We start from the raw sequence: 121,896 nt of genomic DNA, 5'->3' as shown, positions 1-121,896 counted from the left end.
ATGAACGAGGTTTGGAAGCACATTCTTCAATTATATGTAGTCACTGCAGTTTGTATTCGCCAATTATATAAATTACAGTATAACCTTAACCTTTTCCGCATCAGGTTCGTTGCATGAGAAATCAACATATCCGACCACATCCGTTTTGTATGAAATTTGCGAATTTATAATGTGGATGTTATTTCACAAGTGTAATAATTCTTGGTTTCCTATGGGAAATATTTAGAAATTATTTAACATCAAAGGTCACCGAAATTGATATTATCGAAGCGCATTAAGATATCTTATACTTCCTTTAATAGTGCTCTTCCTTTGGTCGATATTAAGCTGAAATAAATTTTATTGTACATCAGATAAGCTTTCAAAAATATGGCACACGCTCTTCTTCGAGGAAAAATATAACATTGTCATTTACACCTTGAATACCTCAAAGCATGTCTCTAATAATTAGGAAAATGATATTTTGTTGTTACTAAATAATATATGGCCACAGGGGCTCATCGGTAGAGCGCTCACTTCTGCTATGTGAAGCCCTGACTTGATCCCAGCTCATGTTATGTTGATTTTGATAGACAGATCCTGTGTATGTGGGTTTTCTCACTTCCTCCTATTTTCTTCATTCCACCAATCAACATTAATCGGTTTAAGCTAGAGTTGCCAAAAGACCTTAAATAAATTCAGTTCAAAATAGTAAATAGTAATTGATCAAAATAGTATATGAAAAGTTCAAAATGGGGCTAAAATACTATGTATAGCTATGACCTACAATTCTATGTAAGTCGTCGATTGTAGGGCTTTTTTCATTTACGGAATAATTGTTAAGTTCGGACCCACCCATTTGTTTACACAAGCGAGGCCGTGAATACGACCATATGAACTAAACATGAGCTAAAGTACTACATTTGTAAAACACATTAGACATACCGTCTGCGATATTGGATTCCATTTCATTTTTCCAAATTTCAATAGACCCAGGTGGCATACCAATTGCATGTAAAATTTTCTCAGAAATTCACTTATGATGTTTAACATTTGTGAAGCTTTTCCATGTGACATGTAGGCTACGTGATAAAAGTTAGTTCTTCGGAAAAGTAGGTATGTCCTTGAGGAAATCTTCTAGCAGTGCATTGGGACACATATTAAATGCGTAAGTAGGTTATGCAGTCTGTTAAGTGAGTGAAAGTAGGTTGTGAAGTTGTATTTTGCAAAGCATTAAACAAAATTTAAGCATCTTGTACCTGCATTACGAGCTGATGGTCAAGAGAACAAACGTATTTACCTTCACGCCATCCGTAGGTAATCTTTGTTCGAAATGGAGTATACTTTCATCTTTTGATTGTGTCTTTGTACATAGATAAATAATATGTACGAATTGAGAATTACGTAAGTTTCTTCGGGTTTTTCATATATATTTGTGATCTACGTCAAACATGTCTCTAAACAACTACGTGTTTTTATTGCAGGAGTTACAACTGAGCCTTGTTGGAGGAAGAAAGGTATAGCAAATCGTACGAAGAATATTGAAAAAAAAAATATTTAACAATAATTGGCACTTCAATGTAATTAGAGAAGCAGGGACAACAAGGAACCACTCAGGCACCTGAAATTGATGGATACTTTTCCAGGTGAGTATTCAGGCTATTTTCAGTTATATGCATCTGATACCTTGTAAGAAAGACTTCCCCGGTTACCTGTCTATAGCGAGTTCTTTGTGTGTAGCGAATGTTAAATGCGGGTTCCACTATAAGGATCATAAAGTTTTAATATTATTTAAAGCAATGGGATACATGCTTCAAATGGTCAAATGTCTCACCTCTTGTTCGTTGGGACCCCGGCTTGATCCCAACTCGTGCCATGTGGCCTTGTGCGAGACAAACACTATGTGCGTCGGTTTTCTAGGATTTCTCTTGTTTCCTTCCACATTTTTCATTCCACCAATCACCATATATTCATCCATTCTGAGCAAGAGTTTCAGAAAGACCTTAAAATAAATTCAAATTCAGTCTTACAATTAAATCCCGGTATTGTCTCACATGGCAAAAACTGGCATGGTACAGCAAAAACTATGAACTTGGCCACCTGCTCATCTTGGCCTCGTTCGTCTTAAACCTGCATTTTCCCTTAAGACATTCGTTACTTAATATTCTGTAAGTTGGTCACCTGTCTATCTTGGAAGTTGGGCGTATTGAAGCAATCTTTATTCTATGATGATAATGATAAATTTACCTGTGTATTTTGAGCACGCAAAATACCATTTTGTTATTTTTGTTAACACTTTCGTATTCCCATATGATAGACAGATATTGTGTACTTGTGACTGGAGACAAAGAAGCATGGATTCATATGATTCCTTCTTGGGGGTCAATGGCCCCAGAACACTACCCTGATAAAAGAGTGGTGAAGGAAGATGTGAATAAGAAAAAGCATGTAAAAGAATTTATGAAATGGTTGTATGTATTTGTTTATAATATCTGTTTCGGTAAAACTATTAGCTATACCGACTCCTTTCATCAGTGGGGAGCTTAAGTAATTCCGAAAAATTATCAAGGTTAAAACTAACCATGTTAATTGTCAACTATCGACATCTGACATCGTGTCGAAAGATGGCAGAGGTTATGAGATAGGAATTCCCTTAAGATTTTCTCAAAACATCTTTTGCTGCGAGGGAACTTGTAGATCATTAACAAGAGGTAGTTAACTACAAAATTAGAATGACCCACCATGAATAAATTTGTATAATAACAGATTTGCTATTTTTCGAAAGATATCTACAGAAAATATTTGTCACTGTCGAAAAAATCATATAAACTGCATATATTATTTTTCAATTTATAATTTTGCTTTTCTTGTTTTCAATCTGGATAACAGTGTGCTACAATATCAATTTCAATAAACTGCATACATATGTTTTTATTTTGTGGTTGTTTGTTATATTGTGTTTTCAGTCTGAATAATTCAGTGTACCAGACAGTTTTCAGGAAGGGAAAGGTCTGTACATAAGTTAAACATACGGTAGTAATTCCCCATGGCATATTTCCCATGGCTAGGTGGAAGGATATTCATTCAGCTTTAATGTTTGCAGAAATTACAAGGTAAGATTAATAATGCCAATAATCTATTTTCTCAGACAGTAACGAAATAAAAGAAGATTTTTACTGTCAGGTCCCCCAGATAATCCCGCACTGAGGCGTGACTGCTCTCCAACTTCTATTAGTAATTTCTGCATGCATGCATGCAACCAAAGCATCTGTCGCGGGTATTGTGTTTATTCCGAATGCAGCAGAAATGAGGTCCGTCACATGCAATGACCTGAGTAACCGTGAACCGGGCGAAATATTGTCCCACGCGGATAAAGATCAGGCTAGTTACCAGTCCAGGCAAGAACTATTCACTGCACTTTTCTTGCAAGATTCTTTGTGCGGTCATACGCGATGATAAAATAGTCATTTATAATATTGTAATATTTTGCTTTGACAAGGTGTGATCTGAAGGCGCACCTCCAGTTTGGTGTGTTTTTCTACATACCCACCCTTACAATCATATTCTACATTTAATCTCTGCTCTGTACATATTTTCCACTCCCTTTATCCATTTTTAAGTATGTCTAATGCTTTATTCCTTTCCACTCACTGCTGAGTTTCAACATTCTCTTCGGTAATCTTTCTTTCTCCATCACTTTTACATGGTCATACCATTTTATCCTATTTTTATATAAAATACTTTGAAATGCCCCAATTCATATCCTAGTTTTATTTATTCTTTTCTTATTCCTTGTGCTAGTTTCTAAACATGTTTATGATAAACATGTTCCCTTTAGCGCTTGTACTTTAGAAGCTGCAGTTGTTTTTAAGGTGCCTTTTCCCTTGTACACTTATGGCAGCTGCGGTGGTTTATTAGTAGAACGGTTGCCTCTGGTGCACAGAGTCCTCGGTTTGATCCCGGTTCGTGTCACGTGGGTTTTATAATAGATAAATACGGCGTGCGTGGGTTTCATCCATGTGAGTCAAAGCTACTTAAAGCCCTTCAAAAATTCAATATACTTATTACTCTTTATAATGCAAGTGACGTCTTTCGGAACGTCATTTTACATAAATTCGACATATCTACGAGACAGAGATTAGTAACAAGAAGATAAGGTTATCTTGGCTGAGTTTTTCCAGGGTTTTCCTCAGCAACACCAGGCATAGTCCCGATCGTACCGTATTAATGGGGCATTCTTGTCACCTTCCCACTATTCTCACCAATCCAAACCTCGTTAATTTAAAAATAATTGAAACTTGCGAGATTAATGTTGAAACAAAACAAAAATAACTACCGGAGATTGATTAACGCCACGTAAGAACACGTTGCTTTATATTAGTCAACAATCTTCTATAATAAGGTAGTGTTATTAAAGAATAACTAGACCAAAGTCACCCAGCAGTGGACAGCTATAGTTATAAAAATAACCCCTCCAGAGTAGGCGGCGTGACCATTTGAATGGGGTTATCCCAGTAAGTCAGATACACCTGTCCCAAGTCCCCCGAAAAGTATGGGAAGGAGTAGATAAGAGCCACACGGCAAAAAAGAACATCAACATATAATATAATTCCTGATTGTAATATGTCGACCAAATTAAAATGTCAGTTTCCACAGTTTTCCTGAAAAGCGTATCAATATTCCTCACATTGTCTTTGTATATTGCCACATGTTCTATATTTTGGGATATGTTAACAGAATTGCAACAGTAATTTCTTTGTAATTGTTTCCCGGTACCGTTCGAAGAAGCCCATACAGTCGAAACACAGAACTGGTTTCACCACGTTAAAGACAGGGAAATCGACGTGAAGCGCGTAGACATAAAACTGACCGTGGTGGAAACGAGCCAACAACACCCTGAAAAGGAGCGCATAGTGATTGTGTATGGGCAGCGGCGTATTTATGATTTAGTTTCGGGAGGGGCTTTGCTAACTTTCGGGGGGCTTTGCCTGGAAATGTGAAAATTTTGCAAGATATTTCATTTACTTTAGTATGCTAAGTAAGATTTCGGGGGGCTTAAGCCCGGAAGCCACCCCCTAAATACGCCACTGTGTATGGGGATTAACATGGTGTAAAACTAATCAAATTGACCAGTGTGTAAAGAATTCGTTTTATTGTACTTTTGCAATTGTGAGTCAAGATATAAGTTATAACATTAAGTTTCGTTTTCCGAAATCTGTTAAATGAAATCCATGTATATACGCAGATAAATAGGTATTTCTCAAATTCATTTTCTGCAAGATTATCACAGGGGTATTTCGGAATTGCACACAGAAAGAGAAGATATGCAAATAGATGTACACAAGCAAACTCGTGAATGTTGGTTTTGCTAAGTGTTTTTGTTAACTGTCACATTTAAATGTGAAAAAAAGACGAGAAAGCAAGGGTACTTAGTGCTCGCATCTTCAACTAAAGTTGAGTTTTGTGTGTGTGTTTTCATAGAAGGCTGGGTAGTAAGATCTTTTCGGTAAAGGAACATCCATTTTTTTCTTTATTATTAAGAAAAACATTTGAAGCTTAGATTTTTGCGTTCTCAATTCTTCAGTTAATCTATGCTATGTAAACTCCTATAAATAGAAAAGTAGGTAAGACTATGAGTTTTACTTGTACACACTTTACTGAAGATGGTCAGTCTACTCAGTAGAATATCTGGGTTACATGCACAGGACCGACACTGCGTAGGGCCGACACGGCGTAGGATCGACACGGCATACGACCAAAACGACATAGAACCGAAACGGCATAGGATCGACACGGCACAGAACCGAAACGGCATAGGATCGACAGCAGAACTTTCATACGATCGAAATAATAAAAAATACATTATTTTATAATTACGCAATATTAAGTAACAATTATTTTCTTAAGGATATATAGGAGAGAACCGTCATATTATCGAAACGGCATAGGAACGAAACGGCGTAGGATCGACACGGCATAGGACCGAAACAGCGTACGACCGACATTCTGTAGGGTGGTCAACACTTTCTGAATGTATCAATATCCCATATCCCTCACCTTGAATTTGGAGATATAAAAAATTGTAAAAATAAATAATTCTAAACGGTCTATTTATATATATATATATATATATATATATATATATATATATATATATATATATATATATACACAAAATGTATAAGAATACTGTTCGTAATATATTCATGTCCCACACCTTTAATTTTGTGGTATTAAAAAAAATGACGCTAAATAACTCCAATAGTTGATTCGAGGTTTTCAATACCGAATAAATACTATTATTTGTCTGATGTTTTTATAATGTTGTAATTTTATATGTATACTAAGTTCAAGTATGTACATGTAACTGCAATTTTAAAACTGTAGCCTTAGAATTTGCGTTTGGAAATTTGGAACTTTTTAAGCGAAGCAATGCACCTATGTGAAGTTGCCTCCTTTCAAATTTCGACTTGAAATCGGAAGCCAATCGTTTGTTTTTCGTTTGTTATTGACTTTTTTGAAGAAAAAATCGTAAAAATCGTATCTTTCTTAAAACATAAAGAGATGTTTACAAAATAAAGTTGTTATATGGCCAAATTTACCCTTGTTCCTCCACTTAAAATTTTGATTGAAAATCAAAATCAATTGTTTGATATGCGTACGCTATTAATTATTTTCAAAAAGAATAGTCTGTTTCGAAAAACATAAAGTCTTTTCAAGAGAAATGGGTGATGGAATTTCATATTGGCTCCACTTTAAAATCTCGAATCAAAACCAAAGCTAAGTGTTTCTTATTGGTTGTTAAAAATAGAAAAAGAGATTTACAAAATAAATTTAGAATGTGATTCAATCTGATTCCTTTACTTACAAATTTTGATTCAAGACCAAAATCAATCTTTTGATATGGATTTGTTGGTGATTGTTTGGATGAAAAGTAATTTGATTCGAAAAACATAAGAATATATTTAAGAAATAATGTTGATGAAGGTGATTTGTTTCGGGGCGGGTTGCTTATTTTGAAAAAAAAAAATCACTTGTTTCAAAACAACCAGTAAAATACATCTATTTGCCGGATACATTTGGTGGTCAACTTCATACTGTTTTTTCTGCTTTTAAATATCGATTCAATACTCAAGCTAATAACGTGTTTTCCTTTCTTATTGATTGGTTTGAAGAGAAAATAGTTTGTTTTGAAAATTATTAAGAGTCATTTACAAAATAAGGTTGGGTGAGCCAACGTTTTGGTGGTATTTCAAATTTCGATTCAAAATCAAACTCAATCATTTATTTTTCGTTCGTTATTGATTGTTTTGAAGAAAAACTGAGAACCATTAAAGAAATTTTGATAGTAGAGGTGGTCACCTTCACAGGGTCCCTGCACTTCAAATTTCGTTCAAAGCATAAACGGTTAAAATAATAAGAGAAACACAATCAGTACTCTATGCAAATGTTTAGGGGGTTCAGGGGCTTTAGGAACATAAGTTTATATAATATCAAGTGTTTATATATATAAACGTGCTAATATGATAAACGTGCTTACTTTTGCATAATACCTTGCTCAAGGGGGTTTCAAAGTCCGAAATCCCTTTCCTTCAGCCGGCTTTTTTGCATCTCTCATAAGCAGTGGGATATTTTAATATTATAGAAATTGATCCTCCTTTCCCTTAGAAGTGTAATTTTCAAGACGCCAAAACATATAGTATTTTATTACTTTTAGTTAAAAGTTCAAATACCGAGTTTTACGCATCGCTTAAACAAATCCTTCCTTAATTTATTTACATATTTTCTGAGTAAGTAATGGGGAATTCGAACATTAAAAAAAGTGCTCCCTTTGCTCTTTCTGCTTCTGTTTCCTTTCTGCTTCTTTTCGTAGGAGGTTGCTTGTAAGCTGGATAACTGTGAAAATGTTCGGAACAGCATTGTTTTAATTTTCTCACTTTACAATCTTCCCTATAATCTTTAGTGCGAAAATCTAAACTACAAACTACTGCACGATGAGAAGAAACCCACACGCTTCCTTTGGATGTTCCCTCTCTTAATATTGCTTTCAACCAGTAGCGTAGCCAGGATGTGTGGTTGGGGGGGGGGGCAAATGCTGTGAAAGGTACATATAGAAAAATTACAAACCAAAAAAATATATAGACATAAAAAGATATAAAAAAATTCAATTATCAAAGTACCAAAGTATATTGTCGGACCTACTTAAGGGCACGCCTCCTCTGCCCGCTCCTTCCCTAAGCCTCTGCTTTCAACCATTACTGCTTCATGGGGCGTTTACACTTGGTCGATTTAGTCGCACGACTAAATCGACTCGCTGCATTTGCCACTAAATGGAAGCAACTATGCCGAATCAGATCGATGGATGTGTGTAATTATTTCAACCACAGAAAATAGAACGTCTTTCAATTCAGTTGTCAGTCGTTTAGTCTCCTTCGATCAAAAAGCGATTAAGTTGAAGTCCCGTTTACACGGTCGATTAAGTTGAAAGTGACGTCAATTCAACTGAATATAACGCAAATCGACTAAGTGTAAACGCCCCATCAGTTCAATTTTTGAAGGTATTTCATGGAGAGATTCATCACGAAACTCTGGGTTTCCTTGTTTTGATTTACAAAAAGGGAATAGCAATATACCATTTTTCAAAATATATCGAGCAAGTACCAACACATCGTAAAACCACGACAGAAATATACCTCACGCAGTAAGATGATATATGCTGTGAAGTTGGTGGTAAGGTGTGCTTGTGCTGTGCCCTAGCGTCATATTTCGAAGAAATTAATAGGAAGAAAGAGCTTTGAGCAGGCAGTGAATGACAGCAACGAGCAAACCTCCCGCCCAGCGCGCGGTAGTACTAAGCCGATTATCAGATTAGTGTTATGTTCAACCACACCGTGAATGAAAGTTCCACCTGTCATTTCACAGAATCTACTATCGGGAGCAAAAAAATATTAAGTTTAATTTCAGAATGATGTTGATGAAAACATTTTTTTGTTAGTTCAGGCGATGTAAATGTTAATATAACTATTATGCAGATTATCTCAAGTGTAGTGTTGCGTTTACGCAAACCATTATTGAAAGTCCTCATTGTCATTACACAATCTTCTATCGCATCAAAGAATTTATATGGTACTGGCATAGACAAGGGCAGACGCTGGTGAAGTAACGTCATTTCCGCTTCCTGTTCATTTAGCTGGTTACAAACAAACTAGCCTTGAGTGGGTTATATGAAGAAGTTTCCATGGTACTCGCCTCTGAAAATGATTTTTTTTTTCGTTTTCGGATATAACCATAACAGTTTAAGAGGTACATGTAATGTGTTTTTTGTTTTGTTTTCCCAAGAATGAAATTAGAAATATTGTACTATATAATATATGAAAGAGAAACAATAGTAAAGTCACACTGTACAACAAGCGATATAATGATTAATTATTTATTGGGCGAGCAGATATATATCAATTTTCTTGAAGGACAATTTTTCTCTTTGTATATTCTACCAGAAAGAAATTAAAATACACGTATTTTTAGCATAAGCTCCCTTAATCTATCTTTTTCTGTCTGTTTGTTTGTGACATTTTAAGGCTGATTTCGCTAACTGCTTAATATATATTAATACTCACAACACTGTAAAATGTTTTCTTAGTAAACTGATAATTGAATCACACGTTTAAAGGTATACTATAATCTTCGAACAGTGCCTGCCCCACCATGGAGTGTGATACACGCCTGCCTCCGCTCTTTCCAATCCTCACCAGCGTAAGTTTGATAACACTTTTATCCTTGTGGTTACATATATATGTAAAGAATTGAAACTCTTGATACAATTGAGATTTGCAGACAATGAATGATTTTAAAATGGGCAAATTGGCGTTACACATATATGTAAAACAACCACATTTAAGTAAGCACAAGCTAACCTAACCGTACCTTACCGCATATGAATGTTGGAAAGAGTATAGTACAGGCAATATAGTAAAGTTTAGACCGGACTTGTTAATTTGTCTTATCTCGTTTGACATAAACTATAATTGCCCCATGCTATCGATCTACGCTAAGTACGCATGAAAAATACGGGATTTTTTTTTTTTTTTTTTTTTTTTTAAGGATTTTTGTCTAATCTACGAAAACAGTTCTGTGCAAGAAAGTTATTTTATGTACAGGGAGAGCATAGAAACAGCGTTAAAAATGTGCCATGGTTACTAAGAAATTGAAATGCAAATCCACTTGTAGTTATAACCCAGGCTAGTGTACGCTTTTAGTACCTGTGTTTCTTACCATGAATACCCAACTTCACTGATCCGCCTGCTCCCTACAGATGGATCCTTACATGCGCTCGAGCTTCAAGCTGCCCTTATTCATCATAGATGTAGTGTTAACGTGAAGTGACCACCGAATGTAAATTGGTACGTGTTCCCCTTATGAGTTTTAATACGTGTATGTGCTGACATGTTACAAATCTGTACGCCGTTTGTGACAGACGCAAAGAAAATACTTCAGATAACATTAAAATATTATACATGATAGTTAGAGGGTTATACCTTTTAAATATTTATTTCTGGTGCGCATTTCAGTGCCAAACAGGGAATGGACAACAAAAGAATGAATAATACATTAGAAAATTATTTCCACGAAGAGATGATAAGTTTCTAAGATCAAGTATTCGTAATTGTATGTTCTAAAACGCATTCGTTATTATAGCGCTGTACTCCTTTGCTCCGAATATCTGATCACTAATGTTTCTAAAAATCAAGTTCTTCCTACAATAAACATTTTCACTGAAGCCTTAAAAAAAAAAAAAAGTCAACAGTATATAACATAACAGTTTTCATAATTTTAATTAAACTCAATCTAAAATTATTACTAAGGGGCGCTCATGTACATGCTTGGGATTCTCACTCACTTATTGTCCAGCAAGTTATTGGCGATTGCAGTAATTAAAATATAGAGTAATTTTGTTTCATATTATGATAAATATAGGCTTCCTATATGCATAGAGTAAATATATTCACTGCTATTCGTGAAAAATATCGTTTTTTTATATATATATAATTTTTAGCTCGTCTTTCGCAAGACTCACAGGTGCTACATACAACGCCACTGAAACTGCCTTATCAACCACCCTAGCAACAGATTGTTTGTAACCAATATGGCTGCGCCCAGTAGAATTCGCAGCAGACGACTTCAGCAGCGTATATTCTTGATGGGAAGGAACTTAGAAAATGGGAATTTTCCCGGGTTTTTTGCCTGGCCTATAAATTCCCGGGAAGGAATTTTTTTCCACTTTACTTTATCTTCAAAATTGTAAGAACCACATGACTAATTATTTTATTTTAATATAGTATGATTTACTTCTAAGTTTTAAAGAATTTGAAGGTTAAAAAATTTAAAATTCTTTGACTGTAGTTTATATAACGAATAATATGATTTTTAAAGTTCAATTTTCATTTGTACTAAAAAGTAGGATAATTGGTTAGTATTGGGGGGTGAAAGCAAGCAAGAAGTAGGATGATTTACGGAAGAAATGGGTTGATAGTGGTGTTCAAGTAGTGAAGAAAGTATTGAACACATTTTTTTTTGAGGGCAGTAGGGAATTTGTACAAACCGAAAGGTAAGTGGAAGTGATTTATGTGAGAAAAGAAAGGGAATTGTTGCTAACGAAGATAGAAAACAACGTGTCTTGCGGGCTCTAACCCGCCTTCACTGGCTTACGCTCGCTGGACAATGCTGTCTGAATTTAACGTATGAAAACATAAAACATTCCGCATCGGAATTGAATATCACAAAAAAGTAGGTGCAAAATCTGAACCCGAAAGCTAAACAATAGCCAAAGATAGGGAACTACTAATTTACAAATGATGAAAAGGATCCATTTTGTAAAGGAATATAGAATTATGTAAAAATAGAAATAAACTACTATTAATAAAACTCTGAACCACCGTTAGTAATAAACGTATGTCTGTCTTCTCTCACTGACTCGAATTTCTGAAGAAGTACTCGGATTTCTTTTAGATGTAAATTAACGCATGAAATTTCGAGAACTGGGCAGGAAAAAAGGTCGTGCGTAGCAATGCTACATGCAAAATTATAGATAGGAAAGTATCTTGCAAATAATATAAACATACATATTTATGCGCAAATGTTGACAAAATGGCGGGACATGTGTCTTCTGGCAGTTACCCAACCTAATTTGTTTATAACTTTTTTAAAAAAATATATATGTTATAACATCAGAAATAGAGTGAAGTTTAGAAAATCCACTTACATGTAAATTTAAGCTGTTTAGCGGTTTTAAAAGTATGTGAACTTTAACTTACTATAACATTTTTGAAACATGTTTACTTTCATAGTGTAACTGCTTCAAATTTTTGTTTGATATATTTTTTTCCGCTTCAACGCAAATTCTGGGTTAGTGGACTTTGTGATGTTCATTCTTATTGTGTATGCTTTCCGCTGATTGTGCTGCTATCTGGTAATACTGAAAGAAAGAGGAGTGGAAGAAAAGGAAGAGGAAAATCAAGAGAGTCGGTAAAGTAAAAACTATTGACTATGTGTTGGTGGGGCCAATGGTTCAGCTAAATTTTCTCGAACGTAGTTACGTCTCGACAACAAAAGCTTGTCAAAATGTGAACTACGTAATATCTTTGAAAAGCTAAAGCAAATTATATTTTACAAAAGTGGTGATAAAAATATTAAAGTAAATATATACCACAATCTACTTCGTGACAAAAAGTGGTGGAGGGCAAGATAGTTTTAGATGAACAAAGGAATCGGCGGACATGCTGTGTGAAGAATAGGAGTATGATACACCAATCACCGTAAAAATCACTAAATTATTCAAATTTCTTCAATCTAATTGTGGAATACTACAGTTATCATGTTTCTTGGGACGAATCGCTTCATAAATCGTCAGAAGTGACATAAAGAACAATTATTGCAAGAAGATTAATCAGATTAAGAAAACGAAAGGACTCACACCGTGTAACCACGAACGTTCGTGTGCTTCGACGGACTAACACGTTTCCTTGCAAGAAGTTTAGAACTGTTACTACGAACTAACTGCAATATTGGGGCAAAGTAACTATGTAAATTTATAGTGTTACGTTTAACTATTATTAATAAATGGTACTGAAAGTATTTATGTTTGTTCGTTCCTTTTCCAGGAAGCATGACTAAGGGGAAACGAAATTGTGATATTTCATGTAATTGATTTGTGAAAGTGGGTGATGCTCTCACCTATTTTCTTTATTATATCTTAGGTCTTCTCAAGGGTGAAACCGCCCGGATCTGAACCATTACGGTAAGATAAACTGTGCCTCCCTGGATCATTGGACGATTGACGGAGGGACGAGCCTTCTGAACCTACTAGTAATATAGTGCAAAGCTGTATTACTTGGAGGTAAAGAATTGTGCGTACTCTGCGGGAACCATCTAATAATGGGGCATACCGGGCGGCGCGAAGCTTTACCGTAATGGAATGGCTATTCCCTTCACAGGGACATGAATCCTTTACCGTGATAGAATGGCGTTCCCTCTCGGGACGAATCAATTAATAATAATTCATATTATTATTGACTGATTTGTAACGGATGTAACATCTGGGAGAGGACCTAGGTGTTATAATACTTGACAGGATTTCATTTCTCTTGATATGCTATATGCGCTAAATTGAAAGTATCATTGGTATTTATTGTGTTTGTGTATTCATAACGTGTAGTCATGGCGGAAAGTGAGAATTTACGCTTGCAAACTCTGCTTGGAGCTATTAATAAACTGTCAATGACAGCAAACAACAAATGCAATCGCTTAGTGATGCTGCCATTGATACCAAACAACAAATACAATTGCTTAAAGGTGCTGTCATTGCTACCAAACAACAACTCAATGATGTTATTAATGAGTTGAATACTGAAACCCGACGACGGATAGAAAAAATCTTCTAACGGCCTTACATGTAAATTAGAAATGTTAGAATGTAAGATGGATGGGTAAATTCAGACATTATCGACCGAGTTAGTACAAATGAGAAGTGAAATAGACAGAGTTAGTCGTACTTGCGCGAATAACTTTGAAAAACTGTCGGCACAGTTTCAAGAGAAACTGAATGTACAAGAAAAGAAAATTGATGTGGTTAAGCTCACCGTGAGCAGCAACGAAGACATAATACATTTAACTAATGCCAAAGTTAGTCAATTAGGAAGTCATGTTAGTGACATCGGTGAACGTACTATATTGATTTGAAGTAAAATTAAGGATTTAAGTTCCGATATCAATTTAGTCAATGATAAAGTTGAACGTACGCAGGATAAGGTGGAAGAACATGAGACTAAAGTCATGAAATTAGATCGAAATATTCGCAAGGTTTACGAAGTTAGTATCGCAACCCGTGAAGTAGCTCACCGCACTCAAGCAATAATTGACGATGTAAACGGTGATGTAGAAAGTAAGTTTGATATAGTAAATCAATAGGTTAGAAACCTGCGCGTAAGCATGATTGAAAGTCAAGATAGGTCTTCAACGTTTGTGGGTAATGTAAAACCTGAGGTTGAAATTAAACAGGAAAAAGTTGAAACCAGTGTACGCAAAAATACCAACCCCTTTCTTGACTATGATGTTAGCCCTGTGTTGAGTGATAATAGTTCTGTTGGGATGAAATCAGCGAAACGAAGAAAGAAAAAAAAAACAAAAAGAAAGGTAGCTATTAAGTTACGGGATTTAGAATCTCTTGCGAAATTCTCAGGTCACGAAAACGAACTGACTGCTACTGCATTTCTGCGTAAATTTGAAGATCAGGCTTCGCTTATGTCAAATCCTAGTAGTCAGTAATTAGGTATTATTAAATTCTTGTTGACTGGTTCTGCGCAAAATTGGTACACGAACAACTGAGGTTTAATTTACAATTTGAAAACGAACAGGTACGTGCTAATAAACTAACGGTATTGCAGTACAAACCATGTGATTCAAAGGTCGACGAAAGTGTATATAATTTCGTGTCATATAGGTATAATAAATTTCAAGAGATCAATCCCGACATTAAAGAATCGTTAGCCAGTAATTTCTAAACCTGATTCCACCTTACTACGGACGTCAATTAACAACGTTGTCCACCATGAATCTGTCTTCTGTGTTATCTGTCATACAGAGATTAGAAGCAATTTCCAGGTCTGATAACCGTAACAACCGTAATCTGAGGTTTCTGAAAGTTAATCAGGTGTCTGTTAAGAAGATCGGTAAATAGAAAAGTAATAATAATGAAGTTCCGAAAGGAACGAAGAAAGTGTGTGCTTTTGCACTCATCACTCCGCCGTAGATAACAATAACGTCAATGTAAATCAAGGGGAATTCACAAGTGGTGTAACTAATAGGCCAACAAATGGAAATTATCAAATTAGGAATGCACCTCAAACTAGTTACAATAATGAAAATTTTGTAAATCCTTCGAATTTTGGTAATCCTTCTGGAGTTAGGCCACCGAGACCGAATTTTGTGAATGTCGCTGCAGGTAATCTTGGGTTTCAAAATAGATTTCCTCCCCCAAACTACAAACGCCCTGCCTGTAGTGTGCTCATAGCAGGGAATTAATTCTAACGTGTAGTAATGAGTTAAATAATGCACTCCTTCCAAATTGTCTGACTGTTTTTGTAAAACTCGATAAAAATTTAATAAATTTAGTACAGTGGGTTGATGTTTTTTCGTCTGACGAAGAGGAAATTAAAGATTCTTGTAAAAGTAATGTAATTTTATGTGCTACCGCTGAAATTCTTGTTAAAATTATGAATAAACATTTTTTTTTTTTTTTTTTTTGCTCTGTGCGATTTAGGTGCTTCGGCTAGCCTATTAAGTTACAATACGTGTAAGAAAATATCTAATATAGGGTCAAACGTTATATTACAGCCCGCTCCTCAAATTGTTCTTGTAGATTATAGTGGAAAGAGAACTACATCTGTTAAGGGTGAGCTTACCCTCTGTGTGGAAATTGGACCTGTAACTTGTGATGTTAGATTTATTGTTGTCAGTGATCTTAATTGTAATTGTCTGCTAGGCAAAGATTTCTTATCGCTAGCTAACGCGAAATTAGATTTTAGCGAGAAATCTCTTACTGTAGGTTACGACCCTAACATTTAGAAAATACCAATGAAAGAGTATGAACAGATTTGGCTGTGACCCCCTTCTACATAATAAAAAGTAGAGTAAAGTAAAAGTACTTAATAGAGAGAGTGTGAATGAGGTTATTTTTCACGTGAAAAATGTAAGTCATGTTGACACTGATTCTGCTATTGAAAGCGAGGGTGAAGATGTAGTCGAACCTGTGCTAGTGTCCAATAGTTAAGAATTTAAAAATTCATAGGAATCAGTTGACGCACGAATAGATAGATAGTTTTTTAGAAAACAGTAAAGCATTCGAACATGTAGAAAAGTATACCACTATAAGCACTATAGCACGGCCAACAAGAGATGGTCTCTGACGTTTCTTACCACATGCGGTGGGACATTGCAGCCCCTACTTTGATACCAGTGTTACCAACCACGATCACTCTGTCTTATACCATTAATTAAATTGCCACTACAGTTGTACCGAAAGGAACCTTGACAGGCGAGTAATAGCAATGTCACTGCGAGCTGTTAGAGACGTTCTCTTACTGGACGCACTTATAATAATGAGTCAAATGTAGAACAAATTAAACAAGCACGTTTGAACGAAGCTGCTGAAGTAAATTTTTTGTATCATTTCTACGGGGAACAAATACATAAATTACATGAGGAAATTCAGAATTTTCATAATAATGCAAAAATGAATCGGGATATTTGTAATTTAAGTAAAACTACCTGTAGTACCCGAAGTCACTTTCCTTCTGTTAACGAAATTAGAACAAAAGTTCACGAAATTGAAAATTAATCCAATGTTCAAAGACAGCAATTGTTTTATTTATTATTGAAACATAGATTAGTTTTTAGCGATTTGCTGGGTAAATGTAATAAATTTAAATACACTATTGAAGCTGAAACTGATCGTCCAATTGTGAAACGCCAGTGCCCACTGCCCTTCAAATATAAGGAAAACATTGAACAAGAAATAGCTGAATAGCTAGAATGTGGCGTTGTGGAAGAATGTGTTTCTGTGCATTGTCATTCTTTGTTGTGTGTAGCCAAGAAAAATACTAGTAAACTCTGTACTGTCGTAGATTTAACTCAGTTGAATAAATTTGTCAAACTAAAACAGCTGAAAGTCAACAAAATTGATGATCTCATCAAATTTCAAGGAATTCAATTCGTATCCTGTTTGGATTTTGTAGGAGCTTATTTACAAGTATCTTTAAGTGAAGAAAGTAAACAATACACAAATTTTTGTTGGAATGGTAAAATTTATCAATATTCTCGAGTAGCATTTGGTTATATAAACGGAGGACCTGCTGTTATGTTGTGTTTGCAAACAGTCCATGGGGCAGGTTTGTATGAAAAGGTAGTCTCTTATATTGATGATGTCTCGGTAATTTCTATGAAACCGTCCGAATCTGGACCGTTACGGTAAACTGTATCTTCCTGGATCATTGGACGATTGACGGAGGGACGAGCCTTCTTAACCTACTAGTAATAGGGAATTTACGTACAATCACGAAAAAAAAGTTAAATTCATTTCTATCAAAGTATATTATTACAATTCTCTGCAGAAGATTCTTTAAAACGTATATTCTGGACGTTATTATGTTATCAATATTTTATTTTATTTAGAGAGTATTCATAAATGTATATTTACTTACAATATGTTCTATGAAGTAAATATGTGGAAAGAATAGTATAGTAAGACCACATACACCGCTAAACGGTTTAAATTTATAAGTAAGTGAATTTTCTAAACTTGTCTCTACTACTGATATAAATATATTAAATTTTAAAGTGTTATATACAAATTAGATTGGAAAACGGCCAGAAGATATATGTCTCACCAAGTTATCAACTTTTGCGCATACATATTTATGTTCACAAAATTTGCAAGATACTGATTTATTTTTATAATTTAGCACGTAACATAGCCACACACGACCTCTCTTCCTACCTATTTCTCGAAAGTTCATTTCCACACACCAACTTTCTTCCTTACTATCTATCTCGAAATTCCATGCGTTAGTTCAGATGTAAGAGAATTCCGAGTACCTCTTCAGAAATCCGAGTCAGAGACAGGAGACAGACCGACGTCTATTACTAACGGTGCTTCGGGGTGTATTAATAGTACTTCATTTCTATTTCTACATTAGTTTACAAACTGGTTCCTTTTATCATTTGTAAATTAGTACTTTGCTACTTTTTAGTGCAAATGGATATGGAACTAATAAATTATATGCTTAGTCATATAAAGTACAGTCAATAAATTTTATTCCTTTAACCTCCAAAATATTTAAAGCCTAGAAGTAAATCATAATAAAATAAAATAAAGTAATTAGTCATACGATTCATATAATTTCGAAGATAAAATAAAGAAATGGAAAAAAATTATTCCCGGGAATTTATATGCCAGGGAAAAACCCGGGAATATTACCATTTTTTATTTTTCTTCCCAGTGGGAATATTCCCACTGCATATCACTAGTCTGATCAAATCTATTCTACTTATGCAGAGTTGTCTTGACGTATGATTAGAATCATACTAAAGATCTGGCTACAGCAGGAAACAAATGTTAGTCGAACTATGTAGTATGGTACTAATCAGGCCCAATATATTTATTTTCAGAAAGACACTGTAGAAGGACCAATATATTTATTTTCACATGTTACTTCCTCGGCTCTCGTAATGGTATCATGTATTCATACGCCACCTTAGCCGCAACGCCGTACTGTGTCCCAACATCCATTCACACTCTGATACAACTGAAATCTTTCATCTGGTTTCATGTACAGTAATTAAGCCCTAGCAATTAAGCAGCACCCTAGTAAAACATAGTAATATTATTTCGGTAAGATTTTTTACCGTTATTTTCAGTCATTCATTATACTGCAAATCACGCACTATTTCATGCTCATTTTTTTTAAATAATGACAAAATCTCATAAATGGAAACTTGTAAATTTCCCTTGAGCTCACAAATGAAAACGGGTTTAATAATAATAAGACCTTTCGTCTCAAATATGAGTAAAAATTACTTCTTTTGATTTCAACATGTATTTTTCTCATTTGTGAGCAAGAAAATTTGTAAGACTGTACCGTATCTAGAACATAGCTATTAAAATTATACAATGAAGTATCACTAGAAATTCTAATCACACTTATTTTCTGATAGTTGGCCACCTGTTTAAGTAGACCACTTTAAAATTTAACCAATGGTGGCCAACATAGACGAGTTTCACTGTACAAACTTTACTAACGAAGAAAATTATCATAAAATTATTAATATATTAGAATACTTTATCTGAAATTATCTGCTTTTCTGCAATACGTATAAGTTCGGCTCTTGGGTATTGCCTAGAAAAAGTTGAAAGGTTGGACGAAACTTGGAATTCATAGCTCTTCGGCATGGATTAAAGCAGTGGTTCTCAAACTTTCCGATAACGCGGACCACCTGTTCATTCGGGAAGTGATCTGCTGACCCCCTGTTCATTCGGGAAGCTATCTGCGGACCCCCTTGCAATACTATCTGAAATTTCACATCGTATTAAAAATATACTAATTAGAGTTACCTCTAACAAGAAAAAGATCGAGCTTCTCCGTGGCTAAGCGGTTAGCATACGGGTTTGGAAGACACGGGTTCGATTCCCAGCGGGCGCTCATGTGGTTCGGAACAACGTGCCACTCTCTAACGCTCGCTCTGCAGTTTTTTCTGAATTTAATGTTGGTAATGTAATTTAACGTATGAAACCATGAAACAACCGCATCGGAATAGAATATCGCAAAAAAAAGTACGTGCAAAAGCTGGCCCCACAATGCTTAACAATAGCCAAAATTAGAAAAGTACTAACTTACATATGATGAAAAAGAACCATTTTGTAAAGTAACGTAGAATTATTTAGAAATAGAGATGAAGTACTATTAATAAACCCGTAACCACACTTAGTAATAGACGTCGGTCTGTCACCTCTCTCTGATTCGAATTTCTGAAGAGGTACTCGGACTTGTCTTATATGTGAATTAATGCATGAAATTTCGAGAAATAGGTAGGAAGAAAGGTCGTGTATGGCAATGTTACGTGCTAAAATTTTGTGAACATAAATGCGTATGCGCAAATGTCGATAAATTGATGAGACATGTATCTTACGGCAGTTACCCAATCTAATTCGTTTATAACATTTAAAAATTTAATATGTTTATAATATCAGTAGTAGAGTCAAGTATAGAAAATCCACTTATGCATAAATTTAAATTGTTTACCGGTGTAAAAACATGTGGAGTTACTATACCATTTTTTCCACATATTTATTTTCATAGAGCATGTTGTAAGTAAATATACATTTATGCGTATTATCTAAACATAATAAAATATTAATAAAGCAACATAGTACTGTTCAGAATATACATACATTCCCGGAAAACTTCCCATTTTGGGAATCTTCCCGAAAAATATCTTCCCAAGAATTTACCTATCACTAGTTCCACCCGGAATATTTAGTTTGCCCCCCGAAACATTGTTTCTGAAACAAACACTTTCATAACAAGTTAGTAAAGTCATGACATTAATCGTTTGACACTAATTAATCGTGAGACACTAATCCAAGCTGAGGCTAATTCCGTTGAGTAATCTCGCACCAGTCTTCTCAAAATTCTGCGTTTAATAACGCAGCACTCTTAGAATTCCATTATAAGTATTAAACACCGCCCACCTGGCGGTCGCTCGTACTGCCCGATCTTTCCTTGAGTTTTACGTACACGAGTAGTGCCAGATTTCGCCGCTTGGCGTCACCACTAAACCACCCCAGCATTCCGGCTTGTAAAGGTTTGAGTATACAGTAGTGATTTCTTGAATGTTTGTTCAAAGATATACTTCAAAGAAACTCCTGTGAAATTGTTAGGCCACGTCTGACAAAATATTTATCAATTTGTAAGCTTGTTTCTTTTTGCTTTAATAAAATCTAAGCAAAGAAACCTTAATTACTTACCTTCTTGCGACACGGTTCCAAACCGGTAATAAGGCTCGCCGTTCATTCACTTATGATGCTATCAATTACACACCAAATATAAACAATATCTATACAAAAGCTTACGTAAAATCACTGGCGCAAATCCCAGGGGACGAGGGAGACATGTCCTACCCAATCTTGGACCTGGGGGGCTGTCCCCCCAATAATCTGACGTGAAAAGTGCTTTTTTATGATAAGTGTGATGATTTGTGTCCGACTGCCACAAAGGCATATAAGATGAAATTGATTCCCTTGGCTTTTCAATTTTTTAAAAATAATCCTATTCTGTATTATTTCAACTAAACTTCGTGCTGTAGTGCTTCTAGTAGTCTCATCGATATGTATTAATTCCACTTCCGCTCTTTGGGTACAAATTGCAATAAGTGACACAGGAGAATATCCCGCTCTCCTGATGTTGGAAAGTTGTCTCAGCTGTAAGTAAGGGCACAAATTCCGGGGAAATATATCCTCAACATTGGAACTGGAGGCTTTGCAAATAATCCGGTTTGAAAAGTGTTGTTTTGCAGATAAGTGTGATGATTTGTGTCCGAATGCCGCAAAGAGAAGTAAGATGAAATTGGTTTCTCTCGGCTTTTCCATTTTTAATGAAAATGAAGGTGTGCGAATGTGCGTGACTCCACCTGATGTTAAATCTTATCTCCTCCACTTGCCTAGGCCCTAGCATACGAAGAGTATATACACTATCCAATGTCAGAAGATCCCATCTTTTCAGTAAATGCGCATTTCACCTATTTATAGTATCAGCCTACGCATCTACTCATGCTTCGTAAGCTAACTAACTCTATGGCCTATGGAACCCGGATGTTCAGTGCCACGTTCACAAAAATTCTCCACTGACTTCTACCCTTAGCCAAGGGATCCATTTTCTACCTTGTATTCCTATTTCTGCGAGATCCATCTTAATATTGTCCTCCCATATGCGCCTTGGTCTTTTTAATGCTCCCTTTTCCGATTGGTCTTCCAGTCAAGATTTTGAAAGCGTTTCTACTGTCTTCCATCCTAGCTACATGACCTGGCCAATGTTTGGCAATCCGTATAAATTATGTTCTTCCATCCCCATTCCCGTTCCTCTTGGGTCCCAATATTCGTTTCAGGATTTTGTTCTCAAATACTTTTAGTCTATTTTCTTCGCTCAGAGTAAGCGACCATGTTTCGAAGCCACACAGAACAACGAACATGATTATCATTTTATATATTTTAAGCTTAGAATTCCTCGACAGAATCCGCGACGACAAGAGATTTTGAACTGAATAATTACACGAATTCCCTGTTTTTAGTCAACATTTAATTTCTTCGTGAATACCATTTTCGTTTGTTAATATTGATGCTAGGTGTTTGAAAGTATCCACTTTATCAAAAGTATTATTTAATATTTTAAAGCATTCATAATTTGCCGTATTACATGCCCGACGCACTTCTATATGTTTAGTTTTCTCTGCATTTACTTCTAAACCCATGTCCCTGCAAGCGTTTAAGGATGGTCTAAAGCCACAAAATGTTTGTTTCTGTGATAAGAGATGGCGTTGCTATCTCCCTATCTTTTCAATGTAAATTAATATTCACAAAAAATGACTAATAACTTTTACAAATACTGAACTATGCCCTTCACTATCAGTCTATTTGAAGATAATGACTACACGCAGCAATTGTTCCGTGCAGATTTTATAATTGTTGACCCGTTCATTGTTGAGTTAAACTAATTTTTGCATAGGAATTCAATGTCTCTCCCCTAACATTTGTTCTAGCACTCTGGAATTCTGGTATTTAGTAAAGCATGATGTAATCTATAGTTTCCAACGTGACAATATTTGGACATTTTGTTCTTTCCGTTGTTGCAAGCTTTTAATTGTTGCAGAGTAATCCTATGCCTCCACCGTTATTATTTGTTCTAGGACACTAAAATTCTGGTATTTAGAATAGCGTGATGTAATGTATGAATCACGAGTTGACATTTTTTTGAAATTTTGTTCTTTCCATTGTTGTAAAATTTCAATTGTTGGAGAGAAATCCAATGCTTCTCGCGTTACTGCTTGTTCTATGACTGAAATTCTCGCATTTAGCAAAAGAATGTATTAATGTATGAATATTAAATCGGAAATTTTATTATGTATTTTCGTTTTCATTGTTGTAACCTTTTAATTGTTGTGGAGAAATCTGATCAATTTCCTGTTATCGTTTGCACAAGGACAATGAAATTCTGTCACTGAGTACAGAATGAAGTAATATATGAACCTCAAAACGAAAATTAAACAGCATTTTGTTCTTTCCATTGTTGTAAGCTTTTGATTGTTAAATGAACCCAATGTTTTTCCCGTTATCGTTTATTCTAGGATTCTGAATTTTCGGCATTTGGTATACCGTGATGTAGTGTATAGTTTATAAGGTAATTATTTTTCGATATTTTGTTCTTTCCATTGTTGTAAGCTTTTAATTTTTGTAGAGGAATTAGATACATGTCCCGTCATCGCTTGTTCTAAGTCTCTGAAATTCTGTCATTTAGTACAGGACAAAGTGATCTATTAGTTTATAGATGAAAATTTTACTACAATTTATTCTTTCCGTTGTTGTACGTTTGTAAACCAACCATTGTTGTGAACCAACTTAATTTATGTAAGTTGTTTTTGTTAATCTGGGTATTAAAATACATGGACATATTCAGCTTACCGAACCCACAGTTATTCCCGCTTTCTTTCACATCTGTTTTCTTTCCAAGTCTCCAATTTCGTTTCTCCCTACAATTCGTTTCACTGTCCTTGAGGGGAGGGATAACATTCTTCTGAAGACACTGGACACGACCGTTCTGTGAGTTTTTCTATACACCAAACACACAGACACATAAAAATTAACTATACATTCATACACACCTTTCTGTTACACATTGTATGTGGAAACAAATACCAACCACTCAAAGGTTTCCCAGGAACATTTAGGAAAAATTTAAAATAATTATGTAACTCTGAAACTGAAATATTAGAAAATTTTGGTATCAAACTTGAAAACACAATCAATATGTTTTTCAAGCGAGCAAATGCAGCTGTATGCTATGACAACTCGCCGCTTGTTGTTGAGAGGAAACAATATTGTTTCAATGTCTTATTACTGCATCCATGAAACTCATGTAAATGGACTGGATTATATTGGATAAACCGCTCACCACTGACAGCATGAAGGAAATAAAATGAAATGAAAACTTTGAGTTTTACGTCCCATGGTTATGCCGATTAGGCTAAAGGAGACGGTGATTATGGGAAATGAATGAAATGGTAGATAGAAGAAAGTGGGAGGAAACGAAAGAACCCCGAGAAAACCCATGCACACGGTGTTTGTCCACCACAAAGTTCACTTGGTGGGACAGCATAAACGTTCGAGTCTTTTGCCTTTACACCGCCATATTGATCTTATGAAATTATGTAAAAATATGTAGATAAATATATAAAACTCATCGAAGGATTGTTTACACTTGCTTGTTATCTTTAACAAGCAAGTCATTAATTATATTCCTGAAATGCCCTCAAACACGTTTATTTTTATTCAAAAGTCTTATCAGTTAATTTATTAATCTTCCCAAGATTACTCGCAATTGACAATGAATGAAATGCATTCATTTCTCGAAGTGTACTTGGTCCCATCGCCTTTTTTATCATCGTCTCTTTTTATAGTAGCTCCTTTGTGCGCTGTATTTGCCCGTTTGAAGACACATTTCAAATTATGCACTTACTATCACAAGACAAACTAAAATAAATGTTTCACTATTCTCCACTTTTGAATTTTCAAGCCTTTTCTTTGTTCAAGTATTGTTTGCCTAAGAATCTGTACACTTTCCCAACTATATAGACGCTTAGAGACTCAGATCATGAGATTTTAGTAAGATAAGTAATCACTTCCAATTTCAATTCAATCTTTGTCAATTGGAGGACGATACGATGGGTCACTGGTAGAGCGCTCACCTCTAGTGTGAGGCATCCCGGGTTTGACCCCGCCAACGCAAATTGGTAGTGGATAGCACTGTAGCCGTAGTTTTCTCGGGGGTTTTCCATTTCCAAAAACATTCTCATCCGCCAATTCTATCATAATCATTCACTTCCATTATATAGTCACCATGTTTTCTTCTATTATCGTTACTGGTAAGTAAAAATTATCCAGAATGCAACGAAGAGTGTTGTTGAATTAAAGCATTACTGAGAAATGGGATTATTCGATTATGCATAATGCAGTGATGGAATGGGCCATTTGGGTCTCAACTTTTGTCTGAGTCATCCGGGTCCGGGTCTCGCTTCTCAGACTCGGTCTGATTCGGTGACTGAACGAACCCGGAGACCCAATCATATCCGGAAACTCAGATACACCTGGTGACTGAGAAGCAACCGAAATAGCTCTTCAGAATTACTGCAAAATTTTATTTTATACTTGATTAATGATGTTCACTGCTTGAGCTCGAACACTCATTTGCCCGATTCTTGATGTGACATTTCTTAATCAAGATACCATGTTTTAAATATTTCAAAATAATTTCATGTTTATTCGTATTCAAGCATACGGTTTTTGATTATGGCCTATGCAAAAAAGAATTAAAAACTAATTAACCTCAGCGATATTTTTTTATGTTTTAAACAAGAAGCTTTACAGATCGATTAAACATTAACGATCTCTCATAAGAGAAACACGTGACTTATCTTTTCTTTGCGATTTTAAATCTCTCATAAGAGAAACATGTGACTTATCTTTTCTTTGCGATTTTGAATATTAGTACCCTTATAAACGTTGTAGTTACCTTTGATTGCAATAGTTGACACAAAGAAGCAAACAAGCGAAAAATAAAACAATATTTAGTGAAAAGGAGATGAGAGAATCAGGTTTGTTAGAACTGCATTAGTAGCCTCACACACAATTCTAATGTATATGATACGTTCCATCTCCGGGTTTTATCCAAACATCGGGTCACTCCGGATGATGGGTCGTGGTTTCTCAGTCATGGGTCTTTCTTGGTCTGATTGCAGTGTGTCTTCCGAGTCATGTTTCTCGAAGTTCCTGACGTGTTTCATCAGTAGTAGACTATCTATATGGCAACAACGAACGTTATAAGAAAAGCGAAAAACAGAAATATGGAAAGATATTGAAATATCAAAAAATTCGAAAACATTGAATATTGAAAATATCAAATACCGAAAACATCGATTCGTAAATATTTCGGTATTGATGTTTAGACATTCGAAAATATCTTATGGATGAATCAATATGTCGAAATAGTACAGCCCTAGTTAGGATGCAGATAAGCATGTAGCCACACGTTTAATATAGACTCGTTCTCGCATTCTCCAAACAAACGACACTTAAATACATTGTCTTGTACCAAAGTCGTGATTTTGTTTGTCTTCAAAGTAGAATTTCTACCACAGAATTATTATGGTTTTTGAACCCGCGATAATCGAATTTGGGTGCTGTCAATAATTAACTTTGTTATTAAACATGGAAAAGAAGTGACGTTCTCTACCTGATCTTTGCTTCTTCATCATATACAATTCAAGCTCACATTATCATAAACCAAATACCGCATTGGCCGTAATATAAGCCGAACATTTTGTCACCATTACAATTGTGAAAAATAAGGGTGCGTTATATGTTCCCGATCTTAGTAAAATTATGGCACTTTTTCACATCATATGCTGCTTCAAGTATGTTGATTCCTCATTATGAAATAACGATTGTACAACAACAGCATTGTAGAAACTGGCCATATTATACTGTTGTCGAGACTAACTTTCGGTAGTTAACAGAAGTAGTTTGGCAACGGTTGATGACTGACAAAAATCAATAGACAGTGCAAATTTTATAACACATTAAAATATGTTAAATCACTCAAAACAATTGGAAATACTGCCCCTGGAAGAGAATATTTATTTGTTTTTAGCTTCACGTGTTCCCCAAAATACATGCGGAATTAGTGCAAGTGCCTTCCGCTCGCATTACCTAGGTACAAATGGCTAGGATCTTAGTACTAGCACATGTTTCGGTTTCCAGATTTCAAGTATTTATCTTTCAGCCTGGTTCTATGCATGAATCCGAAATTTCAAATCTAGATAAGGCACACGAAAATTCATAGTTTATTCTCAGTGCTTATATTGTTATTTACTAAATAATTATTAAATCTAATTATAAGGTATACATTTGATATTTTGAGCAGACTGAGCAAGATAAATATACGTAAAAACTAGTAAATACTTGTTTTAACTGTTTATATTTTCTTAACTGTCAATGAGATAGGCGTATTGAGGAATTTTAAATATTCGAGTTTTGTATTCCGGTATCAAATATAAATATGTGTGTATTTCGACTCAATCCTGCAACCGGGTGGACCGAGATTCGACATTCGAACTCTCATCCGGATCAAATCAGATTTCTTTTAGTAAGGCAAGCATTTGATCTTTAGTGTAGAATGAAGGAGACAAATAAACCTGTCAATATTCGTCTTATTTTTTTTCTTCTTAAGTTTCAGGACTTCGTGAAATTACTTTCGGCGAATTTTAGATATTCAAGTTTGTCGCAAATTGGGTGGGATGTGGGTTTGGATAAGAATCAAGATCTGAGATCCGAATTTCGGATCCAGATACGAATTTCGAACGCAGATCCGAGATTCGAAATCCGGATCCAGACCCAAGATCCGGATCCAAAAGATCCGGACCCAATCAGTCCCTGATCTTCGGATCCGGCCATCCCTAGTTTTGTTGCCTTTCTTGTAAATTGGAACAATGATTGATTCTTTCCACTCTTGTGGCAATTCTTCCTTGTTCCAGATAAGGAGGATGAGTTTGCGTATCTTGTTCCACAATTTTTCTCCTTCAGCTAAAAGTAAGTAAAACAGCCGGAATTTCGTCTACACCAGGAGATTTGTGTTTCTTTAATTTCTTTATAGCAATTTCTACTTCTTTTTGGTTGGGTTCTGGAATAAATGATTCTGTGGTGTGTATCTCCCTTTCTCCATGCAGATTAGTTTTTGGCTGCGTGTTAAGCAAATCGTCAAAGAAATCTTTCCATCTATTTAAAATGCTATCTGTATTAGTGAGAACTGTTCCGTCAGTTTTCTTTAATATATAAAAACGAGGTTGATAGCCTTATTTTCGTTGATCCTTTATACATGTCCCGAATGGTTTATTTTTAGTGTTATCTTCAAGTTCTTTAATTTTAGCTCTCAAAAATCGCGTTTCTTTGTTCTAAAAGTTTTGGAAGTTTCCTGCATGATGTCTACGATTTTTTTTTCATTGGAATTTTGTAGCCAACGTAATTTTCCTTGCTTTCTTTTCTCTGCTAGTTTAATGCATTCCTAGTGGTGCCATGATTTGTTCCTACGTATTTCCGCGTGTCCCAATTTTTCTTTTGAGAGAGGATGCTTCGTAAGCAAAGAAAATAATTAAATTGGTGGAATATTTTTCTCCATAATCTTAGGGTTACATCTCTTGACTAAGGAGTATATGACATGCGTCAGATTTCTATAACGATTCCTGTAATGCTATTGAGATTGTCATCATTTTGCTCAAACAAGAGTATTGATGCGTCATATATCATTGATATTCTATCTTCATACTTTTGGGGAAGTAATTATTTATATTATTAAAAAACAATTTTAACGTGGATCTTTGTGAGTGCCTAATTAGAAACATACCAATTATAAATATGCATGCTTTTAAATTTCAGAATGTGTTCACGGCAGTGATTTGTAATACAAACATGTACTACTACTTCATCTACATAGCCTAATATATAATATACTCTACAAGAGGTTCACCTAAGAAATCAGATTCATCTACGGTAATATGAGTTTCATCTCCCTTCCCCGGAATAAGCCACAAATCTGCCCAGCTTCCAATGTTGAAGACAACCAATGGTGTATTTATGATTTTGTTTCGAGAGGCTATGCCCAATACAAGGAAGGAAGTGGGCAATTGCCCACTTAAGTTTGAGAATGAAATATATTTTAATTTGTGCATAAATTGAAGTTAAAATTGCAAGAATTGCTTTGTTGGCTAGAACCAAGAGCGTAATTTCACACTTCGTTTGAGAGGGGAAAAAGCCCTACAAACATTAGACTTTCGTTTTGTACTAGTATATTAGTAGACACTCGATTAAAGTATATGTATTCCTCAAACTCTTAGGGGTGCAATTGCCCCCTTCTGCTCTCCCTGGCTAGAACTAACGCTACACCAATATCATTATCGTAAACATTCTACTTCAACTAAGACAAAAAACTTGTCCTTGTTATATAATGGTCTTCCTTTAATTCCCATTTCATCACAAATTATAGAAACCACTTTCTCTGTCGAATTTAAAGTTGAGGCTACTGATTTCGCACTTTCTTTTAATAGCCATTAACAGCGCAACGCGAAGGGACTAGAACTAGTTTACGCTCTCTTCTGTGCTCGTAACCTTTTGGGGAAATTGCACGCCAAACAATGCAATTACAAGTTTTTGTTTCTGACCACTGTGGACGCTTTTTTCTGAAATTACGAATATAGTCTAAAATATAGATGGCCGTTGGATTGCCTTCTTCTGCCGCAGCCTTGACGGCTTAAAGATATTTTGATTCTGGATTCGTGATTTGCTTTGTTCTCACATGTAGTAACGTCTCTGTAGTTCTCGCACTTTCTTTTCCAATCTGGAGACTTTAGATCTAAGTTTATTATATTTTTGCTTTATTCTCTGTAGTTCCGCTTCACTCACTATCTTCACTTGAATGCCAGCATCACAAGGTTTTTTATCATAACAATTATTGTCTATTGGGAAAGTTTCCTGAATGGCTTCTACACCTGAAAAACAAAGTACAGAAAAAAATTATGTAGTAATCTGTTACAAATGGAATTTGAAAGATTCGCAAAATAATAAATAAATAAATAAATAAAATAAATTATGCACTTCCGTAAAATTATTGTTACACAATTGTTGTTAGACAATAAAATTGTCTAAAATTGTTTATGATTACATTTTATATGAGTTTTAAGGTCTACTTTAAAAAATCAAACATATTTTTTAAAGCATTCTTTTTAAACAGACTTGATACGAACCCCTCGATTACGAAGAAACGATGTTACCACTCGTCCACTATTATTATTATTATTATTATTATTATTATTATTATTATTAGTAGTAGTAGTAGTAGTAGTAGTAGTAGTAGTAGTAGTACTCGTAGTAGTAGCATTCACTTCTACAATAATTCATCACTAAATAATCCAGGCCCATAGCCAAAACAAAAATATAGGGAGACCCAATCCTATGATATTATAGTTCATTTGCTAGCCTATCGTGAAAATTTTAGCAGTTCAGTGAAAATTTAAGGGGAACCGTCCTCTCGGGTCCTTCCGTGTATGCGGGCCTGAAACAATCATATATAATTCGAAATGTAATCGTTACTTAAAAAAAAGAGAAATTACTGACAAAGAATCTCTTGCCTTTCTGCTTCTTTTCCTTGGAGTTTGCTTGGAAGCTGGATAATCTGGGAAAATGTTCAGAACAGCATTCTGTTTTAATTTTCTCACTTTACAATGTTCCCTATAATCGTTAGTGTGAAAATGTAAACTAGTAACTACTGCACGATGAGAAGGAACCCATGCGCTTCCTTTGGATGCTCCCTCTCTTGATATTGCTTTCAAGCACTTCTGCTTCTGTTCCGTTTCTAAAGGTATTTAATGGAAAGATGCATTACGAAACTCTGGGTTTCCTTGTTTTGATTTACAAAAAGGAACACAGAACTACACAATTTTTCAAAATATATCTAGCAAGTACTAACACATCGTAATACCACGACAGAAATATACCTCACTCCTTATGGTGATATATGCTTTGAAGTTTGAGGTAAGGTGTGCTTGTGCTGTGCTCTAGCGTCATATTTCGAATAAATTTGTCGGAGAAAACAATAGGAAGAAATGGATTTGAGCAGGCAGTGAATGGCAGCAACGAGCGAACCTCCTGTCCAGCGCGCGGTGCTACTAAGCCAATTATCAGATTAGAGTTAGGTTCAACCACACCGTGAATGAAAGTTCCATCTGTCATTTCAGAAAATCTATTATTGGGTAGGGTCGTCAGGAGGAAAGGGTGAGGGGATTGCCCTCCCTGAGTTTGAGATTTATATATATTTTATGAAAATAATAATAGCATATCAGTGAAAAACGAGAAATGTTACTTAAATCGAGGGTTTTGCCCCCCTCAAAGCAAAATCTGAGATGACGCTCGTTCTATTGGGACCAAGAAATGAAGATTAATTAAAGCATGATGTTGATGAAAACATTTTTTTTTTTTTTTTTTTTTGTTATTTTAGGCGATGTAAATGTTAATATAGATTTGTTTAGATTATCAGAAATTGAGTGTGTGTTTTCGCAAACCATTACTGAAAGTCCTTATTGTCATTGCACAGTCTTCTATCAGATAAAAAGAAAATGTACTGGAACTCTGCATATATAGAAACCTATTCCACTGATCTTGTTAATAGCTTTAACCGAGTGGCAAACATGGAGAATGAATGACTGTAAGTTCACGGAAAGTAAGGTAGGAGTAGAAATGTCATAGGAACCGTTAGCACGTGGAGAATTTTGTTTTTATTTCTAAAATCTTCTTGATAGAACATACATAAAACAATTTGACATCTCTGACCTATATGATTTATCTCTGTGCACTGATTTGTTTAACCGTTGGTGTTTTTGTAGAGGTAAAAATACCAACGTGAGTTTATGACATTTTAAATTCATCATGTGGCAACGTGAAGTTATTCCGTATATATTTTTTAAATCAAAATAAGGTTTGATTTTACAATGCGCGCTCCAGCTGGTTCTGGTATGCATGCTCAGAAACAAATAATAATAATTTTATGACCGTGGACTATGCCCGGCCCGGCCCGCGGACTGAGCTTGGGCGGGCCGACACTGTTATTTCTTTGGGCCGGGCCGGGCTTGGGCGGGCCGACACTGTTATTTCTTTGGGCCGGGCCGGGCTTGGGCTGGCCGACACTGATTTCTCTTCAGGTCGGGCCGGGCTGGGGCCGATTAATTGCAATTCTTTAATAATTATTGACTTTCGTTAAACGATAATTGGAATAAAGCCAAACGTTGATTGCAGGCATTATGCGGTAAATTGACCTCTGACCTTGACCTTCACTGAACTCAGAATATAACAAGAAGGGGTGGGAATGTTTTGCCTGCCGCCAAACAATATTGCCATCTTCACTTTATGCTAAAAATCAATTAAGTTAAATTTTTGTTACAGGGAATGGAGTTTTTGTTCTCTCGATGACAGGCAAAGTTCTAGGAGGCAAGGGTACCATTCGGGAGGTAAGCGTCAGGTTGTCAGCGAGGGTTTAGAAAATGTTTCTGAGGGTTAGGTCAAATTTAGTACTAAATTTTGAGGAAGATTGGGGCTCGAGCTAATTTTTTAAAAAAAATTATCGGGCCGGGGTCGGGACAAAAACTTTTAAAATTTGTCGGGTCCGGGCAGGGCTTTGGCCAAGAATTTAAAAAACTTATCGGGCCGGGCTCGGGCCGAAAATTTACAAAACTTTGCGGGCCCAGGCTGCGTCGGGCCTAGGTACGTTCGGGCTGGATTGGGCTCGGGCCGAAACATTCGGCCCGTGCAGGTCTCTACCGTGCACTTTTACTACACTGATCCATAGTATAAGTAGAAGTAGATGTAGGGGTAGAAACGGGTTAGAAGCCCCGCAGCGGTTCGTTGGATTCTGTTCTAGACATAATATGGGCAAATTAAAGACTTCCCTAAATTTTTTGGGGCCTTGTAAATTTCTGGATCCGTATAGTAAAACTTTTAACTGTCCAGAAAGATTTGGACATGTATTAAATTTCCCCATTTTATGTCGACACCAGATTTCAGTCAACTCTGGCGGGGTTTGTAACCCGTTCCTACTACTACTTGTGGATCCGTATATTAAAACTGCTGGAATAATTGTTCCAATGATAATTTCTTTCATGATTTCTGTGCAAATACTCGGTTAAAAAAACTACAATAAAAAGCGAACCAATTTGTGCTAAGTGGTTATCAAACAGCAAGAATGCCATATAGGTGATTCGGCAGTGCGAATCTGGTGCTCTGATATCAGTCCTAAGATCAGCTTAGCATGGAATTGCTAAATTACATGACTTGGGAAAGATTCCTCTTGGGATCTCCTCCTTGCTACAGTCAATCACTCACAAATTTCATAAATCCAAAGGGAATAAGACGAGATACACGTCCCTGTGGGATAAGGACTTCAACGAACAGTTAGTAGGATTTACGCTTCATCTAATAACTCAGTTACGATCTATGAAATCCAGAGTATTATTTAAACTTGCTAACTTCGTACAAGTACGAAGGAAAACAAAATAAATTTTGATTGGAAACGCGTTTTTGTGAACACAGTCTGAGTATGTTCGGCAACTACGTATACATACGTGTTTAGTACTCAGTGTTAATGTGTCACTCGAGAATTAATTATAGCAGTGATGAGTTGAAAAGATTTCCGTCTGGAATTGAAATACTGTGGAAACACCTATAACCCTACTCAGTCCAAACGGAAGAATCCTCAAGGGGGGGGGGTGTTATTTTAGCTACGGAAAATTAATATTCAGCCTATGTTTAGGAGAAGAAGTCTTAGCTCTTTTTTCCTAAAAATGGTACAATTTTGGTTATTTCTGTTCACACTAACTTAGTTTAGGTAAGGTTACGTTACCTTAGGTAACTTTAGGTTAGGTAACATTAGTTTATGTTATATTATGTTAGTGTAGATGTCCAGCATAATTTTCCAAAAGAATGATAAAATTTGGTTATTTGTACTACTATTAGGTTAGTTTACGTTAGTTCAGGTTATTTTATGTTAGGTTAGATTTGCTCTTGTACTTTGTGGCCGCCATGTGCAGAAGTTAACCCAGTTAGTTTCGTTATCTTTTTATTAGCACTTACCTTCACTGTTTATATAAAGTAGACACAGCCTTGTACATATTGTTTTGTTTCACCGTACATCTGAAACGGTACTCTGCTAAATAGCCCTCCATGTGTTGCTTCCTTTTTCCATGTGAAGCTTCCTTTTACCACCTATGAAATTTCTACGAAATCCAAATCGAGGGAAATTAGATCTAGTGATTACATGCTTCTTATGTTTACGATTACTGTTATTGTTGCTACCAAGATTAGGTTCGGTTACGCGATTACTATTAGTGTTACTAATAAGGTGCGGTTCGGTTATCTTGCCGATAAAAATAGGTTCAGTTCTCTTTCATAACAAGTGCAGTAAACCAATATACCCTAACCTATATCTGAACCAAAATAAAATTAACTATACAATAGTGTTCGTTTTTAGGTGTTACTATGGATCATAACCTGACATGGGAATTTCATATAGAGTCAGTTATTAAGAAATTAAATAGAATATGTTATGTACTAAGGATTATTAGAAAGAAGGTAAATTTAAAATTAGCTAAAACCTTGTACCATTCGTGTTTTAACTCTATCTTGCAATATGGTATCATGTTCTAGGGAAATTCAAGTCAGAGATGTAATGTTATCAAAATTCAGAAGAAAGCTATAAGAATACTTTGTGATAAGAAGCCGAATTTTCTTGTAGACATGTGTTTAAGGAGGTCAGTATACTTCCTCTGGATAGTTTATATTTGTATCGTCTCTGTTTGTATTTCAAAGAACACTCATCGGCATTCGTAACAAATAAAGATGTACATAATCATAATATGCGAAATAAGAATGATTTTCATTTGTTTAATCACCGGTCAGCAATGTATCAAAAAAGTGTAAGTTATGGTGGTATTAAATTGTACAACATGTTGCCTATTGATATAAAGTATGAAAAAGATATGAAAAGGTTCAGACAAAATTTAAAATTATTTCTATTAGAAAATTCTTGTTATACGATTGAGTAGTACGTAAATATCATGACAAGGTAATATTACTTTATTTTACTCATGTAAAATTTTTTGTACATATGACGCATGTTACACTTATTTGAGGACATTCCTCGTACTTGTAAGTTCATACAAAAGAAATAAATACAATACAATACAATACTGGTTGCGAAATGTCGTGTCTCCTAACAGATAAGGGGATAGACTAATCACGTTGTAATATAACAGGGTTATCTGGAGATAAAGAGAGATTTAAAATTGCTAAAAAGATATACAGAAAAGAGATTAAAGCAGCAAAAATTACTGCAAACGAAAATTGGATAAATAATTCAAAAAGCAAGTGTGCAGCGGCTTGGTCTGTATACAATAAGGAAATCGGAAAATGCAATATTAAAAACCCCATGCCAAATCTGCCGATGAATTCAATGAACATTTTGTAAATAACATAAGGAAATTAAGTAATAAGTCAAAAAGTGAAGACTTTTCTTCTGAAAATCAAATCTATAATTTTAGTAGTTTATTAGCACAGCAAAACCTAAATAACGTTAACTCGAATTTTGAGTGGACTAGAATAAATACCAGGACTGTTTTACAAATTGTTAACAAATTAAAATCTTCAAACAGTGAAGATATTTATGGGTTTTCTAATAATTTCTTTCGGAAAATAATTGATGTTATAATTGATCCTTTGGTTTACTTATTCCATTGGATACTTTTAGATCGAATCTTTCCTGACTGCCTTAAAATGACAGTTACAGTAACTATACATAAGAAAAATGATAAAAGTGATACTAATAGCTACCGTCCTATATTATTAGTTCCAATTATTTCAAAATTTTTTGAACAATGCATCAAAAGTCAATTATCAATGTACTTTGAAGAAAATAAAATATCCCACAGTTCGCAATTTGGATTCAGATCTGGCCTTTCCACGATTAAGGCAGTAGAAAACGTAGTATCACACATATTAGATAGCTTCGAAATTAATTAAAATACGTGTGCAACATTGATAAATCTGAGTAAAGCATTCGATACGGTGTCACATCATATATTGGTTGAAAAATTATATTATTATGGTATTCGGGGAACTGTGTTGTCATTGATTAAGCACTATCTTAGTAATAGACGTCAATCTCTCCGTGTTAGTAACGGAATATCAACATTTATGGATGTAACAGCAGGGGTAGTGTGTGAGGACCTTTACTTTTTCTTATCTATATAAATGACTTCCATAGGTTTTCTACCTTGTGAATCTGTATTATATGCTGACGACACAACTCTTCTAAATGCAGTAGAAACTCGATTAACCGTCACCCTCGGGACCGGGACCATGACGGTTAAGCGAATAGACGGATAACAGAAATATCGCTATAATCCTGTACAGTAAGTAGATTTAAAAGATTCTGGAAGAAATAAATAACTTTTACAAGTGAATAATACATGTTTGTACTGTACCAAGTTTTTTGTGTGGAAACTAGCATGACCGGAAGTAACGCATGACTATTTCAGTCCATTTCGCTTACACTTTATTCCGTGCTCTGCACGGCGCACGGCGTCAATTGCGGCACATTTAAAGTACAGTACTGTCCGGAGCAGTGACGGATAACAGAGAGTGACGGTAAATCATGTTTCTACTGTACGGGTAAGAATTTAGTAACTGTTTAAACTAAAAGCAATGAAATGCTTGAAATATCATCTATATGGTTAAAGCATAATAAACTTTATATAAATGAATCTAAAACAGAAACTATATATTTTTCTCTTAGTAATCATATGACTGAGGTAGATATGCACCATTCTGTAAAACTACTGGGAATCCATCTAGATCCGAAATTAAACTGGAGTGAACATACTGAAAATTTATGCAGGAAATTATCTAGGGTGGTATTTTTATTACGTAAACTGAAAACAACAGTTACACAAACAATGCTTCTTGCAGCATACTATGCCTTTTTTCATTCTCGTCTGCAGTATGGCATAATATTGTGGGGAAATTCACCAGGTTCCCAGACTGTCTTTAAATGGCAGAAAATAGCCATAAGAGCAATTAACGGTTTAACTGATAGTGTACCCTGTAGACAATATTTTACGGATTTACAAATTATGACAGTTCCCTCTATATATTTATAGTTGTCTTATGTACGGTAAAGAAAATAAGAGCAGTTTAGGTTATCGTAACAATATCCATTCACATAATACTAGCGATAAAGATGAGTTAAATACGCCTTCTATTAGGCTAAGTATAACACACAGAAGTTATAAATATACAGGAATGAAACTATATAATACATTGCCAGTGCATATACGAATGATGTGTGATAATGTTTTAAAAAAACATTGTAAATCTTTTCTTGTAAGTAATTCTATTTATAGTATCAACGAATTTGAAGACAAGTGTAAATTGTAACTTGTTTCTTTCTTTGTATATATTTTTTTATATGCTGACAATGTCTATTGCAACAAATGTTGTTTAATGACAATAAATATTCTACTCTATTCTATTCAGATTTGTACTTGTCGTTTACACGATATCCATGGTAGTCTGTCGTATCACGTCTGTAATTAGGTTCGGTTACATTACCGGTACACATGAATATAACATTACTTTTCACATTGGTATCACACTTTAATCTCACATGTACACTTCGAATTTCATTTCGATTAAAGTTAATTTGGTCCAGGTTAGTACAGTATTGCACCATTGATGGATTTTTTCAAAATTTTGCAATGTCATAGGCCTACCTAGATAATTGAAGTTAACGCACTGCTTTGCATTCGGTAAAAGCACCATCTGATTGTTGACTATTATCGTTTTGTTTTTTTTCGTTTAGTGAACATTACAATAGCTCTAACTCCATCGAACAATCACTGCGAGCGTTGGTGGGAACTCACGTTCTCTTTCTGAATTTCACGAGTACTGGAATCGACTTTCTTCCTGCTACATGAATCAGTGTCGTGTGCATACAATTAAACGATTCTATTACAATTACTTCATTTCCAGAATTAACATCATGTTGAATATATCGTGAATACTAGCAATCAATAGCGTTCACTAGACGGAAATGATAATAACTTTTCGGACATTCATACACACCAAAATCTTCGTTACACATAGCATCAGAAATACAATCAAAGGCATTCGAATGAAGAAAAAAGTTGGGGTAACTGAACCAGCCCATACCGCAGTATATTTTTTGAACACCCAACAAATTTCATCCAAACATTGAAATCAATGATGTCATATTTCTTCGTTGATGCAAAATTAGGATCTGTATTCTCCATTGTTTCTGTGAAAGGTTCAGGTTCACTTATTTAAGTAGTGTGATCATTAATTATAGTTTCTACGACTTCAACAGAATTTTTCATCTCAGTGAAGCTACGTATAATACGATCTATTCTAATGTCACTTTGTTCAAATCGTAGATTTGTGTGGTCGATTTTATTGTCAAGCTGTTTCACTTGTTCCTTTTCTTGATTCATGCACTCACTAAAACCTCGCTTTAATTGTCCAATCTACTCGTTCATTTGATCAGCAAAATCTTGCTTTAATTGTCCCATCTGTTGGTTCATATTCAGCAAAATCGTGCTTTAATTGGTTTATCTGTTCCATTTGTTGATCCATTCGGTTAGCAAAATCTTGCTTTAATTGTTTCTCAAGTTGGTTGACTCGTTCCATTTGTCTTTAATGAGATAGACCAGGTCAGAATAACTCATTTCCCTATTACCTCTTGATTCTGTTGGATTTCCAATGTCAGGACGACTGATTTGGATATTTCTAAAAATTCGTTTTCATATTTCTCTTAACAAAATTACTATGTAGCCTTATAGTCAATCTGCACACGTGAAGTTTACTGTTTAGGAGATTATCTACTATGGTTCATACGAATCTCCTAAGGTTCCTGGTGCCAAACCATCAATATTTTATATAACAGTAATCCTGCAACGAGGACCACTAAATTATATAACGATGAAATCCCACAGTTCATATAATTTTATATTTTCATTACTATGCTACTAATTCATCAAAAACCATTTCGTATACGGCATCACGATATTACCTTTTAGTATATCGCGTAATAAATTAAACATTTATACACCTTAAATGTTGTGGATTTAGTTTACACAAGATGGTTTTGGAATTATTTATATTTCGCTGCTATGCATTTACATATCCTTTTCTTTCTATATATTTTTTCTTCCTTTTCTTAGATAGCTTGTGGATCAATTTGAAGTACATTCTACCCAAAGATGTTGGAATACAAGTAGAGAATTACACGTATCGTTATACTACTAACGTCAGTGCGTATAAGGTTCAAAATAGAAATGTCACATCCAACACACAAGCCCGCCATATCTCACAATGAGTAACTCAGAACGACTAACTACTTGGTTCTTGTATTAATATTTCTTCATCTTCTTTTGTTAGGTAAATACAAAATTCAGTTTTATTGCCTTCCTAAAGATCCATACTTTAGCAATTAGTATACTTTAATTACGATTGCTTTAATTCAAATCATTTCTTCTGGAATTTTGTATTTTTCACCTGATTCTCGACATTTTCCGCTAAAGATACTCCAAACATTCTCTGTCGTAGAAAAACAATCTTTAGAAAAAGGTTATGTTGACACTACACTAATAGAAAGTACTAGAAGTAATGTCTGACTCAAAGCAATATTTGTAAAACGAGGAAAATTTTATATGTTTGTTTCTTTGTAAGGTAGAGAAAAGTGTGCAGGCTTATTTTAAGCGCACCATTCGAAGTAATTGTTGAAAAGATATAGTTGTTTCACGAATTTCGTTCTTATTGTCCCCTGAAAAATTAGCGATTTCAACATGAAAATCTGTCGCTAGAACTAGATAAAATTGACTTAGTTCACCAGAAGTAATTGTTGGAAAATTACAATTTGTTTACGATTTCCGAATTAAGAGAGCTTGTGGATGTATAACGTAACAACTACAGCGTTAAAAGTAACCAACCGGTGCTAGGTGGCCACTAAAAGAGACACAAATACTATCTACCCGGGACTGAGAAGGCAAGTACAGGATCAGGCGTGTCAGCGTAGGTGGTTATAAGCGTGAGCGAAGTTAGTGAAAAGATGTTGGTACATGCTTCAATAGCATTTGCTATGCTTTCATACTAATAGCGCTATACTTGTAAACATTAAGTGCAGTGTCTGTACACTGTACACAAATACACCGCTGGTGGAAAGTAGTAACTAATAAAGCCGTTTTCCATGTGGATTTACTTATCCGTCGAAAAGCAATTGTAATAAGTACGGTAGTACCCTTACAGTTGTAATCCTAAAATACAGCTGTATTTTTTTTTTTTTGTATTAAATTTTGCCGCTTGCAGAAATTTGTTCCTTAAAAATGTTTCTTTTCAGGTCTTCCTATTAAAAGTATTCCATTTTCCATGTGAATCTTCAAAGATGTGCTCCAAAACTAAACGAGCTCCGAGAAAATGACTTTCTTCTGCGTCCTAATAAAGAAGATAATCATTTAAATTGTAAGATTATTAATATAAATAGTTAATTATTTTAGTAAAATAAGTTTATTTTAAAAATTTGGTTAAAGATAAAGGTAATATAGTTGTCTCGCCTTTTTGTTTACTTAATTTTTTAAAAGTTATGAAATTGGTCCTTAACATATATGTGGATAGGGCTGTTCGGTGTTAAGATTTGACTGATATTGATTTTGGTGTTTTAAATATCGAAAAACGTCATTACGTCGCAAATAAATATACCGTGCGAGCGGGTATCCATTTATGAAATTTTTCAGTTCAGTTAACTGTCTACCCACACTTGTAATACGTTTGTTCTTTCGTTAATGTAATTACTTTAGCGATGGACTATATGAAGATTAGGTAGGGATATGCCCCATTATATATCATACCATTGCTCAATTGATACTCTAAGTTTAGCCTGTGCGTCATCTGTTCGAAAGGCCGGTTCATTTCTCATAAGAATTCATTTCGTTAGCATACACCCTTAACCAGTATGTCCATATTTCATGTAACATTGCTAGCAGAATGGACGCTAAACGCAAATAGAACTTATAAACCAAGAAAAACTATAAGTTTTAAAAAAAATCATTCAAAGTTAAATACTGGAGAAACGATAGTACCCGAGAAAAGCATACTCAGCAAATTAAAACGCGACAGCAACAACAAAATAAATTTAAATACAAATTGCAATCGTTACGTGCATTTGAGTAAAGATGAAAGGCAGGATACAACCAGCAAATCTCTCTATAAAATATTAGAGTACGTCTTCAAAATTTTATCCATTTTTAAGTAGAAAATTTGAATAGCATTGCTGTCATGTTTTATTTAACAAATATAAGCCAATAATGTTGTAGAAGACATTAGTATCAGTATTGGTAACTTTTGTTTAAACAAAACAGGAACCAAAGCAGAAATCGAACCTCGATAAAATGTAACAATGTATAAAAAAATTATATTATCTATGAAAGAAAATACAGGCTATAATATCCGGTATGTAAGTAGTGAAAAAATATGTTAGTCTTTTTTTCTTTTCTTTTTTTGATAGGACAGAAAATTTTGAAGAAAAACGGACATGGTCATTATTTCGATATTTCTGTATAATTCTGTATTTTCGTCATTTAGGTATATCCAACGCCGCCTAATTTCCAAAATGTTTTTAGATGCATACCAATGGTGGACGATAGTGTATGTTTTCATGGTAGTCTTGATATTTTTTGATTGATTTCCCTTTAGTTAAAATCTTTTGTGAACAATATCATAAAGGGATATGCTCCATTCTATTCACAATATAGTTCCATTTTTAATTTTTGGGATTTCCTTTAACTAGGCTAGAGAAAGGCTGGAACGGGGAAGTGTGTTGCTTGGTTGCCTTTGCACAAGCACGTTTGAACCAAACAATTTTGTTTTAGAAGTTAGAAATTCTAACTTCCATCTCAATGTTTTATTTTATTTTATTTTATTATTATTTTTTTGATAACAGCAAATCAGAAATATTTTATTTTGTTTCTATCAAACTAAAAATCTTGTGGGCACTGGAATCCCGGAACACCCACGTAGTCGACACCCATGGGTATATAGATACGTTGGTATAAGTAGTAGCAAAGTTACGGATATATTAAAGTACTGCTTTCAGTAGATTTTCATCCCATGTCTCATCCCCAACCATTCAACTCATTAAATAATTTTAGCTGAAGCTTCAATTATCGTTGTCTTCTTCCGGCCCGCTCATAAATTTTGTTAAAACGAATATTATTTTTCTTATTGTTTTCAGATCCAATGGTTTTTCTTAAACATTAACTGCAGAAGATTTCAAATCTCCATCTTGAACACTTTTGTGTAACCGAAATGGCTTCAGATTACTTCAACTTTACTTCTAATAAAATTGAAATGAAAACGGAAATCATTCCTATTAAAGTTGAAATAAAAACAGAAAACGAGATATTTGAGGAACGTAACTATAAACTATGTACTAGTAACACTAATGATCTTAAAGATCCTCTTGCTATAGCTTTGGAATACAAGGAAAGAGCAAGTGCAACAGAAGTAGAGAATATCACTTCAGATAGAAATGAGGATGAAACAATATCAGATCGGAAACTAACTTCGAAAGCAATAGGTTTGGTGGAGTGTTTACCAACAGGTGATGTATTTATAAAAACCGAACGTTTTCACAGTAACATCAGGCCAAAATACTCCGATCTTGCATACATCACGGAAGGGTTAAGCAGTCACATGTGTGCCAGTATTGGAGACAAGATCGATGACAAAGCGGATGTTCAAGAAAATTATAATGGAGATGTTGGTAGCAATGCGCAAGCCCTGAGGTACGTTTAAATGCGTTTATTTCATCTGGAGTATGTTTTGTATAAATATTTCTTTTGTACAATTGCAGTATTTCCTTAGATATGATTATTTTTTTCGTCTTAATCTGTGTTATTGGAATTGTAAACATTTAAACACCAATAATGCAACCTAATTCGTAGCGTTGTAAGAAGTGAGAGAATTTGGCACTGAGAGAAGTATCCAAAGGTGACGGTAAATTGCCATAAACTATTTTGAGTGTTAGGATCAAATACTGACTTGCTTCGGAATGTCAATATCCAGTAATATGTTTCCTTTTATAGGGAACAGTACCTGGCCGAATTCTTTATATCTTTCTCCTTTCACTGATTTTATTTTCATGGTATAAGTCATATTTTAGTATTCATTTACCTGGGCAAATAAGAATGCCAAATGCAAATCGCACGAACGAATTTTCGAGGTTTTTTTTTTTTTTTTTTAATATTTTTATTTTAAACGTTGTTAACGTTATAGAACCCTTACATTTATTCTGATTGTTTCGGATATCGTTTAGTAAATACAATAGGTGTAAGCTTTGTTTGCTATCTCCGGTTCAGTACTTGTGCATGTTCTCGATCTTGTCACTGGAGTGAAAATTGGCCAGTTCCAGGACACATTTTTTCAAAGAAAGGGGACTTTTACTGAGATGATATAAATGAAATGTGTATTCTCTTTTCAGAATGTGTTGATATAGATGGGGACAGAATACATTTTCAAAGCCGTTATTTTAAATGTGATTTCGTTTTCCATTTTCGTCGTTATAACAGTTTGAAAATATTGAGTAATCACCACAAAATTAAATATATATAGTATCATATATATTTTACTGCCTCAAGCGGTTGTTTAAGAATTCATATAATGCACGAACCTCTTAAAGCTACATAGATACCCTTGGTGAAGAAGGTTAGCAAAGTCTTTTCCCGTGAACGTAGTAGTGTAATAACTCGTAAATTACATATGTAACATGAGTGTGAATAACGCATAAAGAAAGTATGATTGTTGGACATGTTTTCCCCACAAGTAGATTACTCTGTTTAAGTAAAGAGATACGCCAGGAACTAGAAAATTGCGTAATTTAAAAGAAAAATTATGAAAACACTTTGTTTGCGCGAAGAAATTTCTGAAATTTTATGCCATAAGACCATCTACAGTGTAAGGCTAAGCACATGTTAAAATTTCCCAGCAAGACTGTAGTTGTTTTTAAGATGTGTGGTTTCACATCTAAATAACATTTGATGACATCCACATGAAAACCTAGTTTTCATAGAATTGTGGCTGTGCTGACCAAACTGAAGCTACTAAACTGTATTAGATGATATGTAATAGGAATCTGTACATAATATATTAATTTTGTTTCATACTGCAAAAAAAGTCATTTGGTATATTTTGAGAAAACTACATAAATAGCCCGCTTTCATTCTTTAAAGCGTCGTTCACTCGCCCACTGGTTTTTAATAAAGATATTATATAGAAAATTCCACCATTGTGACATTGTCCGCTAGTCAAATACCAGAGGTTTGGCCTACAATTCACATATGTTCGATTGCTCATATGTCCTCATTCCAGTCGGAGACAATGGTAACTTCAGTACGAAATTCCGTTTCAAACGATTCAGTCATTTCCTGAGCTAATGAGTGGTGGATGTGAAATTTACGTCCTGAAAAGTAATACACAAATCTTTTCCCTTTCTAGGAAAAAGATTATTTTCCAAAACACAGGTGCAGAACACAGTTTATTTTGAATGATAAGCATGAGTACTAAGTTCTCTCTTTCTAAGAAGACATACTAGTGAGATGATTATTTTTCACGTACATTTCTAATTCTGTACTTCTAATGATACCCATTTCAATTAAAGAGCATGATAAAAAGCGAATTGAAGTTTGGCACGTAAGATATTAGAAAATTTATCTCAAGTTATTCAGCTGGTCTGCGTTTACAATGTAATGTATAGCTCATTATTAATTTTTTGTTTTATACAGAGTGTGCCATTTACCCCACGCGATCTTTTAACTTTTGAAGTAATAAACAATAAACACTGAAGCTTTTCGTAATGCAAATAATACCGGGAGACTTTTTTTTTTTTTGACATTCCTTGCAATGGTAGTGTTTCAAACCAAGTGTAGAATTTTGTGTTCGTCTAATGTCATACATTATTACAAATTTAAATTCAACGTGCTAATCAGAATGTGGAATAGCACACTTGTTTCTGTATGTTGTAAGATTAGGACGTTATAGTATGAGAAGCTATGAATCTATTAGTTTCTAACACTAATAACCCGAGGGAGACTAACGGCGCATTGAATATCCTCATTATCGTATCGTCTAATTCTACAATCATAATCACATTGCTTACAAATAAGTGAAAAGGTAGAAGGGATTAAAAACTGAAGGTTTCTCCAAAGGTTTTAAGTCGAAATAGCGCCTAGGTATGTATATCATTGGACATCAAGATCGTAATGTTGATTAAAATTTAATATATCCAAGCAATCCGAGGTTTTTAAAAACATCCGCAGTTATTGTTATATTGATTCAAATGACGTATTTTGTGGAAAATTTTAAAGTTGTTATAACCTTGCTTTGTTTCCTTGTTACAGTAACAGTATCTGATGGTTGTAATTGCAACAAATTTTCGCATTTACTAAATTTTCTGGCGCATAACTTCAGAGTATATTTCATAAACATATTCATTGATTTCCTCGCTACATTTTCCCCTATAAGGTCAAGCCATACCCCAACAATTTTCCTTGATATGTACTTGACTTATATCTAATTTCGAATATTTAGATATATAAACAAATTCTGATATTAACACAAAGAGCAGTTTTCCTTCGGAAAATATAACTGGTACGGATTGTTCTGAATTACATACTTGTACATTTCAGGTAATGTTTCAATAGTATCAGATTTCAGTTAATCAGGAAATATAACGTATGAGTGCCTGGGAACTTAATGAAAAGTAAGTATCATCGTATTGGTGTGTATCTTTTATGACAACATTTGCGTTTTTCGAGTTTCATATTCTTTATTTCCATTTCGTGCTCCTTTATTTATTTCTTATTATTATTTGCAGATTCCATAAACTTACTTTTTCCAGAACAGAAAATACGTTCGTTACACAAAAGGAGAAAAATCCTGTTTCAGGTGAAAAATCTATTAACAGGGAAGTTTACAAAAGAAGTCACATCTGCCAAGAATGTGGAAAGGGATTTATTACGAAAGCACAATTAGCAACACACATGTTAATACATACAGGTGAAAAACCTCACAAATGTCAGGAATGTGGAAAGGGATTTACTCGCAGCTCAAGCTTGAGAACACACATGTTAATACATACTGGTGTAAGACCTCATTTATGCCAAGAATGTGGAAAAGGATTTATCACGAAGTCTAAGTTGGCAAAACACATGTTGAATCATACAGGTGAAAGACCTCATGTATGCCAAGAGTGTGGAAAGGGATTTAATGAAAGGTCAAATTTGGCAAAACACATTTTAATACATACAGGTGAAAGGTCTCATATATGCAAAGAGTGTCCCAAGAGATTTATTACCAAAGCACAGTTAGCAACTCACATGTTAATACATACGGGTGAAAGAACTCACACATGCCATGAATGTGGAAAGGGATTTACTCAAAAATGGAATTTGGCATATCACATCTTTACACATACAGGTCAACGACCTTATATTTGCCAAGAATGTGGGAAAGGATTTAGTGCGAAATATACTTTAGTAACACACATGTTGATACACACAGGTGAAAGACCTCATGTATGTCAAGAGTGTGGAAAAGGTTTTATTACGAACGGAGATTTAGCATCACACATGTTCATACATACAGGTAAAACTTCTCATATGTGCCATGAGTGTGGAAAGGGATATGCTCAAAGCTCAGGTTTGGTAAGACACATGTTAATACATACAGGTGAAAGACCTCACAAATGCCAGGAATGTGGGAAGGGATTTACTCGTAGCTCTAGCTTGAGAACACACATGTTAATACATACTGGTGCAAAACCTCTTTTATGCCAAGAGTGTGGAAAAAGATTCATTACGAACAGAGAGTTGGCATCACACATGTTCATACATACAGGTAAAACATCTCATATGTGCCAGGAGTGTGGAAAGGGATTTTCTCAAAGCTCAAGTTTGGCAAGACACATGGTAATACATACAGGTGAAAAACCTTACAAATGCCAGGAATGTGGAAAGGGATTTACTCGTAGCTCAAGCTTGAGAATACACATGTTAATACATACTTGTAAAAGATCTGATTTACACCACGATTGTACATAGACATTTACTCGAAGCTCATTTGGCTACACATTAATACATACAGGTGAAAGATTTATATATGCGAAGTGTCCCAAGGTACTTATTGCCTAGACACAATTAGCAACACATGTTAATATATGTGTGAAAAATCTAACAAACCAGGAGTGTGGAACGTGATTTAGTAGAAAATGAAATTTGGCACAACACATATTAGTACATACAGATGGAACTCAGATATGCCAGGAGTGTGGAAAAGTATTAATTACCAAGAGAAATTTAGGAACACATGTTAATACGTACAATGAAAGAATCAAATGTGCCAAGAGCGGAAATGTTTTACTAACAGATCAAATTTGGCAATACATGTGTTAATACATACAGAAAAAGCCCCTGATATACAGTTGTTACGTCATAAAAGAGACTTACACTCAAAAGTAACTAAGCTGATTTTACTATAATGTACGTTTGGGTTAGCATTTGTTATTATACATATGAAATTTTATGTATACCTTATATGTACAATGTACTTTACATTCTATCGTTAGATAAAACGATTAAAAATTACTGATGGAAATGCTGTATTCTTGATAGTTGCTGATAACTTCGTGAATATTTTACTTCCTCTTCATATAAAACTTGTATGTATTTTACGAGAGAATATGCTGCTTCATTTAAGATTTCGGCCGGGAACATAGAAATAGTTTTAAGGATCATCAATCTAGGTTGAGATAATATACCAAAGTTCGTACCAGGTATTTATGTAACAGAGTTGTTATGAATTGAGTTAGATTTGCAAATAGCTTGAGGCTTACACTGGTTGAAGCAAAGAGAGAATTTGTAGTAAGTGATTTTATTACAATGAAGAAAAGTGGAAAATTACAGAAATTACTAGAGGCATACATTTGAAGGGTACGTTCTAACTTTATATGGCAACTCGAATTTAACTAAGTATATGCTGTGAGCTGCTAGAATTCAAGATCTGCGAAACAAAAAAGTTAGTTAAAAACCTATTTCGTCAGACTCCAAGTTAAGAGGAGTGAAATCGAGGTGGAAAAGATGTTCATATTACCTTAAGGCATGATAATTATTTATGGGTTACTGCTCGCTTCTTTCTAAGGATCGGAACGCTCAACTTTTTATGATTCAACACTCGAGCTTCCCCTGTGTCACCAACTCATAAGATCTAAGTTAGAAATTCATACTTACAATATGTACTGCTCTGGTGGAGGACTAACGCGTATTACTTCTGATTTCCCGCCGTTAGGTTTGGAAGTGAGTGCGGTCACAATCTCAAGGTCTTGCTGGTTCTTATATGCACGTGTCGTCCTAGACCTGGTTCAAATATGCGTTTTTCCCCAGGGATCACTTGAGCACCGTTCAGAGAGAGCAGAGGAGATACCCGCACCGGCGCCGTGTCGTACAACAGTCTTCTAGCTTTGTTTTCGTTTGCTTAATCAGGCAGAAGGAAATATTAACATATGTTTTTTTCATGTTTTATATACACATTATTTTTATAAATGTATGGAAAGTTTTTTTTTTTTTTTTTACATTATTTAATGATACATGTGGAGTTAATACTGTGGGCTAATACTAAAATAGTCACACTACGTAAGTTACTGGCTGCTGCGATAAGAATTTTAAAAGTTGACGGAGTGTCACAGGACACGCCCTCCCATCAGCATTTGTAGATCAATTGTTCTCGCGAATTTTGCCTTTCGCTCCTTTCGAGCGGTGTGACGAGCGCTACACTCAGCATCTTTCTGAATTCCACGTTAGCTGTCTAAACTTGACTTGCGATATTAAGAGCGCTTGGCCACAGTATAGCAAATTTGGGTGGAAAGTCGCTAAGTCTAGGTAATTTGGTATGCAAGATAGCGAAAAATAACAATTTTTCCGTTTAGCGACATTTATGGCGATTTTTGAATTGCAGTTTGGCGACTTGGATACAAATCTAGCGACTTCTGTGCTGCGACAGAACTACTCTTGTAGACAAGTACTATTAGCTCGAATAATTCAGATATAAGTTTATTTCCCTTCTGCCTATTTGAGTCAGCGCAAGTGTTGAGGAGCTGGCAAAGTACTTAGCATTTTTCTCCTTATTTCCTTTTTGATTGGAGGTATCTCTTGTCCTCTGACGGAAACCAACCGATAGCATGTGATTATCTGTAGAAACTTCAGTAACAGGGGATAGAAAATAAGGTGTTTTTCTGTGTAGACTTTTACTTTTGTTCATTTCTCTAAACTTATTTTTGATTTCGTTGAAGTGAAATTAGACAAAGTAATATATATATATATATATATATATATATATATATATATATATATATATTGTGGAAAAAGTGAAATTATTATTTGTTACATACGCTTTTCTAGCCTAGATATATTATGCCTTGAATTAATCACATATCTGAAATAACTTATAGATCACACACTTGAAGAGAGAACGAGAGAAAGAAAGACGGAATTTCAGGAATAATTTTTTTAGCGACTTTTCAGCCAAAATTGGGGTGATTTCATCTCCCGTTTAGCTACATTTTGTATCAACTTGTTGGCAACTCTGCTTGACCAGCAGCAATGCAAAAAGAAGAGATTGAAGGTACAGAGAAGAAAGTCATCTTAATTTTTAGAATTATTTTATATATTATTACATTTTGTGTATTTGCGCAGCTACAAAAGGTAGTACTGCTTTGATCAATGTGCGCTGTTTTATTACAGATTAAAGTACTGTGTGTAAACATCAAAGTAAGAAGATTTTTTAGGATAAAACCATCATACATGCAAGCAGCCTTTCCATAACATCAGGCCACATATAATAGATTTTTGAAAGGAATTGAATATTAATACGACGTTTGACAAATCTAAATTAATTGCTTGTGTTATAATTAATAATAGTTCGACAATGTTTATTAGACATTTTGCGGGTTTAAGATCAAAGCATAGGAAAGTTAACCTTTAGTGTTCAAGAAGCATTGAGCTCACATAAGTATATTTAATTAGACAATTGTTCAAGTCACGTGATTACCGTTAGCAATCAGAAAAGACAAAATTAAAACAAAGAGCTCTTGAATATAAAATCGTACTACCGGTAGTCAACGAAATATATATATATATATATATAAAAAAAACTAAGTATGTCACAAAATTATCTATAATTTAAATCTTTCATTTAATCAGATAAAATTGTATATTGGAAATAAGTATATTGCTAATTATATTGTCTTTTATATTGGGTAGTTAATTCAGTGAAAGGTATCTAATTGTCGTAGAAATTACTAATTATTTCTCCATTAAATTATTGCATTTCATTCACGTACATTGAAAACACGTAACTATAACAGTTGTATCACTGGAATTTAAATATAAAATTCTGTACAACTTTTACGTAGTATAATAATCACTATTTTCGTACTGTTACATTATATTAGTGGATTGTGTTAGGTTAGGCTTCAACAAGTACAGTATCAATTCGAAGAAAAATTAAGAACGTAAATGAAAATAGATCTGAATTAAAGTTGAATTGCGTTTTTGTAAGACTAACACAGTATTGTTCATGATATCATAATCGCACTTTACTTAAATTTGATAGAATACGTATATACGTTTCGAATATAACTATCAGAATCATGATCTGCTTCCACGAATGAAGAAAGATTAAATAAAATATGAATAAAAACAATGCAGTGTGGACTCTCATTTATTCAGCAAAGACTGTTATAAGTATCGTAGTGGAATCGTATTTTTATCTTATTTTTGTTGTATGTACTATTTTTTGTTTGTTTCATTATTCTATGTATCTTGTCTCTTTTGAATACTTGTTAATATAAGTTAAAAGGTGAATTATTATTGATGTAGTTTTATGCTGAACGTTAACACTAACCAAAGCCTAAGACATTCTCAAATTATTATTGAATGTCTATTTGTGTTAAAACATCGTTCTTTTGTGATGAGTGTTACAAGTGGTGTATATTAATACAATTTTCTGGTATATTATCGTATTATAGGAGCAAATCTTGTAATAGAATACATATAAATTCGTTAATAACATGATTTCTCAAACAATACATTGATGCATATATTTGTCAAGCAAATATTAAAAGTTCTGAGCCTTGGTTACTTGCGTCCTCTCAGTGAACAGCCCACGCTACGTCTGACAACATCGTGAATATCATCGGTGTAGAAATTTTATTTGATACTTGAAAAGTAAGTTGTCAATTACGACCCAAAAGTGTTCTAGCATTAATATTAATATTCTTATTTTAGTTCACTACTTTTTGATACCCTTGGTTTTCGAAGCGTACGCTGCTGCGGCCGAGATTCCGGCTAACGAGAGGTTGTTGAAAACTTGTTCCGTTTTTTAACCACTAATATACTCCACCGTTACAGCACTATATAGGAAAATAAATGCAGAGTTGCACTGTATTATTAAGGTACTGGTGGGGCCGTTTACTATTTATACCCACTGGATCTGTGGACCCGGGACTTTATTAAATGGGTGCTAGCCGTTGTAGTTTTTGGCCGGCAGTATATTTTAAAATGTTATTAGGTTAAGCCACCTGTATGGATATGCAAATGAAATGTTAAAATAATTTGCGTTAATTTAAAGTTTGCTGACCACGATATAGGAAAATACATTGACAGCTAGTGAGAATTTCTAGATGAGAACGGACTGAGCGATATGGTTGTTACCGCTGAGTCGTTGGAACATTTGGTCTGCTCTGTCTAAGTTGTACATGGTTTGCTCTTCCTTGTCGCTGCATTTTCATAAATTATTGAAGAAAGCACTTAATTTAGTTTTAAATAACTGTAGAACGTAGTCTTTGCATATTAATGAGTAAGCAAGAAATACTGAGGCCTAGAGTAAGATAGATATAATACATTGATTATATATGTAGTTTAGATAATGAATGTGGTTTTTGTTACTTATTAAAATTCTCTCACGGTGAAAAAGCGTTTTAGACATACGTATGCGTGAACGATGAAAGATTCGCTTGTTTTATTGCGTGGGAGAAAAATTGAATTGTTAGCAATTTTTACCGAAGAAAGAAGTTATTTACGTTGCAAAAATAAAGTATAAATCGAATAATTATTTTTGATAACGTGGTGACGGTTAAAATTACAGTAGTTATAGATACTGAGACATCTTTATACCATTATGATCAAATTTCTTGGTAAACACTAGGAGATAAATTCTGGATTTTAGGATGAAACCTTACGATATTCTTCGCTTTTTACCATGTTAATTTCTGAACACGCTACTTTGAGGCATTGCACGTCATTATGTGTTAGTTTCACTCAATTTGTTCAATATTGTACAGGTGTTTTGCCAAGTGGCCAAAGGCAATTGCTACTAATATTTGACTTACATAAATTACGTACACTAGGAGAATACCAAGTAATAATTGATGATTTAAGATGCTAGTAACATTTAAATACTTTCTTGCGTTATAGCCTATTGTATTACATATGAAAGAAAATAAGCTATGAGACAAATTATAGATAACTAAATAGCGAATATAAGTTTAGACTAATTCTATTTGGAAAGACAAACATTATTGATTCTCTGTGATAACCATGCCTTGAACTACAAATTGAAATGTCCTAATAGTTGGCGTTGAGCGCCGTAAGGTCTGTGTCTAAAAGAACAGTGGAAATATCATTTAAAAACAGAAAATATGCAAGGTTGGCAACACATCTACAAACCATAGCTTAATCAAAGAAATATAATTATCATGCTTACCCTAAAATATTATAAAAACAAAGGTTGCGTTCCGCATTATTCCATCATACTTAAAAAGGATGAAAATATAGAACACAGAAATGTATGAAGACTTTGCTACCTTATTAGGACATCATTACTTAAAATTGGAGTTATACTTTCTCCTTATTTTGGTAAGTATAGCAATTACGGACGCATATTTTAGGTCTACTTTATAGCAGTGTATCATCGGTTGATATCAACATATTGAACGGCTTAAGTAGTATTTGTTTAAATACTATTAGTATTAACTACCAATATGCGCTATAAAGTACAAATACAAATATTAAGCAAACATATTTTAAAATTTCGAGAAAATTACAATTTAGGCTGTATAAATCAATCTTTTTTAATCGAACATTATTCAATGTGTAGCACCCAGTTGAAAGTTTTTGAAGGAGCCAGCAAAAAATCATGCTGAAACTTGCTGATAAGAGTGGAAGTCGGCTTCCTTCCTGAAACATAATGGACCAGCAACAGATGCTGATTTTTGCTTGGAGAATATCGTAAGTTCCTTGCTAGTTACTAGCATGTTGCTCGTTACAGGGAAAATTATCTCCATTAGAATATGATGGCAACTTGTAAGCTTTTGTGGATACTACAAACTATATGTTTAAAATCAATATTTGCTACCCATATCAATTGGCTTTTACGAATATTCATTCTATACATATACTCCTATTAAAAAAATATATGTGTTGTATATAAGTAAGAGGAAATGGAATGATATATTAGAAAAACAATTATCAAAGTTATATAGGCTACGTAGTTAATGAATGATCGTTTTCTATTTTTTTCGGTTTTGAAAACACATTTTTGCTGTTTTCCGATTCCCGAGAAATTTTCTGACTATCGATGGCATTCTGTCTCTCGTTTTTAAAGAAAACTTTCTGTCTTCCAATTTTTAGAAAATTTTTCGTATTTATTCAAATATCCGAAAAATGCCCTAATAGCACAAGTAGTCCACGGGACGTCCCATTATGATCCCGTACGACCCACAACGATCCTAAAAAATCCAGGATATAAATAGGTAATCCCAGGGAAGTCCCGCTTGGGACAGGCATGGGTCTATATGAATGGGAATCCCACGGTTGTCCTGCAGGATGGCCACTAGCAACGGGAAATAGAAATTCACAAAATTATACGTATTTCTCTCATAATAAAAGAATATGTTTAAAAATCTGCAGAAAAGAAAATATAAACCATAAAATTTCGCCTGGTCCTCAGTGCTGTGGTGCGCGTTCGGAACCGTCATTTGTTTGTCACAATTGCATTGTGGTTTGTGGTATTGGAGGGAATACGTGAGGTTCAGCGGTGACGCAGTGGTAGATGTTAGTGAAAATTGTGTTCCAACAGATTTTAGTCTGCAGCATAATTGATTTCGGTAAGTGTGTGAAATGAAAATTTTAGTGATTTAAAAAAAAAAAAGGTTGTTGTTATTCTAGTTGTAAAAAAAATGATGAAATGGTGATCGTACAGCCGTAGTACTCAATGTTTAAAGTTCAACAGAGCAGGAATGCTATGAACAATGGATTAATATGGGCAGATTTACAATAGGTCGGAATCTTTTAAAATATTTTTCACTTTTTATGTTTCAAATAATTATCTAAAACCTTCTTACTCTTATTTCACACTGTTATTTCATGCTGAAATTATGGCGTACAGTTTAAGAATAAACACGCAAACTGATTTACCATAAAACCTGCATTGTACCTGATGTACTAAACTGATAAGCAGGCATTCAGTGTCCAGCACCAGCCTCTGGGATTTTGTTAAGATATGTGTGGTAAAGCGAAGATGAGCAAATATTGTCTAATTATTTTTTTACTAGATTTGGGGCACTAGTGTTACAAAACGCTCCTCAAAACTTGTAGCTGATCGACTGAAGGGGCTTAGAAGCCCCGCAGGGCTAGTTGTTTTCTACCTTTGAAGTGACACATGATTTGCACTGCAACCATTGTTTCTAACCATTTCCCAAATCTTCAGATACAACACTTACCATCTCTTCCTAACTTGTATTCAGCCGCCTTTTGCCTTAGCAAATAGTTCCACCATAACATATACTTTCCTATGTTACTTACTCCCACATATGGTTTATGAAATTGAATGAAATGAAATATTTATTTTAACGTCTCACGATTGTGCACCGAGGCTATGGGAAACGGTGATGATGAGAAATGAATGAAATGGTGGAATGAAGAAAGTGGGAGGAAACGGGAGAACCCGAGAAAACCCACGCACACGGTGTTTGTCCACCACAGAGTTCACTTGGCGCGAGCTGGGATCGAACCCGGGACCCCAAGCACCAGAGATGAACGCTCTACCTCTGAGCCACCGCGGCCCCATATGGTTTATGAGTTTAAACAATTATATTACCGTTTCACTATTTTACTACTAATATTTTTCGACCTATAAATTTTTCTTTTGGTAGAGCCGTCTGCTAAAGTTAACCCGCCAAGGTGTTAGTTAGCGAAATTGATGAACATGGATTATTTTCAATTAAAACTGCTTTCATCATATGTTTTGTGTTTCTTTTCTGTTGTGAAGTGACTTAAGCAAACACAACAGTGTTGCACTTAAAAGCAGCGCAGCAGAATCTGCCTTTTTACAAATTTTAACCGGACGTATCTCATGCAAATTTCATCATAGTGTTGAAATTTGCAAAGATGATGTAATGAAACAGTTTAAAGGCTACTGTGGAGGCTTTTTTTTTTTTTTTTTTTTTTTACGTAGCTTGAGCTACATATCTCTACTATATTAATGTTTAAATTAAAACTGGTTTATTTACTTTACGAAATGCAGGTCTACCTGAGCGAGCGAACGGGGTTAGAAGCCCCCCGAACATATTTGCGACTTACAACTACAAATAATAGCCGAACCCCTTCAAAACGCAACGGAGGTTGAAAGGTTAGAATTTCCAAATATCGAGACTGTGAAGCGTGATTCGGGTTATCAGGCACCAGTGACGAAAGATTTTATGCGAAGAACTAACGTCTTAATGAAATTCAATTTGGGGGTTGCTTTTTGTTTCTCCTCCAGTCTTTTATGGTAGTGATTTTGATTAAAAAAAAAGCAGGGTTGGCTGGTTTAAACCAAGGTTTAAGCCAGGTGTTTTTTTCAAAAAAAAAAAAAAAACCAACTGGTTTAAACCAAAAAACGAAAATGTTCGTAAAAGTGTAAGTGTTTGTAAAATCTTGATGAACACACATTTGTGGGTTATCACGTTTCACTCCCGTATATTATTCGTATTATATTCAGACCTAAATTCCCCATTCATTACTCAAAAAGATTATACTACAAAAGCAACTCTTTTTATGTAAGTTTATAAATGTTTGTTTTGTGATTTTTTTTTGTAGTTATTATTGTTATGTAGGCCTAATTGCAATCAAAGAAACATTCTAAATATTGTTTTGTTTCAATGTTTACTATTAATAAAATACATCGAAATTCCGTACTTTGTGTGGGGGGGAAGGGTCATACAGACCCCACGAGAGGCATTTAGTGAAATGATAAGTATCTTCGATATCTATTTATGTATAAATGAGTCTGAGCCAAAGTGGACCCAAATAATTCGTATCTTTGTGATATGCAAATTAAGTCGTTGTATTTCTTTAATTTGGACCAATATAAGTCGTTGTTAACTAACTTGAATTAAATTAGTTCTTCTGTACTCCGTAGTACTTTGAAATTGTCCATATGTAATTCAGTATAATGGTTTCATTTGTGCAACTGTTTATCTTTTTGTCCTTCTGAAATGACTCTTGAGAGCTATATTAAGAAGCATGTAAAGATCAGTACAACGTATTTTTATCAGGATTCCTTCGTGAGTGAGTCGGCAGACGTATCGCATTTGTGGCCAATTAGTCCTAGTTCCGAGTTCAAATGGAGGACAGTTTCTATCGGATGTAACTCGAGAAGCAGTTTTTATTCCGCTTTAAGCTTATGTGACCCCTTCCAGCATAACCCGGCTGTTGCATAATAACATCAAGGCGAAACAAACTTATTTCTGTCCATATATGATATGAATATATAGAGCAAATTATTTAAACCAAATAAATCTGGTTTAAACCGAAAAAACCGTTTTTTCAATAAAAACCATGGTTTTTGCCAACCCTGAAAAAAAGTGACTTAGTTGCGTTACGAAATATAGCTGAGCGAGCGAAAGGGGTGAGAAACCCCGCAGTTTTTTTTCTTTCTTTCATTAGCACAATGGTTCACTAAGCTGTAGTACCAGTTCCATGGATCGAGTTGGGGGAAATACTAAATGCCATCCCAGTTAGGCAACTTCACTCTTCACGCACTTTATTGTATTTTATTCGCAAAATACGCAAACCTAATTTAATGCTAATATATTAAAATATACTAGTTTAGATTTTTTATGACAACGATTTGTAATATAAGAAAAGATAAAAGTATTGCAGTAACTCAAATTGTAAAAGCTGAGCGAGGGTTGTATTCTGAAAAGAGGAGGAAAAGAGAAAAACAATATCTGTGAAAGGTAATATTGGCTGGAACATGTTACCTTATTCTTAATCTGCACGGTGTGATTTACGTAAAAGTGGTAATTCGCAAATATAATCGAAAAATATGGATGACTATCCCAGTCATGTGTTTCTTTTATTTATATATTTAGTCAGCTTAGACAAAAGGTCTAGTGAGCTTTTGTCCTAAACCCGCCAGTGAGTGATGGAAGGCAGTGTTGGATGTAAAAGTAATGGAAAGCTACAACGTATTGTGCTTACTGCTCATAAATCCTTGTTATTGCCAGGGTTGGCAGAAACCATGTTTTGTCGAAAGAAAGAAAAGAAAAGTTACTTTTTGTTCAAATTGATTTCTTTATTTATTTAGGTTACATATAACTAAGTTTGTGTAGCCTTAACATCCTTATGCAACAGGAGGTTGATGAGCCCTTTCACAACATAAAAGGCTATTCCGAAAGTAGACATCAATAAAAATGACGTAATAAAGTTGTCATGCGCTTAAAATACAAGTTTTCGTAAAAAGCACCTTGTTCGGTTTGGTGCAATCAGTACATTAGCATAATTACAATCTGATTTTTTACTAGGGAACAACAGAATTTGGGCTTCGCCCACTTCACTTTATTCTAATACGGATAGTATTCTGTGAATCGGGATTGTCCAGTTTCAGTACAGAGCTGGGCGGTATATGTATATTTTACATCGAAAAGCTCCCGCTTTAATCGTGCCGGTGTGATTTTTCATAAGCAGATATTTTGCGTATTAATTTTCCTAGGGTTATGCCCTAGGCTAAAGGAGACTGATGATAATAATAAGTGAAATGGTGAAATGAAAGAAATGTAAGGAAATGGGAAAACCCCGAGGAAATCAACACACATGGTGTTAAAATTTATTTTCTTGTCACTGTATAATAGCCAGTTCGCTAAAACCGACGTTTATTTCTTAAAAAAGGCTGGAACTTTAAAATTAAAACTGAAAAGTCCAATTGATAAGATGTGGATGTAGCCAATAAGGTTTCGCAACTTCTAGTTCTGAAACTTAGTCGACTATGATCCTGCCAAGTTCGGTCACCAAATACCTGGGACTAGTTCTGTTAAATAAAATTTAAAAAAAAAAAAAAAAAAAAAAAGCTCGCTCACCTCAATAATCTGTACAGTGATTTCACTTGTGCAGTTGTCTTTCTAAAATAATTTAAAATATTCACAAGTACGCAAGATCAATATAACACATTTCTATCAGGTCTCTTCTGTACATGAGTCTACAGAGGGTCGAGCTAGGTCTTGGGTTCGGGGCCAGGCGGAGGACAGTTTTTCTTGGGTGCAAACTGGGTAAGTGATTTGATCCCACTTTAAGCTTTAGGTTCCATCCTTCATAAGGTCTCCGCTGATAAAGCTTAGTATGTATCGTGAATATAATGGTATATGTTCTCGCTATGTGTACAATATATTGAGTATTTTTTGGTGTTTCTTAATTCCGAGAAATATTTTTAACTGAAACATTGAAAACAACCAACTTCGATAAGAATGAAGTATACTTTAATGTGTTAGTATCGCTATTGTAATTTAAATACTTTTTTAAAAAATAATTACAAAGAATACCTCTAAAAAAATTTTTATGAAGTTCATAACGTTTAAAGTGCTAAGACCTGATAATTCCTGAAATTACCAAGTTTGCAATCAATAGAATTTTATATTTGTACTCTGATAAATTTGGTGCGTAATTTAATGTTAAATTTTATATTTCAGATTGCAGAGCTCCGTAAGATAGGGGGTACTAATATTGACAGTATTGTTACGAATATAATGAAGCGAATTCTAACCAACATGTTAGCAGCGGAAATAAGTTGGACAGGCGGAAAGACGAAGACATCATTCTCAGCCCTTGCACTTTGTGATGTTCTTACAGGTAATATATTATGATTTATTATATATTTTCTTATGTTATTATTTAAGACGATTAACTAGAATTTGTATGTTTCCACTCGATTCGACCATCCACTACAAAAATTATCCAGAAGTTAGTATTGTAAGACAATTCTCCGAAGTAATTTGTTCACAGAGCTCAGTTTTTCCAAAGAATTTGTATGAGAAAATAAATGTCGATATGTTTCGAGAAATTAAATTCAGGATTGTGAATTAGTATTTTATACCAGCTTACATAAACTTATTCTCTTAGTTTCTTGATACTCACTACTTGTTTAATATCATAATTGACTTTTCTTAAAATTTAATGATCGTGAACTGTTGTTTCATTCTATTTTAAAATTTATTTTTGAGAAAGAATGGATGGTAGATTTTTTTATAATGTTGAGCAGTTTGCGTTATCCAGGAGATTTTTTTTAAAATCATGGTATAGTACACAAATATTTCTCATGTTTTGAAAAACCTCTAAACTTAATTGTAAGGTAGAATTACAAGCTACCACGTGTCTGAAATGCTTCGTGATTTTAAATAAAATTAGGATGTTGTTTTTGAAATACACTAAAGTCCTACAAGTTATGGGATAGCGGTATAGAACCACTTCATGTGTTGCGGAAAACAAATATAAATGCACATAGCACTCGACTTCTGTTACTTGAACTTCTGTAAAAGGTCATTGACCGTGATGTTGCTTCTACGACGAAAACTATCAATGTGTGTGTTGCTCTTGATAACTGCCAATATGCCGGATAGCCATACTGATCATGATCCCAGTTGATACGAACTGATGGTAGAGTGCGTATGTGGCGGAGACTCTAGACGCCGTAGACTCAAGTTATCAACAAGGCAGTTACAAGCTTCTGGCCTGTAATTATGTGGTGCATGTTTATATGGCATTCTTGGATCCTCGAGTCCGATTGACCTAGACAATATCAGCAAGCCAAAATTATTCGCGATTGGTTTGCAGAACATTCTAAACAATGAATCGGCCAACTATACTGCTAGACATAAAGTTAATAGAAACATGTAGGATATCATCGTACGAACCATTTGTGCACACGTTTTACTTGCAACAATCACGTCATAATAGCCAACAACCAAGACTTTATGAAGGATTTCCACCGACTTGTCGAGTCCATGCCATTCCAAGTTGCTGCACTCGCCATGCTCGAGAAGGCATAGCACGATAGACCTATTATTTTTGTATCCCATAACTTTTGGAACCTCATTTCACCTATTGAAATGCATGTCGAATATTATATTTCATATTCCTTCTTGTTATAACACATATCTATTGCAGAAATTTGCCAGTTTTTCTCATTCAGAAATATTATATTTCCAGAGACAGTGAGGCAACACGCGTCCAGCAAATTTGCTACAGATGCTGAGATCAAAAGACCAGTTCAAAGCTGGCTTCGTCACGCAACGGAAAGAATGAAAAGAGAGAAACGTAAGTAACATATTGACACTTTTAGGTTTGTAAATTGCTTGCTCTTGCTTACTCGACGTGGTGAACGGAAGCTTCAAGCAATCAATTATAATACATAAAATTATTCTGTATTATTATGTAATGTATTGTTGATGTCGCACCAAAGACACCATTGTGCGACCCTACTTAATAGTTAAGAAAAGTCGTTGTAAAATTAATAATACACTCTCTTTGCATGTGTAACGCACCCGCGATAGGCATGGAAACCCATTTACGAAGTGGGATGTGTCTACTAAATACGTTTTATGACTTTTAAATAGTGTAGATGGCTATTGTAATTATTATAGTTCTGTATTTTTATCTTCATACAGGTCAGGCAGTCTTCGTTTTTAATGTTATTTTGCCATGTCCCAAGAAATCCTACACGATATACTTTCACATAAACTATAAACATGCCAAAAGACTGCTTGGGGACGATCGTCCTTCGGGATTCTACAGGGTGTTTACTGGAGTTGACTTCTTGACTTACAAATTTTCAAAACACCACCCTGGATAAAAAAAAGGCATACTATGATATTCAAGAAGCTGTAAAATGTGTTGATAAAGCTAGTTCTTCAATATTCTGATGGAAAGAATGCATAGAAACTAGTGGGTTAAAAAAAAAAAAGGAAACACTATTGATTTTCTTTCTCGAATTACCAAGTTCTTTCAATGTTTGACCAATTAATTTTATCATCACCTACACCCAGATAATGGGACTGCCATCTTGAAGGGTCTCAAAGGAAATCTTTATATTTCTCCAGTATTAGACAATAATTTCCAGTACATTCCAATATTTCCAGTAAGAAAATCAAATACCAGTATTTCAAGTACCAGTAGACACCCTGTTCTACACCACAGTTGATTCACATTATCTTCATCGTGTGTGTGTGTGTGTGTATGTGTGTGTGTGTCCAGCGGAAATCTTGTTCTTTTTTGTACGGTTCGGGTAATTTTTGGTCATCCCATTGCAAATACTTGTATCAATATTGTATTTTGTTTATTACTTAGTTGCTCCTTTCTAACTTCTATCTCAAGGTTTGTAACAAAGTAATGCTAGTAATTTGGCTTCATATGTTCCGTTTTCCACTTTTTACATGACATCTGATACAAAAGAAAGTAAATGAATTCAATGGATAGAGTTTTTTTCTTTCATTGAAACAATTTTTTACTTACGTCAAGGGATAGTAATGTTCAACAATGAATAAAAGAGACAAACGTCATTATCCAAAGCTAGAACTGGAATGTGTGTGTGCCTCGATTGGCCTGGACAGTTAGCTATGTTGCTTGTCTTTGCCTTTTGGCTTGATTACTGATTTAAAGGCTAACTTTATATATTCATCGCTATGCGAACTAAATCCAAACTTGGTGTGCTTTCTCTGCTTTTTAAAGTTCGTTGTTGGTTTATAATTAATACTTAGTATTATATTCACTTCTTGTCAGAAGCGCGACTGATTCGCAGCATCACATGTACTTACATATTTCTAGCGAAAAGATTTTTCAATTCAAGCAAAACAGGTCTCATTGTCTTATGACTGGATCATAATAATAAAGCGAGTAATTCCAACAAGTGTCATCTCCCTACTACTTTCCATACATCCATACGTATTTAACGTAATTATTAGATTTTTCTGTGGCTAATTTTTTATGAATATTTGCACTCACTTCGTCTTTTAACAGAATTTTTTTCCTTTTCTATTTTGTAGGGAAAGGGGATGAACAAAGCGCGATGTTGACAGGCAAATTAATACACATAAAGTGCGATGTGACTGAAGCCGGGATGAACATGCAAATGCTCACATTATAAAACCCTAGATGTATATTTTGAAAGGGTGAAAAAATCCCTTCATGTATGATAGCTTTTGAATAAAAGATTGTACGTGTGTAACCCATTTGTTTTATTAAGCATATCTTTCTTTGCTACACAGATGCTAGATAACTACGATCCAAACGTGACCTTCGGTTATTAATGATTAATTAGGTTCATGTTTCAGAAAAGGCAGTTTTTTTCCCCCTAGTTGAATCATGTTCCATTCTTATTTTCTTTCTATCCCTTGAGGAGAAATTTACAGCTGAACAACACTAAGTTAGTTATTATTACAAGTAATGTGGAAAAATACTATATGCAGATAACTTATATATTGTAAATAGCTACATCTTCGCTCTTATTTTGCATAGTCCCATATATGACTATGTTGAATCGTACAGATCACTTTGTCACAAGGAAGACGTCTGAAGGATTTGATGATGATACAATGTGGCGTCAAGCATCCACTGGCTACATTTTGCAGTTTATCCCGCCAACAAGGAGATTGTCCAAAGGCACCAATTGATATATTTTCTCACGAAATTTAAATTTACCTAACCATAGATAATATCATTGGAAACGTTACTGCGGTAATAGAGAGTGCAAGTCAACGAGTCAAACATTTGCTTTTGAAATGTTTACCTATAGCCAGTGGCGTATTTAGGGGGGTGGCTTCCGGGCTTAAGCCTCCCCCCCGAAATCTTACTTAGTATAGTAAAGTAAATGAAATATCTTGCAGAATTTTCACATTTCCAGGGAAAGCCCCCCCGAAAGATAGCAAAGCCCCTCCCGAAACAAAATCGTAAATACGCCACTGCCTATAGCCTATAAATATGTACCTGACGGGACTCACTGGGACTTTGAAGCGGATGTTCATGTACAGGCCACCCTGTGGTATTGCACGATAGCTCTATCGGTAATTACAGAGTGAAGCTATTGGTTATTTTTAGGCTCTGGCTTTTCAAAGGCGCCTCTCAAGTAGCTACACGTGAAATAACACATATTCCGTTTGATTTGCACTGTACATTGTGTTTGCAAATCTGAAACCAGAGCCTGAAAACAGTCAATAGATTCACATCGTCATTTCTGGTGCAATGCTACACGGTTACACATGAGCTTCCGTTTGAAGTCCCGTAGGATTCTCATCAGGATTTCACGGATGTCTCAGGAGTCCCACGGGATCGTCCCGGGATTATCCCATTCGCGTACGTGGTTCTGCCTGAGGATATCCTCTGGTTTCCTACGGGATTCTTCCTGCATGACTCCCGCTGGAGTCCCACGGGTCGTCCCGTTTCCCGGGACAAACGCGGACATCTGGAATTCGCGTGTCAGTCCCATGGATGTCGCAGGAGTCCTATGGGAGCGTCCCGGGATAGTCCCGTTTTCCCGGGCGGGAGGGCCATGGGACATCCTAGGGAAGATTTTGTGCTATTAGGGTGTTTTCCGGAAAATGTAACGTGTTTCCATTTTCGTTTTTCGGATTTTCGAAAAAAATCCGAAGTTTATTTCCGTTTTCGGGAAACACTCCATATTCCAATTATCTGAAAAAGTATGGCCTTCTCTGCCATTTTCGGAAACAGTTTCCCAGTATCTGGAAAATTTTCTGTTTTCCGTAAAATTCTCCGTCTTTCATTTTCCGAAATTTTTTTCCAAAATTGTCCCTTTTTCGCTTTTCCGTAACTTACAAGAGAAAACAGAATAGCTTGCAGGTTTGTAGCATATGTTGCTGGTAAGTTGGAAAATAAGCTTGTATCGTTCCATTTTCCTGAAAACTATAAATATGTGTATTGGAACAATATTTGCTAAATAGATTGATTTTTGCTAATATTCGTCATATACATATACTGTAAAAAATATTATGGTAGTATAATTTAAAAGGAAACGTACATATTTGAAAAAATAATTTTCATCAAATCTACATTTTTTTTTTCCATGTTGAGAAAGTTTTTCACATTGCCTTAATCTTACAAAGCACTATGAAACAACTTGAAAACAGAGATTGCAGATTAAACGCCAAAGCATATAAAGAATTAGCTGTCGAACTTATGCATATATGGAATTATTTCGTATAAACATTCAACCTACACCAGTGCCACCTAGATTACAAGCCCTTTGCGCTGTGTAGCAAACACTGAGTGACGTCATATTGACTAGGGAAACCGCATGATTTGTTTGTGTGTGTGTGTGTGTTTGTTGTTGGTCACGGATCCAGCGAAGTAGACTGACTTAATGTTTTTTACTATAGAATTTAACTAATACAACTATTGTTCTTATTTCAGTTATGGAAAGAAATGTTGCGTAATTGTCGTAATGAAAAATTCTAGTGTTCGTTTTCCATTTATGGATAAGAAAGAAAATTGGACGTTTGTTTTTAAAAGATAAATTATGTTCCAAATAATCACTGTAAGGTAAGGAGTAATTTTTATTAGTATTTGTCATTTTTAGATATATATATAAATCATGTCTCAGAGTCTTAATAGGGTGAAGAGGTAGTCCCAAAAGTGGTAATTCCAAGATTAAAATGAGTGACTGCAATTATAAGCGAACTGTAAAATTATTAGATGTCGTAGAATTTCTACGTCATGTACGTAGAAATTAAATGTTACATGTCAGAATGCATATGATTTATTGTACGAAGAGTGTTGGTTTATTTAAAAGCACCATATTTTGGAAGTTAAAATTCAATACTATGCATGAAAAGACCTATAGGCATTTGGTTCAATTGAATCGCTCAATGAGCCTATTCATAAAGAACCGGTTTCTGCCCGTGAATTATAGAAAGAATAAAAATGTTAGAAATAATAGAAGATTCATTACATTTCATAGTTCAAGGACAGGAACCGGTTCTTTACGAATAGGTTCATTGAACAATTCAATTGAATGAAATACTTAGAGGAAGCTCTTGCCCAACAAATTTCTGGAAGTGATAACATTAAATACAAAATAACACACCTGTATTTTATGTTTACATGTGTAGTGATACTAAAGTAAAATCATTACATGTGCTTTACTACGGATTAATGAGTGCATATGAAATATGCCTATTTCCCACCGGCGTTGTATTTCTGCAGGAGGACCGCTACTAGTATGGAACCATGATAAGTGCTATTGAAACTCGTATCATTGCTAAAACCCACTTGCTTTCTCTACCCTCGCTGACGCGTATACTTACCTTCGCTGACGTCTCTGCTCTCTTTGGAGGCACCTCCTCGGTAATGCGGGGGCCACCCACTTTTGCCATACCTTGACTTGCTTAGGTGGCATTCGTGCTTTTTAGTGGGCACTTAGTACAGATTGGTTTGTTTTATACATAGGCTTATGTGTAGCAAAAGGCCTATGTCCAGCTCTTTTTTCTAAAAAAAAAAAAAAAAAAAAAAAGTACAATTTTGGTGGGTTTTGTTTACATTAGGTTAGGTTAGTTTGTTATATTATGTTAGTGTAGGGGTCCAGCACAATTTTCCAAAGAAATTATAAGATTTCGTTTATTTCTACTAATATTTAGTTACGTTAAGTGTGTACGGGTTAGTTTATGTCAGGTTAGGTTTTTTTACGTCTAAGTACTTGCATCATCCATTTCTCTTGTACATTCTGTGTTTTTACGTGCTTTTAACTCATTCTGCTAAACATACTCCTATGCAATCCAAACTCCGTGCTTATAAACAAATAGTAATATGAAAATTCTAATTTTCCAACAGTTTCTTATGATGGACCCTTTGAACTTTAACTATGCCATCTAAGATATTTCAGTGTCTCTCATTGCAAATCATTTAGAAAACAATAAGGAGATAATTAGTGACATAATTGTAATTTTTAACAATTATTTCGAGTGGTGCGCCAAACGTAAACCTGCATAGCACGAAGTGAGATTTTTATGTAACATAGGAAGTCGCATGCAGCTCTACAATACGTAGGAAAATGACATAAAATATTTTAATGTACTTTTGTTGCTTGAAATAATCTCCTAAGTCTTTCTGCATTATTATTTTACTGGCGCATGCCCAAGTTATCGCGCACTGATTCATATTGATTGACTGCTGCAGATGGCGGCACAGAAATACAAAGCTTACGAAGAAATAAACAGAATCAGACTAAATGTGATAACGAGAGTAACAAATGTTAGAGAAGTCATTACTTTAGGCTGATTAATAAGGGAGAAAACATAAGTTAAATTGTGGTCTGTATGTGTTTGTGGATTGATGAGATATGAAGTGAGGTGGCAGTATTATATTAATGATTGGAAGAAGCACCCGATTTTTTTATCACCAGTTCCTCTATAGATGTGAATTTAATGATAAACACTGAAGGAAAAATGCATGACTGGAGCGAGACTCGAACCTGGGATATTTGGTTTACTGTGCCAATCCGTTAACCACTACGCTACTTATTCCACTCGCTGTAATCTAGTGAAAGAGCATTGACTTCAGCAGTGAAAATGTATGGTTGTTCAGGGAGCGGACTCGGTAGCATCGGAGTTTTAAACGCATCGTGTGGATACGCCGAAGTTCCTTGATTCGATTTGATTTCATTATTTGAATTTTAGTTTAGTGTCCCTTTGGCAGCGATTCTATATGGGACGTGGACTACAGCTTAACGTGGACTTAGATCCACACATAAGCATATTAAATTATAAAATAACAATATACAAAATATTAATGAAAATAGAATAAAAGACTAAGAAAACAATAACTGCTACAGAAATTAAGAAGTAAATTTTCTACTTATAAGTGCTATTACTTCTCTAAAGGAAATCGGAGTTCCTAGATTCCGGAGACCTATGGATGCAACTGCCACCTTCATATGGAATTTGTAACTTGTGGATTATGGCGTCTATTAGATAAAGAGTGCTTTTGCCAGTCTGAAGTATTTTTTCAGTTCTCCGTCACAACATCACATAATCGTCACTACGTGGAGTACAGAGGTAAGTAATATAGCATTAGTTAGATCTGAACTTTGTTTTTATGGATATTCAAACAATAAACCTTAAATGCCAAACAATTGCTGAGTAATTACGAATTTGTTGCACAACATGGGCTTGGGGTTAGTTGGCGTATAGCATTTGGGGTTGGTTTGCAAGTGCGCCAATCAACCTCGTGTGAAATTTTTATTTCATTTTACTTTTATTGTTACATTGATTTTTTCTTGTTATGTACTTTACAGTTCTACTAATATTTTACTTCAATGTTATACAATAGCATGCACGTATAGGATTACTACCAAAATTTAGAAATCGAGATAAGACTGTATGCCAGACTCTGAATTTTCTGAATTCTCAGGATCAAGAATATTTTGTATGTACTCTTTTGTTTCAAAAATAGAGGCCTAGCTATTGCTTTCTCTTCCTTTGTGCAAAGTAGGAAATAAACTGCATTTCTCGATAACTCAGCTAAACCATATCTTAGTTTCTCTTAGCTACTTTGTGAACAGGGGGAAATAAACTACCTTTTTGATAGTTCAGTCATTTTAATTACATTTTGAAATACTATGCAGCATTAACCTATATCAAATCATATTAAAACTAATGTGGTTTAAAAATCTTGTAGCTTTCAATGTCATGACACTCAAGCTAGAATGAAAGCATGCTGATTCTTTTAAATTTTGTAAATAAAAGTCATTTCAAACTTCAAATAGCCAACTTCATTGCTATATATATTAATTACAATTTTTAAAAATAACGTTTATATCTAATAAATCCGACTTTTTTGTGTTTTGCTATATTTAAAATGTATGCCAACTAGTCCTTATTGCAAATAACCACAACATACATAATTCAGCGCAACATGAGAACCTCTACCTCGGTAGACAAGTCCTAGCTTCTACCTTCAAAACTTTTTTCTTTTAAGGAGGAACCACTGGACAAATCCACCGAAATACAAGTTTACTTTTGCACTACGTGTAGTGGAGCAATCGATACTTTCCACAAAAATTCCACTTCAATTTTCCTTTAACCATATATGCAGAAATACTTTTTTTTAATGAGTACCGAATTAGTGGGGTAAGGATCTAATCTACGTTCTGAAATTCTAAATCCCCAAAAATTTCAAGGTAGATAACAATTTATTGTAACAAATTTTTCGAAACAACAATGATAAATATATATTCAACAAATTAAATCTTGTATATGAAAGTTGTAACTTGAAAAGCTTTAAATAGTATGAAAAGCAAATCCAGCCTTGAACTGGGAACGAATACTTTGTTGCATTCAAATCAAAAGAAGTTTTAACGATCTTAATTTTCTTACCCTTCTTTTAACAAATCCCTTTCCCTTTTATTTTATGAAATCCTCCTTCAAAGTTCCGAAATAGGAGAGGGTTTAGGTTGAAATTCTTAAACCTGATTTAACTTTCAGCTTTAATTTAAATTCTTCGTTTCTTGTCATTAAACTTTTGAGACCAACAGGAAGCTTACCTTGAGAAAGATAGTGAATAGTGTCAGTAACTGACTCCTCTAAAAATTTAGAATAAAAATAAACATACCAAAAGATGATTAACATAAAAGAACCTTTCACTAACTCATCCACCTCTTCCGTGAATCACACATTTAAATTAAAGCTTATGAGGCTTTCAAAAATGGTAACAACTTAGTCGTAATTTTTAAATCAAATACCTGTTACTTCGAGTTTTGTATTATTTACACCTTCATTTGCAATATTTCAAGTCTTCCAAAGCCATAGTGTTAAACACTACCAATATGCAACTGATAAATTATTAATGTATAATACTATTTCACGTTCCCATTCTCTTTTCTTTTAAACACAACTATTTTCCCCTACATTACACTCACCGGTCTTCCAGTCAACAGGAAGGGCCTCTCGTTTTCCACGAGGAGGAAGCCTTCCCGGCATTGCAATTACTACCTATATTTCAACATTTTTAGCTTTGATATACCTTTTACAAAACCTAACATGTCTTTTTATTCTTATTTGCGAGTTCTCAACTTTCTCTAGCCACACAGTATTGGGTGTTGGCTTGCTCAGGACACGGAAAGGCCCGCCATAAATTGGCGCGATTTTTGGATTAAAATGCTTTCCCGCAGATAGTTTTAACATATGTTCCACCAAAACAGAATCACCGATCTCAAACTTAACCAGTACATGTTTTTGATTATAAACCTTTTCACTATGTTTCCAGGATCTTTCAATATTCTTACATATATTTTCGAATTTCTGTTCTTTATTTTGATCTTCGTCCAAAACTTCAAGATCCATTAACCATTTAGCATCCAAAGGATGAATAAACTTCGTCCCATAAAAGCTTCACAAGGTGCGACCCCAATACTTTCACTTTGGCCTATGTTGAGAGTAAACGCTATTTTCGATAGTAAGTGGGCCCAATTTCTTTGACTCTTATCAACATATGCCTTGATCAGATTTTTCACTGAACGCACCGTTCTCTCCGACTGATTCGGAGAAGGGTTATATGGAGAGGTTTTTATCCCCTGAATACCATAGGTATACAAGAATTGGCTGAAGTATTCTGAGACAAAGTAAGAAGCGCCATCATGAAGGACTTTCCCTGGCAACCCGTAGCGCAAAAACAGTTCTAATAATTTAGAACAAATATTTTTTGAGGTTAAACTTCTCAAAGGTTCTAACATCACAAATCTGCTAAAAGAATCAGTTACGACTAGGATATATTCCTAACCTGAGCTTTTAGGAAAACGCCCAGCCCTGTCAATACGCTAAACATAATTTGGATGTGTGATTTTCCTAGAATATTAAATTCCCATTGGTTTTGAACCACTTTCTATACAATTTTGGCAAATATGGCACTTTTAAATATATTCTTTTATATGTTTAATTATATTAGGCCATGTATAACGAGAAGATACCTTCGCTATAGTCTTTCTCACACCCATATGACAACCATTCACTAAGGGCTGGTGAGTATATTCAATTATGGAATTTATTAAGTTTGGAGGAATAACAACTCGAAAACCATTCCCACATTTCCCTTTTGTTTTCTTGAACAGAATATTTTGTTGAAGTTTATATTGGCTTACCTCCTCCTTCCGTTCTAACTTATCAATTACCTCTTTAAGATGTGGATCCTTACGCTGTTGTTCTTCTAAGGGTTTACTCAAATTAGGATACTTCCAGAAATTGAAAAAAGAAACATTTACATTTTTCCCTCGATCTTTTACCACTTCGACTACATTTTCATCTTTAGTATAAAACTCTAAATGATTTCCAACCTTGTACAAAATATTGGCGACTGAGTTGACCATACTTCTTATGTGAACAATTCGGAATTTATAACGAGCTATTTTCTCGAGTAAAGTTCCATAGCGTCTCTGGCGCTTATGATTTGTTAAAAGCCACGTTAGACTTTTCGAATCAGAATAGACTACAAAAGGATTATGGAAATAGTATTCAAATTTTCCAAGCAAAGACATAAAGATTTCATTACTAATTCGTAAATACTCTTACTCCAGTCTGATGGAGGAATAGCTTTTCAGAACTGGGAAAGTGGTCGTAAGTTTCCATTTTCATCATATTGTGAGAGAACTCCAGAAAAATGACGGAGACTAGAATCGCAATGAATTACAAAACTAGAGTTCATATCTGGGGCTCTTAAAATCACATGCTCACAAAAGGCTTGCTTTAAAGTTTGAAGAGCTTGATCATGAATCTTTGTCCATTTAAAAGGATGTTTAGTAGACCTAAGTTCTTGTAGTAGTGCTATTAATTCTGAATACTTATATATAAATTTGGAAAAGAAATTAAAGAACGAACAAATTCTATTAACTCCTTTTCGATTCTTTAGCCTTGGAATATCTTGGATCGCCTTTATTCGCTCAGGATCTATACTCATATTATCGTTTTCAAAACGGAAGCCCAAATACTTAATACTAGTTTGAAACAAATGAGTTTTCTTGGGAGAAATTGTAATACCCCATTTCCTAAGACGAGATAATACCTCTTCAAGCAGTTTTTTATGACTTTCAAGATCCGAACTGAACAATAAAATACCATCCAAAAATGTTTCAAGATTTTTTCCAATAAGATCATGGAATATCTTATTTATTATATTACTTAGAACGAATGGAGAAACTGTTAGTCCCATAGGACAGGCTGTAAAACGATAAACCTTATTCTCGGTTACAAAAGCAGTGTAATTTCTACATTCGTCAGAGAAGGACAACTGATAAAAGCTACTTCGGATATCAAAAATTGAAAAAATCGAATGATTTGAAATGCTAGAAATCACATTTTCCATACTCGGAGACGGAAAGGTCTGAGCAATTATCCTCTTATTAATTTCTCCAAACGCCACTACGAGCCTCTTACTTTTATCAGCATTTGTAACCAAGAAACAGGGAGACGTAAAGGGGGAATAATCAATTTCTTCCACAATTCCTTCATTAACTAAATTCTGAATATATTCCTCAAGTTCATTTTGTTTATTGGTGGGTTTTTGATACGGCAGTTGACGAATAGGAGTATTATCAGATAATTCAATATTATATGTAAAGTCTTTTACTTTTCCTATTTTAATGGTGATAACAGCAGAAAAATTTTCTACTAATTTATCAACATACTCTTGCAATTCAGGATTTTTCTGTAAAAGTTCTGATGAAACCTTATAATTACCTTTTCTTTCTTCCCTTTCGGATGTAAAACTGAATGGTCAAACGGCACCTCCAGTTCTTGATCAAAGAACACCCCAACTGCGGCATCTCTCCTAAAGACACCTGAAGCCACAGTAGTCGGCAAAGTTGATGTTGACGACATCCTCATCGTGCTCGAAAAGTTTGGAGTAAGACTAGGGCGAGGTAAAGTTTTTGGCGAACCAAAGGAGCGTGCTGGTTGCTTTCCACTGACCCCGTCCCTAGAAGTAGATAGGGAAGAGCGAGGAGTAATTGCTAATAACGAAGTCTCTCGAATAGGTACAACTAATTTTCGATATTGGACCTTATACACTCCATTAGAGATGTCAATGACTGCATTATATTTGGAATGAAGACTATTCCCTAGTAAAATGTCAAAGTCCTGGGCTTCAACTATGTAAAAGAGTTCCGAAAATTGCTGTCTTCCCATTTTGAAGTAGATTCTAACACGTTGATTTACCGTTACTTGGATATTCCCTAATCCAGTAGGTTGAACACTAACATTTTTCACTTTAATTTTGCAGTTTTTTCAATAGATCAAAATACCGCTTACTAACGTAAATACACGTACTACCAGTATATATCAAACAATTTACATACTTCCCTTTTATGTAAACCGGTACAGAAATTAGATTTTGAGAAAAGGGAGTATTTTCCAATAAGTTCTTACTCTCACTTGATCAATCACAAGGTTGAACACAATCCTCTACACATGTCTGACTATTCCCACCAATATGATCAACGCTCTTACTTAATAATTGAGGGGGATTATAATAACATCTTTGAGTTGGTTGTCTTCATTGCATAATTGCCTGATCTCTAGTATTTTTAACACCGACCATAGCAGAGGCTTTCCTGGATGGTACCATATCCCGATTTCCCCTAACAGGTGTTCGCAGTTTATAATAATCGGCCTTATACCTATGCAACATATCATACCGAGCTGACAAAGACATTAATTGCTCAAACGTGTTAGGCATTCCATGTTCTACCAAAAACATATGGGAAGGACAGACCATGCTACATATAAGATCACAAACACAATTTTCACTAAAAGACATCAAGGACGTTAACAAAGCTTAATTTAAGATCTGCAAATTCAGAAATGGTTTGATCTTTACTCTGCATTGCGTAAAAATATTTTGACATGAACTGGGAACGAGCAACAGTTGAAATAAATCTGAGCATAATTCTCCTACAAATAGTCTGCCACGAATAAGAACCACCAATAAAGACCTGTATCATTTCCTGAACTCTACCTCTAGAAGATCAAAAGCAGGCAATGAGAACCAAATCTAAGGGTAAAGTCTTACTCCTCACAATACTATCTAATTTCAGTAGAAATTTAAATGTTAGTTCCGTATTAGATCCATCTATAATAGGAAGTGAATTTATTTCATTAATTAGAGCTCGATAACACCATCCGAAGCTTGTTTACTAAAGCTTAGTGTCAAATTATTAGAAAAGGAAGTATTTTGAATAGTACTCCTATTTTCATTACAACCTCTGACACCGCCACTGAAAGTTGGTTGGATTAGTGGTTGACTGAATCCACCCCCACGTTCAAATATTGGGTTTTCAAATTCATATGAGTACCCCAGAAACTCATCACTACTTGTACTAGAGGTTTCTCTTTCATTATTACGTCCAGAAGGAAAATTTAAATCTCTGGCTCACCTATCGCAATTCTGTGCCATATTGCTAACGTCCTTCACAAGACAAAAATATATTAATAATACTAGATAATTACAAAATTACCCCAATATTCGGCGCATGCAATGGTTTTGTTTCTAAACAGCTGAATTCCCAAACGTTACACAAAAATGGGGGGAATGAGTAACAGATTAGTGGGGTAAGGATCTAATCTACGTTCTGAAATTCTAAATCCCCAAAAATTTCAAGGTAGATAACAATTTATTGTAACAAATTTTTAGAAACAACAATGATAAATATATATTCAACAAATTAAATCTTGTTTATGAAAGTTGTAACTTGAAAAGCTTTAAATAGTATGAAAAACAAATCCAGCCTTGAACTGGGAACGAATACTTTGTTGCATTCAAATCAAAAGAAGTTTTAACGATCTTAATTTTCTTACCCTTCTTTTAACAAATCCTTTCCCTTTTGTTTTATGAAATCCTCCTTCAAAGTTCCGAAATAGGAGAGGGTTTAGGTTGAAATTCTTAAACCTGATTTAACTTTCAGCTCTAATTTAAATTCTTCGTTTCTTGTCATTAAACTTTTGAGAACAACAGGAAACTTACCTTGAGAAAGATAGTGAATAGTGTCAGTAACTGACTCCTCTAAAATTTACAATAAAAATAAACATACCAAAAGATGATTAACATAGAAGAACCTTTCACTAACTCACCCACCTCTTCCGTGAATCATACATTTAAATTAAAGCTTATGAGGCTTTCAAAGATGGTAACAACTTAGTCGTAATTTTTAAATCAAATACCTGTTACTTCGAGTTTTGTATTATTTACACCCTCATTTGCAATATTTCAAGTCTTCCAAAGCCATAGTGTTAAACACTACCAATATGCAACTGATAAATTATTAATGTATAATACTATTTCACGTTCCCATTCTCTTTTCTTTTAAACACAACTATTTTCCCCTACATTACACTCACCGATCTTCCAGTCAACAGGAAGGGCCTCTCGTTTTCCACGAGGAGGAAGCCTTCCCGTTGACGTCAGCTACTCACTCGCGCAGCCGGTTTCAGCAGCAAGCTACTACGTAGAAGCGTGACCAGGCAGGGTTGCCACCTACTTTTAGGAAACCTTGAAACGGGGTTTCATTTACAAATAGATTTCAATACAATGATAATAATTAATTGTAACATCCTACAATATCAACCAACTAGCCCCTTAGTAGGGATCGGTTGGCATACTCCGTTTTAAAAGAAAGAAAAATTTATTTCTCGAAGTGTAAGCAAGAAAACAAACAAAAATTGAATTTACTAGAGGAAACACTTGTCTGTTCGTACACATCCATTACATTGCAATATAGTACACAATCTGCTCATGAAAAAATAAAGAATGAAAAGTTCGCCAATTAGCCCCAGTCTCCCCTATATGTTTAAAAAGTTGGTTATTTTATGAAGACAGGAGATACATATGATGTAAAAGTTCAGTAAATCGTACATGCTCTTACGCAATGAGAGACAATTTGCTTGTAATTATGTGTTAATTTAGATGAATTTATAACTTAAAAATGAATGTTTTTGTTATTTGCTGAAATGATTGCTCCCTTTCTGCACTGAGGTTATATTTTGGAGGCGCCGGACCTCTTGGACATTACCATATATACATGTTACAGTTGGCAATACTTCTTAAAATGACGTAGGTGGGAGAAATTTTAAAGCGATCGTTGCTTGTTTTCGCACCTTGACACTTGACCAACAGTTTTTAGTAGTTGCGATTACCACATACTCTCCTAATTTCACGACTTTTTGCAGTATTGCCAACTTTAACATGCATTATCATATCTCCTGAACGGTGTAAAATATCAAATTGCTGTAAACGGCATTATGATCATACATCTTTTTGAAAATAATCTACGTAATTAGATGTGATACTTATCTCAGCTCTTTTTCGAAATAAAGCCCTTTGCATGAAGTCAAGTTTTGAATTCCCTGTAGCTTTTTTCTTCTGTTTGATAGAAATACACCATATGCTGACCTAGTATGCGACACTAAGGTGCTTTCGATGTGCGATGCGCCATCCGTCTCACTTCCGTCATTACTGTTGTAGAGGCCTCTGGCCGACACAGTAGTTTTTGCCAAATACCTCCAACTTTTTTAAACAATCATGATAGGACACAATAAGCCAAGATCCTCATTCTCCGGATGCCGAACTTTGTCTGGGCAAGGCAACGTTCACAATCACATGCAGGCAGAGGGTGCTAAGAATTCCCGGAGTTACGGACTAGGTTGCCATTTAAAACTGACCATGGCCACATATAATGCAAGATCCTTGGCTTCAGAAGCAAGATTCCAGGAGATGGAAGAAGAGCTAGAGAAAGTCAACTGGGACATCGTTGGATTTAGCGAAGTATTAAGGAAAGGAGAAGAATTAATCGAACTGAAAACGGACACTTATTCTACTACAGAAGATCAGAATGTGGCAAGACCGGCGGAGTGGGATTTCTTATCAACGAAAAATTGAAAAACAAGGTCCTTGAGGTAGATAGTATACATGTATCTAGTCGAGTAGCAAGGCTTGTAGTCAAACTTCCAAGAGATATACACTACAAGTGATTCAAGTGTATGCACCTACCAAAAGCAATTCAGAAGAGGAAGTGGAAGTGGAAATGGAAGATAGGTTGTAGTGGAAAAGAGTTGAAAAGACCTTCATCCAGCAGTGTATTGACAATGGTTGACTATTACTATATATATATATATATATATATATATATATATATATATATATATATATATATATATTAGCTCAAATGCAAGTTCTTCGCACAGTATGACAAAGTTTGTGAAAAATATTTGAATCCCCCAACTCCCCATATAATGCTCATTTCAACGATTGATTACCTGGTTTATCTCGACGAATCTATTCTTTGTTCATATCATAGTCACTGTGACTTTTTATTTTTAACTCCCATCACTTCCCATACCAGTGGGAGCTATATTTTACGCTAATTGCATTGGGAGTCACCATTCATCTTCGTGACCCAAAAAACTAAGAATTCGACACTAATACCAGTTGTTTTCGATTATTTGCATATGCCATCCCCCTGTGAAACTCTTGGGGATGATAGATGTATCTCACCCCTACAGGGGTGTAGCCAGCAGGTTTATGTAGGAGGGGCTCGTCGTTTTTCAAGGGAGGCCAGTTACAAAGCCAAATGAGATTATGTTGCAGCTAGTGTTTTTGAGGCCTAAAAAAAAGAAAAATTTCGCTTTTCTTCGGGAAACTAAAGAGCACTGGTTTCTAGCTTCTTCTTCTTCTTATTATTATTATTATTATTATTCGCCTTTTCTCCATAAATTATATTCCAGTAAGTTTTTATTATGTTTAACCAATAATACTGTCTCGGACCAAACATACCTTTGTGCATAACTATTTTAGTTTAAGCCCTTGTGCACAGGCTCTCAATCTACATAAAGCTGATTTTCTTTGAAATTTCAGTTATCTTCTTTAAGATTTCGTGACAAAAATAATTATTTATTATTCGTGACCTAAAAAAAAATTATTTTATTAACATCTATGTCTCATTTCCTGTTCTAGGGGCCGTCCACATATTACGTAACGGTATTTTTGACCAATTTTTAACCCCTGCTTGTCACATTTTGTAACGCAAAGCCGAACCCCACCCCTTTCTTACGTAATACTTTTTGATTTTAGTTTTTTCATTATTTTGATTGATTTAGCGGTTATTACAATAAAAAAAGCTATTTTTAATGGTAGAACTTTTTGTTACAAAATGCTTATATTATTGTGAATATATTTGTAGCGTTTTTCGCCAACAAATCAAAGTATTAGAAAATGGCAGACTCGTAATAATATTTTATCCCCATAAGGTGATTTAATTAACCAATCCTAATGCTTCAATACTACTGTCGTTTCCCCAAGGAGATCGCACTTATCATTTTAGGTCACTGGTGATTGGCAAAAGGAGAAAGTACTGCGGAAGATGCAGTTAAAACGGGATTTAAAGAAATAACATCGACTTCTTCTTTGAAGTTCGCCAGTGTCAACGATGCAAAGTTTTGTTTTTTCTCGACCATACATTCGAAGTGGCTGAACACGTGAAGGAGCAGGACATCCCGTTTGTGAACAAGCTTACAAACATCTTATTTGCACTTCGGACTTCAGTTTACTACTTTACAAATTCTTTTTTTCCTAAATCAGTGCGAGAATGCGAATAAACTCGATTTCCACAGAAATATTCAAATCCAAAAATAATAATAAAAAGTAGTACGACATTAATATCTGACGAATCAGGTTTTTAATACCCTTAGGTCTGAAAATCGGGCATCGTTCCGTCGCGGAAAATATTATTTTACGAAAAAATGTTTCTTCTATTTCATATGCGAAACTTCTTCGAAGAAAAGAGTGGGTAATGATTCCAATCAGAAGTTTTAAATAATATTCTCAGAAATTGCGATGCAAGTGGGAACACGAAGGAATTCTAAAGCAATGGTTACGATCACTAACAACTAACTCCAGAAAAACATGTGGCGTGAATTCAATGCTGCGATAGCCACAAAACGGAGTTTTATTGTATTGTAATACAGGGTTCTTCACCAGTCATGCAGGTGTCTAGTGCGTCTTCGAATCCCTTCTGTATGATTCCATTTATATAGGCGATAGTTCGCAACTTTTCAGAATAATGGTAATATATATCTTTCTATATACTGTATCTGTATATACACGATGAATGGTAACTACGTGGACGAACTTTGATGGGTGATAGTACATCTTAAAAACCGGAAAAAAGTCCTATTGAACATGTGGGAAATTCCGTTCCGTTTAGGAATGACAGAGTGTTGAAAGCGTGGGAATATGAACTTCAGAGGCCAACAGCTTACAAACAACACATCGTAGAGTGTGCGGTTAAAAACTTCACTTAGAAAGTCGTACCTATTCTATTGAAACATGCATATTTGAAAACGCAGCTACCTGTGCGCACGGGATTAACAACCTGTAACACTTCTTTCCTTTACAGCATGTCCGGGAATCCCTCCGTTCCTTTGGGGAATCCCGTGCGCATGCATAGCTATTAGTACCATTGTTGTGTGGTAGTATTTATAGTAACTTGTTGAAACGTTTGTCTTCAAAGTGTCAAATATGAATCGCAGTAAATTCTGTAATCTGCTGTAAAAAATTAAAAAAAATAAAATAAACCATACTGTTTTCTGACTGGTATAAGGAGGAGATACCATACTATATTTCGATTTGTATGGTAAAATAATATTTTTACATATTATTTTACCGTGAATTATTAATTGTATATTAACTTTGTTATTTTTGAGTGACTGAAGAGAGGTAATCTTACAATGATGTTTTAAAAGCTGGTCATTTGGGGGGCCTGGCCCCGATGGGCTCCCTCGTGGCTACACTCCTGCACCCCTACAACATTTTTTTCCTGGTTATAAGTAATATGTGTAATTGATCCGCAATATAAGTAATATGTGTAATTAAAATTGATCCGCACGTTCCAGAGTTATGCTAGACAATATATAGATACATACAGACACACCTACATACATTATTTTTTACATATCATAATCCTGTGACCCTCCTAGGGATGAAAGGGATATCTTTCGCCCTTACTGTTTGTTTCCTCACTGTAAGTAATACGTGTACCAAGTTTCGTTGAAATTGCTCAAGGCGTTCCAGAGTTATGCTAGAAAATATACACCCATACACATAGGGTCTACATACGTTCATACATACGTCTTTTTTATTATATACAGTACATCCGCTTTTATCCAGACTATCTGGGACCAAAGGCAATTTGGAAAATCGAAAATCCGAATAATCCTGATAATAAGCAAAACAAATCCTGAGTAATTCACTTTAACGTCTGGTGAGTAAAGCTTTCTAAAACTCAATAAGAAGCATTTTCTGTACAGTATTACCATAATTTATTGTGAAATCTATACACGAACCGTACATTTAATCAAAACAAAAAGAAAATGTTTGTCGTACTAATGGTTACGTTCTTGCTATCATAGTTAAAAATTATTATCTATGGGAACATTAAATTTTAAGAAGTTTCTACAAACCGGTTTGGATTATGTGGAGATTCAGGTGAATGAGGGCCGGATAAACGAGGTTGTACTGTACATGAATTAAAGACATCAAACTTGTTAAGGCATTATCTATATATATATATATAAAATGTATGTATGTATGTATGTTCGAGCATAACTCTCGAATGCCTGGAGCAATTTCAACCAAACTTGGTACACGTAGTGATGGGTAAATTCCCGGGAAGATTACCAGAAATGGGAATTTTCCGGGAATTTATGTACAATCAGAAAGAAAATTGTATTCTATTACTATATTATGATTTCAAAGATAAATTCGTTTTTATATTACAGTATGTTATTACTGTTGTCCCCAGAGAAGTCTTTAAAATGTTTATTCTGAACGATGTTATGTTATTTTTTTAATATTCTATTATATTTAGAGAGTACGCACAAATGGATATTTATTTACAATATGTCCTATGAAATTAAATATGTTTCAAATATAGTATAGTAAGTCCACATACTTTAACCACTATGAAGTTTAAATTTTTATGTAAGTGTCTTCCCTAAGCTTGACTCTACTACTGATATTATTAACATATTAAATTTTTAAATGTTATAAACAATTGTGTCAACATTTGTGCATAAATATGTATGTTCATAATATTAGCAAGATACTTTCTTATCTTTATAATTTTGCATGTAACATTATATTGTATTGTATTGTATTTATTTCGCCCTGTTTTCATACATTTAGCACAGTATTACAATGCATATGAAGTGGACACGTCATTTGTATATGAATACAAAAGTAAAAGAAACAATAATAGTGAAAATTACACACACTAGGTTACTAATTAAGCCTTACTTCTTACACCTTATTACACTGTACTGTATATTTTACATGACATTATTGTTAAAAATAAACTTAGGAATTACTACTTGCAGTGTATTTAGAAATTCTCCAACAAATATCTAATGCTAAAAGCGAGTAACGACATTGATTTACTGTACATCATGTAACATTTCTATTCACTTAGCAGTTCATGTATTCCTCTACCGAGTAAAAGCAATGTTGTAATAAAAATTTTGGAGTTCTTTTTTAAATTTAGCAACAGAGTCCTGAGTTTTTATTTCTTTCGGAAGTTTATTGTAAAGCATGATACCCGCGTATTTACACCCTTTTTCATATAATACTGTTCTGTGTTCTACAATAGAAAAGTTCTGTTTGTTTCTTGTATCATGATCATGGTGCTGTTCTACCCGCGTAAGGATACCATGTAGGTGTCACTTTATAAATATCAATAGATTTAAAATATATAAACAGGGTACTGGAAGTATACGAAGTTTTTTTAAATATTGGTTTGCAGTGATCTTTTGCTTTAGCAGTTGCCATCATTCTTATTATTCGTTTCTGTATCGTAAAAATTACTTTGGCCTTGTGTGTATTTCCCCAAAATATAATACCATATGTTAAATTCGGTTGGAATAATCCAAAGTAAATTGTTATTAAAGTAGACTCTCTTAAAACATTTTTAAGTACTTCAATTGCGAAATATATTTGGTTGAAATTGAAAAAAAAAATATTTTTTTTTACTAAGGTTAGTTATTTGTACATCCCAGGAGAGACTTTTATCTATCCAAATTCCTAAGAACTTAGTTGAGTTTACATATTCTATTTCGTTATTTTGAATTACAATGTTCCTAGGCTGTGCATGATTGTTGCGCATGTGATGAAAATTGATTGCTTGTGTCTTTTCAATATTTAATTTAAGTTTATTTTCGTTAACGCAGTGAGATAGTTTACAAAGGATTTCGTTTGCACTACCTTCAACAACCTCATTTGTTTTACCTTTCACTATAATATTAGCGTCATCTGCATAAAGGATGCTTCTGCTGGAGCAATATTACTTGGTAGGTCGTTAATATATATCAAAAATAATAGTGGCCCTAATACGGATCCTTATGGCACTCCACATGTTATTTTTTGTTTCTCTGATATGTAGTATGTAGCTTGGTTTGTATCCCTGTTATTGTATGTAATTTCCACTACTTGCTGCCGATTTTTCAGATATGATTGAAACCATTTGGATGCAATGCCTCTTATTCCGTAATCTTGTAGCTTTGAGAGAAGATTTCTATGTGACACTAAGTCAAATGCTTTCGAAAGATCCAAGAAAACACCTATACATTTCTCCTTACTATTTAAACTTTTATGTACACTTTCCACGAAGTTATATATTGCGGTTTCCGTTGATTTCCCTTGTAGGAAGCCATGTTGCTCGTGTGTTATTAGGTCATGTTTAAGTAAAAAGGATGCTAGCCGGACACTCATTGTGGTTTCTAAGATTTTTGAGAAAACGGAGAGAAGCGAAATAGGCCTATAATTTTCAAGCGCTGATTTGTCGCCTTTTTTATATTTTGGTTTTACTTTTGCAATTGTTAATATACTAGGGAATTCTCCACTTGAGAACGACATACTTATGAGGAAACACAGGGGGTTAGCAATATATGTAATGCTTTTCTTTACAATACTTGGCGGTATGCCGTCTACGCCAGCTGACCATTTACTTTTCATTTTCTTTACCACTTTTATTATTTCTGCATTAGTAGCTGGATGTAGATACATTGTATTGTTGCAAATTTTTGAGAATATTTTGGAAGTGGAGAATGCTGGATCATTATTGTACGTTTGTGATAAGTTGGTGTAATAGTTATTAAATAGGTCAGCAATTATACGAGGATCTTTTATTATGTTGCCATTTTTAATTACCTCACTAGTTTCCACGACGCCTTTGACTTATTATCTGATTTGTTAATGATTGTGTTATTGTGTAATGTTTTAGCTGCTTTCAGAACCCGTTTGAATATGTTCTTGTAACTTTTGTAATATGTCTCTGTACGTGATGATAGATTTCCTTGTGTTCTACCTTTTTTAAGAAGTCTCATTTTTTTACTTGCTGTTCTGATCCCTTGTGTTACCCAGGGTTTTGATTGTTTTGTTGAAGTTACACATTTTACAACAGGGAATGCTAGATCGAAATAGAATCTTATGGTGTCAATGAAATAACTGAAAGCTTCATTAACGTGATTATATATATATATATATATTTATATATATATATATATATATATATATATATATATATATATATATATATATATATATATATATATAAAGCTCGTTCCAATTTTCTTCCCTGAGAAGGTGATTAAAATATTTTATATTTTCGTCATTAAATTTTCTTTCGTATGTTACACTACTTCCTTTTGCATTACAAGAACTTTTATTAGAAGTTACATGTATGTCGAGTACTTGGGCAAGGTGGTCTGAAAAACCACTGTTGAAGACGTCTACTGTGTTGTAGTTAAGATGTTTGCTCACTATGAACTGGTCAATTGCACTTTTAGAGTATTTTGTAATTCGTGTGGGAACTTTAACAATTGCATCCATATTAAATGATTCTAGAAGAAGTTCTACCTCGTGTTTTATAGGCTGTAAAAAGTCTATGTTGATATCACCAACAATTACGACGGTCTTCTTGATTTTCATAAAATAATTTAGTATGGTATCCATCCTATTTATAAAAATTTCTATATCACTGTCAGGAGTTCTATATACACATACAATTACAAGGTTATAATCTACTATTTCTAATGCACAACTTTCAAAGTGTTTTTCTACATTTGAATATTTAAACCTAGTGCATTCTTTCGGTTTTAGACCCCTCTTTGCATATATACAGGCTCCCCCTCTATCTCTATTACGTCTTTAGTATCCTGCTCTTAGCTGAAAGTATCCTATCGCTATTGCCACACACGACCTTTTTTCCTGCCCTTTCCCGAAATTTCATGCGTTAATTCACATGTAACAGAAGTCCGAGTACCTCTTCAGAAATTCAAGTCAGAGAGAGGAGACAGACCGACGTCTATTGCTAACGGTGGTTCAGGGTTTATTAATAGTACTTCATCTCTATTTCTATATAATTCTACATTACTTTACAAATTGGTTCCTTTTCATCATTTGTAAGTTAGTACTTTGCTACTTTTGGCTATTGTTTAACATTGGTGGCCAGCTTTTGCTAACACTTTTTTGCGATATTCTATTCCGATGCGGTTGTTTTACTTTTTCATACGTTTAATTACGTTACCAACATTAAATTCAGACACCATTGCAGAGCGAGCGTTCCCGAGTGAAGGCGGATTAAAGCCCTACATGGCACGTTGTTTTCTATCTTCGTTACCAACAATTCACATTCTTTTCTAACATAAATCACTTCCACTTACCTTTACGGTTTGTACGAACCCCCTACTGCCCTAAAAAATGTGTTCGTTACTTTCTTGACTACTTGAACACCACTATCAACTCATTTCTTCCGTAAATCATTCTACTTTTTGCTAGGTTTGGTCCCCTAATACTAAACAGTTACCTTACTTTTTAGATCAAATGGAAATGGAACCTAAAAAAATCATACTAATAGTTATATAAAGTACAATCAAAAAAGTGAATTTTTTAACCTCCAAATTCTTTAAAACCTAGAAGTAAATCACAATATATTAAAATAAAGTATTTAGTCATATGGTTCTTATAATTTGGAATATAAAGTAAAGAAATGGAAATGAAATCCTTCCCGGTAATTTATAGGCCAGACAAAAAACCCGGGAATATTCCCATTTTTTAAATTCCTTCCCACCGGGAATATTCCCACTGCCCATCACTAGGTAGGCCTACACGTAGTGATGGGTAAATTCCCGGGAAGATATTTTTCAGGAATATTCCCTGGGAAGATTCCCAAAATGGGAATTTATCCGGGAATTTATGTCTCATCATAAAGAAAATTGCATTCTATTACTATATTATGATTTCAATGTGGAATTGATTTATATATCACAGCATATTATTACTGTTGTCCCCAGAGGATTTTTAAAATATATATTCTGAATGTCACTATGTTACTTTATTAACAGTTTATTATATTTAGAGAGTATGATAAATTTATATTTATTCACAATATGTTCTATCAATTGAATATGTGAAAAAATTATATATTAAGTCCTAATACTTTTAAACCACTAAGCAGTTTAAATTTATATGTAAGTGGATTTGCTAAACTTGACTCTACTACTGATATTATAAACACATTAAATTTATAAATGTTATAAACCAATTAGATTGGGTAAATGCCAGAAGATACATGTCTCACCAATTTATCAACATTTGCGCATACATATTTATGTTCAGAAAATTTGCCAAAAACTTACTTATCTTTATATTTTAGTACGTAACACTGCCATACACGACCCTTCATTCTACCTATTTCTCGAAATTCACATGTAATACGTTAATTCACATGTAAGAGAAGTCCGAGTACCTCTTCACAAATTCGAGTCAGAGACAGGAGACAAACCGACGTCTATTACTAACTGTGGTTCAGGGTTTATTAATAGTACTTCATCTCTATTTCTACTTAATTCTAAATTAATTTACAAAATGGTTCGTTTTCATCACTTGTAAATTAGTACTTTGCTAATTTTGGCTGTTGTTTAGCATTGGGGGCCAGCTTTTGCACTTTTTTTTTTTTTTGCGATATTCTATTCCGATGCTGTTGTTTTATGGTTTCATACGTTAAATTACGTTACCAACATTAAATTCGGACAGCATTGCAGAGCGAGCGTTAGCGAGTGAAGGCGGGTTAGAGCATCCCATGGCACGTTGTTTTATATCTTCGTTACCAACAATTCACTTTCTTTTCTCACATAAATCACTTCCACTTATCTTTACGGTTTGTACAAATCCCCTACTGCTCGAAAAAATTGTATTAAATACTTTCATGGCTACTTGAGCATCACTATCAAGTCATTTCTTCCGTAAATCATCCTACTTTTAACTAGTTTTTGCCTCCCAATATAGACAATTAGCTTGCTTTTCAGTGCAAATTCAAATGGAACTTAAAAAATCATATTATTAGTTATATAAAGTACAGTCAAAAAAATTTAAATTTTTAACCTCCAAATTCTTTAAAACCTAAAAGTAATTCATAATATATTAAAATAAAGTAATTAGTCATATAGTTCTTATAATTTGGAAGATAAAATAAACAGTTCGAAATAAATTCCTTCCCGGGAATTTATAGGTCAGGGAAAAAACCCGGGAATATTCCCATTTTTAAATTCCTTCCCACCGGGAATATTCCCACTGCCCATCACTAATCACAGCATATTATTACTGTTGTCCCCAGAGGATTTTTAAAATATATATTCTGAATGTCACTATGTTACTTTATTAACAGTTTATTATATTTAGAGAGTATGATAAATTTATATTTATTCACAATATGTTCTATCAATTGAATATGTGTGAAAAAATTATGTATTAAGTCCTAATACTTTTAAACCACTAAGCAGTTTAAATTTATATGTAAGTGGATTTGCTAAACTTGACTCTACTACTGATATTATAAACACATTAAATTTATAAATGTTATAAACCAATTAGATTGGGTAAATGCCAGAAGATACATGTCTCACCAATTTATCAACATTTGCGCATACATATTTATGTTCAGAAAATTTGCCAAAAACTTACTTATCTTTATATTTTAGTACGTAACACTGCCATACACGACCCTTCATTCTACCTATTTCTCGAAATTCACATGTAATACGTTAATTCACATGTAAGAGAAGTCCGAGTACCTCTTCACAAATTCGAGTCAGAGAGAGGAGACAGACCGACGTCTATTACTAACTGTGGTTCAGGGTTTATTAATAGTACTTCATCTCTATTTCTACTTAATTCTAAATTAATTTACAAAATGGTTCGTTTTCATCACTTGTAAATTAGTACTTTGCTAATTTTGGCTGTTGTTTAGCATTGGGGGCCAGCTTTTGCACTTTTTTTTTTTTTGCGATATTCTATTCCGATGCTGTTGTTTTATGGTTTCATACGTTAAATTACGTTACCAACATTAAATTCGGACAGCATTGCAGAGCGAGCGTTAGCGAGTGAAGGCGGGTTAGAGCATCCCATGGCACGTTGTTTTATATCTTCGTTACCAACAATTCACTTTCTTTTCTCACATAAATCACTTCCACTTATCTTTACGGTTTGTACAAATCCCCTACTGCTCGAAAAAATGGTATTAAATACTTTCATGGCTACTTGAGCATCACTATCAAATCATTTCTTCCGTAAATCATCCTACTTTTAACTAGTTTTGGCCTCCCAATATAGACAATTAGCTTGCTTTTCAGTGCAAATTCAAATGGAACTTAAAAAATCATATTATTAGTTATATAAAGTACAGTCAAAACATTTTAAATTTTTAACCTCCAAATTCTTTAAAACCTAAAAGTAATTCATAATATATTAAAATAAAGTAATTAGTCATATAGTTCTTATAATTTGGAAGATAAAATAAACAGTTCGAAATAAATTCCTTCCCGGGAATTTATAGGTCAGGGAAAAAACCCGGGAATATTCCCATTTTTAAATTCCTTCCCACCGGGAATATTCCCACTGCCCATCACTAGGTACACGCATTACTTACAGTGAGGAAACAAACACTATGGGCGAAAGATACCCATTTCATCCCTAGGAGGGTCATAGGAGGATGATATGTAAAAAGTAATGTATGTAAGTGTGTCTGTATATATCTATATGTCTAGCATAACTCAGGAACACCCGGAGCAATTTTAACGAAATTTGGTACACATATTACTTATAACCAGGAAAAAATGTTGTAGGGGTGTGATACACCTATCATCCCCAAGCGGGTCACAGGGGGATGACATATAGCTACAAATAATCGAAAATGACTGGAATTAGTGTCGCATTTTTAATTTTCGGGGTCACCGAGATAAATGGTGACAATCCAGATAGCGTTTCAGTCTCAGTGGAGGTCAGATACCCCTACCATCCCTAGGGGGGTCACAGGGGGAATGACGTACAAATGATTGAAAATGAGCGATATTTGTTTGGAATCGATGGTTATCGGGTTTGTGGAGATGAATGGTGCCATTCCTAATTTCGTTTCTGTCCACATGTGCTATCAATCCTTCGGGATCACATGGGGGATGGCATGTATAGTCGGGATGAACCGTGCAATCAATTATTAAAATGTATATTGTTACGGTAGTTAGGAGTTAAAATATTTTTATAAACCTGATCTCTTCGTTCGAAGGACGGGCATTTCAGCTAGTTTAACGAATAGAATACAAACCAGAGACATATACAGGCGATAGGTTCTGGTGGTCTGGACTCAGCTCCCCCAAAGGCTGCTTTTCTGTAAATTTAGTCTAATTTTAGGGGCGATTTTATAAGTTTTAAAATTCTTTATCCTCAAATTGAAATTGAACCCCCCCCCCCACTCTAGAAAGAGATTGCTTCGTATGCGCCTGATACAAACAGTAGAGGGAAAGTGGCTTGGATTGATTGTAATTACCGTTTTAAGAGTGATTCGTGCAATTAAATAGTGATATTTATTGGTTAAGCTCAATTTAGGTGACAATCATTTTCTCCTCTGCATCGGTCGGCATCAGAGTGGATAAATTTCGAAATAAATTCCAGCGAAAAATTGTATGGGTGCTAACACCTATCAAAAATCCTCTATAAATGTTTGATCCTAGAAGCACCCATCTAATTAGTTAATTATTAGTGTCTAGCATTTCTTTCCAGCACCGAGGCTATATGCAACTTGGACCTACAGTTTGAGATGGGACCCGAACCACCGCAATACGCTTGAACTTAAAACCTCTCCCACTTGGAATCGAACCCTGGACTTCCTGTGTGGCAGACATCTCCTAGGCACAAGACCTATGTAATTATAATATGCGCTTATCCTAGACACTTTTGCCTGATTATCAAATGAAAACCACCGGTTAAATTGAAAATTAAGTATATGTATACAGTTACTGTAAGCAGTAATGAAAGTGATGTTTAATTGTATAGGTGGAAATTCTTTTGCATCTCCTTAACATGCACAACAATATGTTCAAAGAATATTTCTAATGTTAAATAAACATCCTGTAGACCTTGTAAACATATTTTATATTTAACTCAATTGTCGTCACAAGGTACAACACTTTTTAGTAAAAACACTGTATAAGATGTGAAGTTTCAATACTATAACAGTATCTTCATCAGACTTAAACACACTATCTAGGTACAATCCGATTGTTAACAGTTAATATTTTTCACTTTAGGAATCTGTTATCAGGATCACAAAATTATTTTATGCACTAAGCATACAACTTACAAAACACTAGTTACTAATGTGTATTTACTAATAGATGAAAAGTGAACTCAATTATACTAGTTTTCCTTTTATATCAACTAATCTAGGATCATATTTAATCCACATTAAACGTATTAACTACATAAAGAGAAACTTGCTCTGAAAACACTGGTCAACAGTGAAAATGCTTCGGAGATAAAACTAACCAATTCTTACTAATTTAAGGGTGCTGAAAACGTATATGAAATTAGTTTTTGAAGATTGGTTCAGGGTTTCAAAGAAATACGTTGTCACCCGATGTGCTCTGCTGGGCAAATTTCATTGTTTGACGGTTAGTTTCATTGCTAGCCTCAGGGACATACGTAGGGATGGGTCCTGAAATTCTTGACACCCCGACTTGTTTGTAAATTTAGTCTAATTTTAGGTGAAATTTTACAAATTTTAATATAATTTAGCTTCAAATTGTATTTGGACCCCCGAAAAGCTTAGGGCCCATCCCGAAATAAATTCCTGCGTAGTCTCTGACTATCCATATTACTCGCACTTCATCGCTAACAAAGAAATATCAACCACTTCACGGTTTAGCTTGTATTGAAGAGTTTGCTAGAGAAAACGTGTTATGTAACGTTCTTTTGTAGTTACAATTTGCCATCTCGGACATATTGGTGAGATATTGGGTGGGTAGGTGGGTGCTGTTTTTATTATTATTATTATTATTATTATTATTATTATTATTATTATTATTATTATTATTATTATTATTATTATTAATCTTTCTATGACTATATTAAGCAGAAACATGTCGCGTAAAGGTGCTTGAAGTGCAGAACAAATTGTTGTTTTTAACGAAGTGAAGCGGAAAGTGGAATTTCGCTCCTATCATAAAGAAAGCCTATCACTTGTATTTTGGCTGTAAAGTGGGGGATGTGGACAAGAAGTATTTCTATTCTGCGTCTTCTCTGTAGCGTTTTCAGTATTCAATTGTCGTCTCGGCATTTTCTATACTAAGAAACTCCTATAAAATTTTGGAACGAGATAATTACCCATTTAGTTATATTTAGAGTGGAATGTATGTTCATATAATAATTAATATAATTTATATGTGCATTTTTTTATTTTTACCTATTGAATGATTGAAATGTTCCTTATTCACAGCTTCACGCAACCTTCTGTATTTTTCGTCATTTTCTATATTTTTAATTAGCATTGGAAAGTCTGTTATCGCTACAAATAAGTTTTCAATTGCGTAACAGTTTCGAATAAACATCAAGTGACCAAACATGAACGGGTTCTGCGAGGAAATATGAACATTGTGTGTTCCAGCTCATGTGTTTGTTACTTGTGCTCAGTATGCTAGTTCTGTGCATTCTTTAATGTACGAAAGTTCTTTTTACATATGCAAATTTTAATGTTCAGTTATTAAAGATGACGTTCATAACGTAATTTTATAAGTGTATAAATCACAGACCAAATATGTACACATTCTGTATATGTGCTCCATCGTGAACGGATGGGAAGAAATTTATTCGTGGGTGTGTAAATATTGTTTTACATTTTATGGAAAAGTTTTCTCTAAAAATTAAATTACGTAAAGTATTAGGCTATGTTCTAATTCCATAAGATATTGAACAATTTGATCGCAATTGTACGGAATATCTTTCATCTGCTTCGATGGAGCATAGTAATATTGACACAGGTTATATATTTAGATATTAAATACTTTTATAAATTTGCATACATATGTCTATACTTGTTTTCATGTATGTATTTAAAATTACAAATGGAGATGGTGGAAATTTCTTTGCCAAGCCTCTAGTAGATTCATTTATACTCTTGAATTTCTAAACAATACACATCTTTGACAGTAAGGTATTTTTATTCCACGATGTATTTTTACACGATACAGTGTGGAAATGCCTCTTCAAAAGTAAAATGTTTTAAAACGGAATATATATTTTGTTTAACGACTTTAACAGATAAAAATTTACTTACATAGAGGCTTGGCAAACAGATTGCGACTTTTTTGCCTGCAAAAATACGAATGAATTTTTAAAAGTGTGCTAGCATTGAGATATGAGTACAATTGGCTTTAACTTACTTGAAATAACAAGTTCTCAATATTGGTTACAGTCTCGATAGTTTTTGATACAATGCTTGCAGTTTGTATCGTCTATTACTCATGAGTTCAAGTTTAGAGTGGATTTTAGTTTGAAAAGGTTATTATCCAATTATGTAATCATCATGGAAAGAAAACCATGGGAAATGGATACAGGACTTTCGTAAGTAGCATTTAAATCCAATAGAAGATGGTGGAATTCCTTGCTAGAACCAGTATCAAATCCACATAAGCATGAAATACGTGTCAAAACATATTAAATTTGCTTACTTACTCACTAGACTATTTGATATATTTATGGTAGTTAGTAAAGTTATGCATCAATAATAATTGTTTTATATGAAGTATTATTAACATCAAGAGGTCTATCCGCGACTTCATTTGTGTGTTGATCCTCTCCTTCCCTGAAAAAAAAAAAAAAATTACCGTTTCTGCCTAGTAGTGTTGCGAGAACAGTGTCACTAGCGGGCACGATAAAAATAAGTAGGACTTACTTGATATAACACCGATCTGCTATGTCTTTTTTCCTTATTTCATGTGGTTCCAATTGACGAAGAGAAAATACGTCCACACACAAAAAAGCTGAGAACTGATTACTCTCTTATATTATGCCATATAAAAATGATGGAAAGGAACGGATATTATACAAACCGAATTGACTTTTGGCACACTTCCATTTCTTGCGCAGGAGACTATAAGAAGTTTAAGGAGCACATCAAACTTTTATTTATTTCGTTGCCAGGAATATAGTGCTATACCAGGAAAGATTTAGGAAAGGCTATGTCAAGTCAGGTTACCCCTAAAGCGGACCTGTCATCACACGGATAAATACCACTTAAAATTAATTCTTATTATTCCACTTCACTTACTATTTCACTAAAATCAACTGAAAATTTCTCTATTACAGTTGGATCAAAATCTACTTATAGGTTCTAGTTGAAATGGTCAGTACTTGTATAATCTGAGAGAGAGTGTGATTTCAATAGGACACGAGAATTACATTATATTCACCTCATCTTAAGATGAGCCACCTTTTCCTTTAGGATTCTCATAATAAATTAACTTTGTGCAGGCTTTAATATACGCCTTAAATTTATTACATGTTCATTACAACTATAAAGTCTGATTTTTACTGTTGAATGGCGTGCAATACAACGAATCAGACCAACCCAGTATATCAATACTAGAATTACTAGATACTTTCTTTTTCCCAGACACATTCAGTTTTTTCGGGAGCTAAAATGGAAAATGATATATAGCCTTTAGGGAGGAACAGAGAATCATATGAACTTCACGATTCAATAAAAAAAATGAGAATAATGTATGCAACACAAAAATCTAGTTAGATTGTATTCTTTCTTATTATTGAAATTCCAAAAGTTTAAAGGAAAAGTCAAGAAATAAATTGATATATAAATTTTATTTGAAAATCGTATAATAGACTCTGACCTGAAACACAAAATTAGCAATATAAATCTATTTGTAAAATCTACAAATGTTCTCTTTTATAAAGCCCTTCATTCCGATAACCCTACTAATTTCAACACATTGGCCACAACAGTAGCATAATATATCGTATCTTTTAAATATCTGTTTCCTTTCGTTGGAATAAATTTTTATTTCCGAGACTGACGTTTCAAATTTTAAACATTATGCTAGGTCCTAAAATTAAAATTTCCCTCAGGAATGCTCAAAATTTCCTGCTTAAGATAAAATTTTCCTCATTTTGTTCACTATGTATATCATTGTTCAAAGAGAGCATTATTGCGTGTTTATGGATTATTATACTGTACTCATATCTCCACAACATACATTTGTGCTTTTGATCTTTTGTTATTACTTCAATGTTATCTTGCATAATAACATCCTCAAGCCAGGCCGCGGAAGGCTTGTGGAGGGGGGAAGGTTTGTTACTTTGTGTGGTTTATTCTGGAAAGAATTCCACCATCTTTCGTCATACTGCTACAGTACTTAGTAACATAACATTTGTTGGAATTAAATTTCTCAACATTTTATCTCATATTTGTAAAATCTCCCTTTTCTCTCTTTAAAAAAAATATTTGCTAAATCTCCCTACGCCGCGGGAAATTCCCCTCAAACTAGCATCACTGGACCAGTTACTTAAATATTAAAATATCGCACCAATTACTTACACAAAGTTTGCTTTGTTTATATTTGCGATTACTGGTCTCTGCAGAATGCGTCGTTTTAAAATGAAGTTTGTTAAGTAGTTTACTAGATGTTCAATACGTATCTACCTATACAAGAAAAGATAAGATTAAAAACTACACTTTCAGTAAAGAAATGAAATGAACTCACCTTGCAATTCACTGTTAAAATAAATACTTCACTAGTAAAATAGCATGCAGCTTTGAGAATAGACTACACTGTAACAACAAACATAAAAACATTATCACTTCTTTCATGCATTCGTTATTCTCTACTTACGATATGATGCGAAGAGACTACAGAAGTACAATGTTCTGCAGAAAGAGAATGGCCATTTCTTACCGAACGATTTCGACGCCAACCTCCGATACATTTCGACACTTGACTTTCGGTGCACCATGCCATGCGTGATTGCTTGGTACTTCCTTCGAAAATCTCGTTCTGAATTCGTGGAGTCGGTCGATGCTTTTCTTGAGATAACGTCGTCGAAGCTTCTTCGTCACTCTTCTCCTCTGGTGATAAAGAAAACAAGTAAATCAATGCTACAATAATTATTACTTGTTTGATATAGTATTTAGGTAATATCACATTAAAAACATAAATGTGAATATTTTTTTCTTGAAGAAACAATCGTTAACAGACCTTACGTCGTCTTGAATCGTTACAATCGTTAACGATTCAAGATCGTTAACAATTTTGAATCGTTAACAGACCTTAGCAAAAGTGATAAAACGTACGTAGATCTGGTAATTCTACTCTTACTCGTATTATTTGAGTCCAATTTTATCAGACCCTATATAGGCGTGAGAAGGGATCAAAAATATTTTCCAGAATGACTAAGATTATTGTCGAAATCTCAGTGTTTAGGGTTGGGGAAAACTGCTGATACTTTTGCAATGACTTTTGGAACATAGTATTCACCTCAAGCTGGGTTTATAACATATCACTTTAAAAAATTGCGTATTCTAGGGGATAACGTGTTTGAAAATTTATGTGAAAAGTAAAGTATTTTTATCCCTATATTTTCAATGAAATACATGTCCGAAGAAGATTTAAATAGCTTCCATAAATTTATTCTTTCCATGCGAAGAATGGAGATTTCAGCTAATACAGAATAAAAGTGAATTACTTCATGAAAATTACTTTAGCATTTGTATGGTGTTATTGTGACATGAAATTCCTGAAACAAAAATAATATTATAGATAACGGACTTTCGAGCAGTCGCAAGTGATGCTTTATTTATCTACTAAGTAAACTTTGTTATAGGATCGCCAATAGCTAAGGCCGGTCCTATATTATTGACCAGAGGAGGACAAGTCAAACCTAGAATTTAGAGAGAAAGAAAGGGGGGTCTGAGTATGTTGATTGTGTGTCTCAGTTACAACTTTAGAGTGAATTTTCTCTAATATGCTCTAGTGAATATGGTGTTCGAGACTTTTTTGCATTGCTCATACTGAACCTCGGCTCTTCTGTCCTTCCTCTGGTCAATAAATGGCCAATTTAAGACTACTTATTCTATTCGTTAAGACATGCACCACATCAGATATAACAGTATCAAGAAGAATGTTCTCAATCAGCTGCTTCACTTCATGCTGGAAACACTCCGTATTTTTAAACGAATAATTCTTTAAGCTAGCTAGGTTATAACTAGCTAGAGAGTGAAATTTAAAGAAAAGTTCGTATTACTGACAGTTTGCAGTGAGTGAAAAGGAAATACTTAATTGTTATTTAGAAGCAAATTGACATTTTTGAAGACGGTTTCTGCTCGAGTGGAATATTGTATTTTTATAATGATTGAAAATGAAGATGAGGTGTTGCAAATCTTTCACAACTCGAAGAAAGATGTCAGCAGGATGAGTGCTAAGAAGACTCTTCACCAGTGACTGAATAGTTAATGAGTCACTGTATCACTTGGGCCACGACTTTTTACCCGGGTCATCCGACTCTGGTTCTCATTTCTCAGACCAGGTCTGAGGCAGACGAACTCGGTGATCTGGACAGACTCGGAGACCTAATCAGACCCGGTGGCCGAGACAGATCTGGTGACCAGGACAGACCGGAGATCCAGACGACCCGGTGACCCAGAAAGACTCGGAGACCCAGACAGACCCAATTACGCAGTCAGACCCAGTAACCCATACAGATATGGTAACCCGAAGACCTGGTGATCCACACATATAATCTCTGCGGTATTACTACAGAATTCTATAGTTTATTAATGTGGTTCACTACTGAAGCTCGAACATACATTTGTTTAGATGTGATATTTCTTAATCAACGTGCCATGTTTTTGGATATTTCAGGTTTTCACAAATGTAATTATAACTTAACATTTATTCATTTTTCCATATGCAGTTTTTCAACATAAACCTACACAAAAAGAATTAACAAAACACTGTTTGGAATCAGCTGTATCTTTTTTATACGTATATTTTATACCTATATAGGTACATTCTAGACGACAAGTTTTACAAGTTGATTAAAATTTGACTATTCTTCTTAAGAGAAACATGTAGTTTCTCTTTCCTGTGGCCCAGATTCATTTGTAGCCTGATAAACCTTGTAATTATCTTTCACTGCAATGCCTGACAAAGACAGATGCCAACAAAACGCGAGAAAGAAAATTATAAATAGTGTTAAGGCAATAAGAGAGAAGAGAATCGTGTCTGTCAAAGTTGCATTATTCTAATAGCCTCACACATATTGCTAATGTAGAATAGATAAACGCTTTAGCTACCTATTGCTAAAAGCAATTCAGATATCCACTTCCGTTCTAGAGTTATTGTGAACGTACGTTAGCAACATTATAAGTTCGACTTACGCAAGTCTAATGAACCAAGTGCAAAGAGTAGGCAGGAAAACATGTATATAGCCAGTGGTGATAGACGAACAATATCGATGATTTTGCAGATACACAATATTCGCAGATGCACATTTACTCGTACAATGTCAATATTGTTTATTCTTTTTTCTGTATATTCTCTTCCCCTTCTTTTCCCCTACCTGTCTCTTATTATCGTTTCTCCGATGTTCCAAGGTATAGGTGACGGATAAGGTGGTGATCAAATTCGATATCGAAGTAGGCCTATGGGATTTTTACTGAATAATGTATAGTAATATCGTTAACGATTATAGCAAGGTGACCTAGATTTATATTAGCTTGGTATTGCTGTTCTTGTAAAACGAAGACTATGGCTTGTGTTCTAGCAGTGTTGATCGGTAATTGACATTGACAGCAGTTGCTAAATTTATATGAAAGACTTCCTTCGTTGATTACGGCAAGTAGAAATAATTACATTTTAAAAGAATGAGTTTCTTTCTTCTCTGATACGATACGTACTCGCGAACGAATAGTTAAATCAGTGTTGCCACACTGGGTACAATTGTACCAAATTCAGCCCTTTTTGTCATTCATCGGCCAGTTGGTATCACGCTGTCATTTTCAGCCCCTTTTGTGAAAAAATTGGTATAATTCTACCCAATTCAGCACCAATTATCATATACTTGTCACATTTTCAAAGGTATCCATAAGACTTTTCCTACATCTCACGTTACTCACAGTGTTGAACTCTTAAATAAAAGTGCTGTTGAACATTCAGTCTGTGACGTTGCACTGCATAGCACTACGTACTTTGTGTAAACAATTCGTAACTTAAACCATACCAGGAAACAAATGACGCTAGACGGACGCTAGAAATGAGCGAGAACAAGGTGCAATAATTTATATTTTAGCATTTTATTATAACGTACTGTTTACACATGAACTCTGAGATGATCGATTTGTTCCTCGTTTTAAATATGCTTTCATATATGGCCATAATACCGTTTTTGTTTATTGGTCACTTCGAAATAGAGGCACGTTTGCTTTCCTTATAATACTTACCAAAGTTGATACCTGTTTTCCGTTTTAATTTGTGGCCTCTGTTATACTTCCTAAGTTTCATCTACTTCCACGGTTGATCGGAGTCCTATTTTGATGTTTTTAAAAATTAATTTTTAAAAAGAGCACTCTCTTGATTTGGACTCTTGGTAGAAGGGGAGTGTTCTAGAACTTCACCTCTTTTAGTTTCGTGTTATATAGCCATTATATAGCCACGTATAAAATAATGGATTCAGCCCTTTTTGCTTCAATTTGGTACTATTTTTCAGCCCACTCCAGAGCTAGGACTGTGGTAACAGTGAGTTAAATTAAGTATAACAGTAAGATTGTTAAAAACAAAATGTGAGAGACAAAACTAGAGATGATAGAAGAATATATAGAGACAGCAATCATTGGTACTTCTGCTATTACATACTTCTACTAGTACTGCTAATAATAATAATAATAATAATAATAATAATAATAATAATAATAATAATATAAAATAAATTGTTAACCATTATTTTAATAAGTGCGATGAAATTGTTTTGTGTTAATATAATGCGCTAGAATGAACGTCTTTATAAGCAATATAAGTTAGTAATATGTGTTACTTACCGACACAAATGAAATTATATATTGCAGAGAGTTTAAGTAGGTTCGAAATTTCATATTTCCTAACTTTCCACATGTATATGGATAAGAATGCATCTGATGATTTATTATTTATTTATTTCTACATTCGTTCCTTTTGGAAATAAAATATTTTGATTTAGGGATTTAGGACTTAGATTTCTGGGCTTTCGTCATCTACAGCCATCTTAGCCTGTCACGTTTAAGGGATGACGTCCCTTGGCGAGCACACTATCCGGGGAAAGGGAAGGAAGAAAGCGGCCTGGACCGAAATATTAGGTACCACCCCGGCATTTGCCTGGTGTGAATGAGGAGAACCCCAGTAAGGATGGCTGGCCTGAAAAACTTTTTTATACTTTTTCGACCGAGTGCCCGCACGAGAATCGAACCTGGGACTGCTCGCACCGAAAGCGAAAGCATAAAATATTTAGAGGACAATGAATGCATCCTGCAGAATGCAGAAAGCTGAATTTGTTACAAATTGTATTTATTGCCTTCTTTTTTCTTTCTGCCCTCTTCTTCCCCTTTGTCTTTCCTCAGAAAAGGTATTTTTTCCGTTGGAATATAGCAGAAGCAACTGCTTACAAGCTGAACTATATGCAACCTGGGATACATGGAAGTAGTGATGGGCAGTGGGAATATTCCCGGTGGGAAGGAATTTAAAAATGGGAATATTCCCGGGTTTTTTCCCTGGCCTATAAATTCCCGGGAAGGAATTTATTTCCATTTCTTTACTTTATCTTCCAAATTATAAGAACAATATGACTAATTACTTTATTTTAATATATTATGATTTAATTCTAGGTTTTAAAGAATTTGGAGGTTAAAAAAATTAAAATTCTTTGACTGTACTTTATATAACTAATAATATAATTTTTTGTTCCATTTTCATTTGCACTAAAAAGTAAGGTAATTATTTAGAATTGGGGAGCCAAAACTAGCAAAAATTAGGATGATTTACGGTAGAAATGAGTTGATAGTGATGTTCAAGTAGTCAAGAAAGTATCGAACACTTTTTTTTAGGGCAGTAGAGGATTTATACAAAACGGAAAGGTAAGTGGAAGTGATTTATGTGAGAAAGGAAAGTAAATTGTTGGTAACGAAGATAGAAAACAACGTGCCATGCAGGACTCTAACCCACCTTCATTTGCTAACGCTCGCTCTGCAACGCTGTCTGAATTTAATGTTGGTTACGTAATTTAATGTATGAAACCATAAAACAACCGCATCGGAATAGAATATCGCAGAAAAGTAGGTGCAAAGGCTGGTCCCCAATGCTAAAAAAACAGCCAAAATTAGTAAAGTACTAATTTACAAATGATGAAACGGAACCATTTTTTAAGGTGATTTAGAATTATGTAGCAATAGAGATCAACTACTATTAATAAACCCTGAACCACGATTAGTAATAGACGTCGGTCTGTCTCCTCTCTCTGACTCGAATTTCTGAAGAGGTACTCGGACTTCTTTTACATGTTAATTAACGTATGGAATTACGAGGAATAGGTAGAATGAAAGGCCCTGTATGGCAATGTTACATGCTAAAATATAAAGATAAGTAAGTATCCTGCAAATTTTGTAAACATAAATATGTATGCGCAAATGTTGATAAATTGGTGAGACATTTACCTTCTAGCGTTTACCCAATCTAATTGGTTTATAACATTTATAAATTTAATGTGTTTATAATATCAGAAATAGAGTCAAGTTGAGCAAATCCATTTACATATAAATTTAAACTGTTACTATATTTTTTTTCACACATATTTAATTGATAGAACATATTGTAAATAAATATACATTTATGCGTACTTTCTAAATATATTAAAGTGTTAATAAAGTAACATAGTACCGTTCAGAATATACGTTTTAAAGAATCCTCTGTGGACAACAGTAATAATATGCTGTGATATAAAAATTAATTCAACTTTGAAATCATAATATAGTAATAGGATGCAATTTTCTTTCTGATTGAACATAAATTCCCGGATAAATTCCCATTTTGGGAATCTTCCCGGGAATATTCCCAGGGAATATTCCCGAAAAATATCTTCCCGGGAATTTACCCATCACTACATGGAAGCCATTTGGGTTGTGTGACTTGAGGGGAGCTTTTGAGATTCAAATTGAGGAGTATAATCGAACCCACAGCTAACTCACAGGAATCTATAGGAACCAAGTTGTTGGATGAAAGCGATTAAAGTTATACATAGTGTGCATAATCGTATCTTCCGACCATCTGCTTGCATTTCCCTTTTTAATTTATCTTTATTTGAATAACTCTCTATACTTAAATTGTTAATTATTACGATAATAAAATTATTTTAAGGAAAATGCATCAAGTATACAAGATTCCAATGGTAATTATCAAGTTTCTCGATCACACCCCTCAATTTTGAATCCTTCTCTCCTATTGAAATAGGTATTTTAAAAATTCTCCAATAGCCTACAGTCTTTTCTCAACCGCTTCCAGTTTGGTCAATGAAAAACAACCAAACGAATTTTCAGTTCTACGTATATATAAAATTTTATTGATTCCGTCAAATTTAATAGTTTATGGTTTTCTCGGTTTTGATATTTCTGACTATTTAATACTTTACTAAGTTCTTTGTGTGTACGTGTGTCCGTCATAGTCAATAGTATGTTCTTAAGTTTATAAAATATCAGATAAAGATTAGATTAAATCTCTTTGCACTTTACAATGACGGAGAGAATACTTCAATTTTTATAGTAGTGACTGAGGAGTTTCAGGGAAAAGAGATGTGATTGAAAATTTATGTTCTGTGAAACGTAGTGAGCAGTTGAAGAGATTTCAACTTATCACAATCAACAACTTGTGCATTTGTAGAGTTAAAAAAAAAACTCTCATAAATCAAATTCGTGCTATAATTCTTCAGTACCGGTAACTTTTCACTTAAAAGTTTCATCTGGAACACGCATTTTAATTCTCATGTTTTCTTCGTGTTTTTCTTGATTTATTGCACTCGGATTTTAATCTTATAATAACATAACATTGAAACTCGTTTAGAAGGTCTTATACTACTGGAATCCAATGTAAAAGAGAGCCTGCCCAACCAATACTTTATCTTTTGATATCTTGCTTTGTAGCTGTTGTCTTTGCATTTACTTCGCTGATTACGTGATGGATACTAACTAGATCTTGTTTGTTCCGTACATTCTCCATTACATACCTGACCGCCTTGCCTCTAGTTAAACAAAGGGTACACATTGTTGAGGCATAGGTCCGAATTACATCCTATAAGAAAACTCGTCAGGTAATAACGAAAATAACTTCCAAGCGATTGATCAACTTAAAGCAAACATTCGTGAGTACATTCCGGCATTTGACTTTGACATTTTTCGTAGGGATGCGCACGAGTCGAAAAATGTCTCGAATCTCGACTCGACTTGACCCGAATTCGAGTAGAGATACATTTTGTAAAATTCGAGACGAGTCGAGACAAACGTATTTCTTGACTCGAATTTTCGAGTTGATACTTCTCCTAAAAATCTATGCTTGACTCAAATGTCTCGAAAATTTTTCTATAATTTTTATTATTATTTTGAAAAAAGTATACACACAGAAATAGCCTTAAAACCATTTCCGTGAGCATTCATGTGTCTCGAGCAAGGCACCACGACGAGCATATTTCCCAACGGTAGTGGCATTTTTCGACAAGATAATCACCATGTCACAAGGCCAAGAGCGTGATGGAGTGATTCGAGGAACACAGGGGGCGATTTCCAAGTGATGTGTTTCCCCCCTCCAACTCGCCGGATCTGAACCCAATCGAACACATCTGGGATGTGATTGAACGCTACATCAGAGTGCATAGCCCTCTCCCTGGAATTTATGGGAATTAGGTGACCTGTGTGTGCATATGTGGTGCCAACTCTGTCCAGCGACCTACCAAGGATCATTGCGTCTTTGCCAAGACGCGTCGTCGTTGTTATCCGCGCCAACGGTGGACATACTGAGAATTAGGTAGGTAGTTATAATGTTCTGGCTGACGTGTGCGTATATTTTAACTCGTATATCTGGTCTCGACACGAATTCGAGACGTCTCGAGACAGAAACATATTTTCGAGCCGAGACAACATTTTCTCGAGACGGGTCGATACAGGCCTAAATCTCCACTCGACTCGACTCGTGCGCATCCGTAATTTTGTGCAAGGTTAGTCAGAAAGTGATTTGAAATGCAAGAAAATATCTAGACAATTTGAGTACATTCTATAATATACATATTGTTTGCATATTTCCGGGGGGGGGCACTGCTGGTACTATTCTGTTTATTATTATATTATAAACGTAATTATTTAGGGTCTTCTCCGGGGAAGGGGGCACTCTCAGAGCTCCGCGGCGGCAGTGCCCACAAAAACGTGTCTGGAAAAGTACGGATCACCAGCAACATAGCTTAACTTGTTTTCAACGAGGACACGACAGTAAGTAAGCCTGTGCAGAATTGAAACATATTTTGCTGTGGAACAGACGCACGAAAAATTTATCCATTTTAAGACTAAGCTCTATTCTTCGAAGCGTGTTGTCCAATGAGTGGTATATATCAATGATATAATTTGTTGTGTGTATAGAGTATTACTTCTTTAGAACTGAAAGAGAAGAAAGAAAAGAACACTGATCACACATGAATTAGAAAATGGTTGAAATTAACAGAAAATATCAAATCTGGAATAATAGAAGGAAAGTTTGTAAATCTTTGTCTTCATTCCCCGTCATTCTCATGTATCTGCCTTCTCCACAGCAGAAGACCTTGCATATCACACCGAGTATGCACTGAAATTGAAATCGAGTACTGTATATTTGCGTTGTAAAGCCTGTACCTCCCAATTATTCACTGCCAACTCAATCGTGTCTGACTGTAAACAAAACCTAATGTGAAACCGAAAAACGCTTTCCTCAAAAATCAAAACAGTGGTGAAGTTGCAAGGGGGAGGCGGAGAAAGCGCCTTTAGTTAAAGAAAAATTAACTCCTTTTAATTAGGACTATATTTTCAGAGAATATAGAAGTGTTTTAGATTGTATTCTCGTAAACGACTCAAACGATTGTTCATATTTCATAAATAAATATTTCATTAATAGTCCTACAATGCTGCGTAAATGATTTCCATGAGAATTTCCACAAGGGACAGATTACTCATAGGGTAATGTTTTTTGACAGTCTTGTGGAATAACATTGCAATTTTATTATGTTATATATAGACATCGGATCTATATGCAAATGTATATTATGCTTGGTTATATGCATCTCTCTTAAACTTAGTAGAAGTTTCTAACAACAATAATACAGCTCGAATTTTAAGTTTTATAGTGCATATAAATGCACATTACAGAGGTTAATCAGTGGTGCCCACCCCCCCCTTATGTCTATGACGCACCCCCCTCCAATTGTCTATCCGTAGGTGTTCTTCCATGAAAAAATCTTCTTTTCGATTAATTTTACCCCCCTCATCAAACATATTTATATAAATTTTAACCCCTCCCCCAAATATTTCAATGACGCAGTTTGCGTCATAGCCCCCCCTTGTGGGTACCCCTGGGTTAATGCATATTTTGGTGCTTAAGAGCATATTCAACATATATTGTAAGTTTTATTAATTATGTATCCTCCGTAATAAGTTCACATGCGCATACGAAGGACCAATAATGTTAGCAAACGATCAGCAGAGCAAAGACACTTTCAATTGTCAAGACGTTAAAATAAATCTGATAATGACAAAGACTCATTGTAATATCGTGTCGAAATCAATTCAGAAACAAGAGACGCGAGGAATGCTTAGCTATAGTTAATGAAGTTCACCAGATCCTCCAGTCAGTTTTTGATAATTTCGGGCGCTCTGTGGAAAAGAAAATGACTTACCTTTCTGCCGGGAACTCCGCCTACAAAACAATTGGTGAAGGGAAAATAAATTTAAGGATTAGATTTCAAATTGCCAGAAAATATAGACACTAAACTCCCTTCTCTATATAAATATTGTCGAATATCATTTGTTGATATTCAGAAGTCAATTTTCGGCTTTGAATGTCACAAACTAACACCGTAAAGTTTAGAGAAGCATCTCGTAATATACTGTAAAGGTAATTACAGAAAGGAGTAAATCGTAAAAAGCGAAAACTTTATTTATATAGGGTGTTCCAGAGCGAATCAGACACTACCTTTTTCTCAAGAACGATACACGCTATCAAATTGAAATAAAAAAAAATTACATCAAGATGGGGGTCCAACAAATCCGTAGAAATTATTTACAAAATCCCGAAAGCCCCCATTCCTAGTGTAATGGGGGCACATGCCCTGTTCTTGCGATTTTCAAATGGGAATGATATGTTTCGAATGCGCATTCGAAAAGATAGGGAAAAAATAAGATTACCCTACGAAACATTTGTCCGTACTACCTACCGTTTTCCGTGTACCAATTGTTTTTTTTTTCTTCAAAAAAAATGAAGGTGCGCGAAATAGAGTATACGGAGTTTATTAAGATAATGTAAGTACCGTCACAGTTGCGGAAAGTGTAAGACACACGCTTTCCAATATGGCACATGGTGACTCAGGGTCTAAAAAAAGAAAAAAACTGCGTGAACGAAAAAAAGGGTCTAAAGTAAGGTCAGAAGTCGAAAGTTTCAAATGGAAAGGGGGTCGAGTAATACCTCGTTTCAAAGGTTTCTGCAAACGTTAAAAGAATTCGAACATGAGTTTAGAATCCACTACAAATTTTCAACATGGCGACCATAACAATATCGAAACCCTGAATTTCTGGTTCGTCATGAAGAAATAAAACGTACTAGTGAAGTTGGCCATTTGACCAAAAGAAAAAAGGGCGGGCACGTAATAGTACCATAAAGAAGCAAGTTCCGTTTGACTACCCGTAAGCTTTTCACACTGCCCGGTTCAACGCAAGTTATGTCGCACAGGTGGAGGTGTGCCTAGCTCTTCTGCCAGTTCTAGCGTGCTTCCACTGATAACATGAATACGCCACTCCAATCTTGATCTCATTCACCGTTATCTGTTGCAAGACGTTGCGTCGTTGAAGCGATTGTGTGAAAACTCTCGGTTTTTTAACCTACGTTCCTCGTGCTCGTGTGCATTTCTGTCAATTACTTTGCATTGGCAAAAGTTGAAATGCCTTTCACAAACGAAGAATCATTTGATACGCTCATGGTGTTGGGTGAGTGCCAACGAAATAGTCCCGCTGCTGCTCGTATGTATGCTGCTAGGTATCCCGATCGGGAACGTCATTCAAGACATATGTTTCGCAACCTTGCCGAACGTCTACGCAGAAGTGGATATGTTCAGCCTTCTAGCAGTCACAGAAATGAACGCATAGCTCGGCCTGTTCGAGATAATAGGTCTGCTTATGTACTTGCAGCCTTCCATGTTAATCCTTACACGAGTATCAGACAAGTTGCTCGCGATTTTGGTGTCAGCGAAACTAGTGTGTCAATAATTTTGAAGGCTAACACATTTCAATCATACCATATATCCTTGCATAAAAAGCTCCATGGCACTGATTTTCAAAGCAGGCTCGACTTTGCATGTGCTCTCAAGCTCAAGTGCATGCGGATACTCGATTCTTTGACGAAATAGTATTGTGGTCTGATGAGCCTATATTTAAAAGTGATGATCAGGTAAATCGTCACAATATGTATTATTGGGCCGCCATAAACCCACAATGGATGCAAGAGGTTGATCATCCACGTCGATGGTCTGTGAATGTGTGGTGTGGAATCATCGGCGGAAGAATAATTGGACGTCATTTTTTATGCGAGTCTTACGGGTGCTGTTTACCGTATATTTCTGCCAGAACAATTGCCCATTCTTCTCGAAGACGTCCCCTTACACATCAGGACACACATGTGGCTACAACAAGATGGTTGCCGAGCACATTTTGAACTGACAGCGAGGAATCAGGCGAATGCGATGTTTCTTGGTCGCTGGATAGGTAGGGGTAGACCTGTACCCTGGCCTCCTAGGTCACCAGACTTAACATGTTTAGATTATTATCTATGGGGATCACTTAAAGAAATCATTTATCAACATCGCCCCACAACAAGGGACAACATGCCCTTTGTCAAGCAACGTTGTGGCAATCATTTTCTGTACAATGAAGGACCTTTCCAGTTGACGAAGCAGTCGCTAAACACGCCAAAGAATTCCTTATTGTGAATGAAAATTGTTGTCAGTCCTAAGCCTGGAAACAGTGTGAAGGGCCGTCCAAGCTACATTATTTCTTGCAAATGGTTAGTGGATTCCAAAATCGTGTTCGAATTCTTTTAACATTTGCAGAGACCTTTGCAACAAGGTATTACTCGACCCTCTTTCCATTTAAAATTCTCGAGTTCTGACCTTAATTTAGACCCAATTTTCTGGGTCATGCAGTTTCTTATTTTTAAGACCCTGAGTCACATGTGGTATATAATTGGAAAACGTGTGTCTTGCACTTTCCACAACTGTGACGGTGCTTATATTACCTTAATTAGTAAACTCCGTATACTCTATTTCGCGCACCTTCATTTTTTTCAAAAACAATTCCCAGGCAGCACAATGCACGTACACTATCCGCATACTACATTTAGAATTGCACGGATGCAACATGTGCATCATCTGTATAAATGTACGCTTCTACATGTGATGCACATATATTTCACAAGTTCTATTCAACATCTTCACGTGCACAGGACTTGTGCAATGCACACGTACACGTCCTGCACAAGTGATATACACCTACCGCGCAGGTGATTTACAAGTAGCACGTATTCGATTTACATGTAGTGCACAAGTGATTTACATGTAGGACAGAGATGATTTACACGTAACACACGTGATTTACACGCAATACCAAGATGATTTACATGTAGGAAAGAGGGGATTTACACGTACCCCATAGGTGATTTACGTGTACAACAAAGGTGATTTATACGTAGCACACAGTTGATTTACACACAGTGCCCAGATGATTTAGATGTAGGGAAGAGATGATTTACACGCAGTACTCAGATGACTAACATGTAGGACCCAGGTGATTTCCTCATAGTGCAGAGGTGATGAAAAAGCATATTCAAGATGCAACAAAAAAAGAGTTTATATATTTGGTGCCTTACGCAGTAACACCATCTATAACACCAAATTTTTTTGTGAAGTGCTAGCTCCCTTTTAGAGGGCTACACCCTGTCTTAGGTGGGAGAAGTGAAGGTATTATGGTAAAGAGAAAGACATGGATGGGCTAAGAGTAGTTTATTAATTTATTTATTTGTTTATTACTAGAACTAGGACATTAAGATCTTTTCGATCATAATCATACTTGAATGGTAGGTGTAGTTTTAATAACATAAGAGCTGTAACATAATAACAAGTATAATTGAACACAACATAAATATGAAAATGGTAATTATAGAATATATATAAGTGAGAAAACAAAGCAAAACGTGAGAGCAATAGAAGTGCGAAAGTTAAGATGAGATAGATTATATAAAATAGATGAAAAGAAACATTACATGTATATAATTGTTATTAATAGGAAAATAAATAAGGAAATAATCAGACAGTATATTATAAGCAAAGAATATTAATGATCATAACAAAGGATTAGGTATAGCATGCACGATAGTATGATATAGTAATGGGCGTGAATGATGTGGCGAGGTGCATATACAGGACAACACATGGGTGATATTAGTTAGACAATTGAGCTTGTCTTCAGCCTAGGGGCGGCTCTACGCAATGATGAAAACGAATGAAGCCCATGTTAGTAAATAATGGTAATCACTGTGCTGGGAATGATAGGAAGATGTTCATTAATGACGTAATCGGTGATGATAAGTAAAGCGGGATCTAGTGGTGGTAGAGTATAATGATATAATGTGAAGAGAAGCGAAAGTGGAGGATGATAGTAACGATGAGGTGTTGGATGAAGTGCTAAGTAACCCATTGTATCCTGAAGTAAAGGATGACGAGTTTCGAAGCGCTTGGTGATATATGTGAGCCGCAGTTTTTCAATGTAGTACTGTAAGGTCGGAAAGGTAATCAGATTATACAGATCTTGTGTGGGACTAGGTAGCTTAATACGGAATGCTGTACGGAAAGCATGACGCTCTAGGATGAAAAGCTTATTGTAGAATTTTGTCGGGGCAGCTAACCAAGCAGTAAATCCGTATGTGAGCACTGGTCGTAAGAATACTTTGTACGTATTTAGTATTGTGTGTGGTTTAAGGCACCAGTCAAGTGGTACCAGTCAAGCGTTTCAATAGATTAAGTCTATTTTAGACTTTAGTAGTAACGGTTTTGAGATGTTGCAACCAGGTAGGATGACGGTCATATGTAATTCCAAGGTATGTAATAATATTACTGAGTTGAATAGGCACCCCATCAACGTGTAGAGAGAGTTTACGTGGATTTCTACCGAATTTACAAGTTCGTCTGGGTGGTAAGAAAACTATTGCTTGAGTTTTAGCTGCGTTTATAGTAAGCTTCCATGAAGTACACCAGGTGTAGAAGTGATCGATAGCAGTCTCTAAGAAAGTGCTGATCTGCTGAATAGTTGTTTCAATTGCTAGCAGGGCCGTGTCATCCGCGTACTGGAAGAGATGGACTTTATCTGGTAATCGGGGCATATCAGCTACGTATAGAAGATATAATAAAGGGGATAAAGCCGACCCTTGCGGTACTCCAGAGAAGAGAAAGATAGGATGTGATAAACTGCCTCGTACTGAGATATAGGTGATACGATTGGTAATGAAGTTGTATATGAGGCGAATATATGAGATAGGGAGCTGGAATTTGAGAAGTTTGTATATGAGTCCAAGATGTCAGACCTTCTTGGCGATGTTATGATCGGCGATGAATAGATGCAATCGTTTAACCAAAATACGCTCTAAGATCTTACTGAAGGTGGAAGTAAGTTGGATAGGTCTATAGGATGTAATATTCTGCGGAAGTTTGTGTGGTTTAGGAAACATAAGCGTCTTAGATGTTTTCGAGGCTAAAGCAAAAAAGCCAGTGCGCAGTATGAATGTGTAAACATTCGCAAGAAAAAGGAGTAGCGAGATAGGGCGTTCTTTGATATGGCGATATGTTAAGTTATCCAGGCCAGATGCAGTATTTCGTTTATTATTAGGAACTTGAGTGATTTCGTTAACAGTGATGGGAGCAGAAACAGCAGCATTAGTATGTAAGGTATGAGTAATATTTGGTTGAAGTTGCGGCGATGAGGTATTAAGCCTGTCGTTATAAAGTTAACAAAATTGGTCCTCTCGCCATCGCTGCGGCTATGCATATTGAAGTCAGCCATAATAATATATCTATTGAAAGTGTTGGAGATATATTGTACGAACTGCTCACGTAATGGATGGTTTGGTCTGATATATATAGTTGCCAGTGAGATTATGATATTTTTGAAATAAACAGTGGCTATGAAGTATTCGGGAACAGCTGTTGCAGTATAGTGATGCTGACGAAAAGGGATGCGAGGAGAAATCCCTATGCCCACTCCCCCATTGGCTCGAAGTGTAGGTAGAGAATTTTCAGAATGAAGCATGGTATATCGTCGTAAACGACAAGAGCGAGAGTTGGTAAGAAATGTTTCATTAAGCAGGGAGACTTTTACATCTGTTACATGCTCCTCGAGAAGAAGGTGTTCAAATAAAATTTTGTTCTTTGGTAGTGACCGGATGTTGAGAAAGAGAAAAGTTAAAGCTATGATATTAATCGATAGTAGTAGCATATGATTTATGGAAATGGACAGTATTGCCGGAATATGTTGCAGTAAAATTGTCATGGAAGGTTGTCTTTGGTGCTATAATGATTTGTTGTAGAATATGAGCCCTAATAAAAGGATGAATATTTTGCAGAGCTAGTGTTAAAAACGTTAGTAGCTGGTATAATGAAACAGGAGCTATAATCAGATCTGGAGTGGTTTGAACTGGCGTCGGTGGTCGCAAAGGAACGACGAGTTCAGGATGGTCCTGAATAGGGTCCGGCTTTGCCTTACACTTATAACTATAGGCCGGATGCTGCTTATTACAAGTGGCGCATTTTGGTGGCAGTTGCAAGTTGTTACAAGTCCGGGTTTTACGCGGACCAGCACAGTAGCCACATTTACTTGTGTTTTACAGTCTGATGTCTGATGAGCATTGTAAACCTGGCATCTCTCACAGCGGATAGGCATAGGAACTGGTGTTCGTGATGGCTCTACTCGGTGTTTATGATTGTAAATGTAGGCTCCTGATGCCAATAGCTCATCGATGGTGTCTTGGTGGTTTGTAAGAACACGAACCATATAGGTAGGGCCTTGGTCGTTTCGAATATGTAGTACTTTTGTAATAGTATGGCCTTCTAGCTTGAGCTCCTCTTGGATCTCTTCATCTGTATAAGAGGGATCAACCCCCCGAATCACAAGGGGACCGTTTCGGTGGTGGAGGATGTTTACGTGTGGAATAGTTCAGTGATTGAATCTTCGCATTGGGACCAAAAGTGTCAATAGGAACTTTGTTTTTTATTGTAGCGAGCAGAGTTGGGTACGGAGTTTTAAAGATAATACCATTCCTCGTATGGCTGATTTCTTATATAGCTGCCTGAGGGAGGTACTTGCGTAGTTGTATAGCGACAAACTTCGCATTGCTGAATTTTACATCGAAATTAGTAACATTGAGTGAACGGAAGGTGAAGTAGACCCGTCAGAATGATGCGAAGATGTCCATTGGAACTTGGCTTACATCTGGATTTGAAGAGAGATGTTTCTTCGTAAGCGGAGATTGTTGAAGCCGTTCGGCATAACTGTGTGTCTGTTGTGATGCATGTGGTGATCTGCTGTGAACAGAGCCAGAAGAAAGAACTGAAGTGACAGAGGCAACTGAGGCTTGAGAACCTCGCCGCTGCTGAGATTTACTAAGAGTGGGGGTGACGTGGCTCGCATCCCTGCGGGTCCTGACCGTGTTGTTCTCGGTTGGTCCAGCTAAAACTTGCGGTAATCCTGTATGCTTGCCTTTCATCGTTTTTCCTGATCCTAGCCGTGGGTCTGCCATCGAAAAATCCGCCCTGGGCTGATGCCCAAATGAAAGGATATGTTACGCTTGTACATGTGTAGTGAATGATGTGATGATACAAGGTGTAATGATGGTAATGATAGGTTCACCCTCCAGCACTGAAAAGCGCTGTCAATCCCAGTGAGAGCATATGCGTGCTGGTCTCAATTGTGCGTGTGCTACACAATGTCCTCGAAGGCACGTTAACATTTCCCAGCTAGGCTAGGTTTTATACAAAAGACAGCTTATGACGTTTGGTACGTCTAGCTGATGAGAGAGTATGTAACACCAAAGACCTCACCTTCAAAATATATCACATAAAACTAATAATTGTCAGTGAGAATTTTACTTTTGGAGTTTATTATTTGTAATGAGCAAAGCTTTAGGTAGTATCTTTGACATGTTTGCCAAGTAAGAAACAGCGCAACATATTCTGTTGTAATCGGTCACGAAAATAATTTTGTAAACTTATGAACTGTCTGACAGTAGTTACGTCAGTACAGTTCTGCCACCTGTTCATCTTGTATCCTAGCTCAGCGAACGTTATGGAGTTTTACAATCATTCAGCTGTCATTCGTCGAAAAGTCTCTATAACACCTCCTGGAGGAAAAACGACACCTACCAAAAATGAAGACTACTTTATATTGTTGACGAGAATGAGAGTAAAAGAATGAAAGTAAAAGTATACACTTGCACGGTATTATGGACGTCTCATACACACGTACAGTAGCCGTGCAAATGCACATGTGCACACAACTGTTTAAGCACCGGTAATTTAAATGTGTTTCATCCACAAAATGCAGATGCGCAGATGCACGGCTCAAGCAGGGTTACGTACGTGCACTGCATTCACGCAAGTGCACATGTGTACATAACGGCTACAGCACGGGCTATATAAATGTGTGCTTCATCCATGAAAATGCACATGTGCACATAGCGGCTTAAGCACGGGTTACGTACGTGCGCTGCATCCATGCAAATGAATATGTATACATAACGGCTTAAGCAGGGTTTCGTACATGCGCTGCATCCATGCAAATGCACATGTGTATATAACGGCTTAAGCACGGGTTATATAAATTTGTGCTTCATCCATGCAAATGCACATGTGCACATAACGGCTTAAGCATGGGTTCTGTACGTGTGTTTCATCCACGCAAATTCACATGTACGGCTTATGCACGGGTTATGTACGTATTCATCATCCTTACAAATGCACATGTGCACATGGATAGTGCACATGTGTCGTACACGTACGTGTTGTCTGGGTTTGTAAACGGAGAGCGGTAGGTAGTACGGACAAATGTTTCGTAGGGCAATCTTATTTTACCCCACCTTTTCGAATGTGCATCCGAGACATATCATTCCCATTTGAAACTCGCAAGAACGGGGCACGTGGCCCCCATTACAGCACGAACGGGGGGTTTCGGGATTTTGTAAATAATTTTTACGGATTCGTTGGACCCACATTTGTAATGCAATTTTTTATTTCAACTTGATAGCATGTATAGTTCTCGAGAAAATGGTGGTGTCTAGGTCGCTCTGGAACATCCTGTGCAATAGAAAAATGTAGAAAAGTGAGGCTCGTATTATTTCCTGTAAAGTGAATGCACTCTAAGATACAAATGTGAAGAGAAACTAGAGATCGTGTTCTCATATCATTGTGTTTATTTTATTATCATAATTTGTGTGTCTTAAAGTGTTAGGAATATATAAACTGTTACTATCATAAAAGAGTCAATCCATTCGAAGTGGTCCAGGGGCGGTTGCTCGACCACCTCTGAAAATTATGAAATTTGGAGTGTAACGAACCTTGTGCATGAGAAGGTCAATAATATCATTCACGTTATCGTATGTATAACTGTTCCTAATGGCGGCCACCTTTGTTGTTCGTGGAGTGCTAATTTTTGCATTTACAAACGTTTACGAAAACTACAGTTGCTCAGAACGTACGTACCAGACGAACTCCAAACATAAGCGAATGATTAGAAGAGAGACTAAAGTAAACGGAGAACACAAACTCTTGCTTTTTACACCGATAATGTGTATTTGTATATTCTTTTCAGTATTCTTTCTTATTTAGGGGTAAAAGTGCTGTTTAAAAGGGCACAATTTGCTTAAAAGAAGAATAAAATATATATAGAATTAATTTTAATAGCTGTTATTGCATCGACATATTTTCTTGGTTTGGTTGCTATGACTACCTGTTTATGTTGTTGATAGAGTAACTATATATATAGATATAGATATATTCTAGACTCTATAACCGTGGTGTGTGACTTATTTTAATCTTATGAACTTTATAAATAGTAACTATTTAATATTTGGAACTGGGAAATGTAACGAGGAATAACATTGCGTAAAGATGATGTCAAAATGGGATCTTTGAGATTAGTTAGAAGTTTTAGTAAACTGTCTCATATATTTGAATACAACGGAGTACATTTTACTAGGAAATAAAAGGAAAATATACAGAAATACCAAAATGAATATTCATAGAAATGAAGATACCAGTACTGGAGTTGAAGATTCTAATTTACCATTGACTGAGACATCAACGAGTGTGAGTGACCTTATACGACATCTAGGACAACATATGAATTCCAAATTGGAACAAGTAACGCAACATTTAAATGAACGCAACTTATGAAGAGCAAGTAGATATTATGATGGTAAAATTGGATAACAAATTGAAACAAGTAGCGCAGCGTTCAAGTGCCAGAATAGAACAAACGTCGGAACAGATAAACACCAAACTGAAACTAACTGACAATAGGATAGAGCAAATTATCCCCAGTTTTGCAGTTGTGAGAAGTATCATTGAAGTTGTAGAAACGCAAGTTAATGATCATACAAACCAGATTAGGAGATTGCAAGAAGATATACACACTATCAGGGAGAAGCTTAGTACAGCAAATTGTAATCCCGATCCTGTCGTCCATGTAGCTTATGTGAAATGTAAGATAGATGAATCCACTCCATGTGAAGAGGATAGTAATTCATTTGAAAGCTATTCCGAAAGAGAAGACATCGCTTTTAATGCCGAAAATGAAGAGAGAAGACCTCATCGGAGGAACAATGCATACGTAAAATCTAGACGTCTAAATGTTTTAATAATAATACCCATTTAAAATTTAGCGAAATAAAATCCCTAACTAAATTTAGTAGTAGAGTTGAGGATATACCAGCAAGTAAATTCTTAGAAAAATTTGAAGAGGAATGTAAACTAATTGGTGTAGATAAGTCTAAGTTTCTCAAAATTTTGCCACATATTTTGTTACCGCCTTGCTCGGTATGATTCAAAGAAATCAGGGGTAGTATACGTAACTATTCAGATTTTAAAAATGCTCTGATAGCAAGTTACGGGAATGATTTTATGTTAGCAAACCGAGATGCTCAGATTAGGAGCAGGCGTTATGATCCTAAGGTAGACAAAAGTTTCAGATTTTGTGATTTCAGCGTATAACGATTTGAAACTGATCAATCCATATCAGCAGGAATCACGCGTCATTGCATCAATACGAATATTATTACTCTTTAGGTTGCAGCAAATATCTCTTCCCAATGTATTAATTGTAATCATCTAATTACTTAGGTATGATAGTTCAAAATTTTGAAAGCCAGTCTATGTTGCAAGGTAATGCTAACAGAAATCAAGCTAATCATATTCCTGTTCGAAATATCAATGTTAAGGGAGATTGCAATCCTAATGCAAGAGATAATTTTGGATTTTATCGTAATCTTAATACGACCGAATCTAATTTTAGAAGAAATAGAAATAATCCTACATCTTTTAGAAATAATGTAAACAACCGACCTAATTTCCCACGTACTACCAGATTTCGTAGCAATTACATAAGTGGCAGAAGTTTTCAGAATAGGAATCAAAGAACTGGTGAAGTAAACAGTATACAGTACTTTACTCATAATTGTACCATCCAATGTAACCTAATCGAAACTTTTGGTAATGTCACTTGGCGAGCTAAAGTTATGGCGTCCATCAAAACATACTAAAAGTAAATGGATGCAACTAATTAAAATTTTATCTAAGATCAATATAGATAATGTCGATTTTTTAGATTGACTCTTGATGTAAAAACGTTTAAGAAGTGTTTTATCTTGCTCCTATACTTACCATTGTTTACCTTCCTTGTCATATCAATTACTATAAAACCATAATCTTCCTGCCAACATTTTGAACATATATCTTTAAATTTATCATAAGGCATATCTCCTCCGACAAACTCGTTATACCCATGTTTAAGATTAGTATCATTATGTCTAAATACGCATAGGAAGTTAGCGTTATTTCTTATAAGCTGTTTAGGTACTTTTGAATATGTTTGTGCAAGATAGAAACAGTCTAAATGTCTATGTCTACCTCTTGTAAAGTAATTTCTAACAGTATCTTGATTCTCCAAAATGTAATCATCAAACACAACAACAAAGTGTTTTCCACATTCATCAATAGGTACAATACAATCTTTACTGCCTAAAAACGTTGCTATTTGCTTCTTGAATTTTAGTTCTGCTTTTTCAAATCGATCTTTTAATTGTTCATACTTTGGCTGATTCATGCTTTTAGAATATATGTAGAAGTAATTATTGTTTAACTAACCTGGCTGTAATAAGAAGTTAAATAACAGAAATGTTTTTACCACAACCAGATGGACCCACGATAAGACACCGAATATCATCAGGTATAAGTTGTCCATTTCTTTTCTTAGCTGTTGTTTCTTTTATCATCTCTTTTACATCCCAATTGATAGTTTTCTTACTCATTTATTATAGAGAAAATTTTGACTCAGACTCGATAAATCGCTAGGTCCTTATATCTTTAAGTTGTTCTCTAATCTTATGCAACGCACTTTTTATATATTCTGCGTCCATTTCGCCATTTAATATTATTATCATCTCTAACTGTTCTTTAAATGAGTTAATAAAAGCGACAATGGTTTTATATTCATCTTTTCGTTTACTTATGTTTAACTTAGAAGACAAACCTGCTATAATAGCACTTCCAGTTGCAAGAGACGTTGTTAATACTGAGTAAGTTGTTACGGGTATAAAAATATTAATAAACCCAGTTGTTGCAGAAACTATAACCGATAACGTAAACAAAGTGTAGTATGCATATTTAACAATTTGTAGTTTTCTCTTTTTCTTCTTTAAGCTGTATTCTAACTTTTGAATGATATCTTGTATTAACTTAATTACTTTCTCTCTTGGAATATCTCTAGGTAAATCAAACTCATTCATTTATTATATAATAAATGGCTAAGGTATTTAAGTTAACGAGTGATACTTCCGTTTTAAAGAAGAAACTCCATTACGAATTAGACAACAGTAGCAACTATTTAAGTATAGGACTAGTTGGGTTTTACAGTATATATTTAGCTCCAAAAATTACAGAGAAAAATAATAAACTAACATTTTGTAGTGATGAGCAACTTTTGAGGCAACTTATAGTTCAACCTGGTCAATATAATTTAAAAGAATTAGAAGAATATATTAAATCTTCCATACTCTGATGCTTTTAATGCTACTTTAGATATTAAATTCACCAAAGATAGAAAGAGAAACAGAGTTAAAATATTTAGTAGGCTTTGTGATATAATCTTAGACACCATTAACACTGTATTAAGTTTTAGTCAGAAGAATTTAGGTAAAGGTTCAGAACATGTTGGAGATAAGATACCAAAGTTTCATCCGTTCGATACAATTAATGTTCACTGTAATATAGCAGATGGTATGTTTGTCAAAGATACGGAGCACACACATAGATAAACAGGAATTATAGCATCATTTAAAACAGATGCTGAGTTTAAACATAGTATTATTTACGAGCCTACTTATCCATTATTTTTCCCTATATCTAAAGACAAGGTTGATAATTTTGAGATAAGGATAACAGATGAGAATGATTCCTTAATTGATTTTGATGGAGCTACAACAACTGTACTTTTACAAACTAAGATTTTCTCTTAAATAAATAGGTAGATGTGTTCTATTAAAGGTTGTATGTTTAGTGTTCCTTGCAACGAACTAAAGGATTTAAATATTGATCATGTATGAACAAACAAACAACTTAGCGATAAATCTAAGAAAATTAAAGGTAAAGGAATGGATTTAAATCTAACTACTGCACAAATGAAAAAAAATTAAGAAGAGCATATGTGTGGTTTTATCTTTACAATCCTAGCCATTTTAGCAGCCTTAGGAGCAGTTGGTTCATTAGCAGCGATTACTAAAACTGTACTTGATGCTAAGAAAAATAAACAAAAACTTGAAGAACAAAAAAGACGCAATATGGCTATAGAAGAAAAACAAGGGGCAGGTAAACCGAAGAAGTCAAAAAACTAAAACCATTGACCAACTTTGATATAGAGAGGTTGGTTAAAGAATTAAAGATAAAACGATTTAGAGGTGTATTTATGAGTGACGAACTTCCACAAAAACCCTATATAAATGAGTGTGGTGTAGTTAACTTCGATAAATCGGTAAACATTGGTACTCATTGGATATTCTATTGGAAAGATAACAGCGAAAAGTATGTGTTCGATTCTTATGGTGGTGTTCCTCCTAAACAACTAGTACAATATTTTGGCACTGAAAACTTATTTTACAATGACGAACGAATACAAGACTTTAATTCAGTTATATGTGGTCATCTTTGTGTTAAGGTTTTAAATCTTCTAAATCAAGGGTATTCTTTTAGTGATGTTATGTATATGATTAAAAATGATTAAGTATAAGTGCTTTTATGGTTTATATCCATAAAAGTTTTGTTTTAAGGTGAATATGGAAGCTATATACAATAGATTTTCAGATTATTTTAAGGAGCATATGGATGAACTAGATGCACTAGATAGATATAATTTTTATCAGTATTTTGAGTATGTTAGTGAGATAGACTTAAAAGATAAAAACAACTTATATAATGTTATTGATTTATGGAAAATGTTAATACCTAAATTTTTGTACACGGAAGAAGAGTTCGAAAAGTTATGTCCAATAATTACCTTAAAGGAGTTGTTGTCAAATTATAGTTCTAGACCATTACAATGCAGTAATTGTGGTAGTAAATCATTAACAAAAGATATGAGCAGATACATTTGTGATGATTGTTCTGTAGAGAGTGGTTGGGTTTACAATACTAATGAAGAAATGAAAGCTGTTTGTGCAAGAAAATCATGGTATGATACTACAAAAAGATTTAAGTTACAGTTATCTCGTTTGCAAGCTTTACAGGATAGAATTATTCCCGAAGATGTGTTCAAGGTCTTAAATGATGAATTTAGAGATATACCAAAAGATTTAATATCAACAAAAGATGTCCTAGAAGTATTAAAGAAAAACAAATACACAAAATATCATGATGATGTCTATTTAATACACTCTCACGTTACCGATCAAAACCATTAAAATTACAACATATGGAAGAAACACTTATAAACGAGTTTGAAGACTTACACGAGACCTTTATAGAACTGTATCCGAAAAGGGTATTGTTTATTAACTTAAAATGTGTAATGTACTATCTGTTGAGAAAGCATGATGTTCATGTTGATATTGATTTTAAACACTCACCTTAACAAATAGAGATGTTAAAGAAATGTTTTGAAAAATTAGGATGGATATTTTCTTTATAATAAAATGAGCATGGATATAGTTGGTAATGTTGTAGATAGAAAAGGTGATGTTAATACTAGTGAAGAAAAATTAAAATTGTTGGAGAATTTATATGATATTGTTAGCGTAAGTCAACTTAGGTCAACAGAAACTCAATTAGAGAACGATAGAAAACGATTTGAAGATACATTAGAAACGTTACAAGATACATACATAAAGAAAGAAGATTTTCAAAAGATTAGGATGGATACCACTAAATTGATTATTCAAAAAGAAACCATACCTCTATTATATCGATTGAGGACTAAGAATGTTAAAGACCCAATCTTTAGAATATTCAATCTTTCTAATGGTTGTAGGTTTCCCTATAATGGAAAAATAATGCACGTGGAATTAAGTTTGGATAAATACTTTCTAGAGGTATATTTGGGTGAAACTTTGATTGAAAATTTACCTTTTAGCTTTAATAAGAATGATATAATTACAATTAAACCAAATAAACATTCAGCTATGGAAGAAGGACAATTATTGTTTGTTGTAATGTACATGGAAAGAGAAATTTCCTAAGGACGTTTGCTATATAATAAATATGGATATTTTGGTAAAATTAAAAGTATAAAAGAAGAGTCTAGAGAAGTTTTTACGTCAAATTACACATCCTGGGTTGAATTTAAGAACAAAAGATTGGTTAATGTATCTAATGCAATCGATAAACAAGATATTGTAACATTAGAACAGCTTGAATCAGCGAAGGAAGAGTTTACTTACGCGAAAAGAAATTGTTGAATTTCCATGTCGATTGGCAGAACATGATCTTGGGAAACCAGCCTTTTTTGTATATAATTTAGCTGCTGCTTACAAATTTCTTTATAGAGGTAGGTTAATGCATATAGAATCAAGTCTTAATAAACATCATATAGACTTATTTTTAAATGACGCTTTAGTTGAAAGTTTTCCATTACACTTTCATGTGCATGATCAGTTAACAATTAGACCAACCAAAGATTCTAATTTGAAAGAAGGTAAATTATTATTGATTATTATGTATATAGAAACAGAAGAAGAAGGTGAAAACGAATCAAGTGATGATGACGATAATGTTAAAAGTATAGTATTAGGTAATGATAAATTTTAAATTTTTTCTTGATTTTCTATACAATAAACAGGATGTATTGTGTTAAATGTAAGAAATTAACAGATACGATGAAAGATACCATTAGAATTGAACAAACAAAGAATGGAAGATATCTAAAGAAAGATATTTGTTCTGTATGCGGTGTTACTAAATCTCAATTCGTTAAAAATAATGATTGACTATATGATGGTAAAGCTGTTAGAGAAGAAATTATAGAAGAAATTCACAAACCATCTAGAAAAAACTTTGACAGACTAAGTGTGGTTATAAAAGGTATCGATGATCTTTGGCAAGCTGATCTTGTAGAAATGGATAGTGGAAAATTAAAAGGTGTTTCCAAATTAAATAAAGGCTATAAGTATCTGCTAACGATTATAGATGTGTTTTCGAAATATGCGTTTGCTGTTCCTGTTAAAGATAAGAGTGGTAAAAATGTTACAGAAGCGTTTGAATCCATATTAAGAACGAGAAAACCTAGTAACTTACAAACTGATCAAGGTAAAGATTTTTACAATAAAGAATTTAAGAAGTTAATGGAGGAAAATAAGATTAATCATTACTCAACCTATAGTGGTAAGAAAGCTTCTGTTGTTGAGAGATTTAATAGAACACTTAAACAGAACATGTGGAAAAGGTTCACAACACAAGGGAATTACAAATGGATAGAGATATTACCAACATTAGTTAGTGAGTATAATAATAGAGTACATAGAACAATTGGTTTAAAGCCTATAGAAGTTAACAAGAAGAATGAGCGAACAATATTGGAGAAAATGTATAAGAAAGAATATAAGCGTGTTAAGCTCAAATACAAGTTAGGTGATCATGTTCGTATAAGTAAATCGAAAGGGTTATTTGAGAAAGGATATACACCTAATTAGTCAACAGAAGTATTTGTTATTAGCGAAGTTATTACATCTAATCCGCCTACGTATAGAATTAAAAATTTAAAAGAGGAGGATATACAAGGTAGATTTTACGAACCTATTAAAGACGAAACTTAAAGATGAATAGTTGGTAGAAAAGGTTTTGAGAAAGAAATGTGATAAAGTATATGTTAAATGGTTAGGATTTGATGATTCACATAACAGCTGGGTAGATAAAAGTAATGTTGTAATGTAGATATAAATGTTGTCTTTTATGGAATAATAACCATAAAAGGCGAATACAGGTTAAAGACAATTATTGGTATGGTATTTTTGGTGATTTTAAATTGATTAGAGATAAGAGTACAGGATACTTCAATGCTACTAAGCTGTGTGCTATGGGCGGTAGAAGATTTAAAAAATGGTTGGAAAATAAAGAATCACAGGAAATATTAAAATACTACAATAACAAACTAAGTGGGCCGAATTCGGGCCACTTTGAAAACTCATCTTATAAAATAAAACTAGCTGGTAACGAAATAAAGTTAAAAATAAAGATTTTCTATATAATAAATATGAGTACTATGGATAGTTCTCTTAATTTGAACGATATTTGCTACGAACAGATTAAAGATAATTATTAGTATGGTATTTTTGGTGATTTTAAACTGATTATACATAAGAGTACAGGGTACTTCAATGCTACTAAGCTGTGTCAAGATGGTGGGAAAAGATTTGATAATTGGCTGAAAAATAAAGAATCAAAAGAACTAATAGAGTATATTTCCAATGCTATAATAATAGGAGATGAAATTATCAAAACAATAACAGGAGGTAAAGGAAAGATATGGAATGAAATAAGAGGAACGTATGTATGTAAGGAATTGATTTTAGATATATCTAGATGGATTTCTCTTATGTTTTATCTTAAATGTAATCAAATCATTATCAATTACTTCGGTAAAGACTTTCAACAGCAATATCTTACTAACAACGATCAACTTCAAACAAGACTATAAGAAATAGAACAACAAATGAATGAATTACGTATAAACAATGAGAAACAAGAAAAGGAAGTAAATCGTCTTAAAGCAATCGCAGCACCATATACAGACGATAATTCAAAAGATAATTACCTAATCATATACAAGAAGAACAAACTTAATGATCCTTTCCCTTATTATGCTGTCAGATGCCAAAGAGAAGTCGATATAAGCCTCTTTATGAAGCAGAAGAAAAATATCCGAATCATGTAATAATATACAAAAAGTTTAGATATCCTAACAGTATTAAGCTATTCAACCTAATGCAGCAAGAACTAGATATTCGTAAAGCTAAGGGTAATGAGTTTTGGACATCCCTATCAGAAGAT

At 34.7% G+C, this 121,896-nt stretch overlaps 2 protein-coding genes across 6 annotated transcripts; both read left to right on the top strand.

Moving 5' to 3' along the window:
* The first annotated feature begins 1,525 nt into the window (after positions 1-1,525).
* LOC145663918 (uncharacterized) lies at positions 1,526-50,204 on the top strand. Of its 4 annotated transcripts, none has more exons than XM_081730134.1 (4): positions 1,526-1,625; positions 40,362-40,483; positions 42,252-42,804; positions 45,891-50,204. In XM_081730134.1, the coding sequence occupies exons 3-4, from the start codon at positions 42,326-42,328 to the stop codon at positions 47,113-47,115; spliced, it is 1,704 nt and encodes a 567-aa protein (XP_081586260.1). In that variant the 5' UTR covers positions 1,526-1,625; positions 40,362-40,483; positions 42,252-42,325; the 3' UTR covers positions 47,116-50,204. The 4 variants fall into 4 exon arrangements, with proteins under 4 accessions (XP_081586260.1, XP_081586268.1, XP_081586242.1 ...); XM_081730116.1 differs by lacking the exon at positions 1,526-1,625 and adding an exon at positions 9,130-9,282; XM_081730125.1 differs by lacking the exon at positions 1,526-1,625 and adding an exon at positions 9,314-9,732.
* A 3,795-nt stretch (positions 50,205-53,999) lies between these two features.
* LOC145668048 (uncharacterized) lies at positions 54,000-62,602 on the top strand. 2 transcript variants are annotated; one of them, XM_081735529.1, is made up of 4 exons: positions 54,000-54,233; positions 59,080-59,232; positions 60,589-60,696; positions 62,421-62,602. In XM_081735529.1, the coding sequence occupies exons 1-4, from the start codon at positions 54,179-54,181 to the stop codon at positions 62,519-62,521; spliced, it is 417 nt and encodes a 138-aa protein (XP_081591655.1). In that variant the 5' UTR covers positions 54,000-54,178; the 3' UTR covers positions 62,522-62,602. The 2 variants fall into 2 exon arrangements, with proteins under 2 accessions (XP_081591655.1, XP_081591665.1); XM_081735539.1 differs by having other exon boundaries at positions 54,022-54,233; positions 59,073-59,232.
* Positions 62,603-121,896: the final 59,294 nt, after the last annotated feature.

Source organism: Thermobia domestica, chromosome 1, assembly GCF_964235325.1.
Source record: "Thermobia domestica chromosome 1, izTheDome1.hap1.1, whole genome shotgun sequence".
NCBI classification, from domain to species: Eukaryota; Metazoa; Arthropoda; class Insecta; order Zygentoma; family Lepismatidae; genus Thermobia; species Thermobia domestica.
Note: the sequence above shows the minus strand (reverse complement) of the source record. Positions and strands in the feature narration are given on the sequence as shown.

What these genes read in the sequence shown, in the direction of transcription:
- LOC145663918 (XM_081730134.1), top strand. Translation starts at nt 42,326, where the DNA reads ATGGCTTCAGATTACTTCAACTTTACTTCTAATAAAATTGAAATGAAA. An exon ending in AGCAATGCGCAAGCCCTGAG is followed by an intron (nt 42,805 to 45,890) that starts GTACGTTTAAAT and finishes TATTATTTGCAG; the next exon opens with ATTCCATAAACTTACTTTTT.
- LOC145668048 (XM_081735529.1), top strand. Translation starts at nt 54,179, where the DNA reads ATGTTAGTGAAAATTGTGTTCCAACAGATTTTAGTCTGCAGCATAATT. An exon ending in ACTTTGTGATGTTCTTACAG is followed by an intron (nt 59,233 to 60,588) that starts GTAATATATTAT and finishes TTATATTTCCAG; the next exon opens with AGACAGTGAGGCAACACGCG. An exon ending in AAGAATGAAAAGAGAGAAAC is followed by an intron (nt 60,697 to 62,420) that starts GTAAGTAACATA and finishes TCTATTTTGTAG; the next exon opens with GGAAAGGGGATGAACAAAGC.